This window comes from Mesoplodon bidens, assembly GCF_964165515.1.
Source record: "Mesoplodon bidens genome assembly, chromosome: 14".
In the NCBI taxonomy this organism is placed as follows: domain Eukaryota; kingdom Metazoa; phylum Chordata; class Mammalia; order Artiodactyla; family Ziphiidae; genus Mesoplodon; species Mesoplodon bidens.
Window position 1 is genome coordinate 22,057,062 of NC_138170.1, and position 144,179 is coordinate 22,201,240.

General features: G+C 43.9%; 1 protein-coding gene and 1 pseudogene across 2 annotated transcripts; one reads left to right on the plus strand and one right to left on the minus strand.

Annotated features, from left to right (window-relative positions):
• Positions 1-35,451: 35,451 nt before the first annotated feature.
• On the minus strand, positions 35,452-37,241 carry LOC308627682 (60 kDa heat shock protein, mitochondrial-like; annotated as a pseudogene). Its single transcript has one exon. The product of its transcript is annotated as a 60 kDa heat shock protein, mitochondrial-like (transcript).
• Positions 37,242-42,023: 4,782 nt separating this feature from the next.
• Positions 42,024-94,072, plus strand: MRPS9 (mitochondrial ribosomal protein S9). The gene is made up of 11 exons (XM_081254246.1): positions 42,024-42,180; positions 47,029-47,208; positions 57,378-57,440; positions 57,529-57,559; positions 74,058-74,137; positions 83,234-83,319; positions 84,415-84,490; positions 86,820-86,988; positions 87,918-88,026; positions 91,493-91,662; positions 93,376-94,072. The coding sequence occupies exons 1-11, from the start codon at positions 42,046-42,048 to the stop codon at positions 93,465-93,467; spliced, it is 1,191 nt and encodes a 396-aa protein (XP_081110372.1). The 5' UTR covers positions 42,024-42,045; the 3' UTR covers positions 93,468-94,072.
• The last annotated feature ends 50,107 nt before the right edge of the window (positions 94,073-144,179 follow it).

Genomic DNA, 144,179 nt, shown 5'->3' on the forward strand with positions numbered 1-144,179 from the left:
TACCCAGTTCTGTTCTCTTTCCACAGGATACAAGCTGGTAATTGAATTTCCAGGTCTCGCTGTGACCAGATTGTTAAAACTACCTGGCACATTAGCATGTGATACAACTTTTAGCAGAAGATGCAACTTTTCTTATGTGATAGGAGTTAACCTTCTGCGTCTGGTGAGGGGAAATGAGCGGGAAGACATCTGTTTCAGGATGAACTGTAAAAGGACGTTTTTATATCCTCCCCTGTCTGATCGTCATTGGAGATGTGACTTGGGCAAGCTCAGATCTGATGGTCCATTTCTACCTGGCAATTGAGTCGAGATTGAGTTCTGGATAGGAAGAGACATCATGGACCTATTTCAGGAGAGTGATGGAGCCTGAACTTCCCAGCACAACCCTGGACCCTGCGGTGCCCTCCTTACTCGAGGGCTATAGATTTTAAGAGGGCTCAGCCCTTGCCTGTTACCTCACTCCTGTATTCCTAGGGGTAAGTACTTAACTGGAACATAGGAGAGGCTCAATAGCTATTTATTTAACAAATGAATGAATCTATGAAAAAAGGGAGGGGGAAAATGATGAAATCTACACAACAATCAAGTAATTCCTACAAAGAAAGTACTGTTAGATGGACTGCACCTTTTTCAGGCCAGCCAATTCATAAATTCAGACCTGCAGATGCTATTAAGAAAAAAAACACACTTGCAATGCATCTGCCCTGCTGACAGTAGATGGAAGAATATTTGTAGGAGAATATTTCTTTTTTCTAAGTATAAGTTTTTACCATGGAAATAGTCAAATATATACAAAAGTAGAAAAAGAAATGTGATGAGCCCCCCTGTACCCGTCACCCAGCGTCAGTGATTATCTACACAAGGCCAAAAACCTGTACCCCACTCACTCATCAGCCCTCAACCCGCACCAGGGTATTTGAAAGCAAATGCTGGACATTACATAATTTTGTCCATAAGAATTTCAAAATATGTCCCTGAAAGATAATAACAATAAATACATGCAGCAAAGTTAACAAAAATTCCTTTACACTATCAAATTCCCAAGCATCATTAAAATTTTCCACATGGTCTCATAATTTTTATTAAAACTTACTTTGTTTCGATCAGGATGAAAACAGGTCCAAGTTGCAACTAGCTGATATGTCTCTTTAGTGTCTTTGAAAGTATGAGTCCCCCCCCTCTTTTTTTCCCTTGCCCGCTTCCCAGAGGACTGCCTTTGCAGGCACAGACCTCAACCCTGTGGGTGCCTTTCTGTCACGAGGTCCTGGGCCTCAAGAAGAGCAGGTAGTGTTTCTGACCCCGAGTCTTTATGGTAAAGAACACACGTGGGATCGGCCTGTGAAAATCCTGCAGACGACAGCCTCCGGTGCGGTCTGGGCTGGGAAACTTCCATCCGTCCCTCCGGATCCTCAGCCTTCAACCTGCCCGGCGATCAGGGAGGCTGACCTCTAGGTACTGCATCCCCGGCTCCATCGTCCTCTGGCTCCTGAGGGCTCAGCCAGTAGAGGACCGTGGCTGGAGGGCAGAGGGTGAAGGAACATCTTCCTGGCCAAGCCCGTGTCTCCCACGATGACCACAACTCCCGTCAGACAGCTCACTCCATTCAGCCACTCACACTCATGCTTTCCACGAGCCCATCCGCCCCATCACTCACACACACTCACACACACACACACACACACACACACACACACACACCAGTGGCTCCCCCTTCACTGCAGGTGTGAAAACTGCATCCCTCATTGCTTTTCCTAAACCTCACCTACATCTTTGTAAAGAATCACTTTATGAAGCTCTGCTCGCTTTCCCAGCCCTAAATCTGCCGTCAGACAGGATTCTGACTGATACGTGGACTAAACTCACCACAGTCATTGTCTTCTCCTCTGTACTGTCTCCAATATCGGCAGCCTCACCCTTGGTCCTGAGGTCTCTCCCATCCTCGGCCACGTGCTCTCATCTGTGAGCACCGTGCTCTCACGTGGTTGCGTCTCTGTGCTATAGCATCTCCAGAACTCTCCTCTGTGCTCCAGGCTCACATATCCAACTGAGGACATGACATTTCCATTTGGAGGTCTGTCGGCATTTTAAGATTATCCCACCTGAACTGGCTCTTGTGAAGGACCCCCCAGTTCTGAAGAAATCTGAACGTCTTCCTCAGCCCTCGCTCGCCCTCTCTCACCCCAACCATCTCTCAGTCGGTCCTGTTGGTCCTGCTGCCAGAATGCACCTCCCAGACATCCACTCCAGTCCATCCCCATCGCCACCTTTGTGTCTAAGCATCTATCCTCTCAAGACCCTGCAGTAGTCTGATGGTTCTATACTCCACGTGGCATCGGGCGGATGTTCCTAAAGCATAATTATTTTACTCCCCAGTTTAAACACCTTTAGCGTACAACCACTATGGAGAACAGTACGGAAGTTCCTTAAAATACTAAAAATAGAATTACCATGTGATCCAGCAATCCCACTCCTGGGCATATATCTGGAGAAAACTCTACTTAGAAAAGATACATGCACCAAAATGTTCATAGCAGCACTATTTACAATAGCCAAGACATGGAAGCAACCTAAATGTCCATCGGCAGAGGAATGGATAAAGAAGATGTGGTATATATATACAATGGAATATTACTCAGCCATAAAAAAGAATGAAACAATGCCATTTGCAGCAACATGGATGGACCTAGAGATTATCACACTAAGTGAAGTAAGTCAGACAGAGAAAGACAAATACCATATGATATCACTTATATGTGGAATCTGATTTTAAAAAATGACACAAATGAACTTATTAGCAAAACAGAAACAGACTTACAGATATCGAAAACAAACTTATGGTCACCAAAGGGGAAACGTGGGGGGAGGGATAAGTCAGGAGCTTGGGATGAACATACACTCACTACTATGTATAAGATAGAGAACCTATTATATAGCACAGGAAATATTCTGTGATAACCGCTATGTGAAAAGAATCTGAAAAAGAATGAATATATGTATAACTGAATCACTGTGCTGAACACCTGAAACTAACACAACATTGTAAGTCAACTCTAGTCCAATTAAAAAAAAAAAACCCCTTTAGTGATTTCCCATGGCACCTAAAATGAAACCCCACATTCTCCAACCTGGCTCACAAGGGCTGCAGGGTGTGGCCCAGCCCATCTCCGTCTGCCCCTGGAAACCATTGGGTTCCTGCAGCTTGTGGGCCTGCAGGCTGCATCTCCTCCCCCATCTCACGTGGTCCCTCCTCAGGAGGGTTCTCCTCGACCACCTTGCCTAAAACACTGCCCCATCCACTTAGCTCCCTGAGAGCTCTGGCGGGTTTCCTCTGCAGAACTCACCACAACACAAGCAGTGTGTGGGTTTTAACTAAAACCCTCATCAAGTGCCCCTCACTGCCAGGCAAGTTCTCCAGGCATGGGAAGCCTGGCTGTCTTTGCTCCATCCTGTTCCTGAGCCTGGCACACAGTGGGCTGCACGTAAATACCCGTTTGTAAGAGAATGAATGAATGAACGGTTTTCTCCCTTGGCTCTCCCTGGGTCCTCATCGCTGGACCCCTGCCTCCCTGCAGGAGCCATCTCCTGGAACACCACCCTGTACCAGGTCCCGCCTGGACGGATTGAGGTGGGATGCCCCACCAGGTTATAAGTATGAGGCTGGCATCACAACATCCAGGTTTCAAAACTCCCTGCTGAGTCCCCTTTGCTGCCAGTTTAGGAATGACCCAGTGCCAGTGGGATGTCTCCGGGGTTGTGTTTTGCTTTGTTTAACCTAAATCAAAGTTTCCCCCCTCATTCTACTCCCCATATCCCTTCCCTCCCCCTTGTCCATGATGGCTGAGGGCCAAGACTGACCTTCTGCCTTGGTTTGCACCTCCTACATGTGAGGTCAAAGTACTCCTTTTTTTCTGCCTGAATTTTTTATTTTTTACTGAAGTATAGTTGATTTACAATGTTGTGTGTCAGGTGTACAGCAAAGTGATTCAGTTATATGTGTGTGTGTGTGTGTGTGTATATACTTTTTTTTTTTTTTTTTAGTAATTTTCTTTTGGCCTCACCGTGTGGCATGCGGAGCTTCCCTAACCAGAGATCGGACCCTAACCCCCTGCAGTGGAAGTGTGGAGTCTTAACCGCTGGACTGCCAGGGATTTCCTATATATTCTTTTTCATATTCTTTTCCACTATAGGTTATAACAAAATATTGAGTAGAGTTCCCTGTGCTCTACAGTAGGTCCTTGTTGTTTATCTATTTTATATATAGTAGTGTGTTACTCCCAAATCCATACTTCTGATGAGGGATGAAGAGTGATGTAGAAGCTGGTGGTTAAGGTCATACCAGGGGGTGGGCCTTTCTGACTCTTGCTGTCACCCTGGCCCAGCTCAGCAGAAAAGGGAGGCAAAAATAAAGACAAAACATGAGCAGGTGGGACAAGATAATGAATATTAATATAATTATTTGCTCACCTAGCAAGACTTAAGCCTTCTGCTAGTTCCATTTCTATTTCCAAATTTTTTCAGACTCACTTTTAATTTTCAAGATGATCATAATGAACTGAAAAGAGGGAGAGATCTATCTGGGAAATATGTAATTAAATACAGTATTTAATCCAACCATTAGCTGATATTCTCCTTTCTAAATTTATGTTGGTTACAATCCATTTACTGTACCTGTCTACAGTGTAATTTACGGTGGTTCAGCCTTTACTGGATATATGTTATATGCTGGGTCATAAGCCTCTCAGCCATGAGGGATCCAGAGAAGAATGAGACACCCTGTCTCTGTTGAAGGAAGTTCAGAGGGCAGGCATACACATAAACAATTAATTAAAAGGGTGTGATGCCTGCAATGGTAGGAGTGTGTGCAAGAGGGGAGCAGCAAATATATTTTGCACCTGAGAGAAACAGAAATAATCTGTGGCCAGCTATCAGACTATAGCAGTTTATAAACGTGGCCCCTGAATCTCCTATTGAGAGAGGAGGTCTGTGTCCCCAACCCTGAAGCCTGGGCTCTGGGACAGCTTGACCAATAGAATACATCAGAAGTGACCCTGTGCCCACTTCCAAGCCTTCAGGAACAGGCAGCTTCACTTCTGGTCTCTTAGGTGGCTTGCTCTTGGATGCTGACTCCATGTTTGGAGGAAGCCCAAGGCAGCCCACCTGGAGAGCACGTGATGCAGCCCTCAGACATCACAGAGAGAGAGATGCTGCCCAGCCCTGCTGCTCCAGCTTCAGGGGTTTCTGCTCTTCTCCCTGGGTCCCTCATGCATGGCAGTCAGTAGGCAGCAGGGGCTGGAGTCCCCTGAAGGCCTGGCGGGGTCACGGGGTGGTCTCTCTTCCTCTCCATGTGGCCTCAGGGCCCTGCCACGTGGCTACCTCTGCCATCCCCACAGGACGGTGGCGTCGGGTGGCTGGACTTTTCACGTGGCAGCTGTCTTCCGCCAGAGTGGGTGTCCCAAGAGAACAAGACCAAAGCTGCAAAGACTCTCATGTCTGAGCCTTGAAAGGCTTGCTGTCAGCTCAGGGTCAACGACACAAGGGCATGGCTGCCAGAGATGCAACCGATGGTGGGGACACCTCTGAAGATTAGACGGAAGCTTAACTACTATCTTACAGACAGTGGGAGTCATTGAAGGCTTTAAGCAGGAGAGGGAGTTGATCTGAGTTTTCTTTAAAACACTGGTTCAGGGACTCTGTGGACCAGAGCGGGAGGGAATGACCTGTTTCCAGGTGACACCAAGGATGCATGGGAGGCGTGGGGATCTCTGAAATGCCCAGAGAAGGTACAGTGGTCCCAAAGCACAGAGTCTCAGCCCACGTGAAGAGGGTGGTCAGGGCTGCCTGGAGGGGGAAGCTCAGGCTGATTAAATTCTCTGCCGCACTGCCCTGTAGCTTCCTCACGTCTCAGGGGAAGCAAAGAAATGTGTAAGTGTCACAAGCCAGGTGGGACGTGAAACTCGCTCTGTAAGATGTGACACGAAGGTCTTGGTTCTGTCCGTTACAGGACCGTGTGGACGTGTGACTGGGAAAGGGGGCGAAGCTACACCCTGCAAGCCAAGGACCACCAGGAATCCTCTCACACGGCGAGTCGGCACCCCTCTTCACCCCAGCCCAGTGGCTTTGTCTTGAGGAGGGGTCAGCCCAGTGAGGGCTGAGGGGAGGGGAGCGGATGCTGGCTGGAGACCGCCACTTATGGGGTGCAAGCCCTGGCCCACCTCTTTACAAATGTGATCTCGTTTAATTCTCAAAACCGCCATCCGGGGAAGGAGTCACCTTTGTGTGCTTTGAGATGAGGAAGCTGGGACATGCCTGGCCCATGATCACCCAGTGTATAAATAATAGAGCCAGAAACAGAAATCATGGCTTTCTGACCCCACCTCCTTGCTGCGGGTCAGGTGTTTTTTTTTGTTGTTGTTGTTGTTGTTTTAACCCACATCTCTTTATTTAGACTAATCGCTTATTTAAGAAGTTGTAATTGATTATAGTTTTTAATCTTTTACTTTATATTGAAGTCTAGCGGATTTACAATGTCGTGTTAGTTTCAAGTATGCAGCAAAGTGATTCAGTTATACGTATACACCTAACCATTCTTTCTCAGATTCTTTTCCTCAGGTGGTTTTTTATAAGCTCCTCTTCTCACTCTGCTGTCAGAGTGTTTACAGATGAAGAAGGAGAAGACTTTACAGCTGAGCATAGTCCCCGAGTCCCAGGGTGCAACTCTGGCTACAAGAAGCACAACAGCTTCTAAAAGCCATCTTAGGGCTTTGAGCCACAGTCCCTCAGACCCAGAGCTTAAATTTCTTTTCTGTTAGCAGCTCCCTTTAGGAAAAGAAATCTCTTTATTCTCCTATGTAAGAATTCTCAGCAGCATCCAGCTGGAAAAATTGGCAAATGCTACTCGTATGGCTTCTATTTCTATCATGCCCCCAATGTTTCTATTGCATGGACTTTGTCAGCCTGTTCAGTGTAAAGCAAAGTCGGACAGGACCAGAGGCCCCCTGCGGGCAAGTACACCTCCAACTCATGGGACTGTGGTGCTTACATCCCAGCTACCCCGAGCCTGATCAACGCAGCCTTGAACTCAGAAAGAGGCTGAGATCTGGAAGCCCTGCAGAGGTCAGTCCCTCGCAGTGGCCGCACCGCCAGGACACCGAAACCACATCAGCTATTTAACGGAGATAATTCGACCGTTACCTAGATATTGAGCAACTGAAAAGGCAAAAAGGGACACTAAGATATCATGAAGGGAACAACTGCAGGACTGGAGGTTGAGATGATGTAAATGTGGGAGCTGAAAGAAGAGACTCCGCTGAGCTGGAACCCAGCTGCATCTCTGATGGGGTGAGATAAAGCAGGTTCTGTGAGCGCTGGACAAACCACATTCAACTGCCACTACTTGGATGAACCCTAGCTGCCTGAATGAAGAGGCAGGCCGGGAGGAGGAGGGGAGCCATCCCCCTACTGCCTCCAAAGCGCCCCCTGCTGGCAGCGTCTATCAGGGAAGCAGCCGGCAAAGCTCAAGTCTGCTTTGCAGAGTCCCAGCCCTGGGATCATAAAATAACACACGTACAAGTAGGTTGAGAGACAATAGCTTAGTCATTGGCACATATACAGAGACTTTAAAGCTGACACCAGAAACCCTCCCAAAATTTAAAAATCATAGCACGAAAAGACACTCCTGTGGGAAAATGTTTTGAACTTAACCACTTACTTTTTATATGAAGCCATTCCCTTCGTACCGGAAGAAAAAAAGTGTTACATTATTATTGGAAACCCTGCATTCAAGTAATGCAAATCTGTCTTCAAATTCATTTAACAAAGTGACATTTAAATTACTAAGAAGAATGGAATAAACTCTGTTATTTGCACTCTCCCAGTACACACTGGGATGAAATTGTCCTGGGATCAGCAACTGATTAGCCTGATAATATACCTCATACGTGTAGGATGTGGTTTTCAACCGGCCACAATCAAAATACAATTTACTTCTGTTAGTGTAATAATGTAGGTGCTATAAAAGGCATCTCCTGGTGTTTTTCATTTACATTTCTCCTACTATTAGAGGGTATTTTCACAGCCCTGCTCTGTCTTCTCCCTGCCTTGAACTCCAAGTTATTACTGTGGAATTTGGGGGGCAAACTGTGGGCACTGGGAAACCACACACACACCTGCTAGCCTGCAAAATGGTGTGAACGGTGGGTGGTTCCTGGAAAGGTGATGGGTAAAAAGGTGTAATAAGCCAAGAAGCAGCTCAAGCAGTGCCCAGTGGAAAGGATCCACCATCCAAAGGCATTCTCTGTGTGCGTCTGTTCTAAAAGGAATGTGGGCCAGAGGGCAGTGATCCCCATGGGCAATGGCTCAGCACAAAGGAAGGAAACTCTTTACTCACTGGCCACCCAGATGATGGATCAGGGCCTGTCGTCTCTCCTCTACTCAGCATGTGGGTGGTTGGCATATTGCATCCTCCAGAACCTGATAAGGAGTAGTGACTTTATCCAGAAAGCCAGCAGACTGAGAAGATGGTGGACTCGTGCCCCCAAGAAGCATCTTGCTGAGTTAGAATTCAGGCTCCTTTTATACTAAAACGGGAGGGACTAAAGCCAAGCACTTCCTGGTTCCCCTCAGACTCCGGAGGGGAGGTGTTAATTTCTCCCTCCAGCAGTCATTCGCAGGTGGGCCTGCTCAGGAGGTTTCCTGGGAGCTAAACACAGGTATTTTAGCTTAATGCTCATTACCTGAGAGGCAGGGGTCCCAGAGATGGGCCGTTATGGAGAATTTAAGCTTATAGGCAGCATCGCTTTAGTGATTAACTGGTAACAGGATACAGAGGTTCTGCCCCATTACCATAACCCACTGTCAACGTCCAGTCCACAATCTTGTGGGAAAAGGGACAAAGACTGCCCTGGCTATTTCCTACTGAACGGGGGCGATGAATATTCTTTAGAATCTTTAGTTGGTGGTAAACATTCCCCATTTTTGGAGACAGAAATTCAAGATAAAACACAAACAGCGCATACAAGTGCTAGCCTTCAGAGAAGCAAACGAACCAGTTCACAAATCGGTAAAAGTCCAACAACTCTTTCCTCTCTCCAACAGGGTACACCCCACTCCAATACGAAACAAACTGGCTTATTTCAGAGAAAAAGCCCCAAACAGAGAGGAATAAAGTTCCCGGCTGTACACACCGGAGCCACTTACCCTACCGTACGGAGGCCGTCGGCTCCCAAATGTCGATTCCTTCCTTCCAAGGCCAAGCGCTGGGGCGGCCGGTGCTGCTTCAGAGAACTCTGAAGGGCAGACCCTCAGGACACGGGGTCCCGGCAGCTGCTAGGGTCTTACCCCAGAATTCCCCAACCAGGGCTGGCAGGCCACGAGCAACAAGGCTCCTGGGTGGCATTTGTTACCAAGTCCAAGCTTGTACTGCTCGCCACACGACAGGCTAATAAACTGAGAGGCGAGTTGATGGGGAAAAGAAGAGTGACTTCATCTGGAAAGCCAGCAGAGAAAGACGGCACGCTGTACGCCCAAAGAACCGTCTTGCTGAGTCAGAATTCACGCTCCTTTTATACCAAAAGGGGCGGGATTAAAGCCAAGCACTTCCTGTTTCCGGTCAGCCTCCGGAAGGGAGGTGTTAATTTCTCCCTCCTGGTGGGCCTGCTCAGGAGGTTTCCTGGGAGCTAAACACAGGTATTTTAGCTGAATGCTCATTTACCTTAATCTCTCGAAGGCAGGGGTCCAAGATGGGCCATTGTGTGCAATTTAAGCTTATAGGCAACATCCCTTTAGTGATTAACTCATAACAGAGTAAAAAAGGTTCTTCCCTATTGCAATCCCAGAGCAGAGGTGCTGCAGGAAGTTAAATCAAGGTGAGGGCAGACGTGCAGGAACACGTGTGTAGCCCTAAGCCTAAGCCTAAACCATCACCCTGTCTCCTCAGCCCCACCCCCGTCCTCATAGCGTCATGTCCGCCTGTCACCCCATCTTATTCTTGTCCCTTCCAAGCATTCTCCTTAGAGAGCAGAGGAAGCTTTTAGAAACTCAAGCTGGATCATGCCCCTCCCTTCTTAAAAAGCTTTTGGAAGTTTCCATTTCACATAGACTGAAATCACAGAATTTTAGCAGAACTTACAAGCCCCATGTGACCTCATCCCCCTGCAACCTGAGGACCCTATCTGGCATCCTCCCTGCCCACTTGCTGTGCTCCAGCCGCTCACCGGACACTCTTCCCCACACCCATCTCTCTGAAGAGTTCCTTCTTCCATGACTTGCACAAGTTGCTCTTACTCATTCTTCAGGCCTGAGCTCAGACGTCACTTCCTCAGGAAAGATTCCTTTGTCCTACCCTTTTCCCCAATTCAGAGAAGCTCCCCGTGTCCATTTCCTTCCTGATTCTAATCAAAACTCACAACCCAAGTGCATGTATTTAGTCAATGTCCTGCTCCCCACTACAAGGTAAGTCCTAGGAAGGTAAGGTTCTTGTCTTGGTGCCTAACGTGGAGCCTGGCATGCAGTAGGTGCTGAATTAGTGTCCACTGGATGAATTAGTGGGGCCATAACACCCACTGACAAAGCTGTCCTCAAAGGTGTGTCATCCCCTGACATGGAGAAAGCCAAGTTCATCCCTTTGGGCCCAACTTGTTGGTACCTTTTCAATCCACCTTCCCTCTCAGGCACTTTCCCTCTCCTCACTGGCTGCTGGTTGCTGACACTAAAGTCATCCTAACTGATTCTCTGCCTCAGGTGAGCTTTGCTCTCACGTGGACCCCAAACTAAGCACCAGACCTGCTTTTCCACATCCCAAATTTTATTACGGTGGTCTGCCCAATTATCAGCCCACTCTTCTGGCTTCTACCCTTTAACACCACTTGGAAAACCCCTCAACTGAGCATTTGCCCTTAGCCAGGGTTCCTCTAACACTAGTTTCTGTAAATAAAGGGGAAATGGGTTTGTTTGTTTTTAAGTTCTTTTCCTTGTTCAATCTCCAGAGCAACCTCTTGGAGTCATGAAAAATTTTACTTCCCATCACACCTGTGGTCTATGGGTGGTGTCTGAACCCAGGCAGCCAGACACTGGTCAGAGGACCAGAATTTTACCCCTGAATTGAGAAAAGCTTAGGCATTTTAAGCTGGGGTCTATGTTCACTTATTCAAAAAGCCAGCACGATTCTGGGACACCAAACAGACCCAGCCGTTGCCGCGTGCACCATGCATTCCAGTGGGTGCTGGAATAAAAGGAAGGTTTCCTTTCTGATTTTCAGCAAGAAATTCTGATTTTCAGCAAGAAACTGATCTCATTGTTAGACTCCACTAAAATATGCCACAATATTTTAAAATTAAGGGCTGTGGGCCTTACATAGATGCCATGGAAAATATTTTACACTAGATGAGGAAGGATTACATTTACACACACATACACATAACAAAAAAATACTGCATAGGGCTTCCCTGGTGGCGCAGTGGTTAAGAATCCGCCTGCCAATGCAGGGGACACGGGTTCGAGCCCTGGTCTGGGAAGATCCCACGTGCCACAGAGCAACTAAGCCCTGTGAGCCACAACTACTGAGCCCGCGTGCTGCAACTACTGAGCCCATGCACCTAGAGCCGGTGCTCCGCAACAAGAGAAGCCACCGCAATGAGAAGCCCACGCACCGCAACGAAGAGTAGCCCCTGCTCGCTGCAACTAGAGAAAGCCTGCGCGCAGCAATGAAGACCCAACATAGCCAAAAAATATATATATATATACCGCATATACCCAAGAGAGCCTTCTTTACCTTAACAACAATGACAATTTCTCCGATTCTCTGGGTGGCAGGGTGACTATACATCTGAAAAAAAGAGTTCAAGGAGCCCAAGTTTAAGGTTTTATAGATTAATAGTGTAGGAAGAGCTCACACTTCACTATTAACTAGTATTAAGCTAATAACAATCCCTCCAACAAGAATCAAATGTGCTTTTCTCTTCTGACCAAAGTCAGACTCTAAGTCTTAAACGGAACACAGTCCCATACTCACGGTAATGGGAGGAAGGTCCCCTGTGAGAAATCTGCTGTGGTCCCCATCCTGCAGGCAGCAAAGACGGCGGCAGAATTCGTCAGCCCTAGAAACGGAAAGAATACACCACCGTTAAACCACCAGGAAATGGAAATATTTGGTGCGGCCACAACAGAAAGGCTGGGGCTCTTCACTCTGGCCAATGGTAGGCAGTTGGGCTTTCTTTTCTAGGAAATATACTCCACGTGGGGCATCACACTTGGAACTTACTTCCGTAAGCACCTCAGTTTCAAAGCTATTTACTCTCGTTGTGCTCTGGTGAGCTCCATGCAGGAAACAGGAGCAGAGAGGAAATCCGAGGTCCTTCCCAGGTCATCTGGTTCCACACTGCGTTGAAGGCAGGGTCCATGGCTTCTCACCTCTGAGCAAACACCTTGGCCACATCCATGCACCTGCGTCCCCAGTTCTGTGCATTTGGCGGGGAGAAAGGTGGTGTTTCAGAGCTGAGCCCAAGATAGGCCTGAGTGGTACAGAGGCTGCCTAATTCCCCATTCTGCAATTGAAAAGAATTTTTAAAGGATGTTTTATTAGGAGGAGTCTTGATTTAAAGAGGTACTTCTGAAGTTATCAATTGTTTACTGTCGAAATGAGATCAGCGCTACTTCTCCACCTATGTAAACTGGAAAAATACCCCTATCCTGGCCTAAGCGCAGGAGAATGCAGCATTTTAGAACAAACTGATGGGAAAAAGGTTTTTGCAGCAAAAACCCCACAAGACTCACTGATCAGGAGAGAACACATACTGCTCAATCAGATGAGATAGAGGAAAATTTTTATCGACATCAGTTTTTCTTATTACTCGGTAAATAAGAAGGAGAAAAGGAGAGAAAGAGAGAGAGAAAAAAGAATGAGGAGGGAAAAACAGCCTGCTGCTGTCAGTGTAAAACAGGCCTCCACGGTTCAGAATCCTCTTGTTCATTCCCTTTACTGAGGATTTAAATTTCCTACCCATTTCTAAAATATGTCAGAATATTGAGACCCAGAAGTTTTGCTCTCATGTTGTTTAGTCATCATTTAAAACTGGCCCTTTAAAAAAAAAAAAAAAAAAAAAAAACGGCCCTTAAGGGTGGAGCCAGACACCCGTTGAACCCAGGGGGCCATGATAAACTAGCCACCATGTCCACCACTCACCCTTGGGCCAAGTCAAAGTGAAAGCAAAACAAGATTTCCTTTGTCTTTTTTTTTTAATTTTATTGAAGTATAGTTGATTTACAATGTTGTGTTAATTTCCGCTTTATGGCAGTGACTCAGTTATACATATATATATTCTCCTCATATTCTTTTCCATTACAGTTTATTCAAAAGTCGTTTAGGTCTGGTTCCTCTGGGAAGGACATAGTTTCCAGGTAAATGAGCAGAAGGACCCAGAGCCAAGTCATACGACAGGTGTGTGACAAGCGCTGAGGTAGAAGGCAACGCGAATGGGCAGGAGGGTTTCCGGAACTAGTCACGCTGCCTATAAAAGGGTTATAACCGCAATTAAGCAGTGGCCAATATGTAGCCTGAATGAAGTCAAGTCTTCTGGCCCAGTAGGGTCACCTTGTCCTTTAATAAGTGAATAAGATGACTATCACCCCCATCTCATATATGGTGAGACACCCAGGGCTCTCTCCTAAGGGCTAGGATTCTGGAGAAAGGAAGGGTGTAATTCCCTACCTCTCCTTCTCACTTGTGCACATCTCGTGGCCCCACAACACCCTCCGAACCTCTTCCCTCAGAGATGCAGCCCCCTCCTCCTTTACTCTCCAAAACCGCTGTGTGTAATATTCTCTACTGAAGGTTTGGGGATGCCGAAAGTGGGTGTTGCTTGCAGGCTAGAACAGGAAACAAGATCAGGACAGTGGTCCTGCCCTCAAGGAAGGAAGGCGACATACACACCTACGTGAAGATAACTAACAATATAGGCGAACGCACTGAACACATACATCTGTGCCAATAACGAATACAGAAATACTGCCTTTGTACCTTCAAAAACAGTGATTGAGTGCCTGTGATCTGTCAGCAGTGGGGGATTTGAAGATACACAGTATCAGAGCATTGACAGTATAATCATGCTTTCTATTAACAATCACGAGGTGCTTTTAAAACATTTGAGTTGGAATTTGTACCTTTGTAAAATAAAATCTAGTTTCATTTCTCTTGAAGGGTTTGAAGAGGTGGTTTTTCAAGAACACCCATGAGTGAACCTTGAGTCCACTGGGTTTTCTTTCTTGAAATATTTAATTGCTGATGAGAAAAAAACCCCAATGGAATAATACTAATCGGGGCGACTAGAACTGTAAACATGTCCCATGGCCAGCCACCTGGACCATCCGCGCAGTGAGTAATAGCGACAGAATGGGAAGGAGTCAAGACATCTAATTTGGAATTGTTGCCAGAATCCTGGCTCTCTGTGCACCAATGGCAAACAGAAATACGGAGACAGAGTTATGGAGGAAAAGGAAGAATGGCTTTATTTCTTTGCCGGGCAAAGAGGGAACACAGTAGGCTAGCGCCTCAAGAACGGTGGCCCCCTCCCTGGGGAATAGGGAGAGGTTATATAGTCAAGACTCAAGGTCAGAGGTATGTGATCAGGATCAAGGCTGTAACAGTCTCGCATTCTTCTTTCTTCTGCAAAGTTTCAAAAGGGTGGGGTTGCTGACAAGACTTGGGTGTGTGCAGGGTCTCAGGTGGTGGGTCTCCTAATCTTGATGGGCTTCTCTGGTCCCTTTAATCTTGTCTCAGGTGGTTTCCTGGCTGCTTCTCCCTGGATTAGCAGCTGTACGAATCTGCCCTTTGGAACTCAGGGAAGGTCATGGAGGCTGGAGTCTTGCCGACAAGAAACGGGGGACAAAGAGGCCTCCATGCCCGGGAGCCCCACAGGGCCCTGCTTGGCATCAGAATCTCCTTTCTGTCAACTACCAGCTATGTGACCTTGGGCAAATCCCAATCTTGTAGATTCTTGTGTAAAATATGGAAATGAAAATACCACTGTGGTCTCGGGTGGCCTCAGCATCAGCAGCTTGAAGCAGGATTTTTGTGTGTGTGTGTGCCGTACGCGGGCCTCTCACTATTGTGGCCTCTCCCCTTGCGAAGCACAGGCTCCGGTCGCGCAGGCTCAGCGGCCATGGCTCACGGGCCCAGCCGCTCCGCGGCATGTGGGATCTTCCCGGACCGGGGCACGAACCCGTGTCCCTTGCATCGGCAGGCGGACTCTCAACCACTGCACCACCAGGGAAGCCCTGAAGCAGGATTTTGATTCCAGCCAGGGACTGAGGTCAGGCCGGGGCAGTGAAAGCACAGAATCCTAGCTACTAGACCCGTGGTCAGTGACAAGGCCCTGGCACTTTGGCTTTGCAGAAAAGAATTCCCACAAAGACAAAAAGTAGTGAAACAAGTAAAGTGTTTATTAGGAGGAAAAAGAGTACAGTACGTGTGAATAGACTAACAGCGTCGTGCTCAGAAAGAGAGTCCCGCGCCTTCGTGGTAAATTTGAATCACTTATATGGGGCATTTCTTCCGGGTTTCCTTTGGCCAGTCATCTTGCTTTGCCTGGTTCTGAGTCTGTATTTGGTTTATCTCAGGGTCCTCCCCTGTGTGTACATGCATCCTTCAGCCAGGATGGATTCCAGCCAAGAGGCCTATGGGTAGGTTGGCATCACCTACTCTGAGGTGGTGCCCTCTCCCTTTTGACCTCCGAGGAGCTTTTCTGCGCATGTGTAGTCGGGAAGGTCTCCTTGACCTCGAGAAGGAGAAATATGTGGTCTTCTATCTCTTATCTGGGCAGGACTCAGCTTCTCCTCCCTCCTGCTGTTTTGGAGGGTCTGTTCACAGGGGATGAACTTCAGCTGCTCAGCCTGGAGCCATCTATCTCCTGCCTCAATTGCATTAGAACAACATCCAACACACGTGCAAATTTCATCGTTAAAAATGCTGACATATAATTCAGACCAGTAGATTCATTAAAACCCTTGATCCTCTCAAGCACAGATTAACATATTAGAAAGTGCTTTGTAAATTTCAGGCCCATCAGACTAGCAAGGAGTTCTTCTAAAGTAAAAAGAATACCTAATTTAGTAACAGTATAGTACCTTGCATTTGTATAACAAAGTTTTTAGAGTGTGCAAGTACAGAGGTGGATCTGGCCTTCAAGGTGGACAAGGATTGCACCTGGTGGAGCAATTCCCTGGGGAAATCTTTAATCACCGGTTCACACTATTAGTCCTAAACACTACCTCTCTGCTCACGTTGAATACATAATAGCACTTTACACGAACTTGTAAATTTCTTCCTCACATTTTAAAGTATTTTTACCTTTCCCAACATTTGTTTATAAAACATGACAGCATTGTTATAAAAGGGCAGTAATTTCTCTCCTTCCTGTTTTGCAGCCTGAAAACAGAAACATGATGGGAGTTCATTGAAACTTCGGAGCCAATTACTGGCAAAGACAGAAGGGGAAAAAAACAATGCAAACAAACAAAAATTCCTTTCCACCAGAACACATTGCCTGCAACCCGCATGGCATCCTTGAAATTCCATTCTGAGCTCAAGTTAACATAAAAATTAAGAATTCCCCACTATGCAGAGCTTTGAAAAATGAAGACACGTTTCTTTCTACATTTTAAAACTTCTTCAATGCAAGGAATTGTTGTAAAAAATGTTTCAGTTCACTCTTCATTTGGTGAGCAGTGGAGAAGAATGACAAATCCATACCAAGCCATAGACTCAAAAATTCAACTTCTTGGGCTTCCCTGGTGGCACAGTGGTTGGGAATCCGCCTGCCAATGCAGGGGACACAGGTTCAAGCCCTGCTCCGGGAAGATCCCACATGCTGCAGAGCAGCTGAGCCCGTGCTCCACAACTACTGAGCCTGTGCTCTAAAGCCGTGAGCCACAACTGAGCCTGCGTGCCACAACTACTGAAGCCCACGTGCCTAGAGCCCGTGCTCCGCAACAAGAGAAGCCACCACAGTGAGAAGCCCGCACACCACAACAAAGAGTAGCCTCTGCTTGCCACAAGTAGAGAAAGCCCACATGCAGCAACGAAGACCCAATGCAGCCAAAAATAAATAAATTAAATAAATTAAACAAAAAAAATCCAACTTCTTGCCTTTCAAGCACCACAGACACACTGGATGTGCCTTGTTAATTACCCTTCAACACCTAGGTGAGCAAGGCCTTCACACAAATAACCAGCTTTCTTTCTGATGAAAATAATATTTACTTTACATTTTAAGCTGTAGTGTACTATTTACAGCAATAATCATTGTAGAGATTCTGACTTAAATTTTTTTTAACATTGGAAACGTTTTCAAGAGCACAGTTACATACTTATCCCTCGTCTGCATGAGGAAGAGCTGTCACTCTAGTCAATGGAAATGCATGCTTCCATTCACTGATCCATCCACTCATCTATTCATAGAGGGTCTTAGTTCTACACACTAAGGATACAGCAGTGGGGAGAAAATCATGTACATTTACAAGCCTCCTGCTCTACATGAGACAGGCCATGAGCAAAACAGATGAGAACAGAATTGATAAGAAGGAGATGTCTTTGGAGAAGAAAGAAGTGGAGAAGGAGGATAATGTTGGGGGCTGCAATGGAAACAATGTGATGGAGGGAAGTCTCAGTGAGAAGGGACATTTGCAAATGTTTTGAGGAGGGTAGGGGGCCACAGAAAGAGGGAGGACAAAGGGGGAAGGCCCTACGTGGGAGCGTATTTGCCATATTGGAGAAAAAGCAGAAAGGAGTGAATGTGACTGGAGCAGAGTGAGCAGGGGGACCTGGCAGGAGGTGAGGTGAGAGGGAGGTAAGTGAACTGGGGGGTGGGGAAGGGGGGCAGGTCCTGCAGGGCCTGTGCAGGTCACTGTAGACTTTCCTTTTACTCTGAGCGAGATGGGAGCCATCAGCAGGTTTTGGGTAGAATGACACAGGCCAACTGGAACTTCAAGGCAGCAAGAGTGGAAGCAGGCAGAGCCCTCCGGGAGGTTATTGCAACAATCCAGGTGAGATAAGAGAGTGTCTCGAATCAGGCTGGGAGGTGGTGAGAAGTGGGTACATCCCAGGCGTATGTGTAAGGTAGACTCAGTGGGATTTCCTGATGGGTTGGATAGGGGGTGTGAGACAAGAAGGCAAGGATGACTCCCTGTTTTTCGGTCTGAGCTCTGGAAAGGCAGGGAAGAGGGGAACTGGAGCAGCACTGGGGGAGGGGCAGGGATCACAGTTCGAGCTGGTGAAACTGAATGTTAAGTATTGGGGAAGACGTGGAGAGATTGGAACCTTGTACACTGTTGGTAGGAGTGTAAAATGCTGCAGCTGCCATGGAAAATAGTATGGGGAGCTCTCAAAAAATTAAAAAGAACATTTTCATATAATCCAGCAATCTCATTTCTGGGTATTTATCCCCCAAATATGGAAATCAGGATCTCAAAGAGATTGTTAGCACTCCCCTGTTCATTGCAGCACTATTCATAAAAATTAACGTGTGGATACAACCTAAATATTGCCTGATGGATGAATAGATAAAGAAATGCGGACTATACATACAGTGGAATACTATCAGCTTTAAAAAAGAAGGGAATCCTGCTACAGGTGACAATACAGGTGAACTTTGAGGACATTATGCTAAATGAAATAAGCAGTTACAAAAAGACAAATACTGCATGATTCCACTTATATGAGGTATTTAAAATAATAATATTTTAAAGTATCATTTTTAAATTCTTAAAAACAGCATTTTAAAACTAATTTAAGATCACATTTTAAGTAATAACATTTTAAAAAGTGGTCATAGTTTATCCTATACTACTGTGTGGGCTGGTCAAGGTAAATATTATCAACTAGAGCTTTTCATTTTAAGAACAAAAGTACAAGTGTCCTCCCTGGAAGGCAGTGCTTTCCCCATGACACACCACAGGGTGCAGACCAGCTGTGCCTCAGAGCTCAGTGCCCCCAGAATCCACTTCGTGCCCAATTGATGTAAACACTGCTGGTTAAGCTGTTATCAGGAATAGTAATAAAATGTGCCTAAAAGAATACGGGAACCAGGTCGATGTATAAACGAAATGTTTTATATAATAAAAGAACATTTCAACATGCATAACTAAAAGATGAACCACAGACATAAATACAGACATGTCCTGACTATGCAAAGTACAATGATAATTTTGACTATTTATAACATACCTACAATCTGCTCAGAAATTTACATACCATGTTGCTCATTATCACTAACCACCTGCATAGCTGGGGCTATTGCCCTGATTATGCGGACCTTGAAACTGAGTTCAAGGAGGTTTGTAACTAACTAGCTAGAAAGTGGTCGCGGTGGATTATTGCATCTGACAGCAAAGCCCACGTTTTTTCCCTTTGCACCTTAATACTTTACAAAGAAAAAAAACAAAGAAAGAAAGAAAAGAAAGAAAGAAAGAAAGAAAGGAAAGAAAAAAAGAAAGGGGGAAAAAGAAAAGAAAAAAAAGAATAAGTGACTTTCTATTCACTACTCACAAAAATCTTCCTGGGAAAATAAGAATTGCTCACCTAAAGAATATCATGCTACTTAAAGGAAAATGGATAAAGGTAGTTCAGCATCTGCAGTGTTGAAAGCATTCTGTTCATTCTGGAGAGTATGAGACAGCCCAAAAGAAGTTGGAGAAACAGTGGTCAACAAGAGGTATGTTCAAACACTTTATGAACTCAGCAAGTAACAGTGTAGCTATTTGAACAGTTCTCTTCTAAAATCACTACCAAGTGTTACTATGTAGTAGCCGAAAGAGTAAAGCTTGCCCTTGCTGTGTTTTTTTTTAACAATTTGCACAATTCTGTCATCTACCCAGAGAAGTTAGCATAGGCAATATTCAGTCAGTAGGGTACCAAAATCTAGGCGGAAAGGGTCAAGTTTCCATCATGACATTATACCACATTATATGGCTCTTTCAGCCATAATGTCAGTGATTATATATTGGCTACATGCCTAAGTGCTGGTTCACATCTATAATGTAAGCACATATCATACTAAATAGTGTCTTTGTGCCAAAGCCAAGAGGTATTCAGTCCTTGATGCTTTTCCCTTCCTGAGACACAAAGAGCCTGATTCTGTTCTCCAATCCACAGGTGTAACATTGGAAAATGCCTTGAAAATTCCACCCGTGTATTTGCCTGGGAAAATAACTGATTTTTTGAGCTATAAAAATATACTGGCTTTTCCATATGAGTGGGTGGATGGAAATGGGTAGAAATGTATCTTTTCCAGCTGATATGTTTATGTTCTTGAAACCTTGAAAACATTTCAAAATAAACAACCCTAAATACTTAGGCTAATAGGCTGAAATGTTTGTCATACTGATTGTTTTGCATTGAACCTTCCCTGGTACACATGAAGGTTAGGTTAATCCATTTCAGTACATTTTTCAAAATGTCACTTGCTGTGGATGCAAGGCCAGGGAAAACTCAAATATATTCTTAAACTCAAGCACAATGATTTCGTGGCAACGAATTTCAAAAATTTCAAACAACATGGATGGGAGATGGTAATCATGCTACACACGCCCTCTCTACCCGCTTGGAGTGTCACACAACTGTGAAGCATTACAGCACCTGGCATTCACTATGTGTAGTTGAACTTGGACTTAAACTTTATCACAAAAAAATGTCCTTGCTAACAGCTTGGGTTTATAGAAAGCTTATTTCACTTCTCCGGAGCTCAAATGAAACAGTTTTAGAATACTGTACTTATGAAAGGAAACAAAAGGCCTATTTATTATTTGATATTGTGAACTGAAAAGAAAAGATATAAGTGGCATTTAATCGCCCATCTTTCTATCCTCACTCTCCTCATCAAAAGCAGCAGTGTCATTATCTGGGCATTCTTGGTTGTAAGTGGTCAAAGAGGTGATGTTGATGACCTCTTATATGGACTGGTTTGGCTGTGGCTGATCCTCTGTCTTCTGTTAAGTGGCTTGTTGGCTTAGGAAATTGACAAAAATGCATTTACGTCTTAAAGCACTGTGGTCAATTACTAAATGTAGCCACATATTATTTGTAACTCCACTCACCAAGAGGTGGAGCCTATTTCTCCTCCCTTAAATTTGGGATGTTTGTGACTTGCTTTGCAGAATAGAAGGCAGTGGAAATGCGTTGTGTGTGTTCCAAGCCCAGTGTCAAGGTGCCTTGCTGCTTGTTCTCCTGCCGCTAAGAACAATTTTGCCACCATGTGGACAAGCCCAGGCTGGCTTGCTGGACGATGAAACACCACATGGAGAGAGGCCCAGCTGTCTCAGCCTTCCCAGCTGAGGCCCCAGACACGTGAGTGAGCCTTGCCAAGAAAAGCCAGACTGGGAACGACCCAGAGGGTACTCCAATGAGCTCTGCCCAAATTGCCTAAGTTTGGGGTAGCTTAGTACCTGGCAGTAGATAACTGTTACAAGCACTATCAGAAAAAGCAGGGGTGCCCCACCCCGGCTCCCTTACAGTGATTCCCTCTCCTCAGTCATCCTCTCCATTGGAGGGAGACTGTTTCTAACAGGTTCGTATTTGCCACAGGTGATTATATCGGCAACTGCTGTATCTCCCTTAAGGAGACAAGATTAATTGTGATCATCCAAAGGTTTCTCTAGATAAGGTATGCTGGCCAACAAAAAATTAACTCTAGTCTGTTCTACAGATTAAACCAAAAGGAAAGCATTCTCCTGGGTTGAAAGAACTACAGATTAAGGGTTCCCAGTAATAAGAATCTCCAAAGAATCAACAGAAATGCCTCACAAAATAAAGACTACGTTTTAACACTGCCAGGACCAGAGAGCACAAGGCTCTCCTAGGAAAGGACCAGGAAGACTTTGCTCCCCCCTCCCCCAAACCCTGACTCACCACACTCTGCTTCCTGCTCCGTCGGATTTCGGGTGCAATGGAGAGCAGAGCTCAGAGGAGAGGAAAGGCTGGCGCTCCATTTCCTTAGCTTCCGTGCAGAAGACTCCAGTTTTCAATTAACTCAAAATTTCAAAGGTGGTTATTGTAGCGAGGATGGCATATTTGAGGAATCTGGTCCTCAGCCTGAAGCTGTTCCTCTGCTTTCAGGCAGAGCTCCTGAGTTAGAGTGTGAGGCAGTGGCTGGGGGCGGTTTAGGTATTGCATCCAAATGGGATGCCCTGGTGTGCTACCCACTTTGGCTCAACGTTTGCTTTTGGTGTCCTAAAACTGCAATTTTAAAAGAATCAAAGAATCACCTGACTCTCAGAGACAGTGAACTATTTCTGAGCTTAGTCATTTTGAAAATATTCCTAGGAGCTATAGGTTTTCTGACATCACATCAGTCCTATATGTCAGAGAACCAGGCCGTAAGAGGAAGAAGACATTATAGGATGACACCCAATACGTGCTACTCGCAGGACCAGTGGTGGGCTGGGCTTCACTCAACATCAATTCTACTTATCTTTAGAAAGAGATACAAATAAATCACAGATTTAAATGTGAAAAGTAAAACCATAAAGCTTTGAGAAAAAAGATAACATAGGACAAAATCTTCAACTTTTTTTTTTTTTTTTTTTTTTTTTTCTTCTTTCTGCGGTATGCGGGCCTCTCACTCTTGTGGCCTCTCCCGTTGCGGAGCACAGGCTCCGGATGCGCAGGCCCAGCGGCCATAGCTCACGGGCCCAGCCGCTCCGCGGCATATGGGATCCTCCCAGACCGGGGCACGAACCCGTATCCCCTGCATCGGCAGGCGGACTCTCAACCACTGCGCCACCAGGGAGGCCCAAAATCTTCAACTTTTTATACTTGACACCAAAACTGCGATCTGCGAAAGGAAAATTTAATATATTAGACCTCAACAAAATTAGAAACATTTGCTCTAAGGACCCCATTAAGAAGATAAAAAGACAAGCTACATAATAGGAGTAAAGATTTGAAAACCACATAGCCAACTTATATCTGGAATATATAAATAAGTCTCAAAATTCATCATGAAAAAATATCCTATTTGAAAATAGGTGAAATACATGAACATTTGACAGAGATGACAAATAAACACACGGAATACTGTTCAAATCTGTCAGTCATCAGGGAAATGCAAATTAAAATCACAATGAAATACTATTACACACCTATCAGAATGGCTAAAATAAACAATAGTGTTAATGCCAAATGCTGGTGAGGATACAGAGAAACTGAATCACTCATATATGGCTGGTGAGGATGTGAAATGGTCCAGGTGCTCTGGGAAACAATTTGGCAGTTTCTTATAAAACTAAACCTGCAACTAATACAACCAGTAATCACACTCCTGGGTAATGAAAACTCATATCCACACAAAAATATGTACACAGATGTTCATAGCATAATAGCTGAAAACTGGAAACAACCCAGATGACCATCCGTGGTGAGAGATAAACTTCCGTCCACAGAGTACTATGCAGCAGTAGCAAGGAACAAACAAATTGAATGAATCTCCAGGGAATTATGCTGAGTTAAAAAAAGAAAAAGAAAGAAAAAAACCCTCGAAATGTTACATATTGCATCATTCCATTTATATAATACTGCCACTGTGGACTTTAATAAGTCTTTGTATCCCAAGTAGAGCCTAGATTTTACCATCCAACCAGCATCCCTTTTATCTACCCCTCCTTCTCAAATCTTTACTTCCCTCCTTCTGGATTGCAGCCACCCAGTATCAGTTGACCTGAAGACTGGGGTCAACCACATGGGTATTCAATCAGCCATGCCTTGTGATGAAGACCTAATAAAGACTCTGGACACTGAAGCTCTGTTGGTACCTCTGGTTGGCAAAGCTGTTCACATACTGTTTCTCATGGATGCTGGAAAACAATGCCCCCTGACCCATGGGGAGAAGACAACAGAAGCTCTGCATTTGCTACTTTTCCTGGACTCTGCCCTATATGCTGCTTTTTCCCTTGGTTGATTTTAATCTGTAGTAAATTAACTGTGAGTATAAGCTTTGGGTGAGGTCTGTGAATCTTTTCAGTGAATTATCAAACCTGAGGATGGTTTTGGAAACTCCCACACTTGCAGCTGGTATCAAAAGTAAGGGCAATCTTGTGTGGAGGCCTAAACTTTTTTGTGTGCAATGCCACTTATATTTCTTTTAGACCCATTCAAAAGGAATTTGTCCAAATTTCTTCAGAAGAGGGCACACAAATTAATAAGAGGGATACAGTTAGAAACTGGGATGAGGTCTGAGGGGAGATCTCTAACTTCCCTAACCCCCTGACTTCAGAAATAGCACCATCAGTTGCCATGCAATCACACTGTTCAATGCAAAGTGTAACCAATACCTAACCCAGAGGCCAAAGAGAGCTCTTTGATTAAATTGATAAATCTTTAGCCAGACTGATCAGGACAAAAAGACAGAAGACAAATGTAAACAAATAAACAATACCAAGGATGATTTCTTTCTCTACTAAAGAAATTACATTTGTAGTTAAAAACTCCAGGCCCAGATGGCTTAAATTTTGGCAAAAATTTCCAAACATTTAGGGACAAAATAACACCAATTTAAAATGACTTCTTCCAGAAACTACAGAGGAAGGAATACTTATCAACTCATTCTATGAGGCCAGGATTACCTTGATACCAAAGCCAGACAAAGACATCACAAGAAAATTACAGATCAATATCCTTCATGATCACAGAGTCAAAACTTCTTCACAATTTTTGAGAAAATCGAATACAATTTCCTATCTATCTCTTGACCAACTGGCCTTTATCCCAGGAAAACAAGGATGGTTGAAAAGTCAAAAGTCAATGTAATTTACCGTACTATCCAACGAGAATGGAAAGTTATATGAACATTTCCATATAGGCAGGAAAAGGATTTGAAAGAATCCAACACCCATTCCTGATAAACTCTCTGCAATCTAGAGGTAGAAGGGAACTCCTTCAACCTGATACAACACATCTGTGAACAGCCTACAGCTAACACTGTGAACGATGAAGTGCTTCCCCCCAATATCAGAAACTATTCAAGAATGTCCACTATCAACTCGTCTATTCAGTATCATACGTGAGGTTCTAATCAATGAAGTAACTCAAGAAAAAGAAATGAAAGACATCCAGATTTCCAAGGTGGGGGGGGGGAGATTTTAAAGCCTGTGCACTTAGAGAAATCAAAGAATACCTAAATTAATGAGAAAATATATTTTGTTCATAGATCAAAATAGTTAATATTATTAAGATATAAATAAAAACTTCATTGATCTATAGAATCAATGAAATGGTCAACATTTCTACTGGTTGTAGAAATTGAAAAAGTTCATTTAAAAAAAAAAGAAAGAAAAAGTTCATTTTAAAATTTATATGGAAATGCATGGGCCCTAGAATGTGATATTGAAAGAAGAACAAAGATGATGGACTTAAACGGTTTCAGCTTTATAATAATTAAGCCACAGTAATCAAAATAGTGTGGTATTGATGTTAGACAAACAGATCAATGGAATAAATTCTTGGAATAGACGTACACATACATGGTAAATTAATTTTCAACACAAGTGTCAAGGTAATTCATCAGGGAAAGGATAATCTTTTCTCCAAACAGTGCTAGAACAACTAGATAGTGATATGCAAAAAATAACCTCAAGCTTTACTTCACACCACATAAAAATGACTTTAAATGGATCGTGTATATACATAAAAGCACAAAACCCAAAAACATCTGGAGTAAAAAAATAAGAGAAAACTTCGTGACCTTGGATTCAACAAAGAGTTCTTAAATGTGACACTGAACTCATGAACTATAAAAAGAAAAATAAAAACAATGGGGCCTCATCCAAAGTTAAAACTTTTGCTCTTCAAAAGACAATGTTAAGAAAATGAAAAGGCAAGCCACATACTAGAAGAAATTATTTGCAAACATATTCTTGTATGTATAAAGAACTTGTATGTATGTATAAAGACCTGTAAGTATAAAGAACTCTTACAACTCAAGAATAAGAAGATAAACCAAGTATTTAAACAGGACAGAGATTGAACAGATACTTAGGCAAAGAAGATATACAGATGGCAAATAAGCACATAAAAAGATGCTCAACATCATTAGTTATTGGGAAATTGCAAATTAAATCCATGAGGCACCCCTACATACCCACTAGAACAGCTAAAACTAAAAGGATAGACTATACCAAGTGTTGGCAAAGTTCCACAGCAAATCTCACGCACTGCTGGTAAAGGTATAAAGTGTCACCACTACTTTGGAAAACAGTTTGACAGTTTCTTAAACAGTTAAACGTACATCTACCATACAACCAGGCCATTCCACTCTTAGGTGTTTATCTAATGAGGGGAAATGAAAGAACATGTCTGCCCAAGAACTTGCACGTGTGTTCATAGCAGCTTTATTCATAATGACCAAAAACTGGAAACAACCCAAGTGCCCATTAACTAGAGAATGGATAGATCAATTATGATTAACCTATACCAAGAAATGTTACGCAGAAATAAAAACAAATGAACTATTGATATAAAAGTGTATGGATGAATTTTTAGATAGTTGTCTGGATTAAAGCAACCAGGACCTTGCCTTGGAACAAAAGGGTACATACAACATAATTCCATCTATACAAAATTCTAGAAAATTCAAAATCATCCATAAGGACAGAAAACGGCTCCGTGGTTGCCTGGGGCCAGGGCTAGATGGAGGGGTGACAAAAGAGCACAAGGAAACTTTTGGTCATTATAGAACTGTTCATTATTGTGATAGTGGTGATGGTTTCACAGATGGACATATGTGTTAAATTTTATCAAATTCACGCTTTAAATATGTGCAGTTTATGTATGTCAATTATACCTCAACAAAACTGTAGAAAAAGAAAATTATTACTCACTATCTTTGGGTAAAAAATTAAAATAAATACATGCATCATGCATGAAAATTAAAAAGATTATAGCACATTGTGGTGGGTGATGAAGGAGGCTGATTTTGCCTGTGAAATCTCTCCCTTGAGAACGGACTCGGCGAGAGGTACGCTCCCAGTCCAGAAGACAGGTGAAGCCAGAGGCAAGTCAGTGTGTTAGAGAAGGTCAAAGAGCAGAAGTAGGGTCAAGGAGGAGAATGCAGCCCTCTTCCTGGAATGAGGGGCGAGGTCAGGGGAGAAGCAACATTCGAAATGAACCCTGGAAGATTGAAATAGATCAGGAACGAATACCTGATAGGCTGACCATATGAACAAACGCACAGGTGTGGATGTGCTTTCAGGAAAGGGTTTAAAAGCAGTATCCGTCCTCTAGATAGCATAAGCTTTGCTCTAGGGATATTTAGATCTGTAGTCATATTACTAATCAAATATTTATTTTTGATTTATTTTTTAACATGAGCCTATGTGTCCTCATTCTTTGTAGGATGCTAGTCCTCTTATAGGCACTGCTATGTATATGTTGCAAACATTGTAGTATCTGTTCCTATAGCTATAAGAACATAGTCCCTGGGGAAGTTTTTTCTAAATCCAGGTCCTTTCAAGATAGTTAAGTAAGACTAGTGTTCCCTTTGGCTGTGAAGGTACCCTTGTAGCTTCCTTTAAGTACTCAAAGCATTTTAATAGAAAGTTCATTTTTTCAATTATATAGGAATTGCTTGTGCAAATAAAATATTTGCAATATACAGGAAGAAGGAAAAATCTCTCACAGGCATGCCACACTAAACATCCACCGTTGATATTTTGGTGTTTACTTCAAGGATTTTAATGCACTCCTTAACATAGCAGTGACTACAATACATATCCATGTTGTTTCTTGCAAAGAATATTTGTATGTCCATAAGGGTAATTAATTAGGTGACTAGGTTTATTTCCACTTTAAATCTAGGAATTACATCCACTCAAGTACAACAGACTAATCAGTGCATTATATCATTAAGAGACGGTTCTCACATGGATGCTTGCTGGCTAAAGGACAAAAATTAAAGCAGTATTCGTTACAAATAGCATTCGATATTAACTTATTCAATAGTAACTATATTAATATGCTCCATGTAAAATCAGCTAATGCAGAGTTAAGCATTAGCAAGACCTGTTCTGAACTTGACAAGAATCATCAGCTTCCTGATAGTCAACTTTGGGCTGAAGAGGTTTTTCAGAGGAAATGTGCACATTTGATGAATGATAATTACATGGTTCCAGATCTTCTTTAGCCAATCTACTGGCAGCTGTTACCCAAGTTATTTCATAAACATCGGAAGCAGCTGTCAACATTCTGAGGGGGAAGCTCTTCAATCAATGAATTGACAGAAATGCAATACTTAGATTTTTCTGAGCAGAAGGCAAGAGAACATAATATACATCTATTTAGTGATGTAGCCAGCAATGAAAGGGAAGGATTGATACTGCCATTGTGTTTTCAAGTGTTATAGAACATTTTCATGCTCATGGGTGTGGAAAAGACATTATGAGATCACACGACTTGGGGGAGACCCGCAAAGTCAGATGTGATGTTTGCGTGTCCTAAGGACACAAAGCAGTGCAATCTTATTTCCCAACAATAAGAATGCTTCTAGTGGTATAGAGCAGCACTGTAAATCATATTTTAATTAAAATTTTAGTACTTGTTGATGTTATTTGTTTATTGTCTCAATAAAACATTTTTAACAGATGACATCTGGACATTTTGCTTAATTTCGCTCCTTTTTTTTTTCTCTATAAAATTCTTTAGTAAATCTCATTGTCAAAAAAGGCATCAGACTGACAGCTCTGGAAAATGAAGCCTTTTCTTCAGCCTCAGAATCCGTGTGTTCAGAAAGGAGCTGCTTTCTTGCTGCTCTGGCCTCAATTCCAGGCTAGAGAAATGACTGCTTAAGAGAAGTTTCGGGTCACTTTTGACCTTGATCTAGCATTTGCTTCTTTGCCAAGGTTGCAGCCTTAAGAGCAAAAATGAGTGTCTGTTATAGCAGTGCTTTCTGGAGCCTCATGTGTCTGAAATTGGATTGAATCCACTCTGTCTTTCCATTCTCAAGTGGTCCAAAAATGATTCTTGAACCACCATGACTTACTTAAAAGTAACCCAGTATTTTCTTTCCAAGAATGGAAGAAAAACCCTGTCTGCTCTGAATTTTCACGGAACCATGTTCCTGCATGGGCATGTCATAATTTGTTCCATGCCAGTAGCCAAAGGATCTAATCAGGGTGTGTCCGTTTGCACAAGTCTGCCTGGTTAAGTCATCCTGGCAGAACACATATACCCACCCATCTCTGCAAATTTGATACTGATGATCAAATATATGAAACTAGTTTGCTGTTGGTGCTGTCCCTTAAGAGATGGAAATATCACTCATGGCATGATATCTCTGGGTAGTTTTTAAAAACACACAGAATAATCTTTTAACTTTCAAATGAAGATTAAAAATAGAAAGTCCTCTTTGGTGACCCTGTGCCTTCTTCAAGCATTGCTGAATACGTTTATTCGTTTTCTTCCAATTAATGTTTCACTGTGTTTTCTCTTTCATTTCTTAACTCACGTTCTTGTACCGATAGTTACTCTATGGGGCCACCAAGGAGCTGTGACCTCATTGGGTTCCCAGAAGCAGATCCTGAGACGAGAATGTATGTGTGAATGATTTTTTCGGGAAGTGCTCCCAGGGGGAACCAACCAGGGATGAGGTAGGGGTGGGGAGCAAGACAGAAAGGGCAAAAGGAAGCAAGCGTGTGATCTCAGGCTAAGTTTGCTGGAGAGAAGAGCCAGCCTGACCTAGCAGGAGAACTGGACTGTAAGTTTTACTTCAGTTTATCCCAAATGGAGGCAAGAGAGCTGGACTTTCATTTGTCCCACCAGTTAGCCGTTGGCTGTCTCCCCTGAGGAGGAGTGAACTCCCAGGCTTCTCCTGCTTTCTGTACTTGTGGCCACAGTGGCTTCCCCAGCCCTGTGGCAGACCTCCAAAGAAAGGCACAGATGTGAACAGGTGGAAGCAAAAGCATATAGAAGCCAGGGGATGGGGGCAGAAAAATAAAAGAGATCCAGTGAACCTGGCCAAGCCCCAACAGGTACAATACAGGTAGGAATGTTAGACAATATGCCTGGGATTGTAAAGTGAGGGTAAATGCTCATTCCAAAATCGTGAGCTGGCCTTTGAAGAATATTAAAGTGTCTCAGCAGTCATATTTTGAGTAGCACGTTCATAGCCATGAGAGGACAAAGGCATAGAGCAGAAATTCCCATGCTCGTGAGAATCACCTGGGGGGCTTTTACAAATCTCAAAGTCCAGGTCATACCCCAGACCATTCAATCAGAATCTCTGGGCCTGGGACTAGGCATCAGTGCTTTTTCAACATCCAGCCAATGTTAAGAACCTTTGGGATAGAGCATGATCTCAGTGTTGATGGCACTTGCAAAGAATGTAGTTGCCTTTTTCTTTCTTTCTTTTTTTTCTTTTGGCTGTGTGGTACAGCACGTAGGATCTTAGTTCCCCAACCAAGGATCAAGCCCGCACCCCCTGCAGTGGAAGCATGGACTCTTAACCACTGGAGTGCCAGGGAAGTCCCTGTAGTTGCCTTTCTTAAAGTGGTTTTTGTTTGTAATCTGTAAAACAAAACATTCTGTACCTCAATACAACAACATGTTACTGGGAAAATGCCTTGCTTTTGGCAAAAACATCAGCCTTTTTCTCCTTAATATACTATTTGGTATTTATTTAAACCTTTTTTAACAGGTGCAAGCTATTAACAGTTTTGCAGAAATCGACAGGGAAATTTCTATTGTTTTAAAAATACAAAACAGGGCTTCCCTGGTGGCACAGTGCTTGAGAATCCACCCACCAATGCAGGGGACACGGGTTCGAGCCCTGGTCTGGGAAGATCCCACGTGCCGCGGAGCAACTAAGCCAGTGCGCCACAACTACTGAGCCTGCGTTCTAGAGCCTGCAAGCCACAACTACTGAGCTCGTGAGCTGCAACTACTGAAGCCTGCACACCTAGACCCTGTGCTCGGCAATAAGAGAAGCCACTGCAATGAGAAGCCCACGCACCGCAATGAAGAGTAGTCCCCGCTCGCCACAACTAGAGAAAGCCCACACACAGCAACAAAGACCAAATGCAGCCATAAATTTTAAAATAAGCAAATTTATTTTTAAAACAAAAGAGGATTACTTCAAGAAATACTAGGAAATTTAGTTTTTCTCTCATAAAAATAAAGGAAAGGGACTTCCCTGGTGGTGCAGTGGTTGAGAGTCCACCTGCCGATGCAGGGGACACGGGTTTGTGCCCCGGTCCGGGAAGATCCCACATGCCACAGAGTGGCTGGGCCCGTGAGCCATGGCCACTGAGCCCGCGCGTCCGGAGCCTGTGCTCCGCAACGGGAGAGGCCACAACAGTGAGAGGCCCGCGTACCGCAAAAACAAAAAAAAAACAACAACAAAAAAAACCCCACCAGACCAAACAAATGAAGAGGAAATAGACAGTCTACCTGAAAAAGAATTCCGAGTGATGATAGCAAAGGTGATCCAAAATCTCGGAAATAGAATGGAGAAAATACAAGAAAAGTTTAACAAGGACCTAGAAGAACTAAAGAGCAAACAAACAATGATGAACAATACAATAAATGAAATTAAAAATACTCTAGAAGGAATCAATAGCAGAATAACTGAGGCAGGAGAACAGATAAGTGACCTGGAAGATAAAATAGTAGAAATAACTGCTGCAGAGCAGAATAAAGAAAAAAGAATGAAAAGAATTGAGGACAGTCTCAGAGACCTCTGGGACAACATTAAATGCACCAACATTCGAATTATAGGGGTCCCAGAAAAAGAAGAGAAAAAGAAAGGGTCTGAGAAAATATTTGAAGAGATTATAGTCGAAAACTTCCCTAACATGGGAAAGGAAATAGTCACCCAAGTCCAGGAAGGACAGAGAGTCCCATACAGGATAAATCCAAGGAGAAACAAGCCAAGAGGCATATTAATGAAACTATCAAAATTTAGGGGCTTCCCTGGTGGTGCGGTGGTTGGGAGTCTGCCTGCCGATGCGGGGGACGTGGGTTCGTGTCCCGGTCCAGGAAGATCCCACATGCCGCGGAGCGGCTGGGCCCGTGAGCCATGGCCGCTGAGCCTGAGCGTCCGGAGCCTGTGCTCTGCAATGGGAGAGGCCACAAAAGTGAGAGGCCTGCATACCACAAAAACAAACAAACAAACAAAAAAACTATCAAAATTTAAATACAAAGAAGAAATATTAAAAGCAGAAAGGGAAAAGCAACAAATAATATACAAAGGAAATCAAATGAAAACATTATCAAATATAATATCTACATGATAGCAAACAAAAACTGGAGAATAGTCGATATGTGGATCTTGACCCCTGAAGAATAATGGAGATAGGAGAAAGTGACAGCTTATATTTTACATCATCAGTCATTCAACCAACAAGAGTTTATTGATTGCCTAGTATTATACCAGGCACAGTGGAGCTGGGGTACAATGTGAACAAAACAGACATGGACTCTGTCCTCAAGGGATTTGAAAAAGACTTGAAATTCATCTCGTCTAGGTATCTGTAGATGCTTAAGCTGCCTTTGCAACATCCCCATTGAGTGGTTGTGTCGAAAACCATGACTTAACTTCCAATTTCCTTCCTCAACAGACATTTATGTTCCAGGTTCTAGGTACTGGGTACTGTTTGGAAAACTGTTAGGAATAGAGCAGCAAGCAAAACTGTTAAACAAATTACATCCCTCCTGTACTGCTCCAGCTGGAAATTTAAAGACTCCTTGCATCTAGAATTCCAGATATGATTTAGCTTCTGCCAATCAGAGGCCCCCATGTGAGGCTTAGATTTGTAACTGGATTCAGTGGCTCTAGATTGGCAGGGCATGAGGCGTCCACTTGGCTGGTGCACAACATAGCATCAGCATCATCCGTGTAGTTCCGGGGGGAGATGGTGCTTCCACAGTTTTGTAAGTTAGTGAATACCAGGTAATAAATCCCAGCCACAGCTGAGCACAGACTGATACAATGTTAATAACGCAATGCTTGTGCCTGTGGTTTAGCAGGAATCCCTCTCCACTGCTGTTCCCAGTGTGATTCTACAATACTGATGGTGCAGGTACAAAAAACAGAAGATGAAAACCAAAATCCTATTTCTTTCCTTCTGCTTTCTCTTTCCAACAATAGATCAAATGTATAACAAATAAAATCTGGAAGTCACGCAGACTCGTACTGTCAATTGTATCTTCCCTGTTATAAACTTCACAAGTGGTTGAATTATTAAATTGAACTCTTGAGGTCTGACCGCATAAAGAAATACATTGCTGTGATTAGATACAAAGTCATAAAGAACATGAATATTTGACATGTGTGTACCCTGAGGTCAGCAACCTATATCTAAAGAGTGTCAGGCACATAAATAAAACAACAAGAAATCATGGATTTACCGTATAAGCAGAGCTATTTCTAAGCTTCAGGGTTATTAAGAATGGAACTCTAATAGCTTCGTTTGAAAATTGACATGCTTATTTCAGGTATCTACATTTCCCAGGATAAAATGTTCTTTTGAGTCTAAAGTTAAAATAACAACATGCAGGTGTTTACAATCTAATCACAGCAAACTTTATTCACAAAGAGATGTGATGGTTTAGTCATTCGCTAGGCTGTGATCTGCTCAGTGAAATTGGACACAATTTCAGATTTCAGATGCGATACTTATTTCGGAAAACACTCGGAAAATGGGCCAGGAATGTTTCTTCAGTGGAAATAAGAAAGGGGGCATGGGGCTTCCCTGGTGGCGCAGTGGTTGAGAGTCAGCCTGCCGGTGCGGGGGACGCGGGTTCGAGCCCTGGTCTGGGAGGAGCCCTACGTGCCGCGGAGCAATTGGCCCCGTGAGCCACAACTACTGAGCCTGCGCGTCTGGAGCCTGTGCTCCGCAATAGGAGGGGCCGCGATAATGGGAGGCCTGCGCACCGCGATGAGGAGTGGCCCCCGCGTGCCGCAACTGGAGGAAGCCCTCGCGCGGAGACGAAGACCCAACACAGCCATAAATAAATAAATAAATCATTAAAAAAAAAAAGAAAAGAAAAAAAGAAAGGGGGCATGCAAATGCTTGAGAGTCATTTAGGGATTTTGAAGCATCATTTTTAATCACCTGATCTGATAAATTGTGAAAGAAAATTCCACTTTGTCGGATTTATAAAAGGGGTAGTTTAATTGCTTTCAGAGAGAGTTTTAGAAGTGGTTCTGCATAATGGTAAAGAAATGAGTTTGATGGTTTCCTTATTTTGATTTGCAGCTCCATAAAACATTTAGGAAATATAACCATCTTGATCCATTTGACAGGAAGTAATGTTTTCTTTCTCAGACTCCCAAATTACTTTGCGATTCTTTCATGACTATATCACAGTCTCTTTAGAATGATCAGATTTGTGTAAATATCTTTTTCTCCCTGTACGTTTATAAGCTCCTGAAAGACAGGTATCATCTTAATACCCAGATAGTTCTATCACAGAGCCTTGCAAAGTATGTATCACTAAATAATGGGTGTTAAAGATAAAATAGTCTTTGTGTAGATTAATTTCGTACTTTAATTCCTAAAGTACCAAGACTCCACTTTCCAGCTGGACGGCAGAGTCAGCAGAGATGCTGGGCAGGTTTATCCAATGTCTCCAAATCGTAAAGTATTCAATGTCCAGAAAGGTTGGCCTTTCTGGAAAAATCCTTTGGGTCCTAGAGCCTGAACATTCCTAGCTATCTTTGAGTAGACAAAATCTGAATAGTTTGGGGGTTCATGTTTATATGGGGAAGCATTTATCAGGGCGTGTGTGTAGCACTCACAGTGCACTCCGTAGAAGGCAGGGTTGTAACGTGAACACGGGAACAGCCTGAAGCAGGCCACCGAGAGTGGTGGGGACATGAAGGAGGGTGTGTATCAACCTAAGGCATCCACATTTAAATGTCACACACACACAGACATACACACGCACACATCACTGTGCAGGCCAAAGGAAACATGTCTGAAGGGTAGCCAGGTTTTGGTTTTTTTTTTAACTTTAAACAATTTTTATTACACAAAGGTTGTCACATAATTGGATATTGCTCTACTCTGTACACAATTATTCTTACTCTCCACAGAAAGGCTGCTTCTTAACTTCTCATCTGTTGATGGCAATCACTAAAATCCTGATTTTAACAGAATAGTAGTAAAAATGCCTCAGTGATTTAAGTTGAAAGCAGTACATAGGTGCATGGCTCTTATACTCATTTACCAGGAATATACAAATGTCTTTATTCAAAAATACAAAATAAATTATCTGTAGGCATGGACAATGACAGCAGTAAACCATTCTATGTTGTCAACTGAAACCAGTAACTGACGGTTATAGTGATTTTCGTAAACCTCAGCCAGCCTCTTCTTCAGTCACCTCCTTCAACTGACCTCTCAAAATTATTGGTGAGGAACGCCGCCTCGCGCTTCCTCTCACAGCTCATGAATGATGGTAAAGCCCTATTCTAGGAATTAGAACATGCCACCTCCCATCCCACTTCCCATCCCACCCATTCCGCCCATTCCAGGATCCTTCTCTTCTTTAGGAATTTCTGTGACTACAACTTGTGCTGTAGTTAACAGAGAGGCCACTCCGGCAGCATCCAGTAATGCAGTTCTTACAACCTTAGTTGGATCGATGATTCCTTTTTCCACCATATTCACAAATTCTCCAAGCATAGCATCATAACCAACTTCTGAAGAACTTTGCAAAATTTTCTCAACTATCAATGATCCTTCGACACCTGCATTCTTAGCAATGGTCATTGCAGGAATTTTGAGTGTTTTTTTAATAATTTCTATACCAATTTTTTGATCTTCATTAGCTGGAGTTATTGAATCCAAGGCTGGAAGGCACCAAAGCAGGGCACAGCCCCCTCCCAAAACAATGCCTTCTTCAACAGCAGCTCGTGTAGCATTAAGGGCATCTGTAACTCTGTCTTTCTTTTCATTCACTTCAACATCACTTGTCCCACCAAACTTTAGCACAGCAACACCATCTGAGAGTTTTGCCAGACGTTCATTCAATTTTTCCTTTTCATATTCACTAGTTGTAATATCTAACTGCTCGATGATTTCTTGAATACGCTTTTCAATTTGAGCCTTATCACCTTTTCCTTTCAAGAGCATGGCATCATCTTTGGTCACAATGACCTCTCCAACTTTTCCTAAGTCATGAGGCTGAACATCTTCAAGATTTAGAGTTAGTCCTTCTTCTCCAAATACTGCACCGCCAGTAGCAATAGCCATGTCTTTAAGCTGGTTCTTTCTATTGTCACCAAAACCTGGAGCTTTGACTGCTACAACCTGAAGACCAACTTTCAGCCTATTCAAAACGAGTGTACTTAGAGCTTCTCCATCAACATCTTCAGCAATTATGACCAAGGGCTTACAGTGAGCATTGGAAATTTCAAGAGCAGGAACAATGGACTGGACACTAGAAAATTTCTTTTCACTTAACAGAACATAGGCATCTTGGAATTCACATTTCTGACCTTTTGATGTATTAATAAAGTATGGAGAGATACACCCTCTATCAAACTTCATGCCTTCAATAATTTCTAATTCATCATTCAGTGTTTTTCCATCCTTTACTGTGATAACGCCCTTTCTTCCAACCTTTTTCATCGCATCAGAAATGATGTTGCCGATTTCTTTGTCTCCATTTGCAGAAATCGTAGCAACCTGGGTGATCTCTTCCGGGGTTGTCACAGGTTTAGACTGCTTCTTAAGTTCAGCAATTACAGCATCAACAGCTAACATCACACCTCTCCTGATTTCCACTGGATTAGCACCTTTGCTAATCTTCTCGAAGCCTTCCTTGGCAATGGAGCGTGCCAGTACAGTAGCAGTAGTGGTGCCATCCCCAGTCTCGTCGTTTGTGTTATTGGCAACATCTTGAACGAGTTTCGCACCAATATTTTTATATTTATCTTTTAAGTCAATGGACTTTGCAACAGTCACACCATCTTTTGTCACTTTGGGACTTCCCCAACTCTGTACAATAATCACCGTCCTTCCCTTTGGCCCCACAGTAACGGCTACAGCATCAGCTAAAAGGTCTACACCTTGAAGCATTAAGCCTCGGGCATCTGCACCAAATTTTACATCTTTGGCATAAGCCTGAGTGAGATGAGGAGCCAGTGTCCTGGACACTGGCTCCTAATCTGGCAAAGGACTGCGGGCAATCGAAGCATTTCTGGGGCAGCGGCACAGCTAGAGAGCGACGAGACAGGCCGTCGGCAGCGAGTGTGGCAGCCAGTTTTTGACCAGTGAAGAGCAACCTAGCAGATGTAGCCTTGTGTCCTTACATAGATGGTGGGATGGGTGAGGGCCATGAGAGCAGCAGACGGAGTTAAGTGGGTTGGTGCTAAAGCAGGCGGACAAGTGGACTGGGTCCCGGAAGAGAATGGTACCAGGGAGCAGGTACAATGGAGAAAGGCGAGAATGAGGTTCTCAAGACACCCTTGGTAAAGACGCCAGTCCTGCCCAGGACTGGGCATAATACAGAGAAGCATGTGCTCCAGTGCACGTAGTGTCCGGCTCCCTCCCTTCCTGGTTGTGGGACCGGATCAAGGCATCTAACACGTCCAAAAGGCACTTTCCTTATGTCTCACCAGAGGATAATAACAGCGTCTCCCTCATAGGGGTGTTATGATTACATGAGAAAAAACTTAGAACAGAGCTCAACTCATGCCATGTTATGTAATTCTCTTTACACTTTGTAATGTCTTACATGTGCATGTGTGTGTTCATGTGTACACGCGTGTATAATTTATACAATTCTTTTTATATTTCTTAGAATCATACTCCACAGTCTGCCTAAATCGATACACTTTCTCTGACACAGACTCTAGAGATTTGTTCTTAGCTTTACTTCCGCAAAAGGGTAAGATCACACTTCAGTACGTTTTTGAATGAGAACACTCTCATTTTTCAGGTCTGGATCACAATCTGCTACTTATTTACATCAACCTCTGAGGAGCAATGCGCTTTTTAAGTTGCCTCCCTGCTGTGTAAAGTGGTACTTCTTCTGTACTTCTTCTGTCGGGCCTAAAATAGTCTCTTTTATGCCTCAAGAAGTTCACTTTAGTTCTAGTTTTCTGGAATTTGATTATTAAGCCTGTTCCTTTTAACCATGACCTTAGTGATTTTATTGATTCCAATTTTATTTCATTCTGCAAGTCCTAGACCCTTGACTATATCCAGGCTAAAATCTTGTTCATTTAGTTCCTTTTTTCTAGATCTGCTATACCTTCACTCAGCATCCATCAAAGGAGTCCTGGATTGAGCCCAAATTCATGCCTCGGACATGGGTGAAAGAGACACCCATAATGTCACAGAACATTTTCTACACACTATTATTTCAAGCAGGGAAACCACTTAAAATTCTACCACCCTACCCGGATAACTACCTTTACTGTCTAAATTCACTTTAAAAATGACTTGATCTATGCAAAGTAATTGCAAACATGGTCAAGGAGACACTGACCCAAACATACTGCCGCATGAACTTGTGTGCTTTTGAAGTCATTTTCAATGCACAGCAAATCGTGCGATTAATCCACACTTATGTTCCATGTAAATTTGTTTTATTTTTGATAATGAAGCCTGGAGGAATGATTCTTGAAGCATCATAACAGCATTGACTGACAGCTCCCTAAGTGCTGTCTCTCTTATAGCAGACATAAATGACAGCTGGTAGGTAAAGAGCATATGTAAATGGATGGGGTTCACACTGAACACAGTGGGGTAAAAAGCCAAAGAAGATATTTGTTCTATTTCTTATTTATTAAAATTCAATCAATATGATAAAATATATGAACTTTGGGAGAATAGATTTACTTGTGGGCTGAGACAGATTCAGTTCTTAAACTGTTAGAGAAGCTTGATATATAGTAATTATGTACTAAAATTACCTCATATAAATATTTTTAAACGCCAGTGAAATTTACATTACTCATTTTCATACCCCATGTATGCTGTTTGTTTAGCTGGGAGTGATCTATATAACTAGAGCCTTTTTATGTTGTAGATTTAAATTATCAAGTTATCTTTTGTGGGCAACCGCCTGTGTAGATTAAGTTAAAAATCTGGCCACATTAAAAACAAGAATCCTGGGCTTCCCTGGTGGTGCAGTGGTTGAGAGTCTGCCTGCCGATGCAGGGGACACGGGTTCGTGCCCTGGTCCGGGAAGATCCCACGTGCCGTGGAGCGGCTGGGCCCGTGAGCCATGGCCGCTAAGCCTGCGCGTCCAGAGCCTGTGCTCCGCAATGGGAGAGGCCACAACAGTGAGAGGCCCACGTACCGCAAACAAAACAAAACAAAACAAAACAAAACCAAGAATCCTGCAATGCCATTTCTAGGTATATACCCCAAAGAATTAAAAGCAGCGACCTGAACAGATACCGTACACTCATGTTCATAGCACCATTATTCACAAGCCCAAAGGCGAAAACAACTCAAGTGTCCCTTGACACTAATACACCCTTGTTACACTTATGAGAAATGCAGGTTTTCTGTAAGCAAAATGACCACCAAGTGTCAAGAGTGAGTCCGTGGCAGGGCTCAGAGGGGAACTCTGATTTCTTGATCCACATTTTATGCACTTTCCCTGAAGCATACGGTGTTTGGTCATCTTTTTTTTTTCCTGTGCTGTACAGTAGGACCTTGTTGCTATACATTCTGTACATAATCGTTTGCATCTGTTAACCCCAAACTCCCACTCCATCCTGCCCCCACCCGCATTTGGCAACCACAAGTCTGTTCTCTATGTCTGTGAGTCCGTTTCTGTTTGGTAGGTAAGTTCATCTGCGTTATACTTTAGATTCCACATATAAGTGATATCATGTGGTATTTGTCTTTCTCCTTCTGACTTACTTCACTGAGTAGGATCATCTCCAATTCCATCCATGTTGCTGCAAATGGCATTATTTCATTCTTTGGTCATCTTTGATTCAAAGTTCTCTGAAGATCTCAGTTGTCTGTGGACCTATCAAGCCTTCGTGTTTTTTCTAGACTGAAGTTTTCCATATTGATCGACAAAGCTCTGCAGTTCCAGGGACGCTTTCTAGGAATCCTTTAAAAATGTGTGTAGGTTTTTTGTGTTGTTACAAAAGAATTTGATTCTATGAACATTTTTATACATGTATCCTGATATACTGTTCAAGAATTTCTGCAGGGTATATATACCTAGGAGTGTAATCAATAGATTGTAGGGTGTGCTCATCTTAACTTTAGATCATTGATTCATTGATTTCAGGAAAACTATATCAATTTACACCCTCACCACCAGTATCTAACGCTTCCTGCATTCTCACAACTCGGCAACACTTGGTGTTGTTTGTCCAACATTTTGACTCTCCTGATATTTACCTTAGAAGCTGCTCTTAGAACCAAATTCTCACATTTACATGACTCCACCATGTTGGACTGTTGGGATTTTATGATCCTGGTATGGGACCAAGGATGCCTGTTGCCTCTGACATGACAGGTGCTCAGTAAATGAGAGAAAAATTAAATGAATCTAAGCTGTAGCTGTTAGGTAAAATTACATTTTTTTCATATTTTAAATGTTTATCAGTACATTCCTGATTCCAATCTTTCCTTCTGTCTCCAAATTATGCAGCCAGTGTCAACCTACAGTTACATATTTCTTCCCAAACTCAAAGGTTACACAGGAAATTCAAAGCAGCAGTCCAAGGGTTGCCCCTAGAGGTGGGAGATGTATTACATTTGCTTTACTGTAATCTAGTAAAAGATCATAACACGAATCTTAGAGAAAAAAAAAAGAGAAAAAAACTTCCACAATTCCTAATCTTAATTTCAGTACTTAATGTATTTTTCATATGCTCCAACATGTCATTTTTTAAAAATTACATAAATTCTGCTTCTACATACTTATTTGATTGTCTTGGTGAAATTTCCACAATTAAGTTAAAAAACTTTTTTTTACAATGTATAGGAACTGCTGTTTAAAGACATCTATTTTAATAAGTTATAAAGTCTTGGTTCCCGAATACTAGCTCATGGGTCTTTGCCAACTTTTGATGAAAGTCTCGCTAGCCTAAAAGGTAACAACAAAAAGAACGAGAGCGAGCTTTGCGTACACATAAATACACTCCATTTGAAGGACCACACTTCATTCCAAGATTATGTCACTTCTACCTTCTTAACATCAACATGTTCTGTGTTTTATGAAATAATGATGGTAAATGACATTTACTTGCTTGACTTGACCTCAGATTTTTCATATGCATGTGTGTATTTGCGTATTAATTTTACTGATCCTTCGAATCTAATGGTTTGGAAACCCTTTAAGAGCGGCTTACTACATCCTGTAACATGTATTTCGTAGAAAGCGCCCTGGGAGTTACTGTCTGGAGCAAACAGCAAAAAAGCCCCAGAAGGCAAGCCATGCTCATCTATATTCATACCCATTTATTTCGTTCTGATTGAGTTTCCAGGGAGGCTTAGTACTAACAGTAAGGGGGTGACAAGCAAAGACAAGTGTCTGTCCTCGCAGGTTTAAGGGTTAGCCCGCGCTTCATACACTTAGGAAACAACCAGTTTCCGGAGGAGGGTGGAGACACTGGACCCCGATCCACGTGGGAAGGGAGGAGGAGGTAAAACCCATGCCAGGAAGGGGTCTGCTGGGAGCAGAGGCACGGAGCTCGGTCCTACTGAGCGGGGAGAGGAGCTGGGTGATGATGCAACGTGAAGACAGGGCTGCGCAGGGAAGCCGGCGCTAGGGCAGGCTGGACGTGGGGCGGAAGGGCTGGCGAGACAGCCACATGGCAGTCGTTCCAAGAAGACTCGGGGAGCCACCGACTACAAGACGCACAGAAGGTGCGCGAGAGCAGAACGCGGACCCACTACCTTCCGCACGGTCGGACACGCCCCGCGGGCTCCCACACCCAATCAGCGACGAGCCGCCTCTGGCCGCGGGACACGCCCCCTGCTCCAGCGCCTCTTCCCGGCAGCCTCGAGGACCCGGAGCCCATCAGCGCCTGCGCAGTCCGCAAGCCCCGCCTTTTCGTCCTACTGCCCGCGCCTCCCGCAGCCAACATGGCGGCTCTCTGTGTGTCCTGCGGCGCAGCTGTTTCGTACCGGCTCTTTCTTGGGGGTCGGGTTAGCATTGCTCGGGGACAGGGCCTCTGGAAAGCCGAGGCTTCTAAGCTGCAGAGAAGTCCCGGATGCCAGGTAAGGCCTGAGAGAGGTGGGAGTGCTGGTCCCTGTAGCACGCGGATGTGGAGCCGGCGCCTGGCGTCTCCGCGCCCTCAGACGGGGCCCCTCGGGTCTTAGGTGCTTAGCAGCGATCTGAGATGGAGAGAGGAGTGGGATCATCTTCTGGTGCCCACCCTGGAAGTTGTTGCTGGTTTTCTCAAGGTGCAGTGAGGGGGAAGTTACCTGAGACGGAACTAGAGCGACCCCTGCCTTGACCCGCCGGCCGGGTGGGTGATGGGTCCCGCCCTGCCCGTGAGCCCCGCGGTCCAGAGGGCGGAGGTGGATGAGAACTGGACCCCTGCAGGGACCCGAAGACTTAATGCAGAAAGTCGCACAGTGGAGAGGAGAGAGAGTGACAATTTTAAAGTGTCTTGCATCTGTGCAGTTTCCGTTTTCTTAATTTTCCCGGTACTTTGTCTCTGAGAGATGGAGATCACAACTTCTAAATTAAATTTAATCCTGAGGGCAGTGGGAAGCCAGGATTCTAGCTTCACAGCTGATTGGATGATGACGCGATTTACTGACATGGGATCTGAGTAGGAGGAACGAGATTTGAGAGGGAAGGAAACGAGCTTAGTTTTGGATATAATTGTGTTTATTAAATAGTTATATCTGGGATGTCCAAGTGGAGATTTCCAGTAAACCCACAGATACGCAAGTTAAAGAAGAAAGCTGATTTACAAGTCCTCTGTTACCTTGTAGATGGTAATTGAGGTCCTGGAAATGAATTAGATCATCTAGGGTTGTAGTGAATGAGGACTAAGCAGAGCGATCGGACCCTGAAGGACAAACAGCAGAGGAAGAAGAGCCACCCAAAGAGATTGAGAATGACCTGCCAGAGAAGTAGGGGAAAACCCAGGCAGTGTGGAGGCATAGAAAACAGAAGAGTGTTCCAAGGAGGGAGAGTGACTGACACTACCAAATACTGTAAAGAAGTCAAGTACTGTGATCAAAAACTGTTGAAAAAGGAGTGCCATCTTTTTAAAAAATCTTCTTTCTTTTATGTTTTAACTCAGATCAACCAATCCATCCATCCACTTATCCATCAAACATTTGTTTTTATTATTTTTTAGCTGGAAAATAGGTTGGAAGTTTTTATTTTTTTCATGCCTCTCTTTTGAGTGTATCCTTTCTGTATACGCATAATTTCCTATAAAAGGGGCTGTAGCATACAGAATGTTCTTATTGTTGACGCAAAGTGGGGGAGGTGACAGAGAGTTGTTAACTTCTGCGCCATCCCTGGAACTCCGAAACCTTTGAACGTATGTATCCTTCTGTGTCTTTCTCGATGTTCATTTAATCATAGACATGCATGCATATGCATGCATACTTTCAAAAAATAGATCCCGTTCTACTTTTTGCTTCTTTAACTTACATGTATAGCACAAATCTCTCCAAGTCACCTATTACGTGTGTAACTGCTGCATAATATTCTGTGGTATGAATGTATCAAAGTTAATTTAACAGTTGATGGGCATTTGCTTTGTTTCCTTTTTCTTCCCACTAATAAAGTGTTCAGTAAACATCCTGGTGTAATTCTCACTACATCAGATATCTTCTATGTGATGCTCTCATTTCTGTAGGAGAGAGTTCCAGTTGTGAGGTGACTGACGGCTGCAAAGGATGTGGACTTCTCAGTAGGCATTTAATAGATGTTTCCACATAGTTCTCCAGAAAGGCTGTAGCGATTCACAGTCCATCGCTGATGTAAAAGCATGCACTTCTTTCCACCTGCGTTAGGTATTATTATTTTTTTCAGTAAGGCGGGTGAAAAATGATTTTTCTTTGTTACTTTAATTTCACCTCCCTGAGCACTCCTGAAATAAATAAAGCTTTTCTTTTTTTTCACCCATATGGCGGATGTTTACTGAGCACTTCACTTGAGCCAGGCACTGCGAAGTAAACCAATCATTGAAGTCAAACGATTACTAGATGGTATCCACCCTTAGCGCTCTCAGGGGGTGGTCCTGAGATGCTGAATCCCCACATTCCTGAATACCTCCACAGCACATGCGTTAGCACATGCAGTACAGCTCAGATACAACTGAAAGCCTTAACTGACCCCATCAGACCCTTTATGGTTCCTTCTACATGGCTAAAGACATTTCTAAAGCTTATTTCCTGGCACAGAGCTTATCTGTCTTAAATACTAGCATTTCTTCACTTGCGTCTCCAATATTAATCATTATATTTCTTTTAGGGGCCATGTTTCGTAAAACAACAAAGTTTTTAATCACTTTATGAGTTGCTGAAACACTACACCTGTTTTTTGTTTAGTTTGGGTCATAACCCATTAGTTACGAAATCTCATAAGAGGTTAAAGAAGGGAGTGGAGAGAATAGAATAATTATAATAATAATCAAAGTGCATCTTATACAGGGTATTTTTGCCTTTTGTTTATGTATATATGTGTGTGTGTGTGTCCTAGGGGGTGATATAAGCAGTAGCTGTTACTGTGGGTTACAGTCAGAAATGTTTGAGAGACACTGATGCAAAAGGAAAAAGAAACAAGTTCTGTTAAGCTGTGGCTCCTGGCTACTCAGTTGGGAAGCCCTCCAGCAGGTTTTCTCCTGCATACCAGAATTGTGGCATACATGTTTCATGTTAATGCCTCAGTACAAGTGCAGATATCTGAGTGTCCCAAATTTGGGGTGGAGGAGGGAATACTACTTGGGAATGGCCAAATTTTTCTGGTTTTAAACCCGTGAATATCAAGGAACTACACACACTGTACTGTGAGATTTACAAAGGTAAATACAGAAAAGCACAGAAGTGCAGTGCCTAATACAAATGAGTTGTGATGGGTAGAGTGGTGGTCAGCTTCTCAGAGGAGGTGTTGGGAGAGTCAGGAGTTACGTGAGGAAAGAGAGGTATTCTGTTCTAGGAACATGTAATGGGTCCACAAGGGACAGAGATGTACAGAGTTAGTGGATTCTGGCAACAACAAATAATTGGTTATAGCAATTATAATTGGTATAATAATTGGTGAGGGAGTGGTGGGACAGGATTAGAAAGTGTATGGCTATGTGAAGATACTTGAATTTTTTTTTTTAACTGTCACAAATGAAAGTAGTTTGGCTTTATTATAAGCAGTTTGACAGTCGTGGTGTGATACAAAGGTTACCCATGAATTCTTAATGCCTGTCAATATAATTTTATGTAGGAATGCCAATTTACTTTCTGTAATATTTATGACTTTCATAGTAAGAAAAAGCAGTAGACCAATTTCTGTTTTGAAAACTATTATTACAAACATCAATATGTCCTCTTTATTTTCTACTAAGCACTTTCTTAGTGCTTAAACGTTCAGTTTTTACTGAGCCAATATGCCTTTGTTGAATTGCACTGTCTGCCAGAGAAGGATGATGGATAACATTTGATGCCCTAGCCCTTGTTTATTTTGCTTTTATTGTAAAAACATTGCTGTCTCTGTCTTAAGGATCTGTTCTTTTCATCTCTCATCTTGTGGGCTCCTGGAGATTATAATGTTCTATATTTATCACAGAATCCAATTGGTTTTACAGTAGGGTCTTAATAAACTACTGGCAATTGCTAAAACTCTTTGAAAAGCAAATTTAAAAATTGACTGGGGTTTGTATCAGATACTATACAGGTCTGTAAATTAGTTGTGTTTTCCCCCAGATAATTTTTGACTTTTAGAAATTGCAGTTTATTAGCAGTGGAAAAGAAAATCCCTTTGGTAGCATAACACCCTTTGAGATCTCATCCTGTCCTTTTAAGGTTAGATTTAGTGTGTCCCTCGTTGCTTTAATTATGGAAAATACTGGGATATTAAAATCTGTATTTTCCTTATGTAGTTTAAAAAGTTCTTATTTAAAGAAAGCTTGATAGTAGCTACGCCCATCGTCCCCACCTCTCCTTGCTTGTGAAACTGGGTAAGCGAACTCTCTGGTACCCTGCTTTCTTGTTGTAATTGGGGTGCTGAATGATGCGTTATTTAGTGCTGAATAACAAATTACCCTCAAATTTAGCAGCTTACAACCACAGATATTTATCTCACGGTTTCTGTGGGTCAGGATTCCAGGCACGGTTACACTGGGCCTTCTGCTCAGGGTCTCCCATAAGGCAGCAGCCCAGGTGTTGGCGGTGGCTACGGTCATCTCGGGGCCGGGGGTGGGAGTCCGCTGCCTGCACACTCAGTGTGGGTGTCAGCAGGATTCACATCCTTGCCGGCTAATGGGCTGGCTCTTGGCCGGGGCCTCCCTCAGTTCTTGCCCTGTGGAGCTCTGGAGGGCAGCTTACCACATCTTGCTTCCCTCAGGTTGGTCAAGAGAGGATGAAAAAGGGGGAAGACAGTCTTTTTTTAACCTGATCTAAGAAGTGACGTTCTACCACGTTAGTGGTATTCTGTTCTTTAGAAGCAAGTCACTAGGTCCGCGTCTTCTGTTTGCTAGTTTCTGTCTGCATGTACACGTGCCTCTTTTTAAGGGAGTGGCGTTTTACTCTTCATTTGTTGTGTGTCAAATATCACAGCAGCCGACATTGACCAGTCGGTATCAAACGTGGACGTTTGTAGCAGACACGGAGGTAGCATCTCACTCACAGTTATTTTTATTATTATTATTTTTAATGTGTTGAAATGCTAGTAGTTTCAACTACTTTGTAAACAGAAGCTTTTAAAAGCAAGCTTTCTAGCAGGGAACACTTGTCTTAACAAGCCTTTACCTTGTCTCCAGACTCCTGCCAATTGAGTACCATAATAAAAAGAGAGTTGTTTGAATGTCTTGTTTTATTTAGAGACAGTGGCCTGTAAGATCATTGTTTAATTTAAAATCTTTTCTTTCCATTTCTATTTTCTCCTAGATATTAAGGTTAAGGCACACCACAGCTGTGACAACAAGGAAAAATGTTGCAGCCTTAAGACGTGAAACTTACACAGTGGATTTTATTAAAAAGCAGATTGAAGAATTCAACATAGGAAAGAGACACTTAGCCAACATGATGGGAGAAGATCCAGAAACTTTTACCCAAGAGGATATTGATGTAAGTACAGTTACTCTGTTGGAAAAGTAATTGTTGTAGAGTTTTAAATACCGAAAGCTGTCAGACTGTCAGAATAAGGAAAAATGCCACTCTACTCTTTTGCAAGTTGGAACTGTGGTTTCAGAGAGATGCTACTCTGTATTTGAAGCATTATAAGGTATAGTGAGGTTTAGATTTTAACCAGAAATGGATACTTTTCCTTGATTCCAGGTCACAGGAGCCACTGTGAATGTTTATACACGATTTAGAAACATTTATCCTGTGATGTAGTCTTAAACTCAGCTTTCTTACAAAATGATAAAACAAATGGTAAGTTTATAGGGAAAATCCCATAAGTAAACCCAAGCCCAGGGGTGTGGTTGTTTTTTTTTTTTTCTGATACGCGAGTCTCTCACTGTCTTGGCCTCTCCCGTTGCGGAGCACAGGCTCCGGATGCGTAGGCTCAGCAGCCACGGCTCACGGACCCAGCCGCTCCGCAGCACATGGGATCTTCCCGGACCGGGGCACGAACCCGTGTCCCCTGCATCGGCAGGCGGACTCTCAACCACTGCGCCACTAGGGAAGCCCCTAGCCCAGAGTTTTTATCAACCTAACTATATATTTGAATTTTCAAAGTGAGGGCATGTTCTAAGTGATTTGAGAGTAGGGTTAAAATTCTATTCCTCTTCCACCTAGTGCTAGTACTCTTACTTTGTTCTTCTTTTTCAAGGTCGTTTTGTCTATTCTCTGCCCTTTGAATTTCCATATGAATTTTAGAATGAGGTTATCAGTTTCTTCAGCGAGCCAGCTAGGATTTTGATAGGGATTATGTTGGATCTCTAGATCTATTTTGGGAGTATTGCCATCTTAAGTCTTCTGATCTGTGATCGTGGGATGTCTTTCTGTTTATTTAGATCTTCTTTAATTTCTTATTGTGATGTTTTCCAGTTTTCAGAGTTTGTTTGGCATTTCTTTTAAGTTTATTTCGGATCATTAATTGCTTTTTAAAGTTATTCTATTATAAATAGAATTGTTTTGTAGTTTTTTTGGTGGATTTCTTAGGATTTTCTACATATAAAATGTTGCCACTGACAAATAGAAATAGTTTTAGTTCTTTCTTTCCAATCTGAATGCCTTTTATTTCTTTTTCTTGCCTAATTTCCCTGGCTAGGACCTCCAGGAAAGCTGAACAGAAATAGTGAGTGGACATTCTCACCTTGTTCCTGATCTTAGGGAAAACTTCGTCTTTCACCATCGGGAATGATGTTAGCTATGGGTTTTTATAGATGCTCTTTATCAGGGACTGGAGATTCCTTTCCATACCTAGTTTGCTGAGCATTATTATCATAAAGGGGTTTTGGATATTGTCAACTTTTTTTTTGTTTTTTTTTTTTGCTTTTACTGAGATGATACCTTTTATTGGTGTGGTATATCACATTACTTGATTTTTTTTTTCATTTTCTTTATCTTCTTTATCTTTTTTTTCTTTCTTTATTTACTAAATTAAAATAGGGATGACTATCTCCATGTTGTTCTTAGGACTAAGGAGACAAATACAAACCCCCAAAAAAGTTTATGACATAACAAATCACAAAGTCAATCATAAAGGACAAACTTGTTTTACCTGTAATTTGTTCTGGGAATCATGGAAGCAAATGAAGATTTTTGTTTGTTTTTTTTTAACATTATTCAATGAAGCATTACTTCTTAACAGCCAACCCTTTTAAACAAAGTGTTAGATGTCAGTTAAGACTCACAAGAATCAGAGATTTTAACTACATTTGAAAGGATATGGGTTATTTATTTATTATTTTTTGCATTAATTGACTTAGATGTTAAACCAACCTTGTGTTCCTGTAATAAATCCCACTTTGTCAGGGTGGGTCATCTTTTTTATGTGTTTCTGGAATTGCTTTGCTAGTGTTTTGCTGAGGATTTTTGCATCTAATTAATACTTATCTGTATTTTTCTTTTCTTGTAATGTCTGTGATTTTGATATCAGGGTAATACTGGTCTCACAGAATGAGTTGGGAAATTCTCTTTTATTTTTGGAATTGTTTGTGAAGAATTGGTATTAATTCTTCTTTAAATGTTTGGTTGAATTCATCAGTGAAGGCCTCTGGGCCTGGGATTTCTGTGTGTATTTCTGTTTTTGATTTTTGATAATTACTGTCTGCTTTTAAAAATGGTCCTCCCCTCTCTCCTTGTGACCTGTGTGTCCCTGAGTAACTGTTCTCAGGAAGAGGATCCCACTACCTAACTGACTTTACCACTAAGGCATTTTTGAGCATCTCTTTACTACCTTTTTAGGTGTACATGGAATATATTTAGCTCACTGAGAGAAACAGAATCATTCAGTACTTTTGTAAATCTATCTGAAGGGATGAACATTTTCACAACATAAGTATTACATATGAATTATGTTGTTTAGAGCGGTGTGAGTTCATTGTTTGGCTGTTTAATCAGAATGCTAGTTTAAGATGTTAAATCCTCATGAAAATAGTTTTAATTTTTACAGAGTAGACATGACCTATAATTTAATTCAATTACCTAGTTAAAAGTCTAGGCTTGCTGTATAATTTTCACGTAGGTAAATTAAGTGCCATTGTATTCAGATTAAACCATTCGTTATTTTATGAATTTTAGAAACTGGTTTTTCCTTGCTACTAACCAATTGCTAAAATAATGATTGCTGCAGTCATCTGTGGAATGCATTTAGGCAAAAATACTGAAGAACTAAAACAGTTTTTTTCGTATATTAAAATACTTAAAATTTTTTTTCTTTAAGGGGTTTAAGACAGACAGACATTGGTGTCTTCATCTAAAGGATCCTTTTTGTATTATTTAGAGAAATCTAAAAGATTCTGTCATTCAGTCAGGTAGAAACAATATTTTTAGTTGTGCTCCTTAAAATATTGAGTTGTTTTCCAGAGAAGATGTGTTTAACATCACACAGTAAATGTGAGGGGTGGCAGCTTTTCTGTAAAACTCTGTGTGTGTGTGTGTGTGTGTGTGTGTGTGTGTGTGTGTGTGTGTGTGTAGTGAAAGTAAGTTGATGTTATTTTGTGTCATTGTGCTAATAGAACATAATAAAAATCTTCCTTAGATTTAGACAATAAAGTAATGAAATCATGAATTGTTATGAAAAAAATCCAATCACTTCTTTAAAATATGTAAAATGTTTTAAAATGAAGCTGGATTTCTTGTGAGGAATATAGATGCAGAACATGTAGAACTTTGTGGTTAAATTAATCTTCTTTTAAAAGCTAAATTTGTTGTAGTTGAAGTGACATTGTAGAAAGATGCAGAACCTGGCATTAGGAGAGTCCTTGCAGCATCACTAACTCGCATGGTAATGTCTGACAGGTCACAGCATGGTCACTAGGTTTCCTCATCTCTAAAATAATAATACCTGCTTGCCTACCTCAGAATATAACTAAGGAGCATGAGATTAATGCGTTATGTCATTGTTCTTATGGCAGATTTTATTGTAATAAATAAAATCTACCATGACTTGAATCAGTCACTAGTTTTCTAATTGCCTTGGTCATACGAGGCTTTCATGAGACAGAATGTTGGGGAGGAGAATCTGCAGTCCTCTTGGGAACATTGATTTATCAGGAGCCACTTCAGCCAGAGTTTGTATTGTACTGTAGGGTGGTGTGTTGTCTCACCTCGCTCATGTCTGAAAGCCCGTGTGGAAGCGTGATCCCTTTTCCTTGACGTGGGCGACTTGGTTCTGCTGTGCTCGACTTTCCTGCAAATGATTGATGTGCTTCACTCAGTCTCACATTTTATGTCAATTACCTCTTCTGGCATTTTATTAAATTAAGGGGACCTTCTTTGACATCTGAGTAGATGTAAAAGCAAAAGAGGACGGTGACAGCCAACTGTTACCAAAGCACTGAAAATATATGGGAGTTTATCACTTTATAGTTCCTGTTTTCATTTATGTTTTTGAAACTATTATTTTTGTAACAGGTTTGGCTGTGTATATAATCTGAAAGAGAGACAGTATAGCTAAGTCCTATTTAACATTTCCATACTGACAGAATGCTTGGTTATTTCTAAAGACAAAAATAAATAATTTGATATCCAAAATCAGGAAAATATTTTAAGCTTCCAGATAATCTTCAGAAGAACATTATGGTTGCTGTTACGTATTTAGATATGGTGAATGCTTTTTATAATATGTTGACTTTTAATATATAAATTAAAACTAGGTATTGTAATTTGTCTCTTAATAATATCAGGAAATTAGATATTCTACAAAAGGGAATTTCCTAGATGAGAGAAACTTATTTTTAATTGTTATTTGAAAAGAAAAATACCACCACTTACTGAAAACCTCATATGTCTGTGCAAGATGCTGTCTGGGACCCTGATATACATTCGCACATTTAATCTTCATAAAAACCTACAGAGTAGGTATTTATTGTTGAGGAAATCAAAGCTGTACACGGTGTTTCTGTATCCAAAGTCTGTTTTTTCCACACTTTCAAAGGTTAAATTTTTTGGTAACATTTTCTAAGATAAATTGCGGTCTCCCCAGCCTTACTTAGTAGAATATAGAGAGTATAATTTAACCTTTGAGAGCCTCGGGATGTCCCTGTTTAGAGTGGTTGTTAAACTGCGGTGCCCCGTGGTGTGTGTTTGTCCGTGTACTGGGGGGCCTGGCTCTGCCCTGTCTGCTTTCCTGTCAAGGTGTCTGTCTTTGCCTCTTGCCTCTCCCTTTGCCTGCCGGCCTTCTGGCATAGCTAAAGTTGTTAGGCGTGTGGATTAAAACTAGGAGCCACTGGACTCAGCAGGAGGAAATCATGAGTTTACAGTAGCTACTTCAGTTCTTCATAGGCCTTTCTCATTGATTTCTAGGTTTACAACTTTATTCCAGAAGGTTGAGCTTGAGTGGAAATCTGGCCTCTGGCCTCACTGAGTGAAGTGTATACAACTTATGTATGAAAATTACACCCAGGTAATCTTTTATGCTAGTGCTCCCTTAATTTAATAAGCCTTTAAAAAAGAGTACTGTAGTGGATTAGTGAAAGAAAAAGAAATATGACAGGTAAAGTTTACGAATAAAAATAATTCTGCTTGTCACTGTTGATATTTAAAGGTACATTATTTAGAAGTTTTTTTTATTATTAAAGCTACAGCGTTGTGTATCTGCTAGAAATTTTTTGTTTTGCAAAATGTTTAATGCTCAATCATGGCATGAAATTTATATGAAAAAATATCCTTTTTAGTTGGTGAAATAGCAAATTAACTAAAAAGAAATTAGGTATAGATTTTCACCATTTCAAAATAATTTAATTTTTGCCTAATTTCTTAAGTTATGTTGAAAAGAAAGGAACCGCCTGCTGCTCTTTCCCTGTGAATGACTGGTGCTGCTGGTAACCCCCAGAAGGTCTGATAGGAGGACAGACAGGTCCCTCTGACAAGCAGTGTAGTGTATGTGTGTTTGGTGTCTTGCTGAAAGTACTCAGATGCATGCTAAATATTTTGAAAATAGATCTTAATGCCGTGTTTCTCAACTCCCGTGCCATAAATCTTTCCCAGGTGATTTCCAGATGTTGATCAGTGTGTGAAAAGTACTGTTGTCTGAGACAGTGTATGTTACTCCATGGAGGAGTCTGTCCGATGAACATTGAGCTGAATGGAGTTTGTAATTCAGTGTAAAGCAATTATAGTTTGGTCAAAAGAAGAGTCTGTGTGTATGGAAACTGTAAGAAATAGCCCCATAGTGTGTAACAGAGGTGGGCAGAAATGTTTTCCTCAAATCTTGACCCAAGGCTCAAGGCTGGCCAGTGGTCAGGGCCCTGGAATTCCATAGACATTGTCACACACCGCTGTGCTGGAGTAGACAAATCTGTGTAGTGTTGCTCACCCTTTTCATCCTTTCACATGTACCATCAAAATTCTTTTTCTCAGAATCATGCTGTAAACACAGAAAGGTTGAGGACCACTGATATTTGCATTTTCCTTTTTGAATTAAGCTTATAAATTTTAAGTTGGAGACATCTTGGTTATATTAAATATTATGGATACAGAATTGCACTTGCATTTACTAATGTCTTTATTTGGGAATTAAAAGTTAAGTTCTGCGTTACTCTAGAATTTCAGGAAGAAAGCCAGCAAATTGATATATAATACTGCTGAAGTCTACCAATTACTTTTTAATTGGTATTATAGACCTCCTTCCGAAACCTGAATGTTTTGTTCTCCAAAGTGTGAATATGCTGTGTGAAGTTTCTCTAATTGATTTGCTGTGCCCATTCCATTTGATGTATCATTTTTCACAATATTTCATAATTTGTGCTCACTTCTAATGAACAGAGTCGTTAGGACAGGCATGTCTGAGTACAACTGACAGCTAACATTAGGTGCCAGATGCAGTTTATAAAGCTGTGTAGAACTGTAGAGAACAGTTTAAATAAATTAGCACCTGTACATTAGTCTCACTTGCTGGTAATTTATAAGCGAATCAGTAGAGATGACATTTAGGTAAGTCATTGATCAAGTTAACAGCTGCAAACCGACTGCCCAGCTGGGATACCTAATTAATAGAGATTGCATTCCTGACCCAGTGCTTCCTTCTCCTGGATTGAGTTTGCAGTCCTTTTATACTTTGACATAAGCCTAAGAATATAGTTAAATACTTTGCCCTCATTTTAGGGAACACTTGAATTACCAGTATTCTAGTGAAAATCCAAAGATGTAAACAACATGTTTACAAATGAGAATTACTTTATTCTGTGACTTACTTGGATTAATTTTTTTCTTTAGTTTACATTCTTTTTTTTAATCAGTACTTTTTTTGTTTTGGATTCAGGTAAACCATTCCGTAGTCTAATAAATTTCTAAAGGGTTCTATACTTGTCACTAAATGTATACTCCACTTCTTTTTTCCTCCCTGGGAGAAGCAAGGTTTTTTGTGTTATGTTTTTTTGTTTTTGTGACAACCAACCATTGAACCTAAGCCATACATATGTCTAACAATTTTTTCAAATGTGACATTACTTTAAAACACTTGAGAACTTTGCCAAGTTGAATTCCATACAGATTCCAGAACTTAATATAGGAAATATTAAGCTAGAGCTTACTGTAGGAAAATGCCCTTTGTTTTCTATTCCTGTGGCTCAGATTTTCTTCTGAGTGAATGTAAAACTGAAAGATTAAGGCAGCAACAACCTTAAATCAGAGTAAGGCAAGGTTTAGTGTCTATTTCAGGTATATGTTCATGGATATTGATGATGTTTGAATACCAGTGTATTTACTTACAGGCCACATCCAAAGTCTGGTTCCTCAACTGAGAATAGATCTCTTGAAACAAATGCTAAGCCTGAAACAAATGAAAATGTTAGGCTAGTAATACTGTTTTAAAGCTTCTTGAAGAATGATTAATTGAGTCCCAACTGATACATGTATTTTTGGTTTTTGTTTTTATGAAAGGTTGGGTGTTTCTTAGTTTATTATTATTTTTGAATAATTATTTATTTTTGGCTGCATTGGGTCTTCGTTGCTATGCACGGGCTTTCTCTAGTTGTGGTGAGCAGGGGCTACTCTTTGTTGTGGTGTGTGGGCTTCTCATTGCAGTGGCTTCTCTTGTGGCCGAGCACAGGCTCTAGGCATGAAGGCTTCAGTAGTTGTGACACATGGGCTCAGTAGTTGTGGCTCTCGGGCTTAGTTGCTCCACGGCATGTGGGATCTTCCTGGACCAGGGATCGAACCCGTGTCCCCTGCATTGGCAGGCGGACTCTTAACCACTGCGCCTGGGTGTTTCTTAGTGTAAATAATAGTTTTTCATGTAGATTGTTCAGAAGTGAAAAAGTACTTATTTCAGTTAATTGTGACATTTCTGTTAATCCGTCATGGTTGATAAACTTGGTCCAAGTGGGCCAAACCACAATTCAGACGTGAATGCCAATTTTCCTCCAGTTTTAAGATGCCCGAGAGGATATAGGCCATTTCCTGCTCGTACATGTTCTCTGGTGCCTGCTAAGTGCCACACACACACCAGGAATCCTAGAACCTAACAGTTGACAGGGAGGTTAACGCTAGCAGAGTCAGGTATTTCATTCACCACCTTCCTCCAGTGGTTTTCTGGTTGACTTAACTTCACTTAGTGAAATATTTAAATTCTGCATTTTTTTTATCATTCTAATATAGATATTTCTGAATAACATATCAGAAAACTGCTTTAAAAAAGACTGTGTTTATGTTTGCAAAAAGAAACCTATGTATATTTTTTTCCTACTCCAGTATGTATTTTCTGACTTCTGTTTCTCTTTCTTACACCAGTGACCACATTCTAAGTATATTTCTTTTGCATCTTGCTTTTCTCAGTCTTCTGCTACAGCTATAGAGTACTTGATGGCATAGATGTACCTTCATTTATTCAACTAACCTCTTGTGTATGATAATTTGGTTGTTTCTAGTATTGTGTTCTTATAAATCAATTAACAGCCTGTTCTGTGTTGTTTTATATTCATGGGGGTGTATCTTCAGGGTAAATTTGTAGAAGTGGAATTGCTGCGGGAAACGTATATGTAGTCTTGTTAGATATTAGCAAACTGCCAACCCTGGAGGTTGTACACTCCCACCAGCAAGGCATCAGGGTGTTTCTGTAACCTTGCCAGCAGTATGCTGTGAAGCTTTCGAATTTTTGTTAGTCCTGTTAGATGAAAAGTGTTATCTCAATAGTTTTAATTGCTCCTTTTTTATTCTGAATATATTTGAGCCATATTTTTCTCTTTTTTTTCTGTAGTTTAATTGGTCAATTTTTTTTTCTTTCCTTCTGAATTTTGGATGGTAGTTAAGAAGGACTTTCCCATGTCTAGGTTATAAAGGAATTCATACATGTCTTCTGGTACTTGTTTGGTTTCATTTTCCAAGTTTGGCTCATTTGGAGTTACTATGGTGTATGGTGTGAGGTTTGGATCAAGTTTTATCTTTTTTCAAATGGCAATCAGTTGTCTCAACATCACTTATTAAATAAAAAGTCCACCTTTTCTTCTTCAGAGAAGGAAGGGAGAGGAGTCCCTAGTTTTTCAAAAAGAAAAGAAAGTTCACAGAGTTAGCATTCTGATGTGTGAGCCAAGTTTTTTGTTGTTGTTTTTGTTTTTAGTGTCAATTTTATTGCCAAATGGCTGAAGGAATGACGCTTGACCCAGAGACACAGCTGGGCTCCCTAATATAATTGAATATACCCCCAAATTATAGGCCCCTACTTCCAGGAGCAGAACCTGGTCCAGCACGTTTGCTGCGTGGAGAGAACAGGCCCTAAAAGAGCAGCATTGGGTCTGCAGGAGCTGCTGGGTCATTTAGAGTTCAGAGCGGGGCTAGGGTCCAAGGCCATTGACTTTTCGCCTGCCTGCGTCCCACAGAGATGAAAACCCATGGCCTCTGTGTTTGTTTTTCCTTTTTTTTTCCTTTTAATTGTGGGTGGGGTGGTGGGTGGGTGGGTGTAGGAGGAGGCTGTAGGGGCCTACGCAAGTTGGGGGCAGTCCTGCTCCCAGGAGGTGAAGTGCCTTTGGACACGTGTGGGAGTGAGATTTGTCACAAGCACTGGGGTTGTTCCTGGCACGGACTTCGGGGAAAGGGCCAGGGATATTGAATGACCCGCCGAATAGGGGAAGTTGCCTACAGGGGAGCATCACATTCAGAATGTCAAGAGCGTCCCCACTGCAAAACAGACATGAAGAGAACACGTTTGGAAACGTAGTTTAAAAACCTCTCCCAAGTTCTAGGAAACGTTCAAAAGAGCTGCTGAAAACATCCAGGTATCACAGTGGGTGGGATGTAGGGCCTGCCCTTTTCAGTCTTCTGTATGTGGACATCTACCTACCACCTGGGGCTGGGAGGATGCTCCTGGGCCCTCGCCCAGCACTCGTACAGGGGCTCCTCCAGTTCCCTTTAAAAAGGAGAGAGAAGGGTTATTTGTGGCAGCACACTCATGTTTGAAGCGGACACTTGAAAATTGTTAATAACTAGTTTGACAGTTACAAATTTTTTTCTTTTGGGGAATGTATATGTGGTAATTTTGTTATCCCATTTAGAAGATTACAAGGTGAGATAGTGTATGTGGAACTCTTGGTTCAATATCTGGCACATGGTAAGCACTCAGTTACTATTAGTCATAACGTGAACTTGATTTATAACAATTGTTAATTAACCTTTGTGTGTATTTTCAGAGAGCGATTGCTTACCTTTTTCCCAGTGGTTTGTTTGAGAAGCGAGCCCGGCCAATAATGAAGGTAGTTATCTTCATTAATATTTTTACAAATTTCACTTAGGTTTATATGTTACAGCAATTACCTAATGCATTTTTAATTTATTTTACAGCATCCTGAAGAGATTTTTCCAAAACAAAGAGGTAAGTTTGTTCAAGAATAAAACAGATAGTTCTTTCTTTCCTACAGTGCTATGTTATATATCAGCAGTCACTCAGGTGTTATGGAGATGCCCTCCTATGTCATGGCAGTCGTGAAATAAGTCAGGAGTACTTTATAACTAATAATGAATGGAGTTTACAAACTGTTTCTTTTTAATTAAATAATATTAAAATTAGATCAGGTTAGAGTTTATGCCTATACTAATGTCAGTTTATTTGCATTCTAATATGCCTTTTTGAAGAAGAGCTGGGTACAGATCTGCTGGAGACAAATTCAACTTTTTTTAATTTGAAAATTTAAAAATTTTCTTCAATTTGTAAGCATATTTTCACTGAATATAGATTCCCTCCCCCCTTTTTTGACTTTTATTACTTTGTTGATGTGATTCTGTTGTTTCTTGCCTTGCGTTGTTCCTGATGAGCAGTTAGCCAACATTCTTAGCTGGCCCCCTGTTTTCTCTGGTTTCTTTTAAGATTTTTCTCTTTACCTTTTAAATGTGTAAACTAACATCTTGAAAACGTAGGACAAGCTTTAAGGTCACCAGAAAATAACATATTTACTATTTTCTTTTTTTTTTTTTTCATATTTTGTTCAATTTATTCTTAAATTTAAACATTATTATTTTTTTTTAATTTTTTAATTAGTTTCTGCTTTATAACAAAGTGAATCAGTCATACATATACATCTGTTCCCACATCCCTTCCCTCATGCATCTCCCTCCCTCCCACCCTCCCCATCCCACCGCTCCAGGCGGTCACAAAGCACTGAGCTGATCTCCCTGTGCTCTGTGGCTGCTTCCCACTATCTATCTACCTTACGTTTGGTAGTGTATATATGTCCATGCCTCTCTTTCGCTTTGTCACAGCTTACCCTTCCCCCTCCCCATATCCTCAAGTCCATTCTCAAGTAGGTCTGTGTCTTTATTCCCGTTTTGCCCCTAGGTCCTTCATGACTTTTTTTTTTTTTTTAATTCCGTATATATGTGTTAGCATACGGTATTTGTCTTTCTCTTTCTGACTTACTTCACTCTGTATGACAGACTCTAGGTCTATCCACCTCATTACAAATAGCTCAGTTTCGTTTCTTTTTATGGCTGAGTAATATTCCATTGTATATATGTGCCACATCTTCTTTATCCATTCATCCGATGATGGACACTTAGGTTGTTTCCAGCTCCGGGCTATTGTGAATAGAGCTGCAATGAACATTTTGGTACATGTCTCTTTTGGAATTATGGTTTTCTCAGGGTATATGCCTAGTAGTGGGATTGCTGGGTCATATGGTAGTTCTATTTTTAGTTTTTTAAGGAACCTCCATACTGTTCTCCATAGTGGCTGTACCAATTCACATTCCCACCAGCAGTGCAAGAGTGTTCCCTTTTCTCCACACCCTCTCCAGCATTTATTGTTTCTAGATTTCTTGATGATGGCCATTCTGACTGGTGTGAGATGATATCTCATTGTAGTTTTGATTTGCATTTCTCTAATGATTAATGATGTTGAGCATTCTTTCATGTGTTTGTTGGCAGTCTGTATATCTTCTTTGGAGAAATGCCTATTTAACTCTTCTGCCCATTTTTGGATTGGGTTGTTTGTTTTTTTGCTATTGAGCTGCATGAGCTGTTTATAAATTTTGGAGATTAATCCTTTGTCAGTTGCTTCATTTGCAAATATTTTCTCCCATTCTGAGGGTTGTCTTTTGGTCTTGTTTATGGTTTCCTTTGCTGTGCAAAAGCTTTGAAGTTTCATTAGGTCCCATTTGTTTATCTTTGTTTTTATTTCCATTTCTCTAGGAGGTGGGTCCAAAAGGATCTTGCTGTGATTTATGTCATAGAGTGTTCTACCTATGTTTTCCTCTAAGAGTTTGATAGTTTCTGGCCTTACATTTAAGTCTTTAATCCATTTTGAGCTTATTTTTGTGTATGGTGTTAGGGAATGATCTAATCTCAAACTTTTACATGTCCCTGTCCAGTTTTCCCAGCACCACTTATTGAAGAGGCTGTCCTTTCTCCACTGTACATTCCTGCCTCCTTTATCAAAGATAAGTTGGCCATATGTGCGTGGGTTTATCTCTGGGCTTTCTATCCTGATCCACTGATCTATCTTTCTGTTTTTATGCCAGTACCACACTGTCTTGATGACTGTAGCTTTGTAGTATAGTCTGAAGTCAGGGAGCCTGATTCCTCCAGCTCCGTTTTTCGTTCTCAAGATTGCTTTGGCTATTCGGGGTCTTTTGTTTTTCCAAACAAATTTTGAAATTTTTTGTTCTAGTTCTGTGAAAAATGCCAGTGGTAGTTTGATAGGGATTGCATTGAATCTGTAGATTGCTTTGGGTAGTAGAGTCATTTTCACAATATTGATTCTTCCAATCCAGGAGCATGGTATATCTCTCCATCTATTTGTATCATCTTTAATTTCTTTCATCAGTGTCTTATAATTTTCTGCATACAGGTCTTTTGTCTCCTTAGGTAGGTTTATTCCTAGATAGTTTATTCTTTTTGTTGCAATGGTAAATGGGAGTGTTTTCTTGATTTCATTTTCAGATTTTTCATCATTAGTGTACAGGAATGCCAGAGATTTCTGTACATTAATTTTGTATCCTGCTACTTTACCAAATTCATTGATTAGTTCTAGTAGTTTTTCGGTAGCATCTTTAGGATTCTCTATGTATAGTATCATGTCATCTGCAAACAGTGACAGCTTTACTTCTTCTTTTCCAATTTGGATTCCTTTTATTTCCTTTTCTTCTCTGATTGCTGTGGCTAAAACTTCCAAAACTATGTTGAATAAGAGTGGTGAGAGTGGGCAGCCTTGTCTTGTTCCTGATCTTAGTGGAAATGGTTTCAGTTTTTCACCATTGAGGACAATGTTGGCTGTGGGTTTGTCATATATGGCCTTTATGATGTTGAGGAAAGTTCCCTCTATGCCTACTTTCTGCAGGGTTTTTATCATAAATGGGTGTTGAATTTTGTCGAAAGCTTTCTCTGCATCTATTGAGATGATCATATGGTTTTTCTCCTTCAACTTGTTAATATGGTGTATCACATTGATTGATTTGCGTATATTGAAGAATCCTTGCATTCCTGGAATAAACCCCACTTGATCATGGTGTATGATCCTTTTAATGTGCTGTTGGATTCTGTTTGCTAGTATTTTGTTGAGGATTTTTGCATCTATGTTCATCAGTGATATTGGCCTGTAGTTTTCTTTCTTTGTGACATCCTTGCCTGGTTTTGGTATCAAGGTGATGGTGGCCTCGTAGAATGAGTTTGGGAGTGTTCCTTCCTCTGATATTGTTTGGAAGAGTTTGAGAAGGATGGGTGTTAGCTCTTCTCTAAATGTTTGATAGAATTCGCCTGTGAAGCCATCTGGTCCTGGGCTTTTGTTTGATGGAAGATTTTTAATCACAGTTTCAATTTCAGTGCTTGTGATTGGTCTGTTCATATTTTCTATTTCTTCCTGAGTCAGTCTTGGCAGGTTGTGCATTTCTAAGAATTTGTCCATCTCTTCCAGGTTGTCCATTTTATGGGCATAGAGTTGCTTGTAGTAATCTCTCATGATCTTTTGTATTTCTGCAGTGTCAGTTGTTACTTCTCCCTTTTCATTTCTAATTCTATTGATTTGAGTCTTCTCCCTTCTTTTCTTGATGAGTCTGGCTAATGGTTTATCAATTTTGTTTATCTTCTCAAAGAACCAGCTTTTAGTTTTATTGATCTTTGCTATCGTTTCCTTCATTTCTTTTTCATTTATTTCTGATCTGATTTTTATGATTTCTTTCCTTCTGCTAACTTTGGGATGTTTTTGTTCTTCTTTTTCTAATTGCTTTAGGTGCAAGGTTAGGTTGTTTATTCGAGATGTTTCCTGTTTCTTAAGGTGGGATTGTATTGCTATAAACTTCCCTCTTAGAACTGCTTTTGCTGCATCCCATAGGTTTTGGGTCGTCGTGTCTCCATTGTCATTTGTTTCTAGGTATTTTTTAATTTCCTCTTTGATTTCTTCAGTGATCACTTCGTTATTAAGTAGTGTATTGTTTAGCCTCCATGTGTTTGTATATTTTACAGCTCTTTTCCTGTAATTGATATCTAGTCTCATAGCATTGTGGTCGGAAAAGATACTTGATACAATTTCAATTTTCTTAAATTTACCAAGGCTTGATTTGTGACCCAAGATATGATCTATCCTGGAGAATGTTCCATGAGCACTTGAGAAAAATGTGTATTCTGTTGTTTTTGGATGGAATGTCCTATAAATATCAATTAAGTCCATCTTGTTTAATGTATCATTTAAAGCTTGTGTTTCCTTATTTATTTTCATTTTGGAAGATCTGTCCATTGGTGAAAGTGGGGTGTTAAAGTCCCCTACTATGATTGTGTTACTGTCGATTTCTCCTTTTATGGCTGTTAGTATTTGCCTTATGTATTGAGGTGCTCCTATGTTTGGTGCACAAATATTTACAATTGTTATATCTTCTTCTTGGATCGATCCCTTGATCATTATGTAGTGTCCTTCTTTGTCTCTTCTAGTAGTCTTTATTTTAAAGTCTATTTTGTCTGATATGAGAATTGCTACTCCAGCTTTCTTTTGGTTTCCATTTGCATGGAATATCTTTTTCCATCCCCTTACTTTCAGTCTGTATGTGTCTCTAGGTCTGAAGTTGGTCTCTTGTAGACAGCATATATATGGGTCTTGTTTTTGTATCCATTCAGCCAATCTGTGTCTTTTGGTGGGAGCATTTAGTCCATTTACATTTAAGGTAATTATCGATATGTATGTTCCTATTCCCATTTTCTTAATTGTTTTGGGTTCGTTATTGTAGGTCTTTTCCTTCTGTTGTGTTTCTTGCCTAGAGAAGTTCCTTTAGCATTTGTTGTAAAGCTGGTTTGGTGGTGCTGAACTCTCTCAGCTTTTGCTTGTCTGTAAACTTATTAATTTCTCCTTCAAATCTGAATGAGATCCTTGCTGGGTAGAGTAATCTTGGTTGCAGGTTTTTCTCCTTCATCACTTTAATTATGTCCTGCCGCTCCCTTCTGGCTTGTAGAGTTTCTGCTGATAGATCAGCTGTTATCCTGATGGGGATTCCCTTGTGTGTTATTTGTTGTTTTTGCCTTGCTGCTTTTAATATGATTTCTTTGTGTTTAATTTTTGACAGTTTGATTAATATGTGTCTTGGCGTATTTCTCCTTGGATTTATTCTGTATGGGACTCTCTGTGCTTCCTGGACTTGATTAACTATTTCCTTTCCCATATTAAGGAAGTTTTCAACTATAATCTCTTCAAATATTTTCTCAGTCCCTTTCTTTTTCTCTTCTTCTTCTGGAACCCCTATAATTCGAATGTTGGTGCGTTTAATGTTGTCCCAGAGGTCTCTGAGACTGTCCTCTGTTCTTTTCATTCTTTTTTCTTTATTTTGCTCTGCAGCAGTTATTTCCACTATTTTATCTTCCACCTCACTTATCCGTTCTTCTGCCTCAGTTATTCTGCTATTGATCCCATCTAGAGTATTTTTTATTTCATGTATTGTGTTTTTAATCGATGCTTGATTCATCTTTAGTTCTTCTAGGTCCTTGTTAACTGTTTCTTGCATTTTGTCTATTCTATTTCCAAGATTTTGGATCTGGGAAATAGAATCTTGGATCATCTTTACCATCATTATTCTGAATTCTTTTTCAGGTAGACTGCCTATTACGTCTTCATTTGTTAGGTCTGGTGGGTTTTTATCTTGTTCCTTCTCCTGCTGTGTGTTTTTCTGTCTTCTCATTTTGCTTATGTTACTGTGTTTGGGGTCTCCTTTTTGCAGGCTGCAGGTTCGTAGGGTTGTGTAGGCTTCCTGGTGGAAGGTACTAGTGCCTGTGTTCTGGTGAATGAGGCTGGATCTTGTCTTTCTGGTGGGCAAGTCCACGTCTGGTGGTGTGTTTTGGGGTGTCTGCGGACTTTTTATGATTTTAGGCCACCTCTCTGCTAATGGGTGGCGTTGTGTTTCTGTCTTGCTAGTTGTTTGGCATAGGGTGTCCAGCACTGTAGCTTGCTGGTCGTTGAGTGAAGCTGGGTGCTGGTGTTGAGATGGAGATCTCTGGAAGATTTTCGCCGTTTGATATTATGTGGAGCTGGGAGGTCTCTTGTGGACCAGTGTCCTGAAGTTGGCTCTCCCACCTCAGAGGCACAGCACTGACTCCTGGCTCCTCAATTTGGGATGATGTGTTGTCTATTCATGTATTCCACAGATGCAGGGTCCATCAAGTTGATTGTGGAGCTTTAATCCGCTGCTTCTGAGGCTGCTGGGAGAGGTTTCCCTTTCTCTTCTTTGTTCTCACAGCTCCTGGGTCTCAGCTTTGGATTTGGCCCCGCCTCTGCGTGTAGGTCGCCGGAGGGCGTCTGTTCTTCGCTCAGACAGGACAGGGTTAAAGGAGCAGCCTCTTCGGGGACTCTGGCTCACTCAGGCCGGGCGGGAGGGAGGGGCACGGAGTGCGGGGCGAGCCTGCAGCGGCAGAGTTTGGCGTGACGTTGCACCAGCCCGAGGCGCGCCGTGCGTTCTCCCAGGGAAGCCGCCCCTGGATCCCGGGACCCCGGCAGTGGCGGGCTGCACAGGCTCCCAGAAGGGCGGTGTGGACAGTGACCTGCGCTCGCACACAGGCTTCTTGGCGGCGGCAGCAGCAGCCCCAGCGTCCCACGCCCGTCACTGGGCTCCGCGCTTTCAGTCGTGACTCGCGCCCGTCTGTGGAGCCCCTTTAAGCAGCGCTCTTAATCCCCTCTCCTCGCGCACCAGGAAACCAAGAGGGAAGAAAAAGTCTCTTGCCTCTTCGGCAGCTCCAGAGTTTTCCCGGACTCCCTGCCGGCTAGCTGTGGCACATTAGCCCCCTTCAGGCTGAGTTCTCGCCGCCAGCCCCAGTCCTTTCCCTGCGCTCTGACCGAAGCCCGAGCCTCAGCTTCCAGCGCCGCCCGCCCTGGCGGGCGAGCAGACAAACCTCTAGGGCGGGTGAGTGCCGCTCGGCACCGATCCTCTGTGCGGGAATCTCTCCGCTTTGCCCTACCCAGGTATGTGGGGAGTTTCTTGCCTTTTGGGAGGTCTGGGGTCTTCTGCCAGCATTCAGTAGGTGTTCTGTAGGAGTTGTTCCACGTGTAGCTGTATTTCTGGTGTATCCGTGGGGAGGAAGGTGATCTCCGCGTCTTACTCTTCCGCCATCTTACCCGGAAGTCTCTACTATTTTCTAATTTACATTAGAAGCTTCTTGGATAAGCTGGTGGGGGGGGCATTGTCAGTTACTTTAAAAAGTATTAAAGCCAGAAATCATTTCTTTAAAACACTCAAATATAAATTTATATTCATCAGTCTTTTGCTATAGCCCTAGAGGGTTTTTCTTTGGTATCTGTTCCTCCTCGTTTCTTTTGCGTGCCTCCGCCCCTGAGATACATCATCAGAGGTTTTTAGTTTTGATTTCCTTACAGTGGAGTGAAGAACTTAAACTTCCTAAGGAATCTGAGTGCAGAATATTTTTATATTTCTACCGACTTACACAGAAGTTGAACAGACTTTTTTTTTTTTAGTAACTTGCCTTTGAATCTTTCTAAAGCATTCAACTTAGTTTTGATAGAAGCATCAACTGTCTTTTCTGTTTCCACCCATGTTTCATCTGTTTATGGAATACTTGATTCATGTAATTACAGAAATAAGTACAATTCTAATAAACAGGTTTGGAAATAAACACAGTTGACTCTTAGTAGGTGTGTAACTCAACAGTGAAAATGTGTGGATGCATTAGAGGGTCATCTGCTGGCCACAGATGCTCGGTTTACAGGCAGCATTAGGGTGTTTCAGAGCTGATAAATAGAGATTGGTGAGAGAGCAGATATTTTTATTAAAAATGTATTTGTTTTGCATTGATGTTTTTGCTGAGTCACCTTTGTTCAAAGCTAGGCGTTCTGTCATTTTTCTCTACTTCTCTTTACATGATAGTTTTTATTTTGAATCTTGTTATAAGTATTTTGAATCTTTTAATAAATATTGTCTTTTATATTTTCTGAATTCTTAGATGTGGTTGATAGTAAACTATGACATCAATTCAATTAATAGCTTCTGGGAAGATAATAGATGAAGGCTATATTAAAAGTACACATCAAATTTAAAGATGCAGTTCCGTTTTCTAGAAATAAAACTATGCCCAAGGCACAGTAACTTACACTTAGTGGCTTTTCTGGAAATGTTTGTAATGATAGTGATTTTTTCCCCTTTTTTAGTGGGGAAAAAAAATTACTTTTTTTCCCCCCATTTTTCAACCTCTCAGTCTCCTCACTTATGTCTCTTCCTCTCTTTGTTCTGTATATCTCTACTAGTTGCATCTCTTCTTGTATATCTGCCCCTCTGAGACTGGTTCTTTGTTTCAGATCATACCAGCTTCTGAATATTAGAAAGTTGTTACTACTGTCAGCTGGAATGTAAAAACTGAAATGTCCGTGTGTCCCTGCAAAATGCCTGTGTGTTATTTTGGAACTATGTCAGTGTTGATAGGATTTTCTTACATTTCAGTTAAGTATATTTCACTGTGTTTAAACAGTATGCCTTTAGAATCAGCAGAGTACTTCTTGCCATCTACCTACCAATTTTGCTGTACTTTGTAAATAGGACAAATTGATGTTTTATGTTAAAAACATCAGTGAACTTTAGATTTGAATAGATTATGGCACTTGTAGTGTGCTACCGCTTCCCTTATTAAAAGATGGAAGCTTCCAGATTGAGTTAACATAAAAAAGCTGCTCTGCTTTTTAAAGTAAGTGATAGAAATATTGAGAAAAACAAAGATACGTACCCAGTTGATGACAGAAGCAAGGAGTAGCACCTAATGCCAGACAGAATGGAATTCAGGAATGGTTCAGTGAGACAAGAATGTTAATCTATATTGATAAAACCTAATATCCGTTAAGTGGATTTGACGACCATGAACCTTTTTGCACCAAGCATTTAGCGTTGAAATGTGTAAGGCCGAAGCTGTTAACTAAGGCTGTAAAGAATTTGAATAACACAGCATGATTTTATAGTTACAGATACAAGTACAAAGAATACGTTTTCTATGCGGGTGCCAATGGAATATTAATAGAACATGATGTAATAGGTTGTAGAGAAAACCTAACAAATTATAAAAATAGAAATTTTGTAGATGAGATATTCTGAATTAAAATTGATAGAACCATAAAACTTTTGGGTTAAAGAGAAATCAAAATGGGGATTTTAGACTATTTAGAAGTATATGACAGTTCATATTAGACCCTATGGGATACGGACAGTGTTTTATGCAGAGGCAAACATATATTTATTAGTTATTAAGGAAGACTAGAAATAAATGAACTGTTCAGTATTCAGTTCAAGAAGGCAGAAAAGGGCTTCTCTGGTGGCGCAGCGGTTGAGAGTCTGCCTGCCGATGCAGGGGATGCAGGTTCGTGCCCCGGTCTGGGAGGATCCCACATGCCGCGGAACGGCTGGGCCTGTGAGCCATGGCCGCTGAGCCTGCGCGTCCGGAGCCTGTGCTCCGCAACGGGAGAGGCTACAACAGCGAGAGGCCCGCGTACCGCAAAAGAAAAAAAAAAAAGCAGAAAAAGAATGAAATGGATGAATGAAGTAAAGATTTTTAAAAGAAGGGGTAGGACAATAAAACCAACTAACTCTTTGAAAAAGCCAGTGGAATTGATCAAATTCTAGCAAGTCTGGTTCATGGAAAAAGAGAGAAAACATAAGAGGACAACGTAAATAATTTTACATAATAATATTCAGAGGATATTTAAAAGTGTAAGATTGTTATGGGTAACTTGATTCTTATTAATCTGAAAAATATCCTAAATAATATAGTAACTAGTATTTATTAAAACTTAGAGCAGGCCAGGCACAGTTCTCAGTGCTTTGCATGCATTAACTCATGATCTTCACAGCAGTTTTCGTAAGTAGATAATGTTTTCCCCATTTTTCAGATGTGTGGGGTAAGCTTACCCAGGGCACATAGCTGGGAAGTGGCCGAGGCAGAGGACGTAGGTGGGCCCAGGCAGTCGTGGATCCAGAGTGTTGCTCAAACCCCACTCACACAGTTTAGAGAAAAACAGAGTTCCCAAAATTGTCTTAATTAGGAGATGGTGGTTAGACTAAAAGCTGGAGAAGAAGTCAAAGGTAATCAAAGACCTAACCAAAGAGGCACACAGCCCAGAAAGTTTTGTCGGTGAGGTCTGTTATACCTTGAAAAAGTTTCTAACTTTTATATTGTGTGAACTGCTGCAGAGCAGAAAAAGGATAACATAAACTTCTAAGCTCACCTTAAAGAAACCTACACTCTATTCTTACTAAATTAAATGATAGCAAACCAAATACAGCATTATAGAGAACAGGATCTCTGCCCCCCACACCCCAGGAATATAAGGATGGTTTAACATTAGGAATTTATTAATGTAGTCCTCTGTGTTAACTGAGTCAGGGAAAAAATATTTCCGAAGATGAATAAAAAGTTATTTAACAAAATTCAGCATTTATTTTTTGGTAAAAACTCTTAAACTAGAAATAGAAAGAAATTTTCTTAGTTTGAGAAAGACTATCATGAGAAACAGAAACACATCAGATTAAAAAACATATCATTGGATTCCTTTGCATTAAGTTCAGGAAAGGACAAGTATGCCTACACTTGCCTCTAGTACTCATTTTTATTTTGAAAGTCTTAACCAGTATGATTAAAAAAGGCAAGAAATTAGGAATAAATCACTTAATATGCACAGGTGTTATGAGTGCCCACTTAGAAAATACAAAACTATAAACTAAAAACTATATAAGCATTACAGTAGAATATCATTATTTAGATATCTGAATACAGGAAACACTCAAACTGAATTGTTCTGAAATTTGTTAAAATGATACTCTTTTATAAAAACATGCCAGAGTATAGGTGAAGCTGAAATGCTAGTCATGCAGAGATCCTGTGAGCCTCCTGCCAGCTGATGACAGCATAGTGGCCAAATCCACACAAAGAAATCAGTGTGGCATGGAGTGTAATGATGACCTAAGTAACGTGATGGTCTCCTCGGTTACAAACAAATTGTGATCTTTCTCCGCCTTTATGTATTTTGGTGGACAAGAACCATTTTAAAAACATTGAATTTCAACTCTACAAATATATACCTACATACACGCATACATACTTGTGGTTTTTTAACATTTTCTTCTGCGCACTTCTTGCTCGTCTTTGTTTTAGTTTTAAGTCTACAATTAGCTTATTAAATGCTGTCCATAACTCCTTTGCTAAGGTCTCCCTGGTCATCTCTTGATTGAATGGAGTTCATTTTCTAGTAGATTCTTCAGAAAGGGCTCATAGATATAAATTCCCTGAGTTCTTATATTTTTAAAATTGTTTTTTTATAGCCTTGATACTTGAAGGACAGTCTGGAAGGGGAAAATCTTTGGTTCATACTTTCTTTTCTTGAGTTTCTTGAAAATGCTGCTCCATCGTTGCCTTGCCTTGTCTGTAGTTTTTGAGAAGTTTCGTGCTAGTCTAGTTATCTTTCCCCCGGTGAGCCTAAGGATTCTTAATCTAAAGCTATCTAGTAGCTTTATGAAAATATGGCATCAAGTGGATTATTGAGGGTTAGATTACAGTGGTGACAATGAGCTCTTTAAATAGGTAGGTTCAAGTCTTTACATACAGAAATAGTTTTAAGTTATGAATATTAGTTCTGTTCTACTTTTTGTTTTTGTTCCTTGGGACTCCAATTATATAAATGTTATTCCTTCCTTGATTGTCTTCCAAGTCAGTCACCATCTCTCTGACTCTTAACTTCTTTATGTCATTTTCATTTTTTTTGGTTGTTTCCCTACTTTTTTTTTAATGTCCTTTATTATGTTTTTAGGCTGTTCTTTTTTGGGTTACTTATAAGTTAGTCTACATTTCACATTCTTTCAACTTTTTTGTTTCTCCCCTGAATTTAATCAAGTTGTTTCATTTCTTTGAGCTTTTTGTCCATTTGTTCTCAGTTTTGAACTTTTGATTCAGAGTGTTCTCCAAAAACTCCAAATGGTTGTTTGAGGGTATTTAATTCAGTTTGGAGTGTTGTATTTCAGTTTCTTCTGTTCTGCCATTGGTTTTGGTGAGGATGAATTTTCATCAGCGGTACAGTTGGATTATTCTCATTTTCTGTTTTAAATTTGTGGCAACCTTAAAGAAAAATTGGTGGAAACATGCTTCTGCATTTCTGTGGACAGAAATCTCCTATTTCTTAATCCACTTAATGGAATATTAAAAAATAGATTGTATCCAGAAGATGACAGAGTTGGGTCATGACTTAAAAGTACGTTATGATTTTGGAATTAAGAGATTGAAACTCTAGAATAGAATCAGATAAAGTGGCCAGTTGAGAGATAATCATACAACTATCAATATTTTTAAATAACAAATATTATGCCCTTAAGTCACAAACAAAGAAGACAAAGATCAATAAATTTTCTATTTCAAAATGTAAAACTTCTCCCTGGAAAAAAAAGATACAGTAAATTTAAAAAACAAGCAACAGACTGGAGAAAATTTGAAACACAATAGAGGTCTAATGTCTGGAATAAATTACTGTTAAAATTAACAAGGAAAACAGCCTCATAGAAAAATGGGCAAAAGGGAAAGAAGGTAATTCATAAATGAAGAAAATAAAAGTAGCCAGTAAACATTGGAAAATATCAGATCAGAAATAATGTCTGTCAATTAAGGATAAGAGATCATAATCACTCATCAGACTAGAAATTGCGAATAGCCTGTGTCAGCAAAAAATTAGAAACAATTTAAATGTTCATCAGTAGGGTAGCTAGATGAACTGTTGGAGAATCATACTATGGAATAGTATGATACTTATGCAAGAAGTAGACATTGTGAATAGGCCTATACCTATTAAAGAAACTGAATCAATAATTAATAACCTAGAAGACTTGGGTTTCACCATAGCTTTTTAGATAAAACACCAAAGTCATGATCCATGAAAGAAAGAGTTGATAAGCTGGATTTCATTAAAATTAAAATTTTCTGCTCTGTGAAAGACGTGGTCAAGAAAATGAAAAGACAAGCCACAGGATGGTAGAAAAATACTTGGAAAAGAGATAGCTGATAAAGGACTGTTATCCAAAATATACAAAGAACTCTTAGAAGTCAACAATAAGAAAACAACCACCCGATTTAAAAATGAGCCAAAGACTTTAACAGACACATCACCAAAGAACATACGCAGATGAAAAATAAGCATTTGAAAAGACGCTCCATGGAAATACAAATTAAAGCAACAATGAGATACCACCACTACACACCCATTAGAATGGCCAGAATCCAGAACTCTGACAATAGCAAATGCTGGTGGGGATGTGGAGCAACAGGAGCTCCTGTTCCTTACCGATGGGGGTACAGGGGAATATGGTACAGCCACTCGGGGGATGGTTTGGTGATTTCTTACAAAACGAAACCTACTCTTTCCGTGTGATCCAGCAGTTTGGTATTTGCTTCTTGGCATTTACCCAGGTAAGTTGAAAACTTATGTCCACGCAAAAACCTGTATGCAGTTGTTTATAGCAGCTTTATTCAGAATTGCCAAAATGAAAGTAACCAAGATGTCCTTCCGTTGGTGAATGGATAATATTCAACTGTGGTCCATCCAGATAATGGAGTATGTTGAGCACTAAAAAGAAGGGCGCTATCACAGCCTGAAAAGGCTACACACTGCATGATCCCAATTCTGTGACATGCTGGAAAAGGCAGAACTATGGAACCAGTGAAAAGGTCAGTGGTTGCCAGGGGTCGTGGGGGAGGGAGGAAGGAATAGGCAGGGCTCAGGCTTTTTAGAGCAGTGGATAAATGTTAGTATACATCTGTACAAACACATACAGTGCCCACAGGAGTGAGCCCTAATGTAAACTAGGGACTTCGGGTGATTATGATGTGTCGGTGTAGGTTCATCGGGTGGGGATGTTGATAATGGGGGTGGTAGAGGTATGTGGGAAATCTCTGCGCCTTCCTCTCAATTTTGCTGTGAACCTAAAACTGCTCTCAAAAAAAAAATAAAGTCTATTTTTTTTTAAAAAGTGTATTGTGTAATTAAAGTTGATTTTACAGAAAACACCTAACTGAGGGGACAGTATCAAGAGCAACAGAAACTAAAATGCAAATGAAACTTCCCACAGTATGTAAGGGATTTATATAGAAAATTGTAAAACTTAAAGATCATAAGTGTTAATCTGAATAGCTGGAAAAAAGATTTCACTTTCATGTAAGGAAAGATAGTATTGCAGAGTTGCTACTTTAAAAATCATTAATAAATTTAATATAATTTCAAAGTCCTCGTAGGAAGGACTTTTGGAAAAAACTTTCAAAAGTTTATTTTGAAAGAGTAAATGTACAAGAAGCAGCGAGAAATTTTTAAAAGAAATAAGAGTAATGAAGGAAGTTACCCTACCAAGTATCAAAATGCAGCAAAAAAAACTGATTTTAATTAAATGGTGGTAATGGTGCAAACAGACAGACTAGTGGACCAGATTATTCACAATCAGCACATGTTTGTTTTTGCCATATTTTGTGAATTCTAAGACACAGTTTTTCAAATTTTAACACCTTTACCAAACAGGATTCATTTTACAACTGAGATAAACTATATTGCATACGGTTTGCTTTTTTTCTTTCTTTCTTTGTATAAGATATGTGATGGAGTATCTTAAAATCCGTGACATCTTAGATTGAATGAAATTATATATACACACATATATATACACACACACGTAAATGCATGTTATAAAATCATGTACACACATATTCACACACATGGAATGAGACCCAACTCCAAAATCCCTCCAAGCTTTTCAGTAGAGTCTTATCTGCAACCATGATATTTGTCTTTCTTGATCACTCTCTGACTACTTTCACAAAATACTGAAAATTGCATAGTAGAGTTATAAATACTGGAAAATATACAAGATTTCATGAAATCTTTGAAAGTGGTGTTGGAGAACCGTTTAATTCATCAGTAAGCCACTGGCGAATAAAAATGCGTTTTTATTTTTCAAGCCAAGCACTGTATCTAGACATTTTTCACCATTTGTTATGAAATTTTGGTCTTCATTTTAAATGTATGCACTTAAAGTGTTCTGTGTGTAATCCAGTTGCCCCAGAAGAGGAAGATACCCTACATATTGTACAGGTGATGTTTTAAAAGAAAAGAGTGTATTATTCAAAAAACTGTAATGGAGTAATGACTCTCTTTGTTGGACAAAATAATGTGTGTTTGGATTTCTGCCTCACAGACATAAATTTCAGATTGATTAAATTTCTGATCATGAAAACATACAAAAATTCCAGAAGCAAATATGGGAAAATAGTTTTTAGAAAGCCCAAAGTCTTAAAGCACGTTTTTTCAATGGGGGTGATATTGCCCCCAAGGGGGTGTAAATTGGTTCACAGGAGGTGAAAAAATCTTAGCTATTACAATGTTTGTGGCCCTCCAGAGGGCCACAGTATACATCAGCAGATATGCAGTATATCTGCGGTATTAAGATTTCATGGGGAGGCAGGCAGTTAGGGAGAACAGTGTCTGAAAAGGTGCCTTAGTAGGAATGATAATGAAAAAACAGTTGAGAAGCACTGCCATAGAGGAAACGTGACAGAGTCTACTGTACACATACACTTTAAACATCTTGATTATGAAAGACGCCACAAACAAAATTTAAAGGCAAGTGACAGACTGGGAGAAAAGAGTTTACAACTCATGTAATAGAGGAGTGTAGCCTTCGTGTTTGGAGTTCTCACACATTGTTAACAGAGAAACAGCTCAGTACAGATACGGGAAGAGGACATGGAGTTGGTGTTTGCTTTATTTACTGCAGCAGCTCCGTTTCCCGGTTTGTTGGGTGGTTATTAGATGTGAACGACCATCTGTATTTCAAAAGGAATTACACAAAGCATCTTTGTGGGGCCCCTTCTGTTTTAAACGTTTCAAACTCTCGGAGGTGTCTCACCACAGAGTTGAAACATAACTGGGCACGGAAAAATCCATTTTGTTTTTTTCTTTCTTATAGTATTCCTGTCTCTAATTTCCTAACTATTACACAATTGACTTTATCAGTTTTCCTTTTTAAGAATATGGGAATGCATTGTATTTACAGCCAAACATAAATTTTTTTGTTCTAGCAAGATGTCTTTGGTATTTTGTGTGTTTATGTAAAACATATTACAGAAATTCTCATGGTGAAATATTTAGGAATGTTTTTTCAGATATAAACGTTGCTTTGTATTAATGGGTATGAAATATTAAATATCCTAAATATTTACATGTTAAACCTGCCAAACTAAATTCTAAATATTAATGCTATTTTGTTATTTAAAAGTTAATCAGAATTAAAATTGTGTCTTATTGCAGAATTATGAATTGCAATTAAATACAAGCTATTTGGTCTCTGTATATTTTTATTTTTGTTTAATTGTTTTCATTTGGTTTTTATTAGCAATCCAGTGGGGAGAAGATGGCCGCCCATTTCATTTTCTCTTTTATACTGGCAAGCAGTCATATTATTCATTAATGCATGTAAGTATATTACATTTATGGTAAATAATATGAACTGTAAGCTAAGTAACTAATGATAGCAGAGATTTCCCTCAGCTTCAGAATTTACCTAGTGTGTTTCATAATGGACAAATAATAAGACTTCCAGAGACAAGGCAGTATGTTGAAAGACTTTATATTTTATTAATTCATCTTTGCTAAAGGTAAGCATTAGAGAATTTATGTCAGAATGGTTTATCCTTAAAATGCTTTTACTTTCAAACTGAGGTCATATTGGGAGATAGATGCTCAGCTCAGTATCAGTGCATGGGTGTGCATCAAGGCGGGACCTGAATCAGGAAAGGGGCTGTCGGGGCGATGGGGTGCTCACCTTGGGGGAGAGGCAAGTCCTTCTCTCTACCCTTTAGTTATTCCTATACGATTTTTGCTTTTCATAGGTCAGTGTAGTGTATGAGTCTAGAATTTGGGCTCAAAAGGAAGTGATTTTATTACTTGTTGCCTTCCAACTGCGTTTGCGTGTACTGGGAACAGGTCTTACTTTCTTTCCGAGCTGTAAGTTGGTTGATGATGCGCACGCTGGGGAGTTCCCCGCAGTCACTGTGACAAGAGGCTGGATGCTGTTGCCCGGTTTTAAACAACAGAACCCACTTTATTTTTAGAACATGGTGTCAAGTTTTATTTTATTCATATGTGAGTTTTACAAGTTACAGACGTTGTCCCTGGGCCTTCCCATCCACAGTCAGCTCTCGGGTGGCTTGGCTTGCGTGCACACATGTACTCTGTCGAGCTGGCTGGTGTTTATTTGTGCTCCGCAAACCCAAAGGACAAAATCCCCACTTGTCAGGTACATTTATTTCTTGGGGGAAAAAAGGAAAACCTTCTTTTCACTTTTTGTTGACCTTGGGCAAATGAGCTTCTTGCCCTGGCAGAAATGAAATGAGTGATGGATGCGGAGAGTGTCTTTGCTGAGTAATGGAGCTGGGCCTCTGCTCTCCGCCCAGGCTCTGCGCACAGCCGGAGGCTGCCCAGGGACCCCTGCTGCTCATTTAAATAGGTATGTCAAATCTGCCTCACGACGCCGCTGGTTTGATCTGTGGTAATATTTGTGAAGGTTCCATATGGACTCGAGCCCCCTGCAGTGCTGAGAAATAATGTACAACGCTTCATGGTGCAGACGCAAATTTCCCCTGAAAAGGGATGCAGCGCTGCGTTTTAGCTGTCGGAGGGGATGATGGAGCTGGCACGCTAGGCCTGTCAACTTGTTACACGGATGGGTTGCAGGCAGCGAAGCTGTGGAAAATCTGTGCCTTTTAACTTTTCTACTTAATCACGGTTGTAGCATTGCCTTTAGACTGTATGCTACATTAATTCTCTTCCTGCCTTCTGCCTTTCATCCCAAGTTTCATGGAAAAAAGTAAAGCATGCGGGTCTTGTAGAGGAGCCTTATCAAACAACTGTCATCTGACAAGGCATTTGCATTTGTTTTGGCTGAAACTGAGCAACCCAAGGGCAAGATATTTTGTTGCATTCCATCATAATGAAGAAATTACACATTGTATAAGAGGCCTAACTTTATGAGTTTTAAAAGGGATTGCTCAAGAAATTGGTCGGTTTCTCGGTGGATAAAATACTACCTCACTCTCGACTAGAATGTCAAATTACATCCAGTTTATAAAGTCTTCCTTTTTGCGTCATATAGTTGCTTTGCATATAGGAGAGTTCTTTGGGCTTCTGTGTGTTAGTTAAATTTACTAGCTTAGGCTGTCCATTTGTTGCATAGTTTGACCCCCAAACACTGTGGGTTTGGTATTTGTTTTATTGTTCATCAGAACAGTTGACACATGTAAATTACAGATATTTTGGTTTAACTTGAGCATGTTAATTCAGGTAATTAATAAACCCTTGTATTTTCAAAAATGCATCTTACGGAACTTTAAAGTAATTACACGTATGGAAAAAGGATAAATGTTTTCCTAAATATATACCAATCACTTGAGCCTCATGTACGGCAGATGTTATTACTCACAGCTGTGGTCATTGCCTGGATGATGCAGGTCAGCATCATGCTAGGTGCTGTTTGTTACTCTGAAATAGTATGTGACTAAATATTCACCGTTCAGCTCACAAGAGTGGTTTCGTAGTGAATCAGGGATCGCATATAAAATAAGACGGTAAAACTTGAAACTGCTCCACATGTTGGCTCCCTCCTTTGTTCTGCCCTCTCTTGGTGCGGGGAGGGGTCCGTTCCATTCTGTGGGAGGGTGATCCCACCCACCGCCATCCCACTGCAGCAAGGGAACCAGCCCCGCAAAGACTGGCAGGTGGGCAGGAAGTGTGAATCATTATTGCTACCGTTTCGTTTTGTTGATGCAGTTTCTTCCCATGTGACAGGGTGAAAGACACTAAGGCAAACTGTTTTCCATGTCCTGGACCGGCTGTGATTGTGTGAGCTGTGGCCGTCACGGCCGTGCTTTTTGTCAGAAAAGCACAGCTCTAAGCATGTTTGCAGTTCTGCCCAGAGGTCTTTGTGATGTCCCTTAACCTTTTTTATCTTCGGTGTTAACATCAAAGCTGCTTTTTAGTATTTCGTCACTGCTTGCATGTTAAAGTTGTATACTACATTATAGCAGCGAATAAAAGATGGGCCTGTTGCAGCTTTCAGTTAAGGGTAATGTGTAATGCTTAAGTGAACACTGTTTCCAGTTAACCCGTAGTTAGTCCATCCAGGTTTTTTTTGTGGAGAAGTAGGGAGGATTTTGAGGGAAGAGGAGGATGAGAAGAAGGAAGCGGTTCGTTGTTCCCGCCCAGAAGTGAAGCTGCTGGGAAAGCACAAGGTGAAGGGAAACTTGCCGATCCACGGGGGCTGGGGTCGCAGACTTTGTGAGTGTGTTACGTTCTAAGGGCTCGTTATCAGGTTGGCTGGAATTCCCACCTTCCTGTGGCCACAACCGTACACCTGTCTTCAGGTTCCTGGGAAGGTCAATAAAAACCATTTATTTTACAAAATAGCGAATAGGGTGTACATATGTAATGAGTGAAGTATGAAACAGTACTAACAAGTAAATTCTTAAACAGTGGAAGGTAGTTTAAGAAGAAATAAGGGCTGTACGGAGTTTTTCAAAGGATCGTTGAGGACTGAGGGGGCTCCGAGCTGGATGGCCCTGCTCATCCGGGTTTTTTACCCCAAATGGATGACTTTCCATCTCCTTAATAGCCACGTAACCAGTGGAACTAGTGTACTTCTCAGACATGATTTAGAGTTTCAGCGTAGCGTTTCAGGAGCAGAAAGAAGAAAGAGAGAGTAAAAGGAGTTTCCAGAAACAACTGAACCGAAATGTAAAGGAGAGGGAAGACTTTTTAGAGGATGTGTGCGTCTGAAGTGGAGCAGGTGCTGCACCAGAGAAGAGCTGAGCTGCGTGTCTGGGGGTGGGGGAGGAAGCCTGCCTGCGCAGCTAAGGGATAGGCCGATGGCTGTGCCCTTGGGCAGCTGCCCCAGGCACCCCTGCCCGCCACAGCTGGAGCTGCCCAGGCGACCGGGCGGGGAGGGCCGGCAGAGGGGCTGCGTTCATGAACGGGGCGGTCGCAACCTGGGCAGTTGTGCAGGTCCTTTAATCCTAAGACGAATGTTAATTCCCGTTCACTCCTCCTATCAACACCTAGGTTTCTGAATATCTTGAAACTCACTAAAAGTGAGTTGAAAATTGTTTTAAACTCGTTGTGGGAGGTGATTATTTGACTCTGAAGTGGGAATCCTTTTGTAAAATATGATTCATTAAGACAGGGCATGGCTGTAATATAGCCTTTCCCAAAGTGCTTTCTGAGGAACCCTGGTTATAAAAGCTTCAAGAAAGGGTCTCTGAAATTAAGCTCGTTTGGGAATGCTGCATATTGTATACAGCAGTAGGAAACTAATAAGGAGACACTTAGCGTGATAAAAGCTCCGTGGCGCCCTTCAGTAGAGAAACACTGCTGCTCAGATGTGTTGCATCACGGAACTGTTTCTACCCAAAACACCTTTTAACATCCCGTGAAACCAGAGCTTGGGAAAAGCTGTATAAAACATTGGAAACACTGTAAGTTGTCAGAAACATTCAGCATCTATTGACATTTTACATCAGCTCACCTACCCCAACGTTTAAGATGAGGTTCTGCATGTCTGAAAGCTATACTGGGAATTGAGCATCTTACAGAAACCTCATTTATATTTTAGGGCTAGTTGTACAGTAAACATTGGAGTATTTTCAGAGTGTTTCTATAAATTGAAGGAATTATATGGCCACAGATGAAATTTTTACCCTAAAAAGTATAAAATTAAGGAGTAAGTAGATCATTATGTACTTAAACTATTCTGCTGAATTGGGGGGAAAAGTTTAAAATATGAAAAAGTACGAAGTAATTCTAATCCTAATAATGTGTGTATAAACAGGATTCATTTGCCTGACTTATTTAGAAATTCTCCAGTTTATTTTAAGCGACTTAAACCTTCTGTGTTCACACAGTAGCCCAGGGAGGGGTCTGAGGCCTCAGTATATGGAGGTTCCAGAGTCAACAAGCAAAAGTTCTGGAGACTTTTTAGTATCACAGAATTCTATGCATCCTCCTTGTCACCGGGTGGTGAATATTGAAAACTTTTGAAGCAGTGCTCTTTAAAAATGGAATTAAAGTAGTGACCCTTCTCACAGTGAGGTATTACGAAATAACTACTTTATGACTGTGTAAAGTGCTTCTTCTTAGAAAGCTGCAGACCAGTGCTGACATGTGTCTGTGTGCTGTTTTAAGTTCTTTCTTGACAGCAGGAGTTCATTCAGTAACTAATTCAGCAACAAACTGCTGTTCTAGAAGCATCTTTTAATATACATTTTCTTCATATTGATATATGAATAATTACCATTGTGTATCTTGTATGTTCTAAGTGTAACAATTGGGAAAATTAATTTTAAAAAACTGATTCAACTTATTGCCTCTGTTGATTTTAATCAGATTACTTCTTTTATAATGGTAAAATTGTTTTTATAATATATGATGGAGCTTTCAGTAGTAAAAATACATGGTATCTGAGTCACAAGCACTTCTATTTAATTACTCCTGGGTGCGTACTTTCCCAGAGTACTTGTCTAACATGACCTATATGTGAGATTATTTCTTTTTTTTTATGTTGAGTAGCATTACACAAAGTATACGCTGTATAGCATAATGTATTTACAAAGTGATAGCTAGGGTCTACCATAGAAGTATGTCACTTGGAACTTCAGATAAATAGCATGATAAAAACCATGATAGGGCTTCCCTGGTGGCACAGTGGTTGAGAGTCCGCCTGCCGATGCAGGGGACACGGGTTCATGCCCCGGTCCGGGAAGATCCCACATGCCACGGAGTAGCTAGGCCCATGAGCCATGGCCGCTGAGCCTGCGCGTCCAGAGCCTGTGCTCTACAACGGGAGAGGCCCCAACAGTGAGAGGCCCACGTACTGCAAAAAAAAAAAAAAAAACCATGATAAATGAATTATATGTATATTTATTCCAGTTGGTTTTGTATATGCCAGTAGCCAAAAAATTGAGAAGATTGTTATTTAGGAAATTTATTTTCTGTGATTTTTTTTTCAACAAGCACATATTTTAAGTCGCTTACTTTTCTGTATTGAACTAGTATCTAAGATGATAATTACTGTTAGTTATTATATATTTTGTATATCAAAATACAGTTGACTTTTTCTATACCACCCTCCTAAGAAATGTTGTTTGTTTACCCTTCCTAAAATTGGAATTTCAACATGGTTAATACAACCAAAACAGAATTTGGTAGACTAAAAATGATATTGCTCATGCTCTTGGAAGAGTTTAGTTAAAGCATTTCTTTTCTGTACCCTGAGCATCTGGTATTTCCAAATTAGGCACCTTCTAAATTCGATTCATACATTATGGAAATCTGATGACATGAGGGGTGGATAGGCTTGCTTTGATTTTATGAAATATTAATCATAGCTGTGATTAATGATTCAGCATTTCACATCTGGGTTATTCCTGTCATATTTGAAAATTATACTGTTAAATACAGTATATAAACTTAGTGTAGGTGCGGTCATGCTAATTCTCTAGGGTCCCTTAAAAATTAAGTGGAAATTTAACAATATACCAGAAGCTAGCACTGATAATCTGTGATATTGACAGTTCCTGGCATATTTTATACCCTCAAGGATTTTTTGATGTAAATTAGTGCATCTCTCTTCAGGGAGTTGAAGCTATAGAATGTACTTCCCAGAGGACTGTTGTCTCTGACTAACCAAGATAGAATCTTTAGTCTCAGGAGTGGTTTTATTATCTAGAAAAGAAAGAAAAATAGAAATAGTGCACCAGTAAAACTTTTTCGATTGTTTGACTCCTGAATGCCATACCTCACCCCGTATCATTTCTTGACCACTACTGTAGGCCAGGCAGTATGCTAAGTACTGAGGGAGCTTAAAGAGCATTATATAACTTGATGAATTACAACCATCAAAGCATGTGCCATAAATGCATAGAACTTACCATGTTCGAAATTTGACGTGTACTCTTCATGGGTAAACCATCTCATATTCCACATTTTTTCTGGTGATTTTACTTACAATATTTATACATTATTATGGAGCTAAATATAACACTGGAAGGTAGCGGAGTGCAAGAAAGTTTTAAGAAAAATATGGACTTAAAAATTGCTCAGAATCACTGGAAAATGATGACACATTTAGCACCCCAAATTTTGACTTGAAACTTAACCTATGAAGCAGATCAATTATTTTTGTTTTAGTTGCCTTGGTTATTCCAAAAAATTAAATAGACCCTTATAACCAGGTAGGGTGTCTTACTACTGTTGTTGGTATTCTCTTGGATTCATATTTTTAAGGTAGATTTGAAAGATACAACATCTCTGACTCAGGACTCTCAGAATCTCAGGGCTCTGGAGCAGCCCAGCGTGGAGACGTGGAGACTGGTGCCATCCTGCTCCCACAGACCGCCAGCTGGAGCAGGCTTCCGGGGGCGGGGGCGGGGGCAGGGCGGGCGGTGCAGGTGCACAGCGAGATGCTGCTTGCACACGTCTGTCCCCTTTGTACAAGGCGGGGAGGATTCATTTTGTGGGGTTTTTTTATTTTCCCTCTATTTTACCTGTTCAGAGCACTTCAGAATTGCTTTCCAGAAATAGGTACATAGAAATTTTTCTGATACACTATTCAGTTGGGCTTACAACTCACTATCTTAGCCTTTAAATATGAATTTCAGGTACCCGAACTACAGTCAAATGCGGCTTACCAATTCTTGGGAGACAAATTATATGGTTTTAAGTTGCATAGCAGGGACACGTTCTGTATGTGGATGGCTTCTGTTAGTTCTTGCTTTCTTTAGAGTGGACAGTTTGTTTTGAATTGTCAGATACATTTTTCTGCTGCTACAGCTGATGGATTTATTCTTTGAGTATAGTTGTAGAGATAGTTAATCTGTACCCTAAAATTGAATTAACCTCATTTGTCCCCAGAGTTCCAGTGTTCAGATCCAAACTTCAGGGTGCGTTACTTGCGGGCATTGTTCAAACAGATCACTGGGCCCCCCTCCCAAGGGGTTCCTCTGGGGAAAGTCTGGGTTGGGGCCTGAGAATTTACATTTCTAACCTAGTGCTTGGCCTAGATGCTGCTGCTGTCTGCTTCTGCTGGGAACTTAGCTTTAGAATCACTGAACTATTGATAGTGATAGTTTCGTTCTGTCGGAGATGCTCTGCCCAGTTTTACTGTTTCTAAGTGCTGCTGCTTTTCTTATTCTTTTCTAAGTTAATCAATCCTACTACCCCTTACTGAAAACAAACAAAACAAAACAAAACACACTCTTACGAGTCTCCCAACTACAGGAAATGAACTTTTCCTTTTCTCACCAAGAAGTCCTGGCCCATGGAGCATAACCTCAGCTTTTCTCATCTATATTTATGAAACTCAAAGGCTCGGTCTTTACATCCTTTTTCCTCCCTCCCTCCCTCCCTCCCTCCCTTCCTTCCTACATTCTTTTTCCCCTCGAGAGAAATGGATTCTTGCAGAAAGAAGATAATAAAATGCAAGCACTGGTAAATACAAAGGGAGTAGCAGAGGGGCACGTGTGTTCTTAGAGCAGACTCTTTATCAGCAACATTTTGATATAATATGAGGCTCTAATCAGCACCCACAAGAGGTTGTCCCCAAAACTGGAAATTATGAAGACTGTTTTAAATACGGATAGACATCTCTATGAGTAACAAGTTGTGTCTTCTGAGATGAGCTGATGGTATTGGACGGTGTCATGATTAAGCAAGAAAAAATGTTTATATCGTCTCTAGCTCATCCTTTGAAAACGTCTGTTCCTTAGGTATTAGTGTGGTAGGTTATGTGTACATTATAAATGAATACACACAGATTGGATTTGAGTCCTCAAGTTTGCTCAGTCAAAAAAACTGGGAGACAGTTGCATTATTCTGCTTATTGTAAACTCAGTTCCTGGAAATCGTATTTCATTGATAACCTTTATTGCCAGATTAGTGCTTACAAAATGGTAAATTTTCTCCTACTTGCATTATGATTTAACAGGTGACATACATTCACAGACTTTGTTAGAAAGTAAATCAATAGAAATCAAATAATGAAAAATAAATATTAATAGAAAACTTTTAAAGATACAAACTACATGGTAAAGACAAATCTTATATAAATGTTAAAATTTTTTACTGGTAATTCTCTAAGTTTAAATGCATATTGCTATATAAAGTATGATTTTTTTAAGGAAAAGTTTTGGTTCTCTGTGGAACTCTTAAGGAAAATAAATAGCTTGTAACTTTATTTCATTTTTACTAACCTCACTGAGTTGTAAACCTTCTATAGAGTTTTTTAAAAATCATTTGAAGTTAAGTGTGTTACTATGTATGATACTAAATTCTCATTGAAATTACTCCACCATTCTTTAGTTTGAATGAGAAGTAGCATTGTTAAAAAACATTTTCAGTAATCCTTGCTGTGCAGCTGTGACTTGAGGAGGGGGCTTCTGAGATGAGGTGCTCAGGGGAGACATAAGGGAGGAAGTGGTTCGCCGTCTCTCTTGGTTCAGTGTATGTGTGTATTCTTTGCCACAGGGAGCATACGGAAAGCTACTAGATGTAGAAAACCGTCAGGACCAGCTGCGAGCCAAAGGTCTGTTTTCAAAAGAAACGAAAGCCAAGTAAGTTCTTTTTTGCATTAAAGTATATGAGAAAATTAACTAAAAACATACCACTTGGGCTTCCCTGGTGGCGCAGTGGTTGAGAGTCCGCCTGCCGATGCAGGGGACACGGGTTCGTGCCCCGGTCTGGGAAGATCCCACATGCCGCGGAGCGACTGGGCCCGTGAGCCATGGCCGCTGAGCCTGCGCGTCCAGAGCCTGTGCTCCGCAACAGGAGAGGCCACAACAGTGAGAGGCCCGCGTACCGCAAAAAAAACAAACAAACAAAAAAAAACATACCACTTATCATTGGTGTATTTTAGGCATACCTAAAGCCTAAAAATGTGTTCATTATTTCAGCATTAATCATTAAAATTCCAAATAATAGGTGATTTTTTTTTGTTTGGGAGGATGTCAGTATTAAGGTTGTTATTTTTATATTCATTCTAGATTTGTATGTTAAGTGGCACTTACTGTATTTGAATATTATTTCTTTAGAATTTTTATGTATGTAACTGTGCATTTATATGCCCGTATATATACATGTGTGTGTGTGTGTGTGTGTTTTGTATTTGAAGGTTTGTGCTTCTATTTAGCAAACAGTGATAGATTAGATCCATCGACCTGACCAACCAGTTTTAAATTTGGGGCTGGTTATTCGCATATTTCTTCCTATGCAAAAGACACAAGTTTTTGAATATCCCTGGTTTTAGTTGTAAATACTACCCCAAGCCTTTTACTTGGATTTCATTACTACTTTAGTCCATTGACAGATTAACTCTGTGTCCGTTAACATACCCTTTAAAGTAAATTATGAAAAGCAAGCACAGTTTTAATTTTTGAGAAATCTAGTGACTTGAATATCATCAGATGGGTTCCCCGGTGCCATGTCTCACTCTGCGAATGGAACATTTGCTAGACTGGGTATCTTTTCTAAAGCAGATTGAGGAAATGAAATAATGTGTCTCAGAAATCATTTACTTGGATGAAATTTTACAGCTGTATAATACAAAAATGTGTTTCCCAATCAAGAATCGCTACCACTTGTGGGATCTTTTGTGCTATAACTCATTGTATGGTTACTTTCAAAGAGAATATACTGTGATATTTTAACAGAGACCCGATTGGCAGCAGATGGATGATTAAGGAGGAACTGGAAGAAATGTTAGTGGAAAAGCTCTCAGATCAAGACGTGAGTAACTAATCTTTTTAATTTAAGGGGACCTGTGCCGTAAGATGGTAGACATTTGCTGTATTTAGGATCCTAATAGTAACGTTCCTCAGGGGCAGCTGTTCATAAGACGGTTTTCTTTTTCAAACATGTGCAGCTGATTGCTGCCCTGGGAGGGTCAGGAAGGTGCCTGGTCCCCAGACCCTCCTCCACAAGTGCGCTTGCATCCTCTGCCCCTTGTTCAGGGGCGCATGGCAGGTGTCATTTTTCACCTCCTTCAGTAAAGCGGGTGCTAATTTTACAGGCTAATGATAAGTGTAAGGGGCTGTGACCGGTTAAGTAGAAGAGAAATGAAGCGCATGGTTACCTTCCTGGCTTACCAAATGCAGTATCCACACATGTTTCATCTTGGAATCGGCAAAACCACCTGTATCAGGATCACCTGGAATGCTGGTTACAAAATGCGGTTCCCCAGGTTCCGACCTCACGCAGAATTTCCACGGGTGTCACCCAGGAATCCACAGTTTCAGCACAGGCTCCCCCAGTGGATGTTACAGCCTGTCAATGTGGTGACCCCTGCTTTAAGTCTTAGTCTGATTCTTTTTTTGCTCAATGTTCTGATATATGCCAGTATTATCACAGGAAATTTGATGTTTTAAATGTGTTGGTGTTCTAAATTTAGATTATTTCTGGAAGATTGGAGTACAGAAAAATTTCACAAATTGCTCCAAGAAAGGTTTTTTCCTTCCATGGCAGTGGGTAACATTGCTAGTACCTTGCTGCCGTGTAGATTTCAAGTCATATGCTTAAATTGCTCTTTTCTTCATTTAACATATTGAAGAAATTAATGTTTTGGAAAAGTTGCAACTTGCTTAACTAAGGTGTCAGGTATTTGGTGAGTTGAAGATCTGAAATTAATTTCTAATATCCTAACTGCCAAGTCAGTATCACTGCACTTGGATCCAACTGAAAAACCTCTCTTTGCTTCTTCATTGAATGCATCATTTCAGTGTTTCCTGTTTTCTGGCTGCTTTTATTTTTATAATACAGGTTTGTTTGTTTTCATTTTGAAAACATCCCAAGGACTTTGTTGTAGGTGTGCAGCTATGAAAACAAAACAACCAAATATATAGGTATCTTTGTACCTTGGGCAGCTGGATGTTGGAAGAAATCCTGAAGCTGATGGCTGGTGTCAAGATGAGGAAGGCAGGGGTAGTCAGTGATGTCTTGAACCATGATCCCAGTTCATAAGCAAGGCTGTGTCATACCTGTAGTTGCCTCCTTGTGTGTTCGAGGGTATTACAGCCGGTGCAGAGGAACTGAGAACAGCTGAGGAAGGACAGGCCTGTGAATGAAGGTGATGGAGCTTTACCAGGCTGGGTACTGCAGGTGGCTAGTAGTTCACTCTTCCTCAGACAATTGCCTTCTCTAGTATTGTAACATCACAGGAAGCAATCATTGAAGCGGCCCTTTTAATCTTACTTGTGAGATTTTTATATATTTCAGATTATTAATGGCAGATTTTCACTGTAAAGGCAGTGGTAACAAAGATGAGTATGATTTTTAGGGTTGGCAAAACATAAATAAGGTTATCAAAAACTGGGTTTCACACTCCATGCTAAGGATCTCAAGTGTCAGTTGTTTCCTTCTGCATAAACACTTTAGAGTGATTACTCTGGCTTCTAATTTTAAGGGGTTAATACCAAGTTGTTTACTTTCTAATCACATGTTCAAGAACTATTTAAAAAAAATGCACTGAGTAGCAAGGGTAATTTATTTCAAGAGGTTGCCCTTTAAGTCAAGTATCTCTTGAATTTTTAAATAGCTTGATTGTTCAGTTTTAAAGGAAATCATAAACATTAAAGTAACACAGCTTGAACAGCTAAAGATACATTTGCCAAATGTATTATGAAATGTAGTTTAAGAGGTACGTTTTCTCAAAATCAGACTCTTCCCATTTTACTGTACGAAACTTGCTGGAAATTATTTATGAAGCGCCTCTTGATACAGTTCTAATAAAAGAGTAGAAATTATACTTAAAGATCATCTAAGTATTTTTTTGAAAATGAATTTAAATTTCACCTTCATGTAATCCTGATACAGAGAAATGGATTTTTCTCTGAATGATAAATCTCTTTGTTTCTCGAAAGAAAAGATTGAGCACTAAAGGTACGCAGGGGAAGTGCTGCATCTGCACGCTGTTTTAAAAGCAGCATGAAGTTGCGGAAGTGTCATCCTGTCAAAATTCATCAAGAAAAGCAACATTGGAAAGATCAAGTATATAAAAATAGAAAAAATTTAGCAAATGCAATTACACTTGCATCTCCTAATGAATTTTTATTGTCTGCAGTACGCACAGTTCATTCGGCTGCTGGAAAGGTTATCGGCGTTGCCGTGTGACACGGCTGAAGAAGAATTTGTGGGCAGGTTCCGCAGGAGTGTAACCATTCAATCGAAAAAACAGCTGATTGAGCCTTTGCAGTATGACGAGAAGGGTATGGCCTTCAGCACAGGCCAAGGTAACGCGCCCGTGGAGAGAGAACACCCCCCCGCCAAGGATTGGGAAGTAGCCGGATGTTTACTTGCCCTTGCCCTTTGGTGTTCATTTTGTTTGTTTATTTTTGCCGCTGCTATGCTGGATTTCCGAATATTAAGGTTCTGTTGGCGTTTTTAAAAACTGAACTTTATAATGTTGCAAGAAAATGTGGACACATACCTACACAATCATATTAACACTTTGTATTTTCATATTTTCAACTGGTAGAAACAACAAAATATAGGTTTCTTATAAAGGTTTAGGTTTCTAAATAAAGGTTTCTTATATTAAATGAAAAATTTCGGTGAATCTGCAGGTCAGATGCTGAAACTACAAAACGTTAAAAACTTTAGTTCCTCGACTCACATCTTCCTGTAGGTGTACAGAGACATTTGACATGATGTAACTTCAAAGAATTGAGTTATTTAATGATATATCTGCAACTTTAAAAAGTTTTACATCGTTCCTTTATCATTTTCAGTTAATGTTTTCAAAGAAGTGTTACCTTTCCTAAGGATTCCTTTTATTTCTACCAATTATACTTTATTATACTATTCTTATATTTTAAAAATGATACGATTGAGATATAGTCTTATTAATTTAAAAAGAACACTATGTAAATTGATTTTTTTAATAATATAAATAAATATGAATTACTTTGTTGAAACTAAAATCATTGTAGTGTTTCTAAAATGGGATTAAGGAACAAAATCACCCCATAGTAAGCTTTATTACGTCAATTATGGTGTAGTTTGCCTGTTCTATTTTTGTTTGACTTGTAATAATTATAGAACTTTCCTATATAGAGCGTTACATATTGTTATTCTGGGGGAAAAAATTTAATGTAGTTTTGCCTCTGTCAAAGCACTGGTTCTCAAGATGTTCACTAATAGATGTCTTATATTTTTAAAGGTAACAGAAAGACTGCAAAGGCAGAAGTGGCTGTTTATGACCGTGGAAGTGGGAGGATAGAAGTAAATGGGGTCGACTACCTGCTCTACTTTCCGGTGACTCAGGACAGGTGAGGTCTTTGTTTTGGTTTTGCTTTTTGAAAAATGTACTTTATAATATGTCATGATCAACTAAAGCTTATGATTTTCTGATTATATTGGTCTGCATGATTACAGACATTAATTATAAATAGGTGTTACGGCCCAACTCCACTAAATATGCCCATCTGAGATATGTTCCTGAGTCACTGTACAAGGCCTCTTCTTGAGATGGTTATGATTTTCGCAGTCGTCACTGTCATTATCCACAAGTCACAGCAGTTCTGCATGGTTAGTTCCTCTCTTCCTAATCTTCTCCTGGTTCCTGTAGTGGTGTTTAGGGTCAGAAGGGTTAAGGCTCTTATGATCCCAATGCTTATGTCAGGGAAGAGGACCGTGCCAGTGCAGTGTAAGCTTCTGGACGGAATAATTTCTTCAGGAAATGTACGTTTATTTTATTTGTGTGTGTGTGTGTGTCACTCCTAAGTCTGTTTAGTAGGAATTAAACTAATTCTGCCATCATCCTCTCAGGGAAGCTGATGAAGGAAGCTCTTATTTGTCTTACCAAAAGCCAGAGAGACCCGTAACTTCAGCATTACGACTGCTGTAAGGAATGGCATTTGATCAATAACCGTCTGTTAATTTGTTTTCAGATATAACTCCTGATGATTTAATAGCAAGTCTCAATTTTGGCTTTATCTCACAATTAAATTGCCCCCTTAGAACTTACTCTTTAGTCTGATTTAGCGAGCGTTTGCTAAGGGTTGTCTGTGTGCCCAGTCTTGTTCTCAGCATTGTGAAGATACCAGAGCTCTGTGAGATACGGTTTCTGTTGTCAAGAAACTCCCTATCTGATCGGGAGGCCTGAGGCTAGTCTGGGTGGGATAGGCGCCCAGACCGCTTCACTGTCTTTCAGTAGTTGTCGGGATTTAACGGCAGCCGTGCTGCTCGGGGACCGGCCTTTCCTCCTGCACGAGTGGCTCACGAGCTTACAGGTGAGCAGGGAGGTGACCACTGACCAGTAGTAGGAAGATGGCCGAGCCAGGAAGGGGTGATCTTGATTCTGGGTCTGTTTTCCAGCTGTGTGAACTCAGCCAAGATGCTTAAAGGTCACCTCCCTAAATGGTAGGAGGGAGTTGGACTTGATGATCTCTGAGATGCTTGCCTGAAGGTCAGTTTGAACTGCTTGCTTTTCTTTCCCGGGTCCTTTCTTTAGGCTGTTTTTACACAGACATAGCAGACAGGTCACTGGGAGTGTCGGCTGTGTTCCTTCCTCGCGTTGTCAGAAATTTTGTGTTTTTTCGTTGACTTAGCAGACATTTACCGCGATGCGCCTGGTGCTGAGTGGGGTACACAGAGCAGTGCTTTCTGATTTGGAAAGGCCTTTGCTCTGTCACTCAGCCAGTGCAGCAACTCTTAACTGATCACCTGTACAAAGGTAGTACATTCCTCACATGGCACTAACCCTGTAATAGAGGAGACAAGTTAGCATCTTAAGCAGTCACAGAAAAATAAGAGTACGTGATTTTATATATGTACCAGGTTACGTGCTGTACAATTGGTGCCGTAGGAGTGGCATTCAGAGAAGATTGAAAGGAGGAATTTTTTTTTTCAAAATAACTTTGATTGTATAACAGAGCAAAATAAAATTGATTCTTTTAGCTCAGGATTTCATCTGAAATCGCTGAGAGGAGAGATTTGTGAAATATTTTCATGCCGTGTAACTGTTTTTGCATGTACTAGTGTGAGTCCAGGTTAATTAAAACCGATAGCTTTGTAATCGTTTTCAACTGTACCCTTTGGGTGTTGCTTTCTCTCTTTATAGACTTAGTGTCGTGCTCAGTGTGCACCAGCTTCCTGACTGTGCAGACTCTTCTTCCTCAGGTCCTTGCTCGCCTTGACCACCCTGACTCAAGTGCTCTCATAGAGCCTGAATTTTTTCCCCAAATTTTAGTCTCAGATTTTTAATCTATATAAGCATTTGTTAGGGAATCTTAAAGTTTTAGGAATTAAAACAGATAAATGTTGAAGCTCCCGAACGAGTATGTGAGCAGGGCTTCACTTAGTAACATCACCACTCACGTCAGTCACCTGCACAGTCGTGTCAGGCAGCGTGGGCCTGTGATGTGCCAAAGACAGTTCCTTAGGTTCCATACTGACCTCGGTGTCCTTGCTGGAAATGGCGGGGTTAGATTATCAGCCTCTAAATTTTCTTTAGCTCTTATAATATAGCTATTATTTATCATGTCGTTGACCCTTGAACAGTGTGGAGGTTGGGATGTTCCCAGCACGTGGAGAACCTGAGTAGAACCTTACCGTTGGCTCTTTGCATCGAGTTTCCTCATCGAGGGATTCGACCGCTGTGGATGGTGTAGGTCTGTAGTATTTACTGCTGAAAAAAATCCACGTGTCAGCGGGCCTGCACAGTGCAAACCCATGTTGTTCAAAGGTCAACTGTAGTACTCCTTTTGTAACATCCCTGTTTTTTATTTGGTTGCTTTGGAACATTTGTTCAAAGAAAACAATATTAGATTTAGGTCGTTTCATGCCTGTTTTCTACTGTAGGACTTGTTTCATTCCTGTTGGAACCGCATCCCTGTTGAAGCAGTATTGTTACAGGTTCCAGTTAACTCTGCCCTTCCGAGCTCTTGCTGTGTCCATCCACACCAGCCTGGGCTTGCCCCGCTAGTGTAGTCCAAGGGGGAACATCCACCTCTCGGCATCACTGTGTGACGATAACCTTTACTTGGGGGGCCCAGAAAGCTACAGTGTCGGATCAAACAAGCAAATGCGATATTCAATGTTCATCAGCTTTTCTAAGTAAAGTTCATAAGAGCTACCAAGGCAAAAGCAATCCCTTGTTTGTGAGTGACAAGGTGGTCCAGGGGAGTCTGCCTGCTCCAGCCTCTGGTTCTGGCCCTGCCTGGACCGCATGGGTGCTCACTGGCTGTGGAGGGAACCGGGCCTGACTGGTCTGTGGGGTGTCACCTGGCAGGACCCTGCAGCCGAGGGAACTGCAGGCAGAGTGCGTGTCTCAGTGGGAAAATGTCGAGTGTGGTTTCAGTGACTTTAAAACTCACGGTGTCAGGACGAGCACAAACCTTACACAGATACAGCATAGTACACTTTACTTAGTGAACCCAAATGGCACTTGATAGTTGCTTGGGAAGACCTGTTAATATTACATCTGATCATTGCATCCAGAGAGGTTGGATTCAGTGGATTAAAGGAGTTCTTCCAGCTTTCAGACTTCTTTATGAGGTTATGTTCAAGCCTCGCAAAATTCTCCTGAGACAAGCAGGATCAGCAAACAGCTGGAGTGTGCTGTTGTGCCCGAGAAAAAGAGGCCTGAGCCTGCTCGCACAGAGCGCCTGAGTGTCGGAGGCGCTAGTGTTTCTGCGTCTAGTGTGGGTCTCACAGACGTCCAGAATGTGAGCAGCCTGTAAAATTGTGTATCTTCTCAGTGAACTTAACTCCACCTCTCGTGCTGTGCCTTAGAGAACAGCTGATGTTCCCTTTCCACTTCCTCGACCGGCTTGGAGAACACGACGTGACCTGCACGGTGTCAGGGGGCGGGCGGGCGGCGCAGGCGGGAGCCATCCGTTTGGCGACGGCGAGAGCCTTGTGCAGCTTTGTCACCGAGGACGAGGTCGAGTGGATGCGCCAAGGTGCGAGTTCAGGTGGGGGGGTGGCGTGTCACCCTCGAGTCTTCATCCGACTCCATTTTGTGTCGAGCACGTGAGCGGCGGCTTTTGTTTTATCACAGAAATTTGTAATCGTTATTGGATTTAATGATGGAACCCCTAAGGTGTTTCTCTCCAAAGTTATTGGAGATTCCTTTTCCACTGTGATACTAGTTCGAATTTTGTTTCCCGTACTCTGTGTGACCCTGTCACCTAGCCGTGAATTCTGGAGTCTCTGCACAGGGGGAGAAGGGTTCTACGATCAATATGCTCGTTGGGGCCCTGCGTCCGCATTTCACAGTCAGTCGGGGCAGCTCTAGCTGAGGAGTGTCTTCCCACCATTTGTGAAGGAGGAAAGCACTGCGGGCACTGCCGACCAGCTGTGTGGCCTCAGCAAGGCCCCCGGCGCCTCTGGGTCCAGGAGCCCCTCTGGGCAAGTGACGTGGGCCCTGCCCCTGCCCTCCCACTGCGCCGCTGGGGTTCTGGTCCCACGCTGCAGATAGGGCCACCCGTAGCTTAGGCAGGTTAATATTTTTAAACCTCTAAAAATCCATTTGCTTATAAACAGTTCACCATTTTGTAGGATTCATATCTAGTCATTAAAATCATTTGATAGGACCTCACTTAACAATTCCGCTAGTTTGAGTTTCTGTGCATATTGAAAAGTAACAAAACATCATTACTTATCATTTAAAGTAGAATTTAGACAGGTCTTGTTTGCATTCCACACAAAACGTTGTGTTATTCTGTGCCCCCTAAGTACAAGTAAATGCAAGAGCTATGGGTATATGACAAGCGTAAAATGTGAATTTTGCCTTTGCTGTGTGGCCATTGAAAGTACCTTAATAAAATAAAATACAGAAGCCTCGCATACAGTGAAGAGAAGTGCTGGTGTTGGAAAGGTGAAAAAGACAGTGAGAAACTCCGGTCTGTTTACATATTTATAAACACAGCTAAAGAGTTTTCTCGTCGCTGGTGTTCTGTGCTAGTTACCAACGTCCCGCGTCTGGACCAGCACTGGGCACACCCATCGGAGTCGTATGCTGAGAGTGGCTCGTTTATTGCTCAGAAGTTGTCATTACTCCTCATGGTGGGAGACCGGGAGCTTCCAGTCTAAACTGACTGTACTCTTCTGGAACCAACGCCTTGTGCTGAGAACACAACTCTAAAACCTTTTTTTAGATTCCGAAACAAAGTACCAAGAAATACTATTATCACACAGATTAGAAGAATGAGTTTCTTTTCTCAGATATGTTTTAGAAGTCATGTATTACGTGTCGGTGTTTTCACGGCACTGTTACTGTATGGTGTCTGTATACTCCCATACCCTTCGCCACCCAGGAGGTTCTTCTTTTCTCCCTCTTGAAACTTTCACATCTGTAATAGTAAGTGTGCCGGGCAAGTTCCCTGGCAGTGAGTAGTGACTGGCACACCAGAGCAGCTTTGTCTTAAGTTGAACAAGTTTAAAAACCAGAAGGGAGTCATGTCTCTCATGGGAGCAGAAAAGCAGACTCAAGTCATGTACCTGGTGTTTGTCTCAGAAATGGGGAAAATAGCTTCGGAGAGTGAAAGCGGACTGCGGTCATGAGTTGTATATGAGGCTGGGAGTTGCTTGTGGGCCGAGCTGCCACTTCATGCGGTTCTCCTGCTTTCCCGCGCTTTCCATGGTTCATAAAGGCGTCTCTTTTTCTGCCGCAGCGGGACTGCTTACTGCTGATCCCCGTGTCAGAGAGCGGAAGAAGCCGGGCCAGGAGGGAGCCCGCAGGAAGTTCACCTGGAAGAAGCGCTGAGTGTCTGGGCGGGAAAGGAGGGGCGCTGTGCACCTGGCACGCGGCGCACGCACAGGACACAGGTGCTGGCCAGGGTGAAGCGGCACCATCGGACGTTGGAGCTGTGAGCTGACTTATTCTACAATGCAGTGTCGTAAAGGTTACCTTCTAAAAATCATTATTTAAAACTGTTTAGCTTTGTTCTGCTGCTTTACTTTTAAAACTTTTTCAGAAGAGAGCTTTAGAAGCATAACTCAGAATCTTGGCATGTTCGACCCGAAAGGAGCATTCAGCAAAATCCAATCGAGAGACCGACCGCCTTTTGCGGACGGAAAGGCCCAGCCCCACAGATCTGATCCAGCAGAGCCGCACTGCTAACTTAATGACAGGACAGACTTGGACTCACTCCCCCTAACTCTGTCGTTTTCCCAGAGAGCAGTTGTTACAACATATCTTTCAAAACTGAGGGATGAGGGTGCTTGTTGAGAAGAGTGAAGCCCACGGGGCGTCTTTGTCAGGAGCCCAGCCGAGTCTCTGCGGAAGACAACAGGCCAGTCCCCCCACCCCCCCAACCCCTGGCAACCACCATTCCACTCTCTGTTTCTGAGTGTGACTCCTTTTTTTTTTTTAAAGATTCTACGTATAAGTGATACCGCACCCGAGTTTGCCTTTCTCTTTCTGGCTTATTTGACTTAGCATAGTACCTTCCAAGCTGGGTACAGACTTGCAGTTACAGTATGAACTAGTTCTGAGGATCTGGCCTTAGCGTGTCTGTGAAACCTTGAAGTACTTCCAGAGTTCTATACACGCGTCACTTTTTCTGGGCTGCGTAGTCCCATTGCTCTCCCAAGACGCCCAGAGGGGCCCCTCCCTATGATGCTGAGAACCACGGGCTTGAGGAGGGTTTGGGGGGTGTTTTAAGGGCAGTAAGTCCACCCCTTGTGTGCGGCCCTAGATCCAGCAGGCGAAGCAGACACCACGGTGAGATCTCGGGCCTGACCTGATGGGAGCAGGGGTCAAGGGTACTGGTCAGAATCTTTATCGGCTGGGAGGAGGGTTACATGAGTGTCCGCTTTACTATACCTTTCAGATGTGATATGTGTGATGTTTATTATGAACCATTTTATGATAAAAGTGAATGGAAGACCATTCGGGATGTAGGAGCTCGAGAACAGTCTCCGGGGCTTATGTGTGACCTCGGACAGCTGACCTCCTTACAGCTGGGGGGTCGCTCGTGAGGAGGGGAGCACAGCAGCCCCTGTCCCAGGGTTAGAGGGTTCAGTAAAATCCACAGGAGCTGTGGAGCCCAGAGCAGGTCCTCTGTCAGTGTTGGTTGTGATTTTCCTTAAGAAGCCCCTCCCTAACCGCTGTCATTTGGTTAAACCCAAGCGCACAGGATCTCAGTTGGACGAGGGAAGGAGTGGGGGTCATGGTGTAAGCAGGCAGTTTCCTTGAAAGTGAATGACAGTTCACTGCCTTGACTCCTCAGAAGAAACAAACACGATGCTGTCCGTGGGGCAGCTGAGTGCTGTAGACCGAGTGTTTCCATGTATCTGTTAAGACGTCCAGGCTACACTCGATTCAGCAGCCCCACAGACACAGATGCTCAGCCCTCACACACCACGGGAGGTGGCAGCCGGCGAGGAGCTCTCAGTGTTTATCAGGGAGGGCCAGCACCTTGTGTTTGCACGGCCGTTGATGTCAAACGCCTCTACCAGGAAGCCTGTGACCCATTCCCCCAAATTAACAGTCAAGGAGCCATAAAAATCATCATCATCTCACAGAAATACTGCCACCTTCCTTGGTGACCAACTTTGTGGGCTACAGAAGATTTTCTTCTTATTGTAAGCCTTTGGTTAAGACACCATAAACTCATTACTGAAAATTGAAAGTAATCTTTGAGCACTAAGCTATAAAAACTACTGAGCTTCAATACTGAGCAAAATATTGTCAGAATTTTTTTCTGTCATTTCTCGGAAAATATAAATTACTACAGAGGTGCAAAATGTGGGAAAAAACCAATTCAAGTCATATCAGTGTATTCCTTCCTTCAGCACAGGCCATTAGCTTTCTAAACTAAATAATAACATTTATAATATATATTTCAAAAAAGGAACCATAAGGTAGAATTAGGTATTTCATTAGAATCAGAAGGTACTTAAAGGCCATGATTTTTGGAGTGAAGGCCTGCTTTAACCATGTGTTGCCAGACGTCTTGGGGCCTTGCTGCCTGGAGGGAGGGCCCCTCCCAGGGTTAGCGGGTCCTGGCGACAGTAAGCCACATGCCTGCCACGTGCCTTTCAGGCAGTCACTTGCTGGCCTGTTGGCCTCCTCATACCTGATCCTGATAAAACCTGGGTTTTACACAGGGCCTCAGCCTTTCAGGCACTGTTCCTGCAGTAGCAGAATACGGGGTCCTAGTCTTGCTGTGTTAGTGCTTTTTCTTACTCCGTTTTTATTCATCAGGCATTTATTTAACAAGTTATAAATACAAACCAGACAGGTTCCTTCTAGGAACTTTTCTTTAAAGGATGGGAGGAGACCCCTTTAATAAAGTGGTAAATTCCTGTTACTTTTCATGAAATCACTGCTACTTTAGCTTTAACAAAAGTTAGGACCACTTTTGGATCTTCTATGAAAACTGTTCACGAGAACTCCAAATTTATTCCTTTTTCATTTTCCCAAGACTTGATTGTACTTCTCCTAAAAAAGATTGAAACCTCCGCGGGGGAGCCAGCCTCACAGTGTGAGGTTCTTCTCTCCAAGTCGAGAATGCAAGATTCACACAAACTCTCCTGATGGCGTTTTGAACCCTGTAAACTCCTCCGCAGAGGACACCGTCGTCCCTGTTCCCGCTCGGGGTCCCCCACTATTACACTGAATTTTTCTTCTGTCATTTCAGAGTATTGCCTTGAAGTAAGGGGAGGGTGGTAGAGGAGAGGCGTGTTTCACGGCGATTCGCAGATAAAGGAAAGGGAGCCGGACACCGCACGTCGGTAGGTGGTTGTGTTCGGCTGTATGAGGACCTGTCGGTGGCAGGTGGCGAGAGCCCCAGACTTGGGCTGTCTTTGCACTGAAAACAGGGACTTATTGGGAGGCGCTCAGGGTTTCTGACCTACTTTGAGGGAGGGGCTGGGCGGACATCCTGCAGGACGGGGGCCGTGTCCCAGGTCTCCCGGGCGCTCGGCTCCCAACTTGGCCTCTCACTTCTCGGGGTTCTTCCGACAGACTAGGGAGCTGGGGCCACTTCGGACCAAGGGCAGCTCCCACGGCAGCAGTGGTGGAGCGGGCGCAGGGGCAGTCCTAGCAGACAGCAGGTCCCGTCCCTGAAGGTGGGACTTATGCCCCCATGGTCGGGCCTGGGTCGCTGCAGGGCTGTGCAGAGTGGTCGCCGCCGCAGCTGTCAGGGCCCCTCACCGCTAAGGAACGCTGGCCTCCACCCGCCTCCCCAGGCTCAGGCCTGCCTGCAGACCCCCCCAGCCACGCCGCCCCTCCGCTGCCTGGTGCCCGGCCGCTGTCCCCAGCACCCTTTCCTCCCCTGCTGTCTGTTCCTCCCCAGCCCGAGCTCGCGGGCGGTGCGGGTCTGTGCGCGTTCCACCCCCGCCCCGCCCCCCCCCCGCAACAGAGGCAGCGGGGGGATTCTGCTGTCTGCGCCCAGCGCCCCCTCACGCCAGGCTTGGGAGTCAACACTCCCCCTGGGGGAAGGACGCCACTACCGACCCCTCGGTCAAAAGTTCTGATAGCTCGGGAGGTGGGGTCTGCCTGCCCATCTGCCTTGCACGTCTGGATTCTTCCATCAGATTCTTCCATCAGTCCATGGCGTCTTTACTGGTGGCTCCTCTGGATCCCCCAGGAAGGAGGTTACAAAAAGTAGTCAACAGAGTTTTTGTCCTCAAAGCTTAGAATTTGCGTCTCTAATTAGAAAAACAACAGAGAAAACAATTAGAAGGGCAATTAGGTCCTGCTGAGAAGTGTTGACTGAGCAGTAATGACACGGAGCTGAGAACGGGTGCTTCTGCGAGGCCTGGAGTGACACGTGCTCCGGAGACCACCGCCCTCCGCCCACACCGAGCCTCAGCCCTCTGGTCTGAAAGATGGGGGCAGGATCCCTGCTTTCCAGGGCTCCGCGAACCACTCAGAACTGGGGTGAGACACCTGGCAGTTTCCGGTGCAGCAGGTCCTGGTGACTTTCCGTTGCCAGCGTCGACCAAAAACGTCAAAACTGCCTCGAGGAGGACGTGGGCCCTGCCCAGCGGGCAGCATTCAGAGATTGCGCCCCAGTTACTCTTGGTAGCCGCCCCCCTGCACATCCCCCGGGGCCTTGTCTTACTGAGGGAAGAAGTGACGGGAAGGCAGTGCCAGCTGCGTTACTGTCTGAGCGGCGCCGTGGGCATCCCTGCATCCCTAAGACAGGCTGGCCTCAGCCGGCCTGGCTGGAATTCCTGTTGACGTTCCCTCTTCCGAGGGCCCTCCTGGATCTGGCTTCTCCGCAGCCGGCTGCCCACAGGTGGTGACAGGAGCGTCAGCCAGCTGCAGCCTGACACCCGGGTGCTGGAGGCTTTCTGTAGACACATCTCTGCACACGAATACTGTTCAAGCTAGAGGGCCTCCCGTACATCATCAGCACTGGTTCTCTTTCAAGATGACGTGAATTTAAACTATATAAAAATTCTAATCCATGTTGGAGCAATGGAATTAGATGAAAACAAAGGCTCCTCAGCCTGGAAGGCAGCGTTTACAAGAGTACCATCCTGTAACACTGAGGGGTTCACGGAACCCCGGAAGTCCGTTCCTGGCCTGAGGGTCTCCACAGCGCCTCGTTGAGAATGCCCATTCAGTTCCTGACAGTGATGGGATGAATTCAAAATTTTATGGTCATCTTAATTTCAGTTTCTGTGTTTCTGTTCCTACCTTTAAATTACTTGCTTAAAGAGCATAGTGGGCTTGTTTTGGTCTTTATATATAGGCTTCCTAAACATAAGCTCCAGTATCATCGTGTGGGATGGGATGGGCGTTTCTGACTGCCTGTGCGGCATCGCCCTCTGAGGTCTCCCCTGCCGACCACCCTCCTGCCCTCCCCCTCCTCCCTCCCTGTCCACCCCCTGCACTGGGATCTGCGGGGTCCATAGGGCAAGGGGCCAGCTCACCACAGTCATCTTGCCCTCATGTCCACATACTGCCTCAGAGACTCCCCGTCATGTTGGGAGAGATCTTTTTGGATCTCAAAGGATCTTTTTTATCTCAAAGGGTTTGTGGGGAGAATTTGGAGACCTGCAATAAGCCACCCAAACTCCAAAGCGGATCTTTAAGTTACAAACTTAGCTGTCCCCATAGAGTGGAACCCACTCGTGGGTCACGCGGATGAGAAGTGAGATGTCCTGCTGGGCAGAGTGCATGACACAGGAGTAGCTCGGAGGGTATGGATGGGTATTTCTAAGACATCTAGTGTGTGGCTGTTACTACTCATTTCATCGTAGTACCAAGTCTTTCAGAATATTCAATGATTTACTTCAGAGCTCAATAGAGTAACAACTTGCTTGTGGCTTAGGAAATCTATTTCCTTTAAATTAGAGAAATTAAAAAATTTAAACATTGAATAGTCTATACTTTTAATCTAATCAGGCGAGTGAACCCTAGCCTTAATGTTAAGGTGCTGTGGGCCGCCAGAAAGGAGCGCTGCCTGCCCGTACCCTGGTTTTAACCCAGTGAGGTAAACCCTCGGGGTTGGACCTCTAACCCACGGAACCGTAAGGCAGTAAATTCGTGCTGTTTTTCAGCCATTATGCTTGTGGTTGGTTACAGCAGCCATAGAAAACTAATATAGGGGACTTCCCTGGCGGTCCAGTGGTTAGGACTGTACTCGCAATGCAGGGGGCATGGATCCCTGGTTGGTTGGGGAACTAAGATCCCACGTGCCGCATGGCACGGCCGAAAGAAAGAAAGAAAGAACAGGTGTGAGCATAGGTTATTGTCGGAGATGAGGCTGGCGCAGGAACTCACAGGTCCCCGAGCGAGTCACAGGAGGCAGGGCTTCTGGAAGAGATCTGTGCACTGAATCCCCGATGGAGCTCAGGGGACAGCCTTCTCTTAGGACGTTTCTGTAGCCAGTGCTGGAGGGAAGACCTGTGCGGGCAATTTTACACCGTCTAATGGCTCTGCCAGCGAAGACTTGCTTATTTTGGGAAACGTGTTCTGGGATGTGCGAATTTTAAACCAAAAAATGAAAAGTTTCTTTTCCCACACACGTTACTCTATGCGCCTCTCTCCTGGACGGCTGGACTGGGCGTGGCTGCCTGGAGCCGGCTGGGTTTCAGGATGTGCCCTGCCTGGGGCCTTGGTAGCACTTCCAGCCTAGCTTCCAGGTGCAAAGCGGGCTGACGCCTTCCAGAGCGAAGGCGCGGGGTCCCTCGCAGACCCCTGCGCTCTTCCATTTTCCCAACAGATGCTGATATACGCAGCCCCACGGTGAGTGCTGAAGAGGTTTAGGGAGCAGGAACAAAAGCTTGCGTGCCGGCTGGGGGGACGATAAAGTGTTACGTGGCTGGCCTTGCGCGTGGTGGAGGGTGCCCTGGAGCAGGGAAGGGGGGTTGGGACTGGCACAGCGGGCGGGGGGCAGCTGTTGCAGGGAGCCGTGAAGGCAGCAAGGAGCAAGCATCTTACACTTGGCACCAGAGGGCCCCGGTAGAGGGGCTGGCCTAAAGCCAAACCCCGGGAGCTGGCAGGTGTGGCCGGAGCAGAGGGAGGAGGGTAGTGAGAGGACAGGGCAGAGCCGGGCGGGGTGACCGGGAGGGCTTGAAGGCCATGGTTTCCCTGGCGGCAGACAGGAATCACCGCACGTTCTGAGCGGAGGCTGGCGCGCCCTGTGTGTGCATCCGACCATCCTCATGTTCAGGGGGCACTCGGGGCCTCGGGTGAAGCAGGGGATTCAGGCAGGAGGTGGTGCACCGAGTCAGGTGACCGTAGCTGATGGCTGGGACCAGAGTGCAAGCAGCAGAGCTGGAGAGGGCTCAGACCCTGGGTTTTGAAAGCTTAAGTCCAAGATCAAGTCACTCGTGATGTATGTAAACTGTATGTCATCCCATCCTGTTACTTTGTCAAGGTGACCCGTAACTACCAGGTCAGTGAATAGTGAAACCCCTGTGGCGATCAGTTGAACTGTAGTAGCCCAATCCCGTGTGGAGGGAACATTTCGAAGGTTAATAATGAGGTGAGAGACAAGTGAATAAGAAAGAATGGGAGGTTTCATCAGTGTTCTAGACCATGGTTCTCAGACGGGCATCAGAGTCGTCTGGAGGACTTAAGACACGATCCGGGCCCGCCCCCGCCCCCCGAGTTTCTGCAGGAGGCCTAGAGCAGGCATTTCTAGCTGAGTTTGCATTTCCAGCTAGTTCCAGGCGATGCGGCTGCAGCCGGTCCGGGGACCACACACAGGGAAGCCCTGCTCCAGGTGTGAAGTGTCCTCCGGAATGGGCGGCATCATCACGCGGCTCGAGCAGAGGGGAGCTTAGGGCTCTTTCCGTGCAGCTGTCACCAGCCAGAGGCTTCCACAGGGAGGCCGCGCATGCGTGCTGGACAGTGAGAGACCACGGGCCCCAGGGGTCAGGGTCCCATTGGTGTGCAACCTCTGACACCCCTCCCCCTAACAGAGGTCCACAGAGGTTACCCTAATTGCTGGGTGAAAGGATTCCGAGTTTTTATTCCAGCCTGCTAACGTGATCAGATACGGACTAGCTCTCATTCCTGAATTGTGTTGAGACGTTGATTCATTTGCAGTGAAAAAAGCAAGAGGTAACTATTTCTCTTCTATCAAAGAATATTCATGTATTGTATTTGACTTATAAAATGTATTTGTGTCTAGATATCTTTACGCCCGTATTTGACTTATAAAATCTGTTTGTGTCTAGATATCTTTATGCAGTGAAATTATTGATTATTTTTTACTTTCTTCTTTCATGTGTGGTTTGAACTTTTTAAAGCTCATTCATAACTTTTATAACAGAAAATAGTGAATTTCGCCTTGAAGTGTCCAGATTTCTAGCGCTTAGTACCCTGGTTTAACCACAAGGTGGCGTAGTTTACAACCGAATAGGCTACTCAATGCAGAAAAGGCGAAGGGGATGAGATTCCCGCCCTCTTCCCTAATTTCATCCAGGTGATTCCTGTACGTTGTAATGCCCCTTGGAAACATCAGGCATATTAATTATATTTTTGAATCTATCAATTGCAGATGAATCTCTAAATTCTGATGTATTTTTCACATGCTTACATTTGAATTTATAGTGATCTCACTTATTAAATTGATTCCCTTTTATTATATGAGTTTCAGGTGCACAACATAATGATTTGATATTTGTACACAGGCATACCTCCTTTTATTGTGCTTCACAGATATTGCATTTTTTATAAATGTATACAAATTGAAGGTTTGTGGCAACCCTGCATCGAGCAAGGCTGTTGGTGCCATTTTCCCATAGCATTTGCTCTCTGTGTATTTCTGTCACATTTTAGTAATTGTTGCAATATTTCAAACTTTTTCATTATTACTATATTCGTTAGGGTGATCAGTGAGTGATCTTTGACGTTACTAAATTGTAATTGTTTGGGAGGCCCACGAGACACCCATATAAGATGGTGAGCTTAATCGATAAATGTGTGTGTGTTCTGACTGTCCACCGACCAGCTGTTCCCCGTCTCTCTCCCTCTGCTCGGGCCTCCCTACTCCCTGACACACAACAGTATTGAAATTCGGCCAATTAATACCCTACAGTGGCTTCTAGTGTTCAGGTGAGAGGAGGTTCACGCATCTCTCACTTTAAATCAAAAACTTGAAATGATGAAACTTAATGAAGAAGGCATGTCGGAAGCCAAGGCAGGCTGAAAGCTAGGGTTCTTGTGCCAGACGGTTAGCCAAGTTGTGTATGCAGAGGAAAAGTCCTTGAAGGAAATTAAAAGTGCTGCCCCAGTAAACACACACAGACATAAGAAAGCAAGCAGCCCTGTTGCTGATATGGAGAAAGTTGTAGTGTCTGGCTAGAAAATTTTAACAGTCACAACAGTCCCTTAAGCCAAAGCCTACTCCAGAGCAAGGCCCTAACTCTCTTTAATTCTATGAAGGCTGGGACAGGTGAAGAAGCTGCAGAAGAGAAGTTTGAAGCGAGCAGGTATTAGTTCATGAGGTTTAAGGAAAGAAGCCTCCTCCATAACATAAAAGTACAAGGTGGGGACTTCCCTGGCAGTCCAGTGGTTACGACTCCACACTTCCAGTTCAGGGGGCATGGTTTGATTCCTGATCGGGGAAATAAGATCCCACATGCCACGCAGCGAGGCCAAAAGATCTTAAAAAATAATAAAAAATAAAAAGGGCAAGGTGAAGCAGCAAGTGCTGATGTAGAAGCTGCAGCAAGTTATCCAGAAGATCTAGCTAAGTAACTAATAAAGGTGGCTACAGTAAATAACAGATTTTAAGTGTAGATGAAACAGCCTTCTGTTGGAAAAAGATGCCATCTAGGACTTTCATAGCTAAAGAAGAGAACTCAGTTCCTGAATTCAAAGCTTCAAAGGACAGGCTGACTGTCTTGTTAGGGGCTAATGCAGCTGGTGACCTTAAGTTGAAGCCAGTGCTCACTTACCATTCTGAAAATCCTAGGGCCTTTAAGAATTATGCTAAATCTACTCTGCCTGTGCTCTATAAGTGGAACAAGAAAGTCTGTATGACAACACATCTGTTTACAACATGCTTTACTGGATATTTTAAGCCCGCTGTTGAGAACTGCTCAGAAAAAAAAGGTTCCTTTCAAAATATTACTGCTCGTTGACAATGTACCTGGTCACCCCAGAGCTCTGATGGAGATGGACAATGAGATTAATGTTGTCTTCAGGCTGCTAACACAGCATCCATTCTGCAGCCCATGAAATTACTCAGGGAGTAATTTTAACTTTCGAGTCTTATCATTTAAGAAACACATTTATAAGCCTATAGATGCCACAGACAGGGATTCCTCTGATGGATCTGGCAAAGTCAACTGAAAGCCTTCTGGAAAGGATTCATCATTCCAGATGCCATTAAGAACATTCCTGATTCATGGGAAGAGGTGAAAATATCAACATTAACAGGAGTTTGGAAGAAGTTGATTCCAGCCCTCATGGACGACTTTGAGGAGTTCGAGACCTCAGTGAAGAAAGTAACTGCAGATGTGGTGGAAACAGTAAGAGAACTAGAATTACAAGTGGGGCCTGCAGATGTGACTGAATTGCTGCCATCTCATGAGAATAACGGATGAGGAGTTGCTGCTTACGGATGAACAGAGAAAGTGGTTTCCTGAGTTGGAATCTACTCCTGATGAAGATGCTGTGAAGATTGTTCAAGTGACAACAAAGGATTTAGAATATTCCATAAACTTAGTTGATGACGCAGCAGCAGGGTTTGAGAGGATTGACTCCAATTTTGAAAGAAGTTCTACTGGGGGGAAGATGCTATCAAACAGCATTGAAGGCTGCAGAGAAATCGTTCATGAAAGGAAGAGTCATCAGTCGATGTGGCAGACTTATTGCTGCCACCCCCCTGACCAGTAAGCAGCCATCAGCACCGAGACCACACCCTCCAGCAGCAAAACGATCGGGCTCGCTGAAGGCTCAGGTGATGGTTAGCAATTTTTAGCAATAAAGTATTTTCTAATTAAGGTATGTGCATTTTTTAGACATAATGCTACACTTAGTAAAGTATAGCATAAACATAACTTTTATATGCACTGGAAAACCAAAAATTTTGAGTGACTCGCTTTATTGCAATATTCGCTGCACTGCGGTGGTCTGGAACCGAGCCCACAGTATCTCCGAGGTCTGCCTGTGTATTGCAGAATGGTCACCATAAGAAGTCTGGTTCACACCTGTCACCGTACATAGTTACCAGAAAAATTATTTTTCTTGTGATGAGGATAACTTCAGTCCTCTTATGAAAGGTGGATTGCTGGAAAAGACCAGAAGCCGAGTCATAGGACTTGGCAGCAGTGTCTTGCAGGAAGGGAAGGAAGATTCCTGCAGACAGGAGGCCGGACACCCCTGCTTCCTCCTCCAGCCACTGCCCCTGGGATAGACTGGCTCCCCTTTGACTGCGAGTTGCTATTTCAAAACATACATTTACATCAGTGTTTTGAGTATTAATAAACTCTCTAAATGCTAGTTTACAAAAAAAGGAAAAAAGTGGAGAGAATTTAACTCAGAATAGTGGAAGACCACTATTAAGAGACTAAGAAGCAAAACCAACGCGTTTGGGATGGGGCGTTCCATCCTGAGACTGAGGTGATGGGGGTGAGAGCGGATGAGAGCATGTGGGTGGCCCCCAGGGACCTGCCCGGTGGCGCAGGCACTGCGCGGGCCACGTGCTGGCTACGGCCTTGGCCAGGACGGCCCTCTCTCCCCTTAGCCCTGCCTTCCCCACCCTGGCAGGACATGCAGGCTGAGTTTAGCCAGCACGTTTCTGTCAACAGCATCCAGGTGCACTGTGGCCGGCGGGGTGACCCAGGCTGCCGCGGGGGCAGGGGGACCACCCTGGTCGTAAACACTCAGCCTCCATGCCGTGGAGTGCAAGGGTTCCAGTGGAATCGCTGTATCACATAAACTCCATCTTTTTTTTTTAATATAAATTTATTTATTTTATTTATTTATTTTCGGCTGCGTTGGGTCTTCATTGCTGTGGCCGGGCTCTCTCTAGTTGCAGTGCACGGGCTTCTGATTGCGGTGGCTTATCTTGTTGTGGAGCATGGGCTCTAGGCTCACGGGCTTCAGTAGTTGTGGCACGCGGGCTCAGTAATTGTGTCTCGCGGTCTCTAGAGCACGGGCTCAGTAGTTGTGGCTCACGGGCTTAGTTGCACTGCGCCACCAGGGACGTCCCAACTCCATCTTTGTAGACCTCCGTACCATTAGAGGATGGAGGGGAAATATTCAGCTGTGTTCTCTTTTCAATAGGCTGATAACTAAGAAAATTCAAGGCTGCTTTTCTGTTGTTCTAACTAGCGCTGTAGCATTCAGAGTCAAAGTGAGTTTACCAAATGCAGAAAGAAAACAACCCACCCGTAATCTTACCATTATCCACAACCAACAGCTAGTAGCGTTTTTAGGAATTCTAGCATGTATATTTTCACGTGAAAGCATATTTTACATCATGGTAATTAGAACATACATAACATTTTAAAACTGATTTCCATTTACTATCATATAACCACTTTGAGCTTCATAATCATCATTTTAATGACCTCAGAATATTCCATCCATCAAGCATATGTTTCCCAATTTACTTAACTAGTTTCCATACCGTTAGCCATGTGTGCTTTTAAAAAATAATACCGTAAATAATGTACCACCAGCATATTTGCTTTTTCTTTCATTTGTCCTTAGGGTCAATTCCCAGAACTAACTTTATCAAGTCAGTGGCACAAATTGACTTTATACCGGTAGCCAGTGACTCCGTAGAGCCTCTGCCATTTCCGGGGTGCGTGTGCCAGCCCCACAGCCAAGATCAGCACCCACCGAGCATTTCCCTTTTCAAGAGCTCCAGCTTTTCCAGGGTCTCTGCCCGGTGGATGCCCAGCCGTTCCTACTGCCCCTGTCTGTTCTCAGGTGTCCCCTTCTGCTGGGGGTGAGTCTTGTCTGGTCACCCTGTCCTCCGGCTTCCCAGGCCTGGGATGTCTGCACAGTTCCTTTCCTCGGTGGGGATGTGCCTGCCGTCCCCAGGGCCCCTCACCAGCCCCTGCCCTCTCCCCCTCACCCCGGCGCCTGTCCACACCTTTCCGTACCCCACATCCACTCCACTCCGCCAGGCCCAGCCCAGGGCGGATCCACCACCTTGACCGATCAGCTCTCGCCAAGGTCACCAGTAGTGTTAACTGCAGAGGTCAGGGCCATCTTTCAGGCCCCTTTCATTCGGTCTCTGCGAGGCACTGGACCCTGTCCCTCTGGAAGCTTTCTCACCGCCTTGTATCCCACCTCCTCCTACCCTCTGTCGCTTTTCTGTACGTGTCCTCTCCCTCCTCTCTGTTGACCCAGCTCCTGACCTTTGGCGTCCCCCGAGTAGAACAGATGGCTCACGGGGCAACGCAGTGGGGCCTCACCCCCTCACTCCATGCTGTCGTGTCCGTTCTAAAATTTACAAACCCAAGTGTGCCCTCTACCCAGCTTTGAGGCTCCCCAGTCCCTGGGTTTCAGTCTCTCCCTTTTATTCTAGACACACAACCCATGAACAAGCCCGTCTGCTTCTAAGATTCTAACCCTCCCACCCTAACAGGTGCCCGGTCTGTGCCCCCAGCGAGGTCTGTCCTTTGAGTGTGCCTCTAATATAACTGCCTCTGTCTGAATGCCCATAACATCTCAGATTCAGCAGGTGCCGAATAGAATCATTGCCCATTGCCCCCGCCCTACCCCCCCTTCAGGTTTACCCGTGTTCTCTTAGTGACGACACCTCTCTCCAGTATGCAGTCAAGTTCAAAGGCTGTCCACCACTTCAGCCCCCTTCCCCTTCCTCACATCCATGGTCCCTCACGCACGGGGAGCTTGTCCGTCGCACCCCGAGACTCTCAAACCTCTCCCCTCACGACCGTCCTTCTCTGCTGCCTGAGTCCACAGCCCTTGTCAGCCCCTGCCTGGATAAATTCCAAATGCCCCGCAAAGGGCCACCATCCTTCAGCGGCCCCGCTCCCCGCACGTCCTGAGTGGCGCTGGGGTCCGTGTGAGCAGGCAGGCTTCCCGGGTGCGGTTACGGACTCTTGTCTCTTGCTGTCTGCATAACTTTGGGCAGAGTTTTCAACTTCTCTCCATTTGCCCACATGTACGGTGGAGACAGAACACCTTCCTCGCAGGAGCAGGTGTGAGGATGGAATGGGGGGTACGTGAGTGAGTACACGTCCAGTACTTGGGACGGTACCTGGCGCATAGAAAGCACCCATTATGTCACTGCTGTCATCATCATCGTCGTCTCTGCACCACCAGGGAGATCCTTCCAAAGGAAAACTCTGGTCCAACCAGTATCCTACTCAGAACCCTTCCGTTCAGACAGGTTGAGTACACCCATATTCATAGCAGCACTATTCCCAGTAGCCAGAAGGTGGTCACGACCCAAGTGTCCATCGACAGATGAATGGATAGGCAAACTGTCATCCGTACATGCAACGGAGTACTATTCAGCCTCTAAAAGCAAGGAAATTCTGACACGTGACTCAGCATTTGTGCACCTGACAGATGTTATGCTCAGTGAAATAAGCCTGTCACAAAGAGACAAATGCTCTGAGGCCCTGGAGTCATCAAATCCATAGAGACCAAAGTAGGTGTGGGAGGCCAGGGACCGGGGGAGGGGGAATGAGTGTTTAATGGACGGAGTTTCAGGTTGGGAAGATGAGAAAGTTCTGGAGATGGATGGTGGGGATGGTTGCACAGCAACGTGAATGTCCTCAATGCCACTGAGCTGTGCATGTAAAAATGAGCAGGATAGAATTGTATGTAGTATGTATCACAATCAAAATAAATCAGTAAAAGCCCTCAGTTTCTCCCCGTTGACTGCAGAGTTGCAGCATCACAGTCTGTGCCGCAAGCTCTTGAGGCTCCGTCTCAGCTCTTCCTCTCTGGCCTCATCTCCTCCCTCTCCCTGAGCTGCAGCTACATGGCACTGCAGCCGTCTCTTGGGCCAGGAGCTTGGACCACACTCAGCCTCTGCCGGGTGCTCCAGTGTCTTGATTCATGCCCACTTCCTGTGCTTCTGGCCTTGCCAGTGGACTTTCACTTGGACAGATCACAACATAGACTTGTTAAATATTAGAAATTACTCTAGTTGAACCCCCTCATTGACAGATGGGGAAACAGGTCCCCAATGTACCTGGGGGCACACAGGCTGGTGTTGCAGCCAACATAAGAATGCAGGTTTCCCACCTCCCAGCTCTGCATTCCTGATATTATACTTTGGCAATCACGGTGTTCATGAAGAAGCAAGTCCTAAGTTGGGATTGAGGCCAGATGCTGCCATGCGGAGGCCACAGACAGGCCCTAAGAACCAGGGAGCTCCCAGGTCAATGCGGATCCCATTTGCACCTTATGGCCACACAGGACAAAGTTTTTCATTAGTTCATTCAATCATTTGTATATCCATCTGTCCATCCATTCTTCCATCCATCCATCCATCCATCCATCACTCCATCCATTCCTCCATCCCTCCCTCCCTCCATCCATCCATTCTTTATTATTATTATTAAAATTTTTAATATGTTTATTTATTTATTTTTGGCTGTGTTGGGTCTTTGTTGCTGTGTGCAGGCTTTCTCTAGTTGCGGCAAGCGGGGCCTACTCTTCGTTGCGGTGCGCGGGCTTCTCATTGCGGTGGCTTCTCTTGTTGCAGAGCACCGTCTCTAGGTGCACCAGCTCAGTAGTTGTGGCTCACGGGCTCAGTAGTTGTGGCTCACAGGCTCAGTAGTTGTGGCACATGGGCTTAGTTGCTCCGCGGCATGTGGGATGTGGGATCTTCCTCGACCAGGGCTTGAACCCGTGTCCCCTGCATTGGCAGGCAGATTCTTAACCACTGTGCCACCAGGGAAGCCCCATCCATCCATTCTTTCTGGGAGGTGGCCTAGCTAAGGGTCCAGGTCTGAACTGCTTAGTCTGAGTCCTGTCTCTGCCACCTACTTGTGTGATATGAACAGGTGATTTGCCTCCCGGGGCCTCACGTTCCTTATCTGTAAAATGGGATAACCATACTACTTGCTTCATAAGGTGGTTATAAGGAATAAATTAATTAATGTGTAAATGCTTAGAAAGGTGCCTGGCACATAGTAAGCTATATGAGTCTTCGATTCAGCACTAAATTGAGGGGAAAATATCTCTAATTCTGGAAGAAGTAATGCACAGGCTGGCCTTTGGAGACCCTTCTCCCACCGTCGTTGGCATCATGAGCAGTAACGATGGTGTGCAAGTGTGGGGCAGAGAGGCCCAGGCTTCATGGAGCGGAGGAGTGTGGGGTCACGGGAGGTATTAGCTCATCTTGGGGCTCATGTGTCTCTGAGCTTGAAATTAACTAAGACGAATGAATGTAAGATTTCAAACAATATTTTGATATTATGCAAATAAGATAACAAAGTTTGTTTAGAAACATTAGCATAAGTAAAATGTAAAGTTTATGAGTTTTTCTAATGAGAAAGGCAAGAAATAAAGCTGAGTGGTAATTTCTGATGATTCATCTGTATGACAAGAGCCATTAGGATGGTGTCGAGGAGGAAGCGTGAGGATCTTGGCGCGTCTGGCGGAGCCTCTGCATTTAAACCGGAGGGATTTCTCTCTACTTCTGTGTCTCAAAAGTCATTTCAGGGGTTAGAAAGCCTTGGAATATTAATAATTTAAATTGAAAACTTCCCCTTTTAACATACAAGAACTCCTGATTATCCACTGATTTGTATCAACTACAAAACAGGAAAGAATTTCGTAAAAGGCATTTTAAGCTGCTCACTTTATTTCGTTAAATGGCTGGCGGGGGGTGAGGCAGTGTTTTTGCAAGCACTGATGAATATGGCTAAGTTTTCTCTAACTTAAAATATATTTACTCCAGTTTGAGATCAAATAAAACTGCTACGAGTGTCTGTGTACATGTTTTCTTGTGAACCTAAGTCTTCATTTCTCTAGACAGAGGTCCAAGCCTGCAGGTCACGTGGTCGTTGCCTGTCTGGTTTTATAAGAAACTACTGAACCGTTTGCTAGGGTGGCTGAACCGTTTTACATCCCCTCCAGCCATGTGTAAGTGGCCCAGCGTCTCTGCATCCTTGAGAGCATTTGGTGTTTCACCATTTTTTATTGTAGCCATTCTGACAGGTATGTAGTGTTATCTCAGTGTGGATTTAATTTGCGTTTCTCTGATAGCAAACGACAGTGACCCTGTTTCCATGTGCTTATTTGCCAGCTGTGTACCTTCTTCCGTGAAGACATGTCCTGTCTCCATTCATGTTTTTTGCCCATTTTCTAACTGGATTGTTTGCTTTTCACTGTTGAGTGTTAAGAGTTCTTTATACCTTCCACTTGCAAGCCCTTTATCAGATATGTGGTTTGTTAACATTTTCTCACACTTGGTATCTTGTGTTTTCATCCTTTTAAAAGGATATTTCACTAAGCAAAGGTTTTTCATTTAGAGGAGGTTGTTTTCCTTTTATGGACGCTGCTTTTAGTGTCGAGTCTAAGAACTCTTCTTTGAGCCCTACATCCCAAAGACCTTCTTTTTCCCTAAATGTTTTATAATTTTACATTTTTTACATTTATGTTTTTTTAAGTCTGTGATTCATTTTGATATAATTTTCATTGAATAAGGTGTGGTGTTGGGTCGAGGGTGTTGGATGTTTTGCCTGGGTGTGTCCAGTTGCTCCAGCATCATTTGTTGAAAAGACTGTCTTCCTCCACTGAATTGATGTGGTACTTTTTCAAAAATAGTTTCATCTTTTGATAATAGATGCACAGCAGTATTTGTTTCTGAGGAGGAATGTAAGGTTAGATAAACCAAATGTTGTATATTTTCCTTCTGTTTTCTCCCTTTATCAACACAGAGTTTCCCATGAGATGCTGGGATGGCAGTGGAGGGAGTTTATGTACCAGGGGAGCCTATGGTATTAGAAATGTAGTAGGTCAGCTCTGTTCTATTACAGTTTTAACAAACCTGGAGCTGACACTTCCAAATGCACGTGGAGCCCTTCCAGGCAGTCACCCCAGGACCATTTCTCAAACCCTGGACCACTTCTGTGCACTTCCTGCCAGAGCCAGGACAAATGAAGAAAACCGATCTCACCATTGGCAAGGGAGAGGGGAATCTACACTGTGCAGAGACGTCAGGTGAAAGCCGAAGGGTGTCCTCTGGATTTGGCGCAAATTAGGTCGTTGGTGACCTTAGTAAAGCGGGTGCGGTAGGGTGGTGGGAACAGAACCCACAGTGCAGTGGGGTGAGGATGTGGGTGGGGCCAGGCAGAGAGGACCAAAGGGGTGTAGCTGAAGGAGGGCCTGGGCCCCGAAGGCTTGGTTTTGTTCTGAGATAAGGAGGCTGGAGTGTGTACAAATTCCAATGGAATGGGAGAGGAAGTGAAGATGGAGGAAGTAAAGATGGGAGGGAGTGAAGATGGAGGAAGTGAAGATGGGGAGTGAAGATGGGGAAGAAGTGAAGATGGGAAGTGAAGTTGGGGGGAAGTGAAGATGGAGGAAGTGAAGATGGGGGGAAGTGAAGATGGGGAGAGTGAAGATAGGGGAAGAAGTGAAGGTGGGGGGAAGTGAAGATGGGAGAGGAAGTGAAGGTAGGGGGGAAGTGAAGATGGGGAGGAAATGAAGATGGGGAAGTGAAGGTGGGGAGGAGGTGAAGATGGGGAGGAAGTGAAGGTGGGGGGAAGTGAAGATGGGGAGGAGGTGAAAGTGGGGGAGGAAGTGAAGATGGGGAGGAAGTGAACGTGCAGGAGGAAGTGAAGGTGGGGAGGAGGTGAAGGTGGGGGAAGTGAAGATGGGGAGGAATTGAACATGGGGGAGAAGTGAAAGTGGAGGAGGAGATGAAGATGTTAGGGAAGGAGGCGAAAGTGGGGGAGAGAAACCCTGTGGATGCCAGGGAAGAAAGGATAGGAGAGGAAATAACCCCAGACAGGAGAAACTTCCCTTTTTCCATTGAAACAGCGGGGAACCAAGAGCACATTGGTGTAGATGCAGACCACAGATGCATTTGATGGTGGAAAGTTGTGTGGACTAGTGGGTCTTTCCAGGATGGAAAATGGGTGGTTGCTTTAGGGGTGTGTATGTGTTTCTCAACAATTGAGGGGTGACAGCGGTATTTGCTGCACAGAGGCCAGGATGCCGGGTGCCCTGCAGTGCTGGGACAGGGATTCACCTTTTCCGAAAATGACCCACCAGAAGCAGTGCTTGCAGACATGGCCACTGCCCGCAGCCGTGAGCATGACCATACCCAACCCTGGTTTCTAAGTACTGTTTTGTACTAAAAAGGAATCAGTGCTTGTTGGACAAGTGACTGCTTCGACCAAGGCAGGGAATGTACGAGGCGACCTTGGGTGGCTTTCTGCAGTGTCTTATAAAGTTAACCATCCATTTACCATATGGCCAAGCGGTACCAGCCTGGGTTTTTACCCAAGAGAAATGAAAACTACGTCCACACAAAGACTTGTATGTGGGCAAATTTTGTAGCAGCTTTACTCTCACTAGCCCCATACTGGAAACAGCCTAAATGTCCATCAACAGGTGAATAGATGTACAAGTTGTGGTCTAGCCTGCAGGGCAGTGCTACCCAGAAATAACAAAGGATCACAGACGCACCCGGCAACATGGATAAACCTCAAACACATCATGCTGAGTGAAAAACTAACAGACATAAAAGAACGCATGCTGTCTGACTCCATTTATATGAAATCGGAGAAAGCTGAAACTGATTGATGGGGGCTGCTGTGGTGGAGAGCTGCCTGAAGTGGCAGGGGAAACCTTTGTGGGATGATGGAGATTCTGCATGCGTGGCGGTGGTCACACAGATGTGCACCTTTGTGAAACTTCCCACCCTCCACAGTTACTGTGGGTACATTTTATTTTCTGTAAATAATATTGCAATGAAATTCAGTTTTAAAGACTGAAGGTATGGTATGGCGGGAGGGGTTCCCAAGGACCCAGAAGCCACATTGATGGACTTCCTCTGGTCCCAGTCGGGACAGTCTAAGCATCAAACAGAACAATGACTATAAAATAAGGAATACATAAAAATCTAGGGGCCATAAGGAGAGAGAGGGGGGAGTTTGTCCGTATCTGGGGATCCTTAAGCAGGAAGTACACACATAAAGAAAAGCAAGTGAAGGACTATTGGCTAAGTCAGAGTGGGTGGGGAGCCAGCCCGGCGTGGGCTTTGGGTGCTGATAAAGTTCTCTTTCTTGGTCTCGGTGGTGATTACACTCAGTGTTCCCTCTAGAACTATCCGTTCATCCGCACATGCCTGTACGGATGTATCTCACAATAAAAAGTGCCCCTCCCATGTTCAGAGAAGCATCAAAAATGCAAGTAGCCCATGTAGAAATGCTATTTCAATCCACTGATTCCATTTCACTAATCAAAGCGCCTACTGTATTTGACAAGGGGAAATGCCTATGTAATTTAAAATAGAACTAATTCTTACATAAATGTTATCCAGAAAACCGTTTTTTAAAATAACAGATAGGGCTTCTTAGATAAGCCAAGATGAGAAATACCAAATTGTCAGAAGAGTAACAGTTTTCTAATAATTTAATTTTTGTCTCCTCAATTTAGAAGGCTTCAAAAATTCCTTGAGCTAGAAAATGTCTACTCCTTTCTAAAAATGGAAAGAGGAAACGAATTGCAGAATCTCCTTCATTTGAATTAATATCCAGCTAACTTAGGGTCTTAAGTGGGTGGCTTTCTCAGGCTTCCTCTGAAAATATTAATGTTATCAAACAAAGTTTGATTTTCATAAAAAGGAATTTGATTAGGACCTTGAGGAGAACTGATTAGAGGCTCATGTTTTCTGAGGTTCGTGTCCAGGGCTCTGGGCTCATTGGTGGCTGCTGTTTTGGCCTTGGTTCTCCCTCCAGGATGTTCTGTGCTGCCCCATTATTATGTTGATGACAAAAGGCTGGATGATTGAAATGGAAAGTAACAGGCAGATCCCATCTCTCCCACATCCATCTTGGGTGAAAACCTTTTCATCTTCAGAGGGTTTTTTTCCCCTTCATTTTAACACATTTATTCCTCTTTGCCCAGAAAATTATTTTGGTCTCAGACAACTCTTATTTATTCATTCCCGTGGATGAAAGCAGAAGCCTGGATAATGCAAAATGATACAAATTCAGAAACTCTTTATATTTGACTTTCAAATGTGGGCTTGTACTTACATTTGATTATGTGTATATTTAATATTCTGGGGATTCACTTCAGACAAAATAAACGAGTCACAGGATAAGCATCTAACTGGAAAAGTGTGAGCTGCTCCCCGGGTCCCGACCACACTCCCGAGCTCACTGACAGGTGGGGGGACAGGAAACAGGACTCCAGACAGAAGACAGACAGACCCTCTGAGCCCACCCTCTTCTCGCCCTCTTCCCGGCAGCGAGGGAAGCCAGCGCTTCCTGGGTATCCTGGTTGCTCTGCGCCCCCAGTGCCGCTCTTCATCTTAGAGCAAGTGCAGTATGTGCTGCTGAGGTCTGGGCTGGGAGCTTGGCCACCGAGATGCTTGCTTTGCACGTGTCCAGAGAACGCTCATCTAGTCTTTCCTTCCTGTCACACCCACACTCGGGAGCAAATTCTACCCGAGGGGGCGGGCATCACAGGGGCCACCCTGGAGTCTGTCCTCCCTATATTTTATATATATATAATTGAAGTATAGTTGATTTACAGTGTTGTGCCAGTATCTGCTGTGCAGCTGAGTGACTCAGTTATACCCATATAGACATTCTTTTTCATATTCTTTTCCATTATGGTTTACCACAGGATATTGAGTATAGTTCCCTGTGCTGTACAGTAGGACCTTGTTGTTTATCCATTCTAAGTGTAATGGTTTGCACCTACCAACCCCAAACTCCCACTCTATCCCTCTCCCACCCCTCCTCCCCCTTGGCAGCCACAAGTCTGTTCTCTGTGTCTGTGAGTCTGTTTCTGTTTTGTAGATAAGTTCATTTTTGTCATATTTTAGATGCCACATATAAGTGGTATCATATGGTATTTGTCGTTCTCTTTCTGACTTACTTCACTTAGTATGATCGTCTCTAGTTGCATCCATGTTGCTGCAAATGGCATTATTTCGTTCTTTTTATGGCTGAGTAATATTCCATTGTATATATGGACCACATCTTCTTTACCCATTCCTCTGTCGATGGACATTTAGGTTGTTTCCATGTCTTGGCTATTGTGAATAGTGCTGCTGTGAACACTGGGGTGCGTGTATCTTTTTGAATTATAGCTTTGTGCATGTGTATTCCCAGGAGTGGGATGGCTGGATCATATGGTAGTCCTATTTTTAGTTTTCTGAGGGACCTCCATACTGTTTTGCATCACAGTTATTATGTTTATAAGCAGTCTGTCCACCAGAGTGGGCTCATCAGGTAGAACAGACGCCCGTGCACACAGTCCGGCCGTGAGGATGGCTCCGCGTAGGCCCTCCGTCTCCCGCACGCTACCTGGAGTCTAACCATGTCGGGACCCTCGTCCTGCCGGTAACCCAGCGTCTCCGTGGCAGAGACCACGGTCCTTCCCAGCTTCCTTCTGCCCCGCGCGCCTCCCCTTCTAGAAACTGCAAAGGTTTATTTGTGACAAAGGTTTGTGCTGGGGTTTTACCGCCAGGAGAGAACTGGAGAGTGGTGGCAGGCAGGTGACATCATCGGATGTGTATCAGAGACAAGTTTCACAGACGAAAATTATCGGGGAGGGGGGTGGGGAAGGAAAGACAAGAAGGAAAAAGAAGGGAGAGAGACACAGGGAGAAGAAAGAGAGGGGGAGGGAAAGGGGGCACGGGGGGCGTTTCTGGGAACTGACCCCATCATCGTCTTCTCCCCCACGGAGTGGCTGTCAGGCAGGGAAGGAGCAGGCAGCCCCTGCCCACGTGGCAGACGCCCTTCTAGCGGTTTCTCTCCTCTCAGGGCTCCCCCCTTACCCCTTCTCCTCCGAGAGGGGTCTGGGCACAGCAGAAGCTCAACCCCCCATGGCCGGGCGGAGGGGCCTGGGTTCCCGCACGCCCCTCTGAGTCTCCACCAGCCCCTCGCTCCTCTGGCCCCGGGCGGCCCAGGCTGCGGTCACCGGTCTGAGACCGGCCTCTCTGCCCTGCGCTCTGGGCGTCAGGCGGCAGCAGCCGCCCAAGTTCACAGCCTGGCTCGGCCTCCCCGTGAGACCCTCACTCTGGAGACCTACTCACCCGAGCCCAGGCTCTTCCGGGCCTCGGGCCTCTCAGCCCTCTCCTCCCCCGCGTGCCATGGGCAGGACACGGGAGCCGCCCTTGCCATCAGGGAGCCCCTGACCACCAGGCTGTGTGCCCCAGGGACTCAGAAAGAGCCCTCCCACCCCGCGGGCTACAAGTTCATTTGGGGGTGTGGGTGGGATTACCCGGGGTCCCCACGCCTGCGCCCGCCCCTCCCCCTCTCCTGCAGGCCCCTCCCACCCAGGAGGGCTCCCCTGGGTCCGCCCAGCGGGGAATCTTACCTCACAGCCTCATCGCCTGCTACTCTGTTCTAAGCCAGCTCTGGGCTCGGGACTCTCAACTTGCCTCTTGGTGAGCAAGGAAATAATTCTGAAACGTAGAGTGAAATAAAAAACAAATAACACTTTTCTTTCTCGCTCCAGCCAGGTTTGTACGAATAAATTCCTGCCATGGACTTAAAAATATCTCATGTATCGTGCAGAGCTGAGCAGATGTCCCTGTTCTAGGTTTTTTTTCAGCCTCCTTCCAAAGCTCTGAATGCCAGTGATTCAGTGGAAGGGGAGCCTGCATCACCTACAAGAAAGGAAAACCACATCAGCTAATATCACACAAATACTGCGCCTGCAGGAAGTGGATTAAACACGGATGAGGCAGGAGACAGCGGGGCCGCTTACGATGCTGTTGCAAAATCCCAGGGGCAGGGGACAATGGATTTAACTAAGGCGGTGGTGGCGGAAGGGGAGAGACACATTAAAGAAGTATTAAGACATTAGTGTTGGGACTTCCCTGCTGGCACAGTGGTTAAGCATCCGCCTGCCAATGCAGGGGACACGGGTTCGATCCCTGGTCCAGGAAGATCCCACATGCCGCGGAGTAACTAAGCCCACAAACCACAACTACCAAGCCCACGAGCCACAACTACCAAAGCCCGTGCACCTAGTGCTCGTGCTCGCAACAAGAGAAGCCACCGCAATGAGAAGCCCGCACACCACAACGAAGAGTAGCCCCCGTTCGCCGCAACTAGAGAAAAGCCCATGCACAGCAACAAAGACCCAATGCAGCCAAAAAACAGGAAAAAAGACATTAGTGTTAAGGTCCAGATGGTAAGGCTTCACCTGTGGTCGTTTGCTCCAGGAGGATGTAGCCTTTACACTGAAAGTGAAAGGGCGTGTGCAGGGGCGTGGCCGGTGCATTGTCAGGGTAGTGGACCAAAGGGAAGACAGGGAACACTCCATCAGGCTAAACCTATTGACACTGGGCACCAGGGCATAGTGTGCTGGCTTGGTGTCCAGGCTGGATCCTCCAGAAGCAGATGTTGTTATGGAGCTCGGGGTACAAGATGTTCATTAGAGATTTTTATGAGCTGAATTGTGTCCTCCCAAAATTCAGGGTGAAGCCCTAACTCACCCTCAGAGTGTAGCTGAATTTGGAGACGGGAGCTTTAAAGATGTGATTAAGTTCAAATGAGTTGGTGCAGGGGAAGGGGGTGATGAATTGGGAGAGTGGGACTGACATATTTGCACTGTTGTGTATAGGGTAGATAACTAGTGAGAACCTGCTGTAGAGCACAGGGAACTCTACTCAGTGCTCTGTGCTGACCTACATGGGAAGGAAATCCAAAAAAGGGGATATGTGTATACATAGAGCTGATTCACTTTGCTGTACAGCAGAAACTAACACAGCACTGTAAAGCAACTATACTCCAATAAAAATTAATTTTAAAAAAAAGTTAAGGGCTTCCCTGGTGGCGCAGTGGTTGAGAGTCCGTCTGCCGACGCAGGGGACACGGGTTTGTGCCCTGGTCCGGGAAGATCCCACGTGCCGCAGAGCGGCTGGGCCCATGAGCCATGGCCGCTGAGCCTGCGCGTCCGGAGCCTGTGCTCCGGAACGGGAGAGGCCACAACAGTGAGAGGCCCGCGTACCGCAAAAAAAAAAAAAAAAAAAAAGTTAAAATGAGGCTATTAGGATGGAACCTAATCCAATAAGACTCAGTGTCCTTGTAAGAAAAGGGGATGAGGACACAGAGGGAGGACACTGCGAAGGCACAGGAGGAAGGTGGGCATCAATGAGCCGAGAAGAGATGCCACGGAAGAAACCCACCCTGCTGACACCTTGGACTTCCAGCCTCCAGGACTGTGAGAGAATATGTTTCTGCTGTTTAAGCACCCCTGGTCCGTGGCCCCCAGTCCATGGCACGTTGTCATGACAGCTCAAGCCGACTCCTGCAGAGATGAGCACCCATGAGGGGAGGAGAAAGGACTGGGCAGAGAAAGAGGCTGAAACACAGTGTGAGCCCCGCAGAGCCTCAGCTACCCTGGACAGCAGCCTGGAGCCTGCCCTCAAGCTCTGCCTTGCTCATCACGGAGCAGGGCTGCCCTGCCTCGTAGGGTGACCTCACCAGGTGGCTCTCACAGCTGATGTGGGCCCGTGAGCAGCTGGCGAGCAGAGCTTGTCTGCGCCCCAGGCTCCCCACCCCGGGCACAGGCGCTGCCGAGAAGCAGGCGGGTCGTCTCCACGCCCATCACAGTCCACCCCTTGCCCCACTTGGCTGCATGCTGCCTGTGTATTCAGGTCCCAGTGGACCTGCATCCCTGAGGGGAACTCACGGGAAGGGTGTCAGGGAGAAACCACCCTGCTGTGTTTGGTCCCCAGGCCACAGCTGAGACCCACCACCATCTCCCTCCATCATGAGCTATCTGGGGGCGTCAGTCTGTTCTGGCCGCTATGACAAAAAACACCAAAGACTGGGTGGTTCAAACAACAAATACTTATATCTCACAGTCTGGAGGCTGGAAGTCTGAGATCAAGATGCCAGCAGATCCACTGGCTTGTAGACAACTAGCTGCCTTCTCACCGTGTCCTCACGTGGTGGGGAGAGACAGACAGACATAGGGACAGAGACAGAGAGACTGAAAGAGACAAAGATGCAGAGAGGAAGCAAGTTCTCATGTCTCTTTTCATAAGGGCACGAATCCCATGATGAGGGCTCCACCTTCATGACCTAATTACCTCCTGACTTGGAAAAATCCAGTTTTCCTTCTCAGTAGAGAAGAACCCCATCCTCCCTCCTGTGCTTTTTCCCCTGCGCGTCTCTCCTACTTTTCACACCATCACACACACAACACTTCACTTCTGGTCACCCCACGTTAGCCGACTTCTGTGTCTGTCCTCACACCTCCTTCTCTGACTCTGACCCTCTAGCCTCCCTTTTGTAAGGCCACCTGGATAATCCAGGATCATCTCGCCATCTCAAGACCCTTGACTTAATCACATCTGCGAAGCTCCTTTTGGAACATGAACGTATTCACAATTCCAGGGATTAGAACCATAGATATCTTTACGGAGCCATTGTTCTGTCTGCTACACCCACTAAACAGACTTTTTGGTAATCATTTCTTTGGATAAAGCTATTTTAAAAAGTTAATTGATCGGGCCTGTTGATCACTCTCCAGTGACCTTCTAGTTAGGCCGAGGCATCTCTGGCCCACCTGAAGGGGCTGCTTTTGGCTCAGCCATCGGTCCTTGGCCCCTCCCATGTTGGTCTGGAAGGCAGGACGCCGTGGCGCAAGACACGTGTCATCTGCCTGAACAAGGAGCGGCTTCTGACCCCGTGGTGTGCATGGACCTTTGTCTAACACCATGACCCTGAGAGGTATATTATTATCCCCATTTTACAGATGAGGTAATTGAAGCTCAAAAAGCTGAAGCTCCTGGCTTCCAGTCGCTCAGGTGATGAATGTTGGAGCTGTGATTCAACACCCTCATCTGTGGGCCACCAAAGGCCACCGCTTTTTACTCCATCACATGACTCCCCTTGAAGAGAAGGTAATTCCCTTTATCTACAGATACAGTGGAATTAAGGTGTGTCACCTGTGCAAATACGCTCTCATTTTGCCGACACAGCAGCCCGAGTGGACAAAAATATTTTGCACTGTGAGCTAAATGTAGATGCCCCTGAAGGATCTGTGGCTCTTAATTCATGTTTCTCTGAAATTTCCACTGGCTCATTTTATTGCCTATCATGAGGTTCTGCAGAAGGAAAAAGCAAAACAAGATAGAAAAAAACAAAACCTTAGCAGTTGCTTGCTTGTTTCCTGTGAGCAGGACAGTGCATTGGGGGAATGACTATAATAGCAGAACGCGTGCCAGGGTCATTGTCTATGATGGGCAGTGACCAAAAGCAGTCACCAAGCTGGTCTGCAGCACCAGGCGGTGTAAATTTGTACTTGTGAGGCACTTTCTGGAATTTGATTTTCCATGTCCTGTGGTTATAAAGTGACAACAGTTTTATGGCATTGTGACTGGGGTGAAGACTAAGAACTGTGTGCATGTTGGTTTAGGATACCCGGGAAAGGGATGCTGGCCAGGTCTCTTCTCCCTGGCATATCACATCCTCACCAAATAATGACCTCAAATTATAAATCATCTGAGAACCAGCTAAGTGCTTAGCACACATAAAACATGAGCAGAAAAATAAAGTTAGTATCCCTGTTCTAAGACCAATTCAAAAATCCTTGCTGACACCCGCTACGTGCCAGCATGGTGCCAGGACCTGCGGGGCAGCACACAGCACAAGGTCTGGCGTCACCAAGTAGGACAGACCCCTGGCTCCGCCAGAACCCAGCAGAGCCAGTCAGGATGGGGGGCAGTGGATGGGCGTCCTGAAGGGGGGCCACTTCCAGAAAGTGGAGCATGAGTTAGATGAACAAAGGAAAAAACAGTGGAATATTTAGGACAAGGAAACTATAAAAATTATTATTTAAGACACTGCTTTTCAGATGGTAAATTTCAACCCATTTAGCAGGTCACAAAATCAATTTAGTGGATTTTGAAAAATTAAATAGAATACAAAATATCAGAGAGCATTGCACAGAGTAAGGGCAAGTATTGTTTCATGAACATCTTGATATGGTTTTTTTTTAATATTGTTTCTAATATTCTCCGATTTTCTTTTTTTTAATTTAATTATTTATTCATTTACTTTTGGCTGCGTTGGGTTTTCGTTGCTGCGTGCAGGCCCTTCTAGTTGTGTCGAGTTGGGGCTACTCCTCATTGAGGGCTCAGTAGTTGTGGCTCACACGTTCCAGAGCACAGGCTCAGTAGTTGTGGCGCACGGGCTTAGTTGCTCTGTGGCATGTAGGATCCTCCCAGGCAAGGACTTGAACCCGTGTCCCCTGCATTGGCAGGTGGACTCGTAACCAGTGCACCACCAGGGAAGTCCCTTAATGTGGTTTTTATAGCAGTGGATGCTTGTGTGTATTAGGTCACAATAGCAAATGTATTTTTTTACTGTGGGTCACAATCCAAAAAAGATTGTAAAACTCTGATTTCAAGGAAGCCATTGTGAACTCATTATAAAACCATAGAGCCTACTGATCAAATCCATTCTAGGAATCTGCTTCCCTTGACACAGAGATCACCTGACGCTGTGGCTGGTTTCCAGAGTGCTGTCTCCTGCTGGTGTCACAGGTACGCATGCCTGGGGCGTGACAACATTATGCCCCAAGGCAGTGTTCACTGCGCTCTGGTTCAGGGATGTTCTCTCTCCACACCTCGCCTGTGAAGCAGGTACTATTGTTACCTTTATTTTACAGACGAGGACAGGGAGCACAGAGACAATCACTCCCCAGGGCCATGCAGCCAGAGGGGCAGGGTCCAGCTTGGAACCCCCCAACCTTGCTCAGCTTATACCACCCCCCATCCCTGCTAAGACTAAGCTCTTTGAAGGCAAAATCTGCCTCATGCATCTGGCAGATTGTTTGATATTCCTGTTACCTGCTGCTACACAACAACTACCCAAACTCTGTGGCATTAAACACCATTTTATTATGTCCAAATTCTTTGGGTCAGGAATTCGGACAGAGCTCAGAGGGGATGACTAATCTCTTCTCCTTGACGTCTGAGGTCTGGGATGGAAAACTGGAGGGAACTTGAAGGCTGGGCCCTGGAATCATAGGGAGGCATCTTCATTCATATGTCTGGTACGTTGGCTGAGGGCGCTCAAAGGCTGGGACCACTGACCTGGGCACCTCTCTGTGTGGCTTGGACCTCTCCCAGCCTGGTGGGCTTATCCCAAGAGGAAGCACTGGAGGGTGAGTGTTTGTTCCAAACGACGCAGATGGAAGCTACATGCCTCTGATGATCTAGTCCCAGGAGACCACAGATGGACCCTCCCTCCCTTCTCTGTTGGTGGAAGCAGCCCCAAGCCCATCCAGATTCAACAGGAGGCCACGTAGACCCCACCTCACCCCCTACGATCTCCTCAATTTTCTTAGTTTCCAACTAGGCTGTGAGTTTCCTTGTTAGGACAACCGATTTCCTTTGATGTGGGAGAGTGAGCGGCTCACATCGTCATGATGCACAGAGCGCTTGGTGGTTAATAATCTGCTGTTCCTCACGATGATCTGTAGTCTCTAAAACAGTCGGTGGGCTGGAATCACAGATACGTTTACTGCCTGCATTTAGTTGCTAGCATTAGGCTTATTTTCAAGTATTTTTGTCTCCATTTGAACTGAAGGTCTTTTATCTAAGCTTATCTTTAGTGTCAGTAAGTTTAGGTTTCTCAACAGCTGGACGCCCAGATAAGATACAGCTCTCCTTCTATTAATGTTCTGTAAGTTGATTGTTAGGGCCTCGAAATCCATTCATCACCAAGAGCTGTCCTTTCACATTCATATGGTCTTCCTTTAGCTAAACCAAACCCTATTTCTTTACCATGACTCAAGTTCTTTGTCATTGTAGTAGTTCTTTCTTAGAGCTGGCCCAGAGTGTCAGATTGTCCCCAAAGAACAAGTAGATGCCAGTAACACTCTCTGTTATGTTTTCTCTTAACTTCAGGGTCCTTTGGTAAATTTATTCCCAAGAAGACCCATAGGCCTGGGTATCCCTCAAATATTCTCCCTTCTATTTGAATACCTACAGTTGGGTCGTTCTCCCCTGAGTAGAAGTAGACACTGTTTGTCATTTGTCCATCTCACTCTACAAAAGCTTTAGTCTTGGGCTTCCCTGGTGGCGCAGTGGTTGAGAGTCCGCCTGCCGATGCAGGGGACACGGGTTCGTGCCCCGGTCCAGGAGGATCCCACGTGCCGCGGAGTGGCTGGGCCCGTGAGCCATGGCCGCTGAGCCTGCGTGTCCGGAGCCTGTGCTCCGCAGCGGGAGAGGCGGCAGCGGTGGGAGGCCCGCGTACCGCAAAACAAAACAAAACAAAAGCTTTAGTCTTGATTTTATTCACCTACATCATCCTTCATTGATACAAGCAAATTCCATCAAACGGTTTTAAAAATCATATAATCCATATTTTGAGATAGGAAAGGAAAACAGAGAGTCGGGAGTAAGGGAAGGGAAGTGGGAGAGAACGGGGGAGCACGGGGCAGAGAGAGAGGTGGGCGCTCGTCAGAAGGTCCCTGGAGCCCAGTGCCACGTGGGGGAAGTGACCGTGCTTCCCACTTCAGGGGTGCGGATACCAAGCACCCCGGAGGTGAAGAGGCTGAACCAGGGGGTCATAATCAGGGAGAGTCCCTTCCCCCTAGGTACCTAGCTTAGGGAGCATTGTTGAGAGGTGGCAGAGACAGCCAGGGTGCAGGCTCTGACTCAGGCTGCCTGGCTTTGAACCCTATGTGTCTTGCTAGCCTAGTGGCCTTGGACCACTTACTTGACGTCTCTGTGCATACCCCTTGCACCAATGCTGGAGGGACGATGGACAGATGTTTGGGGGATGCTGAGACCCTGCGTTACAATCGCAGCTCTCTGCACGTTTACAGCCTAGATGGGCCGACACATCACGCACAGCGACCCACAGCCCTAGTCACTAAAGCAGGCCGGTGGCCAGGAGCTCTGACTGGGGACACTGCCCACTGCCCGAGGCTGTCAGGGGCCACCTCGGAGAGGAGGTGAGGCTTCGGGGATGTCTCAGTCCATTAACTGAGGCCAGTTTGGCTGGCGTGGGTGATAGAGAATGACTGCATCCTTTCAGCATCTCAAAGATCATTTCCTGGAGCCATGTCGGTACACGTGACCCGCACAGTTCTAAGAACTCCACGTTGGCCATCAGGCAAACATCCATACCCCCCCCCCACCGCTTCCCACCCCCGTCAAAGAGAGAAGGGCCGCTTTGTCTTTGTCGTATGTATGTGTATACGCTGCTTCTACTGCAGCAGAAAGCAGGCATGGGCCCTTTCCCTCTGCTTCAAGTAAGGCTGCGAATCCTTTGGAGCCGCGGTCCTTCTGGGTCTAACCGCTCAGAGGGTACAAGCAGCGAGAATGCTCTGAGCGTCTCCCTATGCTTCCTGTGCCAGGCACTGTCCATGCATAAAAGCGCCCTGGCAGCCCAACTAGACAACCTCGAATGACAGCCCCATCTTTTCCCAATGAGGAAGCAGGCACAGAGATGTCAAGTAAGTGGTCCAAGGCCACTAGGCTAGCAAGACACGTAGGGTTCAAAGCCAGGCAGTCTGAGTCAGAGCCTGCACTCTGGCTGTCTCTGCCACCTCTCAACAATGCTCCCTAAGCCGGGGGCCGAGGGGCATGCCTCAGCTCCACCATTCTCAGACAGACTGTGAGAACTGGTTTGAAACTCCTGGAATTTAAATCAAAATTCTATGTGTGCATTATTCTGGGAGGATGGCCTTCAATCAAAATTTTCAAGGTGTTTGGGCCCACTAAGGAGTGTCTGGGCCTTGGAGGGGGTCAGTGCTCACCAATTCCTGCTCCATCGATGACTGCGGGCCAGCAACCACCAGCTCACCTCCCCTCTACCACGAGCTTTAGTGGAAGTCAGGGCCCACCTAGGCTGAGCGGCACAGGTAAAGCACTAAACACAAACCAGGCAACACAGACCAGGCAGATGACAACCATCAGCTGTGAATAAATCATAGTCACAAGATATCAAGGAATTATTCTTAATTTCGTAACATGGGATAATGATATTGTGATCACGTTTTGTTTGTTTTGTTTTTCTGCTGCGTGGCATGTGGGATCTTAGTTCCACCACCAGGGATCCACCAGAGTGGGTGGAGTCTTAACCACTGGACCACCAGGGAAGTCCCCCATGTTTTTTTTGGTTTTTTGTTTTGTTTGTTTTTAAGTCCTTAGCCTCCAGGGATAGGGAAGTGGGGAGCAGATGAAAGGGAAAAAGAGAAAATGTTGACAGTCTTTCAGGCTGGAGCTGAGTACTTGTGGGTTCATGATACTATTCCCTCTACTTTTGATTCTTTTAAATGCCATAATAAAAAAGTTTTAAAAATAAAAATAAATCAAACCTACTCTTCATAACAAGATGTAAATCTCGGAGGCAAACGGCAATGTTACTTCTCCCAGAGAGGGAGTGCGCAGCCCCCACCCTGCCACCTTGCCGGTCTGCCACGTGCCAGGCTTTGGGGAGGAAAACAGGTAAAAGGTGGGCCTGGCGCCCGGGGCCTTCTTCCCGCAGCAGCCCCTCCTGGCCCCGGGTCTTGGCGCACTTAACCTCCCAGGCCTCGGCTTTGCTCTCCGTGAAATAGTCTGACGTCCATCCTTGGGAGAGCTGCGCGCGGTGGAAGGAGGCGGGTGGGTGGGAGCGTCTCCAGGGTTGCCCAGGTGAGGCAGTCTGGCCTTTCCCGAAGCTTGCTGGGGACGCGGGGGTGGATGGAGAGGACTGTGATTAGGAAGGAAGAACTCTCCCTCTCCCTCTCTCTCTCTCTCCCTCCCCCACCCCGTCTCCCTCCATCCTCTTCCTCTCACTCGCCCCCCCGAGGGGCGGTACCCCAGCCCCTGGGGGGAGGTTTTCGGCCGAGGACCCGGGAGGGCGGCGGGCGGGGGAGGAGGGCTCGGGTCTCGGCGGCCCCAGCGGGTGGGCCGCGGCGCGCCGGCCCCTCCCACACGGTCCCCTCCCACACGGTCCCCTCCGCCCCATCCTCCTCCCGGTCCCCGGCAGCCGCAGCTCCGGGAGCAGCCGGCGGCGCAGCGGCCGCGCAGCCTTTGTCTCGGGGCCGCCGGCCGGCGGGCCCAGCGCAGGCGTAAGTGACCGGTGGCCGGGCCGGGGGGCTCGGCGGCGAGCGGGCCGGGGTCGCGGGCGCTCCCTGCGGGTGGGCGGGCCGGCCCGGTCGTCCGGCGCTCGGGCTGCGCGCGCCACGCGAGGCGGTGCCGGCGCGCGGGGGGCGCGGAGGGGCCGCAGCCGAGAGGGCGCCGAGAGGGGCGCGGGGCCAGCCGAGCGGTGCCGCTTCGCTGGGCACAGCAGCCTTGCGCCCGTGGACGTGCGGCTTGGGTGCGAATCCTGTCGGCTGTGTTCCTCCGGGCAGAGGCCGCGCGGGGAGGCGGGAGGCAGAGAAGACAGGCGGTGATGAAGAAACGGGAGAGGACCGGGCCGGCGTCACCATCACGATCAGCCACCGCCGTCACCACCATCACCATATCCGCCACTATCACCAGCGCTGACCGTCGCTCATACCCCCTCCCCCCTCCCCTCCCCTGTGTAACGCCAACTTTATCAGATTATTTCCTTTTCATGGGTAATACTTTGAAAAAGCGACAGAGTACCTCAGATTAGGGGTAAGCACATCTGCGGGGGGCAGGCTGTCCGTCGTCTGTCCGTTAGCTACCCCCGTTTTCCCATCAGGAAAAGGGGCAGTCAGGCTGGGATGCTTTCAGTTTTTCTATTTCTGGTACTGGAACGGTTTGGTAAATTTAAAAAAAAAAACTCCCTCACTTGGTAATGATGATGATGTTGATGATGATGATGATAATGTAATAGCCTCATTAAATTAGATAATCAGGAGTTTAAATTTTTTCTCTCCTTTAATTTTTGAGTGTGAAAATACCAGCAGTAAATGGAGACATAAGGGAAATGAAACTTTCACTAAAACAATACCAAGAATAGGAGCAAAAGATTCCTTTGTAGAAAAATCACCCAAGTGGGCAGAGGGCAGTGAGTCCCATCTGAAGTATAGAAGTGCCCCTTTAGTGGGTAGTGCCTCTCAGTCTCATTACTTTGGATGCATGTAGTGTCCCTTGGGTGTTTTTCACCCTACCTGAAGAATGTTTTAATTGCTGTTTCAACACTGGCTTTTACCTGGTCCAAGGGACCGTGGAGCAGCTGGAATAAACACACATCTCCAGAGCCATGGGGACTGTCAGGGAGCCCAGCGTGAGAAGCGCAGGGACCACCTCCTAATGAAAAGTAACTTCCAGAAAACAAGCACCTAAGTCCCCTCCATTTTCTACTGCTTAGAGACAAACCTTGGATGTCCGCGTTTTGTGTTCTAGTCCAAGACAGACAACTAGACAATTCTACATTTATTGATATGCTTGGAAAATTCTCTTGCTCAAAAGTCAGGATAGCAGGGCTCCTTTTTAATAGGGCAGTAGTGGTTCGCGCTGTGTCCTGTTCCTACAATTCAAGAAGGAAATGATAATATCAAGCACACTGTGGACCCCACTGAGCAGCTGTTGTCATTACCGTAAAGATTTCTCACACACTGGAATGTAACTGTACTTCATTAACTCAGTTTGGAAATGGGGTTTTTAAATAATCTATGTGATTCTGTAGAGAATGACTTTGAAATAATTTGTTTCCTTGAAAATATTTCAGGGCCTCAACTTTGAGTAAGGCATTGTCACTGTAAAACAGTCTCAATTCCAGAACAAAGACTTAAGGAATTACTTCACCATGTCTTTAGTTCTGGATCTTTGGGAAATAATTAGCTCCTTAAGGGACCTTTATGCCTTTGGTTGTTAGTAAATTCTATTGTTATATCCTGCATGAGTTGTTTAACTCATAGGAATATTTATATCCCCATATGGGTTATGCTATAAGTTTAAAATAACTTACTTCTTTTTACTGATGTATGATTTACACATTGAAAACCCACAGCTCTTCAGGGTACAGCTTGATGGATCTTTACCTATGTCCACGCCCATGTTACCTCCACCAGAGCAAGATACAGAAAACTTCCATGGTCTCAAGTGTCCCTTTGTGCTCCTTCCCAGATATAACCACTCCATTGGCTGTTCTCAACATAGAAAAATAATTTCATTTAAATCATTTCTTTTAAATTTCCCCCCATTAAATCTGGTTGGCTATTCCTTTAGCAAATGCAGCTGGGTCCAGGCCCTGGGCCCAGCACTGCATAGACAGGAGCCTTCCCCTGGAGATGCAGATACAGCAGATGACTAAATAAGCAGCGGTAACACAGTGTGTGCAGATACAGAGGGTTACTGGAATGCAAGGGAGGCCGTATCCCCATTTTTGGGGGGTGTCCTGTTTTGGTTTTTTGAGGGGGAAAGGGAAGGCTTCTTGGAGGATGTGAATTTTTAAGTTGGGAACTGATAAATGAGCAGGAGGTAGTCAGTAAAATGTCGTTGGAGGAAAAGGAAAGTCTATTCCAAGTGGGAGGAATATTACGAGTGGTGGCTCAGAAAGGAGAACGCAGAGTGTTCAAGGAACAAAAATAAGGCCAATTGGAGCGCAGGCTGGGGGAAAAGGGGGTGAAGGACAGCCAGGGAGGCAGTGGGGGCCCATCAGGAGACCCTGAGGCCGCAGTGACACCCTGCGCTGCAGGCAGGGGGGATCCCTGGACCCAGGCAGCATGAGACCTGCTTTGTCAGCCGTCTGCCGTGGTGGGGAGATTACAGGAGTCACATGGCGGGCCGGGGCAGGCGCTGTGGCATCCGGGTGAGAGACTGAGGTGGCCTAGCCAGGCAGTGGCAATGGGAAGCAACAGATGGACTTGGAAGAGATTTAGAAGGTAAAACCAGCACAACATGGCGTTTGACAGGCGAGGATTCCACGATGACCATTTGCTCTCTTAGATCTTACAAAACCGGTGGATGGTGGTACCGTTGGAAATATGGGGTGGGGTGGGCGGAGAATCTAGTTTACATAATATCCTTTTATTGATATAAGTCTTTCCGAATACATTTGATCTTGGTTGCCAGTTAGCTTGTGGAACAGTCAGGTAGAAATATCTACCAGGAAGTTGTAACAGATATTTACGGAGCACATTCTATGTGCCAGGCATGCTCTGGTCACCTGGGATGCAGCTGTGAACGAGACATGGAACCATGTCCTTGTGAAGCTCACATATAACAGGCGAGAGCTGCAGCCTCGGGGCTGGCTGCAGGCTGTAGGTGGTGATGAAGGCTTCAGAGTGAGTAAATTTGCTCGGTAAGATTTCAGTGAAAGAGCAGAAGCCTAGGGTAAATCTCGAGGGATACCGGGAGACTAAAAAGGAGACAGGAGGGATGGCAGAGAAAGCAAGAGACGTGTGCTGTTCGGGGGTCTAGGGAGTGGTCCCCAGTGCCACCCGCAGCTGAGAAGTTATGTAAGATGAGGACTAGGGATGGTCTCTTCCCGTGCTTCTCAAAGTGGGGTCTCCAGACCAGCGGCAGCAGCCGGGGATTTAGAAATGCAAATTCTTGCGCTGCACTCTGGACCTCCTGAATCTGAATCTGAAACTCTGAGTGGGATCCAGTACTCTGTGTGTTAACCAGCCTTCCAGGCGATACAGATGCTCCCCAAAGTTTGAGAACCACGGCTTTACTGCATTAATCGGTGAGAAAGTCAGTCACTGGTGCCTGGGAGACTTGGTGAAAGTGATTTCATTGGAGTTACAGCCTGTTTAGGCAAACTTTTAAAATGTTTAACAGGAGTGTTAGTTTTGTTGTATTTATTTTTTTTATTTAGAAATTTCAAATGTTTTTTATTCTTTTGCACGTTTGAGTTTTTTCCTTTCATCTGCTAGTTGATAATGGATTCATGTTTTGTTTCACTCCAGTTCAGTATGATTGTGGGCGTTTTGTTTTTATCTACTTTGAAACACTTCCATTTAATCTGTAAGGCCGCCTACATCACTGATAATTGGTTCACTGCCCTCAACTCTGAAATGGAGGAATTAAAATGGCAAAACAGAGCGCAATAGTGAAGATAAGTGAATCTCAACTATGAAGAGCAGCCTGAGAAAACACCTAGATGCTTAAATTAGCTCTTCCAGAAAGTTCCAAGACTCTGTCAGGGACGCTTTCTAATTATTTGAACTCGTTATCATGTGAAGTAATTGGATGTGCGCCCTTTTCATCTAAAGGGGTCCAACAACATAACCCTAATGGCTGTACTTCTCGTGCACTTATGAGGAAGAAGGCTCTTAGTAACTAGGTCTTTTCCTGGCTCTTTTGTTGTCAGACTCCCAAGTATTTTATTTCACTTGACAGGAAGAATTAGAGCACATTACTATGTTTTGCTGTCATCAGGGAAAATCTGTGGTCGATTTTCAAATGAGAAGACACCGGTGCAGATACAGGCACACCTCCAAGATGCCGTGGGTTCGGGTCCAGGCCATCACAGTAAAGCGAGTCACAAATTTTTTGGTTTTCCAGTGCATATAAAAATTACATTTACACTATCCCGTAGTCTATTCAGTGTGCATTAGCGTTGTGTCTAAAAAGACAACGTGTGTACCTTAATTTAAAAACACTTTATTGCTAAAAAATGCTAACCATCACCTGAGCCTTCAACGAGGCATAATCTTTTTGTTGGCGGGGGGTCTTGCCTTGATTTGACAGCTGCTGACTGATCAGGGTGGTGGTGCCTGAAGGCTGGGATGGCCCTGACAATTGCTTAAAATAAGACGACAATGTTTGTGGCACCCCAAAGCAATTACACAAGTAATGTCAAGGATGACTGATCACAGATCACCGTAACAAATATAATAGTAAAGAAAAAGCTTGACATATTGCAAGAATGACCAAAATAGGACACAGAGACGTGAAGTGAGCCAATGCTGTTGGAAAAAATGGCTCAAATAGACTTGTTCAATGCAGAGCTGTCACAGATCTTCAATTTGTAACAGACACAGTGTCTGCCAAGCACAATGAAGGGAAACACAGTACAAGGAGGTGTGCCTGAATTACTTTTATCGCCATCCCTTTTTCACAATGAAAACTTTTTATAAGAATAAAAACTGGGGGCTTCCCTGGTGGCGCAGTGGTTGAGAGTTGAGAATCTGCCTGCTAATGCAGGGGACACGGGTTCTAGCCCTAGTCTGGGAGGATCCCACATGCCGTGGAGCAACTAGGCCCGTGAGCCACAACTACTGAGCCTGCACGTCTGGAGCCTGTGCTCCGCAACAAGAAAGGCCGCGATAGTGAGAGGCCCGCGCACCGCGATGAAGAGTGGCCCCGCTTGCCACACTAGAGAAGGTCCTCACACAGAAACGAAGACCCAACACAGCAAAAATGAATAAATAAATTAATAAACTCCTACCCCCAACATCATCTTGTAAAACAAACAAAAAAAAGAATAAAAACTGGTAGGTAGTTCCGGTGCTCTGTAGAGTGACAAGCACAAAGAAGGTCCTCAAACGTTGAGTGGAAGGATGGATGCATGGATGCATGGATGCATGGATGGGGGAGGGGATACGTGGTTGGATGGATCAGTGGAGGGATGTGGAGACGTGTTCGGAAGGGCAGATAGAAGAATGGATGGATGGATGAGTGGATAGAGGGGTAGCTGGATGGATAAATGGATGGGAAGGTAGGAGAGTGGATGGGTGAAATGATGGCAGGAGAGAGTTGATCTGCCTAAAAAGAGAAAAGCAGTCTTTTAAAAAAATATTGCTCCCCCTGTGGAGCGTACAGTGAAATGAGCTGAAGATGTAGAGAGTTTATTTCTAATGTGATCTTGCAAAATCCTCTAACACGTGTGAGCCCCTCGTGTGCAAGGGGCTGTCAGCCACCCCACCTGCTGTCGGTATTGTGCTCAGAACCAGACTGCATATGACCATGAATGTGGTGTTAACGCTGTAACGTGTAAATTGTAAATAATTCCTGTTACATGTGGTCAGATAATGGATTTTAAATATGTTAGGACTGCGCTTTGCTCAGCCTTGGGGACACGCGGTCCACACAGGTTTCCACAGGTTCCCTTTTATTCCTGTCGGGATCAGGCAATAGAACGGTCTTTGGCTTAATACACTGGTTCACGGAGCATGGTATGCAACATAGAAGCACATGGTACCAGCATGTCAAACCTGGGACTTATTGATTACAACAAGATGAAAACATACAGAAATTTGATGTAAGAGGAAATATAGACAAATTATAACAGCAGTGATGTTCCACTATATGTAGCAGAAATTGGGAAGGTGGCAGGTTCATGAACGGCCGATTCGGGGGTGCCTGTAGTTTAACCTGTCTGAGAGTGGGGCGCATATGATCATCTGAAGTTACTGGCTGCTGAGAACGTGTCGTGAGCCAAGGGCCCTCCGGTGGCCACGGCGAGCTCTCCTCCTGCCCCTACGTTTGTGGGCGTGATCCTTTGAGTCAGGCCAGCTTGTCTCTTCACTGAGTCCTAGTGTTTTCTGTGCCCACCATTCTGTTTAATGAGTGTCGCCAGGGCTGCGTCACAGGTCGAGAAGGAGGAGGAATACTCCGTGGTTCCTTGATGAGACCCCAGAGCCAAGACTCAGGCTCAGATGTCCTGACCAGTCCAGGTCCCTCTGACCCAAGAGCGTCTCCTAACATAGCTCCCAGCAGAGCCTGTGTCATATCTCAGCGGTGTCGATCTTGTCTGTGTGTTTGTTCTTTTCAAGAATCATCAAATGGGTGGAAATGGGATCAGAACTGCCCAGCCCCCAGCAAAGGGCACAGAATGAACACGACGCCCAAAGGAAGGTGTGCTCCCTGCCTGGGCTGCGGGTCCCTGAGTAAGTGTGGGCACCTCCTAGGCTCTTGCGTTCAAGCTCAAATTGAATGCTTACCAGGCAGGAATGAGCCTCTGGCAGTACCCGTGGGGGACATCCGTGCCTCAGGGGGCATCTAAAATGTAAAGACAGTGGGCTTTTTAGCAAAGCAGGGGATACTTGAGACCTCTCAGGATGCAGGTTTTAGCCAAACTGGCTCTTTGAGCCAATTCACAAGGAGAAAATAGATGCATTCATTCATATCATCCATTTATTCATACATTCTACAAGCATCTATGGAATGCCTACTGCATGCACAAAGCCTTAGGAATTAGAAAGGTTTTTTTCTAATGATCTTTCTCTTTGCATCCACTTAACCTTTTACAAAAAAAAAAAAGAACAGAGATGGAAATGATGTCATAAAGAAAAAGGATTTTTGCAATTGTAGGAATACTGCTGAGAACATCCTGTTGGCTTTCATGTTCATTACTGGCCTCAAATGCTAAACTCTGCTACAGAACCTCTTGGAGCTCCAGGGGCTCCAATGAGAGCTTCTTTGCTGATGTCATCAAAGTCATCATGGAACATGGTGCTCGGATTTTTGTTCGGATGGCGGCACATTGTTATGTATTTTCTGTGTGGTGGTCAAACCAGGTCACAACACTTTCTATAGGAAGCTGTCTCAAATCAGGGTGAAAGTGCCAGAACTTGGAAACAGGCAACCTGAGTTCTGAAATCGCCCTGTTCTTGAGTGGAAAGAGGGCAAGTTTTGCAGTCATGCGGGTCTGCATTTTGAGGCCTAACAAGACCATGTACCGTGCTGGTGAGTCATTTTCCTTTCTGTGCTCCAGTCTCCTTATCTGTAAGACAGAGACACTTGTAAGGACATTGGAGGGTCAGCTAACGCTTAAACTGAAGGCTCCCCTAGCCCAGGCACCACGGAAAACCCGTCTCCTGCGTTATTTTGTTTAATCCTTACAACATCCTCTGGAGTGTGGAGGCCCCGTTATCAGCCCCATTTTACAGATGAGATAACCAAGGCAGTACAGCACTGCCAGGGTCTGGAGCAGAGCCGTCCTGCAGTAAATTCAGTGCATATCTAGTCTTTCCTCTCTCTGGCTGTGTGCCAGCTGCCCTGGCTTCGCTTTCCTCAGGAGTCAATGGAGACGCCAGTCCCCACCCTACTGCTCCCTGGGCAGCTGACTCCTGGGGATGTTCATATAGAACTTTGGCTGAGGAAGTACTTTGTGGTGGGAAAGTGGGCCTTGGGTGTCACGTCAGTGGAGCCACAGACAGCACACACCTCCCAGGCCAGGCTGCGTGCCTGCTGATGGCCGAGGTGCCCACGGGAAGGAGTCTTCCCACGTCACACCCCTGGCTTCAGCTGCTGTCTCCACACTCCTCATCCTATCTTGCAGTCTGACTGTGAGTGTCTCTGTCCAGCAAGACGTCTGGGCCCCGGCTGCATTTCGAGGCTGGGGGAGGGTTGAATGGGAGCAAGAAAGAAACGGTGAGAAACAGTGGCGTTGGCATCTCTCTGTCGATGTGATGGTGTGAACCGAACTTCCGAAGCGAGTATTTCCAGCTGCTCGGCTGCTTCCTGCCAAGTGGCCCGTGACCACCTGTGACGGTGGCTTTTGCCCAAGTGGCCCCTGTTCCCGTCATAGACAGGATTGGACTGTCCCATCCACCCCGTCCAAGCCGGGCTTAGCTCCCAGCGGTGGCAGGTGCGTGTTTTGTTGGTTAGTCACTGGACAGAGTGGAAGGAGGAAGCCCCCGGGCCCCAGCCCTCGGGTGGCTTTCCTGGGACTGCAGAGCAGAGGACAGAGGCCATGGGCACCGGCGGGGAACCGGCTCCCTCTGGCCGCCAGGGGCATCTTTCCTATGACTTCCCAGCCTCTCCTTTTCTACAGGAAGGAGGAGCATGGAGGGCGGTCATGTGGATGACTGGCTGTGATGGTGTCTACACACTAGGCGGAGATGGTGCACAGTTGTGTCAGTGTGAACCTGTTACCCATCTGCCGGCTGGCCTCTGTCCCCTGGTTGTCCCATGATGACTCTTAGCTTGCTTCCTTAGGAAACCTGTGCCTTCATGACTAAAAGCATTGACTATCCAAGTCCCTTACATGCAGTGCAGGACTAAGAAAAGTACATATTCTTATGGGAAAGTGTGTTTTTTATCTGATGCTCTCAATGTAATAACAGAAATAAAATCTAACTGAAAATAAACAATTAGCCTCCTCCATTGTAAGTTGAACAAAATGTTAATGGGTGCACTTGCTCAGTTTTCCTGTCTGCGATGTCAGAGGAACAAAGTGGACAAAACAAAACACGTTTCACACCTTTACTGCTGATTGCTGTTGACATTCAGTGGGCATGACTTTCAGCCACAGACAACGAAAGAACGTTGTTTTCTACCTCTGCAGATTTCGTTAATGAAGACTACTCACCCTACAGAAAGCTTTCTAGAATATTCTGCCTTATGTGGTTTCCCAGAGACACGTGGGTAGAAAAGAATTTTTTATTTCTTTATTTTTGGCTGCCTTGGGTCTTCACTGCTGCGCGCAGGCTTTCTCTAGTTGCGGCGAGCGGGGGCTACTCTTCATTGCGGTGCGCGGGCTTCTCATTACGGTGGCTTCTCGTTGCGGAGCACGGGCTCTAGGCACGTGGGCTTCAGTAGTTGTGGTGCACGGGCTTAGTTGCTCCGCGGCACGTGAGATCTTCCCAGATCAGGGCTCGAACCCATGTCCCCAGCACTGGCAGGCGGATTCTTAACCACTGCGCCACCAGGGAAGCCCCAGTAGAAAAGAATTGGAACAGGAGAGAGAGGCGTGGGTTTTGGTTCTGACTCCACCTCTAAGCATATGACATTTGCAGGTCATTCACCCCCGCCCTAACACACAGACACACACCCCCGCCCCGTCTTGAGTCTCCGTTTCTTCTTCTGTGGGATGGAAGGTACGCAATTGCCAGGATTCTTCCCAACCCTGCAGTGCTGTGATTCTGAGGTTCTCTTCCTTCGTGTGCCTTTCCGCGTCCTTTTTCTCTTACATTCTGAACTCGACTCCCGTTAACTGGATGTGCTGTTACCATAATTACCCAATCACTGAACACCCCATGATGGAGAATAAAGTCACTACTATTTATGCTAAACTGTTTCATCATTTTGGAGGGAGGGCGTGCGAGAGCTCCATGCGTGAAGCTCTAATTACAGTAATATAGTACATTAGATTATAGCTCTCTTTTGCCCTATTTTATTGATGATCATAGCTCAGGAAATCCAAGCCAAGATTTTTATTTCCATGCCCACATTCCCCATACCCCATGCGTCCAACCAGAGGCCAGCTCTCCGGAATGAGAAAAGGTGGACTGAGGTCGTGACTCTGTTTCTGGAGGAGCAGTGAATGGGGTGGCGGGGCTGCACTGGTCCCGCACAGCACTCACCAGTGAGACACGCCTTACGGTGCCAGCCTGGGCGCCAGACCTCTGCATCTTTGGCTCAAGGCTCACTGACTGAGCCCCTCACGCTGGGAAGCCCCAGCCTGTGCCGAGGGGAAAACACAGAGGCGTCCTTCTAGAATGTATGTTTCCTTAAGTACATTTGCAGAAGAAATATTAGCCAGATATTAAAACAAACTCAACCTTATAATAGAGTAGAATGCAAAACTTGCATAAATATTTAACGTGAAAGAGAATGCTTAAAAGAAACGTCAAGCAAATAGAGGCTCCTTTGGGCTCTCCCTGCAGATCCTCACTCATATGCTTCTACTGTTCAGGGCACTTTGGTGGAAAACATTGAAAATGGTAACTGCTAACATTTATGGAGCGCCATCAGATGTTCTAAGCATTTGAATGGGATTCTCTGCAGGTTCTGTAATTATCCCCATTTTGCAGATGAGGAATCTGAGGTACAAAAAGAAGTTAGGTAATTTGTCCAGAGTTTACAGAGCTAAGACTCAAACCCCAGCAACTTCTCCGTTCCCTCACTCCTTACGCTGCCAGCACCCCCCTTAAGAGAAAGCAGCCGCACCCCAAAGGGTGGACCGTCCACATCACAGACAGAATAGGTGGATCTAATGCAGGGTAAGGGGCCTTGCCCTAGAGGGTCCCCACAACTGACTTCAAGACACGTGTGGTGAATGTATCTCTAAAGTGTTCTTCCTGGACCTTCAGAGGAGCCCAGGGCAGAGCAGAATCTTCTGAAACTGGCACATATTCTAGAAGTAAGCGTAGGCTTTTCTGCCACACCTCCTGCCTCCGGGTGAAGCCAGCTCTGGTCGTCTATCCGCTCGCTGATGGGCCTGCTCTCCTCCCTGGACTACTGAGCCAAGAAGGCCTGGTTTTAGACAAGAGGAGACACCCTGCAAGGAGCATATATGCTGCCCTGTCACTATGACCTGGATTGAAAATATGCTCAAAGAGAGATGTGAGCAAAAGGCTATGAGAAGCTGTCAGTTCTGCCTTGGGTGATCAAGGAATGGTTCCTTGAGACAGTGGGCAAGGAGGGGCATTCCAAGTGGAGGAAAAGCGTGAGTGAAGGCCCAGGATCAACTGCACAGCACGTGTCTGGACGCTGGAAGTGAGGCATTTTAGCTGCCGTATGAGATGGTATGTGAGAGCAGAGGAAGGGAAGGCTGTCAGCTGAAGTGGAGCCATTGTATGGATGGCTTTGAACCCCAGGCTAAGGAGTTTGAGTTTTACGATGAAGCTAGTGATGAGCTGTCTAAAGTTAGGGAGGAACAGAAGGGAAGGATAGAGATTTATGCCTCAGGAGATCAACCTGCCCACAATCTGCAGAACAGAGGAGACTGGAAGAAAGGGAGAGGCTGTCAGTTTGGAGACTAATTAGGGAGCCATTTAAATAATTCGAGCAAGAGAGATAAGGGGTGTGTGAACAGGGGAGAGGCATGGAATATGGAAAGGGGCATACCTTAACTCAGGGGTCATTAAGGAGGTGGTATCTTCACATATTGTCCTGGTATTAGGACAGTAGGAGTAAGAAGGAACGAGACGTGACTCCTAAAACACAAGAAAGGTGGTTCGATTCAAAGAAATATGGGTTTCTGCTCCCAGGAAGATGGTGTAAAAGTGATAGTTCTTACCCTTCCTTCTGAGTAGAGCTCAAAATCCCTGGACATTATGCATAAAATAAACATAAGAAGACTCTGAAAAGTGGAGAAAAGGAGGCAGATCCACCAGGGACCTTAGAACTTGAAGGATAACACAGCAGTGATTTCCTTGTGTTTTATTTCACCTCTTGCAACCCGGAGTCTCATAACACAACACCCAACTCATCTAGGCTTCAACCCGAAATCACTTATCATACAAAGAATCAGGAAAATCTCAACTCAATGAAAAAACTCAGCCAACAGATGCCAACACCAAGATAATATATATGTTAGAATTACCAACAAGGATTTTAAACGAGTCGTCATAAAAATGCTCTGAGCAATTATCAACACACTTTACACAAATGAAAAAGTAGAAAATCTCAGTGATGAAATAAAACATATAATAGGAATGAAGTTGAAATTTTAGAACTGAAAAGTGCAATAAATAAAAAATCTCAGTGGATGAAGTTAACAGCAGGATGGAGGAGAGAGAGGAAAAGAATCAATGAACTTGAAGATAAATAGAAATTACCGAAAGTGAATAACAGAAAAAATAGACAAAAGGAGAAAGGAAGGAAGGAAGGGAGAGGGAGGGAGGGAGGGAAGGAGGGAAGGAGGTGACTTAGAGGCCTGTGAGACTATAAAAGATCTCACATTCATGTCATTGGAGTTCTAGGAGAAGAGATAAAGGGCAGGACTGAAAAAGTGCTCAAGGCAATAATGGTCATTATCATTCAAACTAGAAACCAATAACAGAAAAATACAAGGAAATCCAAACACCTTGAAACTAAATAATACACGTCTAAATAATTCATGAGTCAAAGAGTAAGTTTCAAGGGCAATTTAAAAACACATTTAACTTAATCAAAATGAAAATACAACATATCAAAATTCGTGGGATGCAGCTAATTCAATGCCCAGAGGGAAATTTACATCATTAAATGCTTACATTAGAAAAGCAGAGAAGTCTCATATCAATAATCTAAGCCTCCCTCTCAGGAAACTAAAAAAAAGAAGAGCAAAATAAACCCAAAGCAAGTAGAAGGAAGAAAATGATATTCAATCAGAAATCTATGAATTTGAGGGGATTAAGAGGTACAAACTATTATGTATAAAATAAATAAGCTACAAGGATATATTGTACAACAACAGGGAATATAGCCAATACTTTATCATAACTATAAATAGAGTATAACCTTTAAAAACTGTGAATCACTATGTTGTACACCTGAAACTTATATAATATCATACATCAACTATACCTCAAGAAAGACAGAAAGAAAAAAGAAAGAAAGAAAGAAGGAAGGGGAAATCTGTGAATTTAACAATAGAAAAAGAAAATCAATTAAACAAAAAGCTGGCCCTTCGAAAAGGTAAAGAAATTGACAAATCTCTAGCAAGACTGACAAAGAAAGAAAGAGAGAAGATGCCGAATCTAATACCAGAAAGGAAGTGGCATATCACTATAGGTTCTGCAGACATCAAAAAAGTAATAAGAGAATAGTCCAAGCAACTCAATACACATAAATCCGACAACTTAGATGAAATGGACCAATTCCTTAAAAAGTGCAAACTACCACAACTACTCCAACATGACATGGATAATTTTAATAGCCCTATAACTATTAAGAAAATTAAATTCCTAATTTTTTACAATTTATTAATTTATTTATTTTTGGCTGTGTTGGGTCTTTATTGCTGTGTGCGGGCTTTTCTCTAGTTGTGGCGAGCAGGGACTACTCTGCATTGCAGTTCACAGGCCTCTCATTGCAGTAGCTTCTCTTGTTGCGGAGCACGGGCTCTAGGCACACGGGCTTCAGCAGTTGTGGCACATGGGCTCAGTAGTTGTGGCTCACGGGCTCTAGAGTGCAGGCTCAGTAGTTGTGGCGCATGGGCTTAGTTGCTCCACGGCATGTGAGATCTTCCCAGACCAGGGCTCGAACCCGTGTCCCCTGCATTGGCAGGCGGATTCTTAACCACTGCCCCACCAGGGAAGCCCTAAATTCCTAATTTAAAATCTCCAGGCCAGATAGTTTCACTGGAAAATTATACCTAACATTTAAAGAAAAACATCAGTTCTACCCAGTGTCTCCTGGAAAATAGGAAAACTTCTCAGTCCTTTTTATGAAGTCATTATTACTCTGATATCAAAACCAGAAAACAACAGTACCAAAAAAAGGAAAACTGAACACTATGAAAATAGGTGTATCTTCAGAGAAATGTCTTTTCAAGTCCTTTGCCCATGTTCGAATCAGGCTGTTTGGGATTTTGGGGTTTTTTTTTTTGCGGTACGCGGGCCTCTCACTGTTGCGGCCTCTCCCGTTGCGGAGCACAGGCTCCAGACACGCAGGCTCAGCGGCCATGGCTCACGGGCCCAGCCTCTCCGTGGCATGTGGGATCTTCCCGGACCGGGGCACGAACCCTTGTCCCCTGCATCGGCAGGCGGACTCTCAACCACTGCGCCACCAGGGAAGCCCCAGGCTATTTGTTTTTATTGTTGAGCTGTAGGGGTTCTTCATCTATTCTGGGTATTAATTCCTTGTTGGTTGTATGCTTTGCAAACATTTTCTGTCGATGGCCTTTTCACTCTGTTGATAGTGTCCTTTGCTGCACCAAAGTTTTTAATTTTGATGAAATCCAATCTGTTTTTTTCTGTTGATGTTTCCGCCAAATCTGGAGATTCCTTGGGGCATCATCACAACATGGAAACACAACATCCTTTGTCCTTGACGCCTACACTCCTCTGTGGTCCCCACCAGGCACCATTCCCCACCCAGCAGAGCCTGTGGGGCGCAGTGTTGTGTGAATTCTCTCCACCACTCTTATCTCGCACCAGATGGATGGCAGGACGTTCGTATGCATCCTGGGGCTTTGCAAAGAACTACACAGCACAGAGTGGGGCTGAAAAAATGTTGGAGAAATAAATAAAGAGGTGACTGAATAAATGGCTCTTGGAAGGAAGAAATTGGCCTCGCAGCAGGCTGTAGAGCCTCAGACCTGACCGCATTCAAAAGCTCTTTCTCTCTTTCTTTCCTTATTGTCCTGGAAGGTTGCCTCTCAGTGGGACCTGGCTTTTATATAATTGTTTGTAGTGTAACAATACTGTTCTGTGGCTCTAAGGCAGTGGTCTAATTTCCCTCCTTCTTTAATGAAAAGGACATGTCTTCTGTGGGAAATCGGTGATTTATTGAGTGACCAGAGACTGTTTCTGTTCCTAATAGAAGCCAGTACAGATAAGCTGCTTGCTGGAAGGAACAGGACCAGCTACCTCTGAATAGGAAATTGCTTTCATCGCCCCTGGTGTGTCCTTGCTAATGTGGAGTTGGGTTCATCCTGATGTTCTCCCTCGGATGGACAGCCCTCCTCAGGACATCTAGTCCAAACACCTTTTTCAATGAGCTTCGTGCGTGAAACTCTCCCGTGAGCTCCAGGGCTCTTGGAACACAGATTCAATGTAAAATCAAAGCTGAGAGCACTCATTCCATAATAAAAAAAAATCTCCTGACTCAAGCATGAGTCGTTGTTAATGATCCTTTCCTCAGTTTTCATTCCTTTTAGGACTGCTGGTGTCACTGTCAGATAAGGGGTAGCAGGCGGCAAAGCCTTAGGAAAAAAATAATAGAAGAAACATGAAATTAAGAAAATTCAATTAACTTTTCGTGCAAATTGGAAAAAAGCTGTCATTATAAATTGTTATTTGATTTGAACAGTGAAAGCCCCCCAAGTAAGTCTTCCTTGTTCATCTGGAGTAAGTTTGAAAAGTCATGATATTCCAGAAAGAGCAGGACTCGGAACTGAGACCTGGATTTGCGTCTGCACAGTGACCCCCTTCTCTCTGTATGATCTTGTACACGTTATGTAACCAGTTTTAACTTCTATTTGTTCCTGTGTAAAAGAGGGATATAATGAAAAATGCCTTACAGAGCTGACATAAGATTAAACAAAACAGCATTTGTAAAGCATGTAGAATATGCTCAATAAATAACCCCTCCCCTCCCTCTGTATGTGGCATTTATTGTGACTATAGCCGTTGGGGGATGGAGTTACTTGTTAGGTGATGACTAATTTAAAAAGTGGTAGTCTAGTGGTAGACCAGATGACCAAGGCCATGAGGACCAAAAAATGATTTTTTTTAACCAAGTTGTCATCTCTTTTATCCACTCATTCTCTCATCAAACATTTGTTTCTGCCTTGAGAAAGGAGCCAGTGGTGGTGAAGGATTAAAAACTGGGCTTGTGGGCTTCCCTGGTGGCGCTAGTGGTTGGGAGTCCGCCTGCCGATGCAGGGGACACGGGTTCGTGCCCCGGTCTGGGAAGATCCCGCATGCCGCGGAGCGGCTGGGCCCGTGAGTCATGGCCGCTGAGCCTGCGCGTCCGGAGCCTGTGCTCCGCAACGGGAGAGGCCACAACAGTGAGAGGCCCGCGTACTACAAAAAAACAACAACAACAACAAAAAAAACTGGGCTTGTTCTTGGAAGCTTGGCCTGATTTGCAGTTTGCTTTTTCTTCCATGACTTATTTCCAAATGTCCCCAGATATTTGGGTTGGTTTGGGTGAGCTGCTGTGAGCACAGTGGTTGATGTCTGAGCCCCCCGCTTTACTGTGCGCTCCAAGGATGGGCTCCATGGGTGTCATTCACGGCTGCATCCTGGCGCCCAGAATGCCACCAAGAGAACCATCAGCATCACAGCTGACCTCTGACCTGCATCCAGTAAATAACATTTTTGGTCTCATGTAATTCAGTATAATTTCCACTTTCTCAAGTCCCAACTCAGAGAAGAGGCTGAGCAGGACGTGGAATGTTTGGTAGCTTGGTGGTTTCTCTTTCGTTCATTGGGGCAGGAAGTGAATGGTGTGCCTTCCTCTAGGTGCTATTTCCACCTTCGTGAAAGAGCAAAGAGAAATGGCAGTGTATTCGGGAAGAACTTTGCAGAGTTCAAGGGTTTATTAGAAACTGTAAACAGATGACACTGTGGAGCCCAAAGGCAAGTGAGGATCATTGGAATCCTGTTCACCAAAGAGTTACAAGACTCTGCCTTATTTTTTTATTACAAATGTCTCCATTCTTTTTCCCTATGGAGAAATCTGTCTCCAGAGATAGCTATAGTTCAGTCTCCTGGAGGGTGGAAGCCTCCCACCTTGCTGCTCAGACGTTTTCTTCTGCTGACAGAACAGAATAGAGGTGCTGACCAGTCCAGGAGCTCAGGTTAGGGAGGGTGGACAGAGGTGCCAGAGGCTTCCAGGAAGAGACAGTGTTTCTAGTCTTCATCTTGGAGAAGCAGATTCTCAGCAGAGGCGTTCTCATGGTCTGTCCTCACTTTTAAAGAAGTTCAGCAGGGAAGATTAGTGTCTCTCTTAAAAAAAAAAATTGTTGTCCCTAGCATTAAAAAACAAACTTCAACGAAGTAAATTTCAAAGATCTTATTGGCTTTATTCAAAGATTTATGAATCAAGAAGCATCTCATTCAACAGATAGAAAAGAGCCGTCAGGAGCTGGACCAAATGAAAGACTCTTATAGGCCGAAGGCAACAGCAGCGAGGTTATACTTGGCAAAAAAGCAGGTTGGTCACGGCAAGGTCACTTTCCTGTAGGGGACAGGACGGCAGGGGTCTACCAGGCAGGTGACCAGTGCTTGTCAGGCGGCTCTTTTTGTGTGTGTGTGTGTGGTACGCGGGCCTCTCACTGTTGTGGCCTCTCCCGTTGCGGAGCACAGGCTCCGGACGCGCAGGCTCAGCGGCCATGGCTCACGGGCCCAGCCGCTCCACGGCATGTGGGATCTTCCCGGACCGGGGCACGAACCCGTGTCCCCTGCATCAGCAGGCGGACTCTCAACCACTGCGCCACCAGGGAAGCCCGGTCAGGCGGCTCTTGAGGGACTGGGTTCAGATCCCATTTCTGGGAGAGTGGAAACTGTCATTAAGTTGAATCTCGGCTTGGTGACTTAGCATGAACGACTCCATTTGAGGCCTATTGTCTTGCTGGAGCCCCTCCCCCTCTTTGTAATGACCAGAGGTGACCACGTGCAAGCAGAAAGCTCTCCTCCACCTGGTTGTCCCACGTTTCTTCAGAGGAG

Excerpts from the sequence above, each read along its gene's own strand:
- MRPS9 (XM_081254246.1), top strand. The coding sequence starts at position 42,046 with ATGGCGGCTCTCTGTGTGTCCTGCGGCGCAGCTGTTTCGTACCGGCTC. Across the intron at positions 47,209-57,377 it reads TTACCCAAGAGGATATTGAT|AGAGCGATTGCTTACCTTTT; the intron begins GTAAGTACAGTT and ends GTGTATTTTCAG. Across the intron at positions 74,138-83,233 it reads CATATTATTCATTAATGCAT|GGAGCATACGGAAAGCTACT; the intron begins GTAAGTATATTA and ends TCTTTGCCACAG.